Raw genomic sequence first — 122,538 nt, 5'->3', positions numbered from 1 at the left:
ACCGTACCTAAAAAACGAAAACGCTATATTTATATTAGCTTCTTGGTCAGTTTAATAATCTCTATTATGCTATTAGCTATTATTTTGCAGTGACAATAAAACGCCATCCAGCAAGGTGGAAATCCATTACTTTTGCTGTTTTTAAGCGTTTCTCAGCACGCCATCGTTCGCGATTAAAGGGACACTCCCACCTTAACATTAGTTTTGAGTTGAGATAGCCAAATTGGTGGCCATGGCCTGCAAATACCGGTTTGGGCATCAAACAATCGACAAATGCTTTAATTCGGAGATATGGAATTTCAAACTTGCAGTTTTCGGATTCTAAGGGGCTAGTGCATTGGTATGCCCCCTTAGAATTTGTGACGTCAGCGGAGATCTAACGATTTTTAAATCTTTTACTAAAACGTTTGGTAGCACGCGGTGGTATATGCTGCTTTGCGCGCAACAAATGCCGCACTTTCAAATAAAGTCGCTAGGAACAGCGGAGATCCCAAAAGTAAACAAAAGTAAAAGTCTAATATCTTGAAAACCGGTGAATATTTTTCGATGAACTTTGGTAGATATTCGTTTTCGCTCTTTCTGAACCGAGCGACATCACTTTCGTGCCAATTCATTAACTTTTTTGAAGGTGGGAGGGTCCCTTTAACTAGTAACGGAATAACTATTATAATAAGCAACAATAAAAGTCACGATCCCGTCACCGAGCTCTTTGTCTCCTGGTGCTGCAATAGTCACGACCAGGAAACGGTTAACCTCTTGCAGTTGAGAATGCTCTTATCAGGGCTGACACTGCTGCTGCGTGCTTCCCGCACAGATCTATTGCCGCACGAGAAGCAGTTCCGGGCTCCGGCGCTCCCTCGCTCCGTCCGGCGGTGACTCACAGTGGGGAGATGCGTCCCTAATGCGCTCCCCTCCGCCAAGATGACGTTACCCGCGGGATGATGTTATGCACGCCCTTCTGCACACCTGTCTGACTCAAGGTCTGATCAGCAGCCCCTTGACCGCCGCGGAACGCAGCCATCCGCAGCCGCCGCGGTTCGCGTGTGAGCGTCAGTTGCTCCAGACTGGCCGTAGGCTAAGAGAATGTCGCCGTCTTGTGTCCAGTGTTTTCCCGTTGACGCTCACCGCGTCGCAGCGTGGTCTCGTGGCGCGGCGGCGACGGGCGCGGCGCAGCTGTCGCCCTGCCCACCGATGCCGGCGGATTGCCCCATTGCGTGGGCTGAGCCGCGGGCGCTGCGGCGCCGCGGCTCGCGAGGCCTGGCGTGTGGGAGTGAGAGGGGGAGAGCTCTTTGTGGTACTGTCGGCGGGGCAGGCTGCTTCTGAGGCGTGCTATGCAGTCAGTGGCAGCACTCTCTTGGACATTGAGTGGCAGCGTGCCGGCATGCCGTCTCAATGTACTGCGGGTAACGGCTTACACCTTCTTCGTTTTCTTTTTACCGTGCCGACTGCCGTTATACAAGCCGAAATGGCATTTTACTTGCTAAGATGAAAAGAATCAAAATGACTAGGATTTATGCTACTTGTACAAGCACTCACAAGATTAAAAGGAAAACTTCCAACGAATAGGGTTCCTCTTAATTAATACGACTTTTAGTTACTTAAACAAGAACCCGAAAGAAATACAAGCACCGGATGTACTAGAAATTAAAAAGGTCCGTTCAAGCGCAAAAGCGAGCCGACAGTCAACCGTCAAGTCGAGCACCACCAGCGGCATTTTGCAAATATACGAAGGATAAACTGAGTTCAGAGATATCCTGCAGGCTGAACCGCCGTCTCAACTGACCTTGGACGGCGGCTTCGTGAAAGCGATCGGCCATCGGCACCGCTAATCGGCATTGCAGCCAGGATTGGTTCCATCCTGCAGGGGTCCTCCGAGACGCCCGTGCAACTGAGTGACAGCACTCCTAAAACAAAAACAAGCGGGCCGTGCGGCTGGAACATCAAAGTTGGCCCATGTTTGCGAGCCTGTGCTCCGCTAATGTTTCTGTTGTTTTAGCGGCACGTGACCAGGAAATGGAGAGGACAAAAACACCGGAAGTGTCAACACAAGTCGCTCACGCACGGACGGCCAGAGCCAAAGAATGGTCCGAATGGCTTCAGTATCTCAGCAAGACGTGAAAGGCTTTTCATTTGGCTTTTCGCACCATAAAAACGAGCCATCTGTTAACTAAAATGTCACTCTTTTTGTCAGAAAACAAAAATTACGTATAAAGCAAATTAGATGTAAAGCGTAAAATGTAGGTAATTGTAAAATATAAAGCGTTATCTTTTTCAGAATATACTGAAAGATGCATGCCAAAATCACCATTTCGCATTTAGGTACAGGTGACATGGCTATGTAGTGGATAAAAAATGGGAATGACGTGAATCACAGACTTCTCTATATATAGAGCACAGACTTCTCTATATATAGAGAAGTCTGTGCGTGAATATATCAAACTTATCCTAAAACACAATTAACGTTTTCAGAAAAAAAAAATAAAAAAACATACGTATAAATTTGATATACACTTAGCACACGACCTGGGACAGTTCAGATTCACCTCGACGTGTGATTCGGTGTGACAATAAACCACGCGGCACGCTGAATGTTGATTTTGTGTGGCCGATGTGTCATGCTGTAGGTATCGTTGTTCGTGCCGACTGCCGGCGTGCCCGTGTTACAGTGCAGCGGCCGCGGCCTTTGTGCCGATTGTCGCTGTTCCGTGCTGACTTCTGACTGTGTGCCGGTGTGCCCGTGTTACAGTGCAGCGGCCGCAGCCCGTTGTGGCCAAGGAGGAGGACAACTACCTGATCCCCGAGTGGAGCATCGCCGTCATCGTCATCGGCCTCACCGCGCTGCTCTTCATGCTCATCTTCGGCATCGTGCTGGTGAGTACTCAAAGAAATGTTTTAAATATTACATTCAACCATATTCAACCATGACGGTCACAACAGTAAGCGAATCTGAGAACGGACAAAAGGATAGCCAGCGCTAGTTGGCTCTATTTAGCAATGATACACATAAACTAATATGCTTCCTCGTCTGCATATGAACTTGGTAATGGAGGCGTCGTGTGGGTGTGAGATTTAGTGGACAACTTGTATGCATAAATAACCACAATATTTCGTTATGACGGTTTCATAATCACCGCGGCTAGAGCTTTCACGGCGGTAGCCACGGTGAGACATGTGCGAGGTGCTGACCACTGAATTCTGATCGCTGACGAGTGACGACCATCTCGGCACTGTCTGCTGACCACTGACCGTACTGCGTCACTGACCACTGTGACCAACACTATCCATATCTACTGGCCATAGATTGCATACCGTTCACCACTGAAAGCTTACCGCTCAGCGGGATCTCTCTCTCTCTCTCTCTCTCTCTCTCTCTCTCTCTCTCTCTCTCTCTCTCTCTCTCTCTCTCTCTCTCTCTCTCTCTCTCTCTCTCTCTCTCTCTCTCTCTCTCTCTCTCTCTCTCTCTCCCTATCTCCTTATAAATCTATCTCTTCCTCTTTCTTTGTCTTTTTCATTCTTCCTCTCTTATGCCTTGCGCATAAATGTCTATGTTATGTTTGGTTATGGTGGCTATGAACTATGAAACACTGGAGCTTCATAGCTCATATAGTCAAGTCACAAGTCCCTATTGCTCCCACTGACCCTTTGACCGGAGTCTGTCGTTCCGTATTCACACACTAACACGTCGCTATATCGACTCATGTCGCCATGTTGCGGTCGCTCGCTCTATTTCGTCAGTTTCGCGGCGTCTGGCCGCTTCTATTTGCAAACGGTCGGCAGCTGCCGCTGAGATGACACGGTTGGTTTTATTGTTCATCTTCGACCGGCTCGAGTGGTATAACCGATTCCCGGCAGCCCAGCAACTGCGGAACGGCGCTTTATGACTGTGTTGTAACTACCCTAGCGCCGGGATTGCTCGCTGCTGGCTGCGCAGCGCGCAGTCGGTTTAATCGGGCTGAAATCGCATGGCAGGCACTGTCTGGGCGCACCACAGTTGTACTGAGCCATGTTTCCGGCAGCAATGATTTAAATGAAACATTGTAATAGTGGAGCATGATGTAGCCAACTGCTATTTATGTTCTAGGAAATGCCTAAAAGGCTGACCCAACAGCAATGTTCGATCTGCGCTTTGCAGTCAACGAGCTGTGATGTAGGTATCTAAAAATAGAACAATTTCAAAATATTTCATTTCATTAGCTTATTTACTAACAAAAATAGGGTTATTCCACCCAATGTTGGTCTCTCCATCGAGCTCTATCCCATCACACCACCCACAGTTTTGCGGAAGCTGCCCCGTTTATCCCCAAATGGATCAGCAATCGATATCGGCTTTGGCAGGAGAGGCCGGCTGTTTCGTCTCCTAGCCGAGCAAAAAGCTAAAAAGCTTCTTAGAAACGCAGCGGCGGCCGAGCGTCGTCTCAGCACCGGCGGGTTTTCCGTCCCAGGGGTCCCGGTGCTGACGCGGATTCATTTTCGCTCAGCTCTTTCGTGTAACATCTAGAAACGAGACGAGTGGGAGACAGAATGTCCATAAAGTCGGGTGAACTGAACACTGTCGGTCACACAGTGAGTGCTGAACTGTACAAAAAGAATGATACAGAGCCGGCGGAGTGCGCACCGTCTACATATGAGATAGAGATCGTGGCACCGCTGGAAGACTGCCCGGGTGCTGCTGGCTTGTCCCACAGAGTGCTGGCGGGAATCGAACGGAACGGTCGCCCGTCAGACGCCACCAATGACGGATCGTTGTGTTTGTTCCATTGCACAAAGTTCGGAGGAGCTCATTGGCTGAGATTTGCCGTCAAAGTGAGGAGGTTTGCTGGTATTTTCTGGAGCAGGCCCGTGGTATAGCGGGTCCAGCGGAACGGGCGACCAGCTCACTCAGCGGCGTCATTTTACACCAACTCCGCCCGCGGGGTCAGCAAAAAAACTGCCTCTCTCCTCATGTATAGAAAGCTTTGACTGAAGTCTGAACGTTCTGGCAGCCGACGAAGAAAGTTGGTTTCTTTAGCCTGCAAGCTTGCAAACGCTCGCATATCCATTGAGGAATCTATTGCTTATTTGGCGGTAAATACACTTCAAGAGGTTGCGCGCCGTCGCAACTTCCTGTCGCTAGATGGCAGTGTGAGCAGCGCCTGCAGGTATGCTGTGCCGCATAGCTCAAAAGTTAAAACTGCTGGGCGTCTCGCTGTGCCTCAGGATAAAAATAAAGTGAAAGGACACCAAACAGCAGATGAGCAATTTGGTCATGCTTCACACCAAAACAGTTGTAAGAATGCGTTCCTTTTTTATGAACATCCGAATTCCGAGGAACTTGGTTCGAGCTACGTTCCATGGTCCGTGGCACCGGCGCCTGGCACGGGGGCTGGGTGTGGTCACTCCCTACTCCCTAGACTTGGAGAAGCCGGCGCCGGCGTTACAGGTTCCGGGCGATAGGATCGCAGTCCGGGTCCTGAGAGAGGCTTTGTCGCCGTGTCCCGGCCAGAGATTAATGTCCGGCGTGATTGGCCTCTCAGCGGGTGACGTGGTCGCCGTGCGATGCCTGGAGACGGTGACATTCTGCCCACACCGGCTCCATGGGCCGACGAGACTTTTAACGAGGTAAACCGTGATACGGTCACCTTACATAACTGTACCAAAGGCGCGATTGGGTCATAAATATTCCCATGAGGGTAAAAGTTTTCCCTCTGGCCTCTGGTAATGGGCCTGGAAGACGACAGTGCGCATTGCCCGGTCTTGGAATGCACATTGCATAATGCATATGGTCAATGACAATGGACCATATGTCCACTGCCTGTGTTACAGGCGAAAGTGATGTGATGCTCCTAATATTTTTATACTTGCACTTTCTTTTACAAATTCTATTGAAAGCGGGTATTGTCGCATAAACCGCTGTTTTCTGACCGTGGTCACTCATGTGTTTGCGGTGCCGTGACCACTGACCACTAGCCAGCACCGATGTAACTCTCATGGTCACTGGGAGTGGCGCCGTCATAAGACGATTAGTCACGGGCCTGCAGGTAGGGTGCTGTTCCGGCCACCGACACCAGAAAGGCGCTGTCAGAGCTCACCCCTCGCTCTGAAGTTATGCTCTCAGTCACAAGTGACGACTACATACTAGTGACCGTCGAGCTCGCCACCGATACAGTCCATCTGTTCACATTAGGTGAGGCGACATCACGGCTCGCGTCACGGCCAGTTCAGGGTGGTAAGGGCCATTCGGCGGGCACGGACCAGAGACTTCCGCCCAAGCGACACATTGGGACTTCCTCGATAGCCGCAAGACATTTCGCTTTGTCTGAACGGCAGGTCATTGCCCAGATCTCACAGTTATCCCCATCTGATAATGTTCTGCATGTTTTACTGCAGCTTGGTGCGTCACCTTTTAGTCCAGCCGTGTCTGTCTGTTGGGTATGTCCGCTCCGGTCCAAAAGCCTTTCACTCAGCCATCTATCACGACTGCTGGCGGCTAGTCGACTCGGAAGTGGCCACTGCGGTGTGGCCGCTCTGCCGTGACAAACGGGCACCGGCCAGGGAACGGCCAACACAGTTCTGGTCGGCCCGCGGCAGAGCTCCGCGTCCGGGCTGACTCAGTCTCTCCGAGAGAATTCTCAGCGCTAGCCTGCGCGCTCAAACCGGTCTTTGAGCCGTCCAACACGATGGCATTGCTCCTGGCCGTGCTCTGAGAACACAGATTTGGATTTCAGAGCCCCGGGACTGCAACGGTCATTGGCGGTGAGCCCGAACACTGACAGTGATTGTATCCACCATCCAGTATCCACCCTGACTCTGAGCAATAAATAACCTGTCCGAAATGGTTTCCCATGTTCAGTACTATGCATAAGCCAACCTACACTACACCAGACTCGAGCTTACACAGCCAAAATCAGTCGAACCAATTTTGGAGAAGCCGCCTGAGAGCCGCTTAGAAGATAACCGGCTACACAGCTTGGGCGGTCTGTGGGCGGATTACAGCCGATCCTTTGTCTGAAAGTTGGCTCGCTCAAGGCCGCCATTAATGCAGCGTCGAGGGATTTTTAGAGTTAAAAATTAGTCATCAGATGAGATTGCCGTCCGCTCGTGTGGTTCATCAGGTTCAGTCGAGTCAGAGCGCACTATCGGCCCGGTAAAACCGGCAACTTGCGGGTTGCGAACCGGAGTCGGGACGGAGACTGGGAGAGTCCGGGGAGGTGGGAACGGCGACCTTTCACTGATATGCATCTGCACATTTACCCTGAGAATGGATATAGATGAGGGTATACGTGCATTATGCACCGTCATTGCTCATCAAATCGACCTTGACTTTTTATTTATATCAGTTACGGTAAACGTAAGCGCGCCTCCGAATGCAGTCATCACGGCGGGCGGTCGGCCGTGGCGGCGGTGACCGATTCCGTCTGCCATTCACCTCGTCACCGCTCTGTCACCGCCCTGCCACCGCCGGCCGGCAGAGCCGTCCGCCGCCTGGTCAGCGCTCCGGCAGTCGGTGTGCGGTCCATTCAGCCGCGACCAGCCGAGCGGTCCTATTCAGACCGAGCGACCGACGGCCGGCGGGCCGAGCTCCGATAGCTCGATACGTCCAATTCTGTCCGCCGTTCGCCGCCAATGCCGCTGCCGCTCTCTCCAACAGAGCCGCTTCCAGCTGACACCAGGATGTAGTCGGAATCCATTCCAATGCCGACGGAAACCATGCGCTCATCGTGACAACGATTGCTCGCTCAGAGAGCTATGTCGACTCCTCTCTACCTTTCTGAAAGCGGAACATGCTGTAGGATAGCAGATTTCGTGGCGCACAGGTAAAGCAGTCTCAATAAAGGAGCAATAACTTGGCCCGGAACTTTGTCGGCAAGTCAGTGCACGAACTTGGTGTTTGTCGAAGGAGTTGAGAGCCATCCCGGGGGAGTTGAAAGCGTCTAGCTACCACAGACTGCCGGAGATTAAGTAGAAGCAGTTAGAAGGTAATGAATGTTCCAATCTTCAAACGAATTAACGGTAATAGTTTGTGAGTCGTGCCACCGAGCACGGATTTATTCCATACATTTATTTTCTACCTGCATGTATATTCATTATCTAGCGCGTGGGACGCACGAACTTCCTACAACAGTGCCTCACGGGTGAGCCTTATGGGTTTATAGGTTGCTGATTGAGCACTGAGCAGCTAAGCGACATCCGATGTCCAATTTAACGCCGCATTCAGTCACCTCCTCTCCCTCTCTCTCTCTCTCTCTCTCTCTCTCTCTCTCTCTCTCTCTCTCTCTCTCTCTCTCTCTCTCTCTCTTTCTCTCTCTCTTTCTCTCTTTCTCTCTCTTTTTCTTTCTCTTTCTCTCTCTTTCTCTCCCACTATTTCTCTCACACAACTAATGCGTCCATTCTCCATTGCAGATGTGGAACCGTCGAAAGCGGCGTGCCCGGGCACCTCGCACCACCGTGCCTCTGACGGCTGACATGCTCAATGAGCTCGACAAGAGTCACATGGCCGGCGTCGACAACTACGGGGTGGAGGACGTCTACGATCCGGATGACGCGTGGAACAACGAGAAAGTTACCTACGACCGGCGGCTGGTGAGTGGCAGGGCAAAGCAACGGGATAGGGAGCAGGACACATGAGATAGGCGCAGTGGGTCGGCACAGCACAGGGGGGGGGGGAGGGGACGGGGAAGGGTCATTGGACAGTGGCGGCGGAACACCTTCAATTGAGTGGGGGGAGGGGGCACTGTCGGCTTTTGGTCCCCATTCTTTCCATGCAACGCCCATAGGGCTAATGTTAAGATGACAAAATCAAAGGGGGCACGCTGCCCCGGTGCCCTCCCCGTTCCGCCGCCTATGGCATTGGACATATGGCACAAGAGGAAATCACGCCACATAGCCGGGGCAGGACACAGGGGCAGGGCATAGGAGCAAGGCACATTGGGAACGGCACGGCTAACAGGGGCAGGGCACAAGGGACATGGCACAGGGGTAGGGCACAGGGGGCACGGCACGGTTTAACAGCGGCCGGCCGACCGTGATGACAGTCGTCAAACCCACGCGCCGAGCCTTAGTGAAGGATCCTCAGTCCGGCCCATCCGTTTGAAATCGGCACATTTGCATGCGGCTCGTTGGTGGAATGTCATCAAACGCCGTCGGGAAGCACGTGCCCGGCTAATGGGGCTCCTTCAACCGTCTTCCTGGGAGCCCAACTCCCTCTGGGCACTCAGTCTGAATGAAAGAACGCCTTCCTTCAATTTACCGGCCAATGGCGTTTGACGTCAGCATAGGACCGATATAGCATAAATGTGCAGATCAGGTGTCTATCGGTCCACCTCATAGTGCGTTATTGAATGTAATTTATCAGACAAGTCGGGAGGAATTCGGGAGTTTTAGGTACCTAAATGTCACCAGATTTCATAAGTTACAGTTTGCGATTGAAATAGCTTTCAAATAACCCATACCGTCTGTCAAAGTATGAGCTCATTCAACCTTGACTTCGCCAACTTGTGCCTGACTTCGCCAATGTTAATCCGCCTTCACCTAAAACAACATCCCATTCTGTCTGCGTTACAGCGCTCGGCCAGCCGCGCCCGGAATGACGACACCAAGAACTACAACATCTACGACAGCTGGCGCAGCGACTACTCGGGCGCGCACGGCTCGGCCGCCGGCTGGAGTCGCAACAAGATCGAAAACTTCGACGACGATCCCGATGATTTCTGAGTGCCGCCTTTTGGACGCTAAGCGAGCGCGCGTGCGAGTGGGAAAGAGGCGGGAGTGAGAGACAGAGGAGAGGCGAGAGACTGCGTGTGGCGTGCGAACTGCGACAGAGGCGTCTTTCACGGGAGCGAGACAGTCTGGGGCGACGCCGAGCGACGCCACAGACCGAGTGAGTAAGTGAGTCAGGTGCACCTGAACGAGACATTTATGACGGCGCTAGATGGACGATGGCATTGGCCGAGCTGCGCGCCGCTGCGGGTCGGGTCAGCCAAGTGACCTGAGATTGATCCGCGCAGTTGGGTCAGCCGAGTGACCTGAGATTGACCCGCGCAGTCGGGTCAGCCGAGTGACCTGAGCCCGACCCGCACAGTCTGGTCAGCCGAGTGACCTCTCACCCTGGCAGATCGAGGACACTGCCGCAGTCACCGACGGGACAGTGTGCGACCGACCGACGGCGAGTGGGGGCACCCGCCACTGTCGCGCAGCCCACCTGAGTCCGCGAAATCCCCCCCCCCCCGTATGCCTTTGACCACGCCGGATCGTGCCGGATCGGATCAGACCCTCCATTTCCCAGACCGCTCACTGATCTGTGCGTGACTACATAGAGATAAATAAATAAATATGGTGTAAAGAATGTCCTGTTTTATAGTCGTTTGTGTGTGGAGAAAAGTGCGCATATCCACGGTGAACGGTCTAAACATAAAAACGTCACTACTGTTGTCCGTTAAAGTAATTCATTTATTCAAGACAGAGAAAACATGGTAGCAAAATATATCCTACGTAAATATCTAACCACTGCATGCGGGGCGTGTCAAAAGCACGACTCAACCGGACTGATTGGCAACACAGTCCAAAACAGCGCAGCTGGCGGTATATACGTCAGTCGCCGGGGCCGAGGCGGCGCAACGGGCCCGGGCACAACGGGCTTCTCTCTCAGCTGACAACCTGACGGCGACGCCTGCCCCCCCCCCCCCCGCCCCCCGACCGTTAGATGCCGGTACCCCCTCCCCCTCCAACCCAGCCCCGATCGGCGAGCCGCCAGCCTGGGACAGAGCCCGCAGCAATAGGCGCAAACGTAGCTCCAACACCTGGTCATCAAGGTAATAAATTAAAACTCATACGCCCAATACGTTCACGGCCATAGCTATTGGAGCCACGCAGCACCATAAAGATCCTCGCACACAAAACGTCTCCAGCAACCACCTGTCTTGGGTCTGTACATATTAGTAGATAGAATTAAACACGACGATCAACACACAATGTCAATTTCTACAGTGCACGCTTGTGTCTCTGTCATCTGGAATTGATCGAGTGAAAGTCCTGTCTCCGTCGCGCACAGTGAGGCGATGGGAGCGTCTGGAGTGGCGCCGCGCCACTGGACGGCGTCTCCGGCCGTCCGGGAACACAGCTATCACATGGCCAGACCGCCGCCGCCTCCGGCCCTCACTTGTCGTCGGCCACGAAGATCTCGACGTCTCCCGAGTCGCCGTTGGCCTTGGCGTCGCGCCGCTTCTGTTCGATGAGCCGGCGGCGCTGTTCCATCATCTTCTTGCGGGCGGCGGAGCGGGCGCGCGCCGCCTCCGCCTTGGCCGGGTCGGAGGGCGCCGAACGCCGCGAGCCGTTGGACGCTTTGCTGTTGGGCGTGCTGCTGGCGCTCTGTGATGACTCTCGCGGCGGTGACACCTGGGGCACAACAAAACAACAGTCAGCGCAGGCCGAGACAAAAGTCACATAGAAATCCATCACAGTGTGTTATATAACCCTTCAATCACCCCTTTTGGATAATTTTGCCACAATAACGTGAGATCCACACTCAACTGCGCTGTGAAAAGGCAAACAGCCGCGTTCGGCACGGGGGAGGATGGAGACCTACCAGCAGTTGGCCAAATTTCATTCTATACACCCTGGTCCAAATGGTCACGAGCGGATATTTGTCAGAAGACAACACGGGAACGGCGATCACACATTGATACCAGCGGCACCTAGCGGCACTGGAGCCAACCACACCGCCGTAGCGGCCACCTTGTGGCAGCTTCTTCAACTGCACCAATCGCCCCTTTCCTCTACACAATGCAAAGCGGCAACTCACTGCACTGGGAACGGAGTCCCACCCATCACACTAACCCAAAATAAAAATAAAAACTCTTACACTTATGAGTCTATGACGACTCATGCGAGCATTCGAGTATCGACCGCCAACCACACATCTGGCGAAGACCAAATATCGATCGACTACTCCAGCCCCCAATGCCACCACCCGGCTCCACTCTCAGCTCCAGCGAGCCAGCCTGGCCGCGGCCGGACACAGCCCAGACCAGCCCGACACCCGATCCGACCCAATCCCGGCGACTGGTCCGCCTCTGAGTCCGTCCGCGGGGACATGCACACTCATTAGGCGACCCTGCTGCGCCGCTCAGTCCCGATCTATTGGCACCGGCCCAGAGAGGAGTCGGTCCTAATCACTGGGAGGTAGGACAGCCCCCTTATAGAATACCAACCACCACTTCCCGACTGCTGATGTTCTCGTTTAAAGTCTAACAGCGGTGGAAAAACGGCCTGATGACCGGCAGCCACATTGAACGAGTCTGCTATAATTCACAATGTGATCGTTAGGATTGACAGATGGGCGTTCTGGAGTCAGGCTCTTTCAGAGCGGCGCAAAACAGCGGCCAGACAGCGTCAGCCGCCCTCTCTCGCTGTGACCGATCGCCAGACGTCAGATACACTGGGGATCTGGTGCAAACCGGACCAACTTAGGGGATGCGGAGACCCGGTCTATTTCAGGTCAACGCTGGGGGGTTACAAATTCGACATAATCCTGATCTATCCATGGATGCTACAGAGACCCAGTCAATCCAGATTCCAGAACATGGTGTAAGACCCTCCCCGTAATTTAGGGGCAATAAAGCCCCGGTATTACATCGGTGAAGTCATGAATGCTACATAGACTCTGTGTGACCCGTAAAATCAGGGAGGTTACAGTGAACTGGTGTGACTCGTGGGTGGTGTTTCACAGATGATAGCAGCACACTGCTATTCCACGTGTCAAATTAGGTTTCCGTGGAGACATCAACAAGCCCATTGCTCCAACACTACCACAAGTGTGACGTCAGCTCGCGAAATGCGATAGCAGCGTGGTAGCAGCGTCCAGTAAAATACCGCCGGGTGAAAGCAGAGATGTTACAGAGAACCGGGACGCCACGAGTGAAAGGGTTCATCCTCCTACTGTCAGAAACCATCAAAGCAGGCACTAACAAATCGTATGACTAGTCTGACAGTGACTAGCAAAATGTTTTGAGCGGACAATAGACAACCAGCAGACTTTGAAGGCACCACAAGTTCTAAAGATCGTAGAACAGACTGCAGCAGTTGCACTTGCTAGTTTTGTAGTTCCGATATTGCGTGATCGATGGACACCCAATTGCTGGTCAAGCTCTTTTGAGATCCATCGAATCCCCTCACAGAGCACAGCCCGTCGATCCGATCACGCGGCGCAGCATATAGATCACAGCAGCCGTCCCCTTCCCGTCCGGCGCACGGCCGATAGAAGCCCGATCACGGCACCGTGGCACGGCCGCCGTCCTATCAGACCCCGGCGGCAAACATATCAGCGTCACACGTGGTGTCCGCTAATCATCGGCAAACAGAGCGCGTCATCCCGACCGGGCCGGCAAAAAGCTCCGCACGGCGCGCTACAGGCCGAACGGGGCACGGACAGCATGTGATGGACGCAGGGCGTGGCAGGCATCTTGTACTGGGTTGTAGCGGTGACATCCCGACACGGAACCCGGGGAGGGAATGGGAGGGAGGGGACCGAGGGAGGTAGTCGGTGCGGATTAACAGCGCTTCAAGTCCCTGGTTGATTACAGCAGATGATTTTGGGGTATAGCTAGCAATAAGCTTTGGATGATCCAACTCGTCGTTTGACAAACACTTGTCATAAACTACAAACAGGAAGTCAGTTGAAACAGACTTGATTGCCTTTCATAATTCAAAACAGCTCGAAGCGCAACCATACCGATGAAATTGAATTGTTGAAGGAACTTGCATTTTCGTTCATATAACTTATCATTATGTGCTTTAGCTCAGCCTCCGAATCCACACTCGATCTTGAAAAATAATGCACCAAATACATAAGCTTACGACTCGTAACTCAACACACTCCTTAGGTCACAGGAAAAATCACGGTAAGACAAGACTTGCGCTAAAAACTCCTGCCAAAGGAATAAAAGCCCGCCATAGTTCACGACAAAGCCGATCACTGACAATCTATTCGTCTGAAGGCTAACAATATCGCCATTCGTCATTATGTCATGTTCAGATACTTCCAAGCTCTACGGGATGCGATTACCAAAAAACAAACTATCATCGCTGCGTCTAGACCGTAGACATCCTGGGCAATGGGCATACGTAATTTATGATTTCTGTGAACAGTGATCTATTCAATTCTTAGAATCTTAGTCGCAATGGTTGAATTGGTGGCCAGCAAGCTAGTGTCAGCATCATCGCTGCCATTTCAGTAGTAACAGTAACTCCACATCAAGATTTGAGAAGATATGTGTGTACGGGCTCGCCTATTATAAAGTTAGTTTGTCCTGAATGGGCGGAATGACGAAACCCGAAACTCGCGCTAAGCAGAACTTGCTGCGCAAACTCTGACCTTTGTCGTCCGATCGCGGAATTCCAGGTTGTCAGTAGAATCCATAAAACAAAGTCAGCATACGACATAGCCGGACAGAACCCGTCCCACCCACTGACTTCAAAAGGTTATGTCTGCTCCCACCAACAACATACCATCCCCTTTTGTTGGAGCAATGAAGCTGCATTGAGCAATGGAGCGACGAGCTCACCCCATTACTATCGGGAGTCAGATACTTCCAAAGTGAGGCATGGGACGCCTATTAAACACCAGCAGCCACTAAATAAACTATCCATCTAGTACCAGTTCCAAGGCGGCACTCTCCTTCCACGGAGTCCCCGTCGGCCCGTCGGCTGATGTCCAGTAGGCGGACATCCGTGTTCGGCCAGTCCCCCGGGAGCCACCCGTCGTCGGCGCGGCTAGTTAGGATATAGGGAAAGACTCCGACCAATTACTGCGCAAAAACAGCAGCTCCCGGCCGGCCACGGCCGACTGGGGGGCGGCCGCCGGTCAGTATTCACAGTCCGACCAGGACGTGGCCAGACCTGACGGAACTCCGGACCAGCACCGCCCACGCGCGCCGCGGACCCTCGCTGCATGTGGCAGCCACACAGACCGATCGGTGTGCGAGCGTTTGTCGGCGGGCGCGGCGTGACTGACAATGATGCGCTCTGTCGCTGCGTCCATATTGATGCGGGTCGAGCGCTGCGATTGAGCTGGAGGAAAGGCGGGGTCAGAGACCGGGTGGGGACGGCGGGAAGCAGGGGATGGCTAGGAGGAAAGACAGAAACAGAGACTGCAACTTGAGCGGCGGCTGCAGATACGAACCGATAATATATGGGGCCAGATAATGGGCCGAGATTGCAAGATGTAAAGAGAGACAGAGAAAAATATAGTGACGGACAGGAACAGGGAGGCGTTGGCGGTAATGGGGTACCCAGAGAATGGCCAAATGATACTACCTGTCACATAACGACCCAATGACATCGGCATTCAGCATGGAAGACAAGAAGCAGTAAAAGCAGCAGCTTGACAAACCCTTTGCAAGTTATTAGCCTAGCAGCTGTGATGAATCATTCACCTTTCACCCACAAGACCGCAGATCCTCGGAAACCCACTGCGCCTTTTGATCTCCGCTCCGCCGTCCACTCAGGGGGACGGACTCTTTGCCTCCGTCGCGCCGTCGTCCCGTGCCGGCCGTTGACCACAATGAAGACAGATGCCGCGCGGTGCGACCATCAGTCTGCCACAGAGCCCTGGCCGGCGGCCCGCCGGGACGGAGGCGACAGGCGAAACCGCTCAGCTCGCCCCGACCGGAAGGCGGGGGGGGGGGGGGCTCGGCAGAGTCGAGATCGTACCGGAGAGTATCATGAGGAAGAGGTTCGGGAGATAAGAATGAAGATCATATGATGGAGCAGGTCGCATATACATAGTGGTAAGGATAATATCATTCAATGGCATACCGTGCAGAATACGTAGGAGGAATTAGTGCCGGACAGGGAATTCACCGAGAAGCAGCGATCATACCGGGGGAGAAGCGCTAACACCGGGTGAGACCGGCAATGCCACACCTCATCACGCCGACATGGACATACGGCAGGCGCCTGTGCCACCCCAGCACCCGTCGGGGACAGCCAATCTAGCGGACCCCCGCGGCGACCGGCACGCACACAGCCGGGACCGGAACCAAGACGGAGACCGAGAGGCGAGACTGGCAGGTGACAGCGGCGCCACTATCGAGCAGCGGCCGGCGCCCGACGACCACCGACGCCTCGATCGGCAGCGCGCCCTGAGAGCAATCAGCGGCGTCTTTTCACCGAGCGACAGCCGCCGGAGCGAACGGACGCCCGGGGCACATTACCGCCGCTGCCCGGAGACGGGCGGTCGGGCGGAAGTGGCGGAGCGGCGCACTGCGAACGGCACACAGAGCTGAGCGGATACACCGGCAGCGCTCAGCTCGCTCAGCCTGCGACACCTACACAAAGCGCTCTGCGCTCAACACTTATATATAACAGAAAACTGTCCTGACATGCTGCTCATATGCGGATCCAATAACTAATGTAACTATTTGGCAATATTTCGTAGTTAAATACTGAGCTCCGAGCACTAAGCGCCGGCCATACTGCGCACTGATCCGATCTAACAGCAGGCAAGTACAGGGAGGGCGGCCGGTAACACCACGTGACAGGTTCCAAGAACTCTACAGCCAACGTTCAAGCAGCTCATAAGCCCGCTTCATCCGTGCCGGCAAAACAGCCGATAGCGCTCTAAGGATTAAGGTAGCAGGTTCAGCGACCGGGGAGACAAGCCGTGGGCCACCCGACTGGGGTTCGAGTGGACATTCCTAGAACATTTTAGCATTTACAAAAGCTAGTCAACAGAGTTTAAGTCGCAATACACGCCCCATAATAGCTGAACGATAAGCAGGACTTACATAGGATCGAGAGGACAACCATTGGACAACACCAGCAGAGTACCAACTAGGTGACGGCGCCCATGTTCAACGTGACATGTAAGCAGCTTTTGCCAGCGACAACGCCGTTCAGTCGAGCCACAAGACTTCAGTTAACACCTCGGCGGTGACAAGTTAAGTAGCACATAATGCTGACCAACGGCTTCACGGAGTTGCCGGAAGACGACAGCGGACCACCTCGACTCCGGTATGACAGGAGAGTAATTTCACATCGAGCCATACTATTGTGGTTGCCGGCAGCGGATAGCGTGACTGTGTGGGTTTTCGAATACACTGCAAATGCAGGTCATTTTGCGCAATCGAAAAGTGAGAAATAAGAAATGTAAGGTGGGATTGAGCACCATAAAACGGACTGTCTCTGATGCACAGAAACAAACAGCCGTTTCCTTGAACTGAAAACAGCCTAACGAATTCGTGGAATCGCATGAATCATCCGATTAAGCACGCTTCCCTGAACTACACAACCAGACTAAGCCGACTTGCTGTCGTGGCACAACGGGGCCAACAAACAGCCAGCGACTTCCGCTTGGAATAACACAAATGAGTCGGCTCCCCCAGCTCCGAGCGCGGCTCGCTAAATGGAGGCCCTAACTGCTCAGTGCTCAGCATAGCCAACAGGGGTGGATACAACCGGAAGGTTATCTGACTTGAACTAAAATCGACCGGCGACCGGCGAAACCACCCGTCCACTATCGCTCAAACACTCTGATCTTCCCAAATCCGCGAGTAACAGATAACTGAATCATCACTGGATGAGCAGCTTTCTGGGTCTCTTTGAATGAGCATGGCGGCCAGTATCGGTTCCACATTCTCTACGCTCCGGCGGCTGGCATGCTCTACTCCGTCAGGCGCTAATTACCGGTCCTTCATCCCTGTGCCCTGGTGTGCTCTCCTACAGCTGCTTAGGCCCGTCGGTCCCTCGTATTGACCCACACACGTTGCACGTCAGGTGTGGCGTGTCCACCTCTGGCAGTCACCAGGATCGGTCCTTCCCTGCACTATCGTTCGCTCTGACGCGCTTACCTCAGGCAGTCGCCAGTTGTTGGCTCGGATGGCGTCCAGCTCAGCCATCATGGCGTCGATGTGGTGCACCTGGATCAGCACCATGTCCCAGAAGCCCTGCAGGTCGTCGCCGGTCGTCGGGAACGGGTCGTCGGCCGGCGCCTTCTGTGGAACGACACGCAAATATCAGCGTTAGTTGTGGCCAGATGGATGGATCGGCGCGATGACTGGTTTGGACGTAGAGGAACAAAAAATATGTCAAACCAAGCACAATGAGGTTCAAAAGTAACAGAGTCCATTCAAATTACACGCACTAAAACCAAAACATAATACATTGTACAGCATGAGCTTACCCGTCTACCAAAACACATTGCAAAAATAAAGTACAGATCAGAACAGCTGTATTTCTCAATTGCTTATATACTGGAGGCTGGCTACGCTCCCCTCTCCCCAGAGCCGTCCGGTTAAATGCCGCAGGCTCGGTCACTGCCAGCCCGCCACACTCGACTCAATGCTGCCAGTTCGCCACAGCCAGCTCAATTCTGCCAGCTCTGGCTCGGCTGTGTGTTGACCGCCTGTTTGCTCACGGCCGGCCGACCGGAGAGCGCCGTGGTCAGTCAGTCAATACGCACCACCCAATAGTAACGAGTCGCGGCGGACAGGACGGCCGGCCGCCACAGCGGAAATGGTATTGCACAGTACGTGCAGGTCAGGTGGTGAAGACCGACTGGTGTTCCTCCTAGAGCGATGGCGATGGTCGTAATGAGTTGGGGTCTGGAGCTCCCATATTGCGATAGCCATCGACGCACAGCCCAGCCTTTAGCGACGGAAAAGACGCTAGTTAAACAGCGAGTGGCTAGAGGCTACCACGAAGGCAGCAAGACACAAAGCCTCGGCTGCAGGAGTGTTGTTGCTCTTCTTGTCAGCACTGTGGTCCATTAGACTCAAAGCAACCCCAACCAGGCAGTTCGACCTGGGCGAGGTGGCCATTTCTTCGCGACCGGAGGGCCTGTGTCGAAGTCAACGGCACGAAGAGTGGCGAGCGCGTGTACAGGGCGGGCCTGCCGCAAGGCAGTGTCCTCTCTCCGACCCTGTTTCTGTTATGGTCGGCGCCGCTCGTAGCAACGCTCAGGACCCTGCCTGGCACAACCCCATTCATGTTCGCCGATGACACCTCGACGCTCTGCGCCGGCAACTCCATCGCCGTGGCCCGGGACCGGGCGCAGCTGGCGGCCAACACGCTCGTGAAGTGGGCCCGCCGGAGTAAGATGGAGGTCGCGGGTCAGAAGACGCAGCTGCTCGTCCTCTCCCAGAACCCCCGAGACGCCGTCGACTGTCACATCCACGTGGCGGGTCAACTGGTGGAAGGGGGACCTGAGTTGAAACTTCTGGGAGTGACGCTAGACAGGACGCTGAGCTTCGGCCCGCACTGCAGAAGTCTCCGTCGGCGCGTCCGGCCCCGAGCGGCCCAACTCCGACGTCTCACCGGCCGCAGCTGGGGGCTGCAAGAACAGCAGCTGCGCGCCGTCGCAAACGGCTACGTGCGCGGTGCGATAGAGCACGCGGCTGCTGCCTGGCTGCCGGCAGTGTCCAAGTCCAACATCGAGATCCTGGAGCGAGAGATGCGCGCCGTGGCGAGGATCGTCACGGGCTGCATCCACTCCGCACCACACCACGGTGTGATGGCCGAGGCTGGCATGCTGCCCGTCGCGGCACGACGTACTGCGCTAGCGGCGCGTATGTTCGCGAAGGCTGCCGCGCTCCCGCCAGAGGACCCCCTCCGAGCGGTCGCCATGGCTGACCCCCCTCAGCGCCTCAAGCTGGTCACGGGGTGGCGCCAAGTAGGCCGGGAGGCCCTGCGGGAGCTACGGGTCGAGCTGCCGGTTGAGGCCCTGCTACCAGAGCGACCGCCACCGTGGACGCCCACCGGCAAGATCACCTTCAACCTGAGCATTGGCGCACTCTGCTCCAGCTTTCGAGCGGAGATGGTCGCCCTGCAGGTGACGCTGGACCACATTCTGGAACACCAGCGGGACGCACCAGAACCAGTCACCATATGCACCGACTCACTGTCGGCGTTAGCGGCGCTGAGAGAGGGTCCGCCGGCACAGCGCTCGGCCAGAGGCGCTGCCATATGGAAGCAGCTACTGGAGCTCACCGCCGGAGACCGAACGGTCACCCTCCAGTGGGTTCCATCCCACTGCGGGATCCCGGGGAACGAGTCCGCCGACGCCCTGGCAAATGAGGCTGCGACGCTGGCACAAGAAGACGTCATGCTCGATGTAGACACCATCTACCGAGCGGCAGTCCGCACCGCCAGAGACCGCGCCGCAAGGGACAGGCCGACATACCCGGACCCCGACCGCAAAGCCGCAACGGGGTGGTACAGAGAGCTCATGGGTGCAAGATGGCCACCACCTCTCACCAACATGGACAGGACGACAGCAGTAGACGTCCACCAGATCCGCACTGGGCGCTGGAGCGGCTCGGCGCAGTTTCTCCATTCTATCGGACGAAACCCATCTGCGGACTGCCCACAGTGCAGGAACCTCGACTGCCCTGCAGCTCGTTGCCCGCTGTGCGGCGAGCAAGCCGACACACCACGACACATCCTGCTGACCTGCCCGGGACTGATGGGGGTTCGCCTCAGAATCCCGGCGGTCGGCAACATACTGCCGACGGTGGAGGAGGTCAGGCGCGGCGACACGGTGGCGGCCCTGGTGGCCGCCTTCAGGGCCCTCCAGAGCTGAGAAGCTACACCGCGGCTCTGCCGCAGATGGAGGGGACAACAACAACAACAACAACAGGTGGCCGTCACAAGACTGACTACGCAGTGGTGAAGAGGCGTAATGAAAGACACATCGGCACTCAGGTCCACCAAGCTGGATGGCTGGGTGGGATTCAGTATCAGGAACGACTAGCGCCGCGAGCCAAGCACATCTGCAGAACTCGTCCGAGTGCGACTGTTCTGGCAATCCCCCACCAACAGCAACGAGCAGAACACCAAAAGTCGCTGACCGTGGCCAGTGAATGGAATCCAGTAACACTGGGAGTCGTATGTGCACGCGCAGTTTCATTCCGACCAACGCTGTCCAACGATCCCGAACAATCGGCAGCCGCCGCCGGAGACGGAGGGGAATCTGTTGAAGTCGGGGATGTCCCGCCGGCTGCCGTCCGAGCCATCAGCACGAAGTAAGTCAGTGCTCTGAAGGGGAGTACCGCGGAGGTATGGCGCCTCGCGAGTGAGGCAGAATTTGGAAGGCACGCCACGGCTCACAGATAAATCAGTCACATATACGCCGAGTGGCCCCGAGAGCTCGGGAAAGGAATGCTAGCATGTTATGATTCCGTAAAACTCCACCTTTTACAGTGTCGAAGACTCCCTCATTCAGCTTCCTTCCCTTGCCTCCTTCCACGTTCTACTGCTGACCACCCAGCACCGTGGATCCCGGCCGCGGCTCCAGCGAACGCTAACAGACACCAGAGCCCTGTTCAATTACGCTGCTGCGCTCGCCAGGCGATAATCAGCCGCAGCATATTCTCAGAAAACTTACCCGGCAGCGTAGCATATTCCAACGGGGAAACCTAGGCTTTTCCTAGAGCTGCATGGTAACAGCGCTGAGCGGACGTAACTGGGGGTGTCATGAGCCGTCATGAGCCCACAGCAACAGCCGGAGTTCAGCTGCTGAACTGACACTTCAGCATCAGCAACATGCTGGTGAAACTAGACAGGCTGAAAAAGCAAATGCAGCAATGGACTTCCGTAAATCGTTAATCTAGAGTCATTATAAAATCGTTTGAACGATTTCGTTGAAACGATTTTATGACGAGTAACTCCCCAACCATACCCAGGGTACTGACTATGTTTTTCTCGCAGAGTCCGCGGAACTGCTGGAACTTTTGCGCGATCAGCAGGTTGGCCTTGCCCTTGGCGGCGCGCACTTTGCCCTCGATCTCGGGCGTCAGTGTTTGCGAGTTCAGGTCGTTCTCGGCTTTCGTTGCCAGTGCCAATATACGCGTCGTTTCCGCGTCCAAAATCTGTGGACAGTCGAAGGTCAGGGCACGTTAGTCTAGTCACAGCAGCTGGTAAAACGTCAAACACTCGAGGGCGGGTTCACAATTAGTATCGTGCTGCAGCTCCAAAGTCACCTAAGAGGTCAACTCAGTTTAGGTCAATTAAAGGAACTATCCCACCTTCTAAAATGTTGTTAAAACCAGTTAAATTGTGCCCGACTTTATATATTGGATGACCAGGAACACGGTTCTGGCATTTATTTTTCATTAAACATCTTAGGCTTCCCATATTCCAAACACAAACTTTCAAACATGTGACGTCACAGCCCAAAATTACCTCCTTCCCCAGGCCACATTACTGTCATAAAGCTGATTCTTTTTACTCTGTAGGCACCACAACAAAGTTCAGACCAAGTTTTAACCCGCGCCCCGCTGGGCTATTCAGCCATACGCGCCCTGCTGGGGGGGGGGGGGGGGCAGATTCTGCCCCCCCTGTCTAACTTCCGAACCGATGGTCGTAGAAAGACGGGGAAAACGGCAATCGAAAGCTCTCAACAAGGCGGATCTTAAGAGCCCATTTTTTTTTGCTTAAGTAAGTCAGAGGTCAGGTCAAGGTCAGGTCAAGGGTACAAAATGCAAGTTTCTACCGTATCGGCCTTGCACCGTAGTTGCCGAAGAATGGACTGAGAATGATTGCCCAAAACGTGTTCTTAGACTACCAAGACAATATTCGTTGCATACAATGTCATTCAAAGGTCAAGGTCAGGGTCAGGTCAGGTCAGGTCACCAAAAACAAAATATAGAACAGGGCATGTGCGACACATGTTTTATGGGTCATTTTACTCATAGAATTCAATAGGCACACTCAATAAGTGATATGGACCACCTCTGGATGAATTTCAGGTCGAGGTCAGGTCAAGGTCAGGTCAAGTGAGGTCAAATTTTGAAGTTGGTTGTTAAGGCCTAAAAGGGTGTCTATCTGATGCAGTTTTTCACGGCGAATCGAATGGTGCTATTTTTGTTCCATTACGAGGTCTAGAACTTTCAAAAAATTCATTTTTCAAAATTTTTGTGTGTCGTGACGTCATAAAATTTTGAATAACTCCCACATTTTTGAACCGATTCTTCTAAAAATTGGTATGTACGTGCACATAGACCACTTCTCTGACATATATTCCGTTTTTTTCGATACACTCAAAATTTTGGATTTTATAATTATTTTCCCAAAAAAGTCAGTTTTTTGAAAAAAAAAAATTGGGCCAAAATCCAAAATTTTCAAAAAACTGAGATAGCCATTTGATAGACAAAGTAGAATCACGTATAACCTTTCTTTGTTACGTCTTGATTCCTTTAAAAATGAAGATGTTAGCGGCGTTTGAAATTTTGCCGTTTTTGAGGCGAAAATTGCGAACATGACGTCACTAAAACGTCAATTTCTCAAAAATTTCCGACGGATTTCGCTCAAATTTTCAGGGAACGTGTCAAATTGATGTATGATAAGGTACTGAAAGTTTGACGTCGCTGGCGTAACGCGTTTAGAATTTATTGGCGAAAAACGGGAGGGGGGGGGGCAGATTCTGCCCCCCCAGCGGGGCGCAAGTTAAGCGATTTTTCAACGTACAAACCCATTTAAATCAGAATGACTAAACGAGGTGACGTCACACTAACGGTCGCTCCATGTTGAAGATAGGGCCTTGCGCAATGCCCATTTTCAAATGAAGGGAACGAATTTCTTCAACACCAAGAGGCCGCGGGGGTTGCAACCTAGATAGATAGTGGTTTCTGAACCTCGCCGCAAACTTGGCTATCTCAACTCAAACCCCATGTTAAAGGTGGGATAGTCCCTTTAATCCGAAACAAACAAACAAAAAAAAAACGCGAAACACACGTCAATGAGACCAATGGCTGATGGCAAAAGCAATTCAATCGTGTGTGATAAATACAGAGGGGTATTCACGGGCACCGCAAACTGCTGAGTGCGGTGTGAGCGGTGTGTGCAGCAGGAGTGGGGGTTGGGGATGGGTAGGCGGTTCTGACGTCACGGCTGCGTGCGGTGGACGGTCCGCTGTGGCCAGTCCCGACCGGCCACAGGCGGTCGCTGTGTGCGGTGACGGAAGGCTGACGTAGGGACGCAGTGGGCGGAGCTTGGAGGCTGTGTACGGTCCGACCGCACACAGGCCCCGTGAACAGCCCTCTGAATATCAACCGCGATATAATCAATATTGCCAAATGGCTATGATGAATAGAACACAAACCCGCACAGCCGCCCAGGACCACGTCAGTAGGCCTGAGCGCATGTCCACTAAGCTTCCCTGGCACTACAGAACAAACGACTTCCATAATCCGTAAAACAATCAACGAAATTGCTCTGTCACAAAGACACTAATCCTGCGCCACAAACGAGGCACCATTTAGCCATATGACAAAAGAGCCTGACGTCTATCCCCTTGTGGTTTTCAACGAATACCCCAACCCACGCCTGGGCTACATTTCGCATATCATCTGTCAACATCAGACCAGTACCCAAGGATTGCCGGCAAGTTCAGCCACTCCTCTCCAAACCATACTTCCCTTCTAGTCCACGGGCGACCACGGAGGCCGGCAGTGAGTCCATAGTCACCCACCTTGATGAAGCGGTGTCCGGGCTTCTCCTCCTCGCCGTCGAGCTGGGGCGCCGGCTCGACCTCGGAGCCCAGCGAGACGGGCGCCGTGTCGCTGATGAGCGGCGGGTCGGCGGCCGTGATGGGCGGCACGGCCGTCAGCGTGGGGGAGGTGTCGGCCGGCGGCGGCAGCGGCCGGTCCCGGTCGGCCCTGCCGCGGCCCGGCTTTACGGCCAGCTGCTGCCGGAACTCGGGCCGCAGGTGTCTGAACACGGGCAGGCCGGGACTGGCCGGCGCCGCCGACCGGTCCGCCGCCGAGCCCGTGTCCACCGTCAGCTGCAGCGGCGCCGGACGGCCCGACGGCGACGGGGCGGCCGGAGACGAGTCGCCGGCCCCCGGCGTCGGCCGGCTCGGCAGCGAGCGGTTCAGGTTCATGTTGCGCCGGAACCCGGAGCACAGCGCGCCGGGCCCGTACAGGCGCTCGATGCGTGCCTGCACGAACGAGCGCGACACACTGGCGGTGGCGCTACGTTCTGTGCCGGCGCGTGTCGTGTCACCGGTCCGCGACCCGGCCGGCTGCTCCGGCGTGGTGGCGCTCGGCGAGCGGTTCTTTGCGTCCAGCCGCGGCGCCCGCGTGCTGGCGCTGACCGGCGGCGAGGAGTCACCGTTCAGGAGGCTGGCCATCTCTGTCCGGTAGCGGCGCAGGTAGCCGCGGTCCACGCTGATGCTACGGATCTGGTCGGCGCGGTGGGCCGGTCTGTGACCGTCGCGGCCGCGCTCGTCCGTCAGCCGACCGCCCTCTCTGAGCTGCTGTTTGATCAGACTGACGCGGCTGGGACTGGGGACGGTGGCGCCATCGGCCAGCGGCGCCGGGCTGCCGCCAGCGCCGCCGGGCGGCGACGAGTCGCGGCTGAGCGAGCGGAGGCCGCGCGCCGGTGAGCTGTCTCGCGAGTGGGAGAGCGCGCCGTACCGACTCAGGTGGCTGTAGCCGCTGACGCTGCACGAGATGCCGACGTAGGAGGGTCGCTTCTGCGGGGTGCGCTCATCCTCAGAGAGCATCCGCACAGCCTGCTTCACCACCTCTGAGCTCTTGATGGCCGTCTTCAGGGTGTGCGTCTCCTGCATCAGCCTCTGGGAAACGTCGCCTACAGCCATCCGGTCCACTTGGTCTGTAACACAAACATAAACAGGATAGTCAGTGCATAATGCATATACAAGCCAAGGCGTCGATTTGATGAAGGGCTGAAACAAACATGTTTAGACTGTCGGCACACATAGCAGCCGTCCAAAAATGCAGTCGGGCCACCTAACTTACACAGCAAACGAGAACAAACACCTGCTGCCAGCTGGCTCAGCACGACAGAAAATCAGTGATGTCTCAGTTTGTGATGTAGTGTGAAAGCACCAGCCACAGGCTTGAATGAACAGTCCACTGCATCATGCATTGACAAAAAAAAACAGTTCTAAAATGGCAGCTTTATGACAGAAGCGGTTTACTATGGGCTAAGGCTTTGATGATGTGTATCAAAGCATGCCGTTGGCACTTGGCACCAACGCTTACCTCGGCCGCAGCCATTTGTTCGTAGCTCCTTCTGAGCATCCATGATGATCCTCGTGGAGGTCAGGTGCAGCCCCCCTACTGAATCCTTCTCAGAAAACCTGCAGGGGTGACACAGACGGTAAAAATATGATGTTCTGAAAACGAGCACCCACGCCCACTTCAAGTTCAAGTTCAATGTCGAATCGGCTTACTCCAGTAGCAATAACCAAACCAAGCCACTACACAGACCAATATAATACTGGTCAACTTGCCTGAATGCAATGCTTGTTCACCTACAAACCATATCAACACCAGATAGCCCACACACCAGATTGCAGGGACAAAAGCGGATAACCCGAGTACGAGATAAGTGACAATCTGATAACACTAGTGCCTGATAACAGTCGCAGCGGAGATGACAAGCGTAGGTCAACAGCATGCCCAATACTTGGCGAGAATAGTTATGACACTTTTGTGTTTCATCCGCCAGAGGGACTCTCCTTATTTAGGGTGAAGTCGTATAAGAGTACGCACTTAGTGGATTTTTAGCTCTCATTTGTTAAATATTTGAAAGAAAGAAATCGCAAATATGGAATGTTCATTGAACTCGCCATCAACCCATGAGGCAGCGATCCTTCAGCGTAAATGGAAGTGGTCTAAAACTGACGTTTTCTGAACCGCTGCTGTTGCGTACTCTTACCACATGGGGTGTGTAAGAGTACGCACACCATGCGGGTGGAGTACGCAAGCATATAAACACGCACCTATAGGCAGCTTTTACTGTCCAAATGCTTAACATCAAACTCAGAAGACATTTAATTTAATTCTAGTATCAAAAAAGGAAAAAATAAATCTTGCATATCTATAAATTAAGAAATAATCAAGTCATGTGACTCTAAAAATGTACAATCAAAAGGGAGAATAAATCGTATTTAGAAGAATTTCGGGTACGCATCTGCCTCACAGTGCTCCATTGATGATATACCTACAAGACAAACGTTATTGAGCGATATATCAATAATTTGATATTTCTGTATATTCGATATAGGTACTACTGCACAACCAGCACTAGCCACATTTAATCACCATCGTCAACCAATTCACACTTTGCAAAAACCATCTGTACGATTCACACACCTTTCGGGTAACACACTAAACAGGAAACACAGCACCAGAACAGCCCTAACTGCACCAAAACCATCGTTCATCACGCTAACGCATTAGACCACACACGCACGCACGCACGCACACACTCGAACCACCCACACACGTTGCCTTCAACCACGCACGTCATCCCGCTCCCACAGGGAGACAGCACAGCGGGAAGTAGGGGCGACAACACACCACATAGCCGGGGGGTCGGCGGTTGAGTCACAGACACACCGCCCGCACCGCTGCCAACCGGTGACGATCCGCTGGCGGCCGCGCACGCCCCACGTGACAGCGACACGCCGCGCGGGACAGGAAGAGCGGCACGCCAGACCCACTTCCGGCTCCACTTCCGGGACCGCTAGTGAACTCGCGAATCGGACGGAACACCGGCGTGGGGGTATAATTTGAAGAAAAAAGTGATGTTTATGTTTGGTGGTGATTGTGAATGCAAAGTGTGTAGCCTGCCTACTCGATGTTTTAGGATCTCATCGTTTGGTGATGAAAGCCAAGAAGTGTCCACCACACTAGTACATCTTTTTGCGTTAGCTTTTGACCATTGGGCAAAACATTTGTGCACAATCGCCATATAGATGGCGCTACAAATGGGCGGTTGGTCACAAAGAATCACAACTGTGCAAAACTGTTCGGCGATCCTCCTCTACAACTCGACATTGAGCGAATGGTTCAACATTGTGCAAAACAAATCGTCAATGGTCAAAACTATTCGTCATTGAGCAGCCGGGAATTCATGATTGGCCAAAACCGTCTATGGAAATTTCAGCATTCAGAAAAACAGATCAGCAATGATCGAAACAATTGATCGCGTGCACTGGCGGCCGCGGGAGGTATCGAGCAGCTCATGGGGCCCAATCCTTGGCATTTCCCTCACATAACCGAGTGGATGATGGAACAAGCACACTGGGCGGCCAGTAAGTTTCACTGAACGAGACCAACCTCAGCCGGCACACTCAGCATATACGTTAGGCTGAGCCCGGGAGCTCACCATGTTTCTTTGTGCGCAATGCGCATAAGTCCCACACCAAACAGATAAACAACACCTTGCGCTCATTCTAAGTCAGGTGAACGGTATAGCCCTGGGGCTCGAAATGAGATAGGCCTCAAATTGGCGAAACCTTGCCCTCGTGAGGGAGTGCCAGGACACCAAGGCGGCCGTCATGGCAGATGTGCATTGTGCATGGTGTTCGTCAGAGCCCGCCATGAGGACAGTTTGATTATTCGATGTACATACCAATAAAGAGCTTGTCTTTGAATAGGCGAATTAATTACAATTTTTGTAATTAAGTGCCCACCGACCAACGTAGGCGTGCTAGGTTGGAATGGTATGGTGCATTGACGGAAATGACTTTAATGCATGCATTTCATAAATTGAATTCAGCTGTATGTGTAGCATTGCAAGGAAAACATTGCAAGCAAAAACGAAACCCCGAAGGGAGCACATTGTTTTTTCTTGTTGACTAAATGACGTCAAAGGTAATTTTAAAGCAAAAATGTCGGCGGCATTGATTGGCATTGCTCGCCGGTAAGATAAAGGGCTACTGCATGGCTTGACTGACAATTACCGTACTGTTCCATTTAGAAAGAAGTTATAAGGAACGGCTGACTTATTGCTTAGAAATGCCAATAATGTTCGCGCTCAAGTGGTGAATGGTCGAAATGTGTTATATCCATTTGAAAGAAAAACGTTCTGGATATTCATTTATTCTGTTTTGAACATTGCTGAAGTGATATCACCAAATGCCGAGGAGTTTCGCTCATCGCCGAAGTCATGGCGAAGTGCCAAACTGTTTTGCAGATCGCTCATTTCAGTGTTCAATCTGTTTTGTCGAATGGTTGAAATGAAACACACGACGCCGGAATAGTTGTGCTCAATGCCGATTGTCGAAATGGCTCCTCAAACAGTTATGGCCAATGGTTGAATTCAATTGCAAAAAGGTGTATTTGATTTAAGAAAGTTCAGGACCTGCACAGCCTTTGCTTAGAATGCTATTCGACCTTGAAATTATGTTTACAACAAGTTTGTGGTGAACACCTTCATAAGATGTGTTAGAGATTGATGTCGGGGCTCGAGCTCATACAAGCCAAGAGGTAGTCTAAGGGCATGATGTCAAATTTTGAGCGTATAGCAACAGTTGGGCACAAAAGGCAATTTGAATTACAAATTTGCCGATCCCGTAGCTCAGTTGGTAGAGCGTTGGACTCCGCGTGGTGAGAGCACGCGTTCCCGGTTATAACAGTCCGGGTTCGAAGCGCGACGGGCGCTTGACATTTATGGGCCTCCTGACGGGTATGGTTGCGGTTGGTGGCAGGCCGTAGCCAGGCGAAGTCAGTGAGGGGACCGGCCGTGCGCGGCTATGTGCGCGCGTTAAACTTTGGACTCTAAATTCTTCCATAGAACTGGAATTGCGCGATCGGAGGGTAGAGGGCAGGGTTACCGCAACAAGCTTCGCTAAGCGGTGGCTCTGTCCTTGTGAATCCTTCCTATCGAAAGGTTCGGACTAAATTTTAAAAAAGTACAAATGGTACAAATGAATTGATTGCAATGTATTTTGACCCAGTTAGGCACTCACTGTGAAAAGCTAGTGTGCATCCAGTGTTTGAACCCTTTCTACCAGAAATATTAACTTTCAACTCAATATTCCCAGTATCAGTATGCATTATGACAAAAAAAAGACATCACACTGCTAAAATTAATCATATCCTGTTTTTCTTCACTCAAGCAGTAGCCCAAGGGCTATCGTTAAAGGTGCATATAAAAACATAAAAACATCACTTCAACTGTAAATGATTTCATTCATAAAGCACTAATAATTCAAGATCTTTAATGTGATTTTTGACATTAGAGCAAGGATGTGTGAAAAATCAGGGTAACAAAGGCATGCTAAAGGGTACATAAGGGTATAAGAACTAAAAAACAAAATGAAACTTACAAAAAGAGGCAGTGAGAAAGAGATTTCCTTCTCAGCAGGTGTGTGTTCAGGAAAAAGAAAGTTGCATTGGAGCTTCCTGAGACAGCATGAATGATTAGGATGTAATGTGTAATGTAATGTAAAGTACTGTATTAGGATGTAATGATTAGGAAATGTTGAACCAGTGTCCCAAAATTACATTTTGGCCTGCGTGTCAGAGGGGGATATTCCTCACTGCAAAGTGGGCTGAGAGTGGGAAATTGTGAGTAAGAGGGGACGAAAAAAATGGGAAACAGGGATCATCAATTAATATTATGTGAATGTTTGAGGATGTTGGGGCTGCTTTATAAGATAGTTGAAGGAAATATTGAAGTAATTGAAAGCCACCCAGCAAATATAAACACAGATACTCTTTACTGGTACAATTGGGAGTGAAAATTGTTCTAGAAAATTGAACGTGATAGTGTAAAATTATTTTCATTTGGATGTCACTATCCACCCAAACTGGCAATTTTCAGGGCACTGTGGTGAAGAGAGCAATCATTCTTCAGAAAGTGAGAGGCAAGGAGATAAAAAGGAAACTTGGCCCTAACTGTGACTACATACTGGGATGTGCCATCTAGAATTTATCATCATGAATGGATCATAAGTTATGGACAAAAACATAAAAAGATTAGGGTTAAGTCAGTATAATCACAATTCATAGCCCATAGGTCCCAAAACCTGCCAGGAACCAATTATGGAATGACTCAACTTGAACCATGTCTGATATCCTATGCATTTCCTTGCATGTGCATTCCTGTGTTGAATGCACCTGCATTCAACACAGGAGGAGGTCAAGTTATTTCCTTCCACTATCACACAGTTGATGTCAAGGTATGATCGGCATCAGCAAGCTATGAGATCAGGACCCTGTTACATTGCACTCTGCTAGCCCCCTTTCCAGTTTCCATGGAAACTAAACAAATTTAATTGTGCACATTCAAGTTTGTTGATACTTCCATGAAAACTAAAAGTTCAATAGCACTAGCAGCTAATTAAACCAGAAACATAAATATCAAACAGTCTGTGGCTGTGAAATTACAGGAAACCAGAAAATCATTTATTTTATAGAAACCCAAAATTTATCAAAAAATCTGATTAGCAGCAAAGGTACCTATGTAAGTAGCACCAATATCAAAGATGGGTCAGGGTAAAATATCTTCATGGTACAAATGCCTACCTAAAATGCACCACATCCAGTTTTAGGGCCTGTTCCAGCGCCTCCAGTAAAAATTCTTGACTGGAGGCTCTACCAGAGGTTTCACTGGAGGCGCTGGAACGCAATCTGGAGATTTCTGGAGATTGGCATCACAGATACCAAAAGAATGACGATTGATCTCTCTTGAAACGCAAAATTTGTTTTCAATTTTATTACGAAAGATTAACAAAATTATAGCAATGTAATTTTCTTTTCATTCAAGTTGTAAAATAATCAGTCAAAAGTCCTTTGTTTACATTCGTGATTGTCACATGTGCGCCATAATTGTAGACCAGAGCCTCCAGAGAAATTTGGACCTCCCAACTCTCTGGAGGCTACTGGAGGTTTCTGGAGCTTTGGCGAGAGCTTTCTGGAGCTTTCTGGAGGCGCTGGAACGCTCTCTGGAGGATTCTAGAGCTTTCTGGAGGTTTCTGGAGGTTTCTGGAGGCGCTGGAACAGGCCCTTAGTTTCCTATTAATCCTCCCCAACCTGATATGTAATTGTAACTTGATGCAGATTAATTTCTGAAATGTGAGCAATCATAACTGCAACTGTTCATCAATTGTTTCACAAATACTTTGGCCTACTAGAATTTTACTACAGTATGTTTTTTTTCAAAAGGATGCCGGCTCAAAGTTCATTAGGTATCGAAGCTCTCATGTGAGTTTTGGCAATTTCAGTGGCTGGCCAAGAATTTTTTACCAAAAAAATAATCTCTTTAAATTGTGCACGGTTAGTACCTGGAAATTGTGCCTTCAAAATGAGCATACTATGATAACGTCACTGGTGGTGGTGGCAGCAGGCACCCAAATGTCTGTGTGATGGAACAAATTGTCAACAAATGTGGGCAAAATTTGGGTTTTTCACTGTTGCTGAGGTTGTAATCGAGTAAGCGGTTCCAGTAGTTATACGTTACATTGCAATACAAGTTTGACAGCATGACATCACCACTGTTCTTATATCTAGTTCCAAAACACAATACACACACATTGAGATTATCAAGAAGAAATCACATGTTCAAGTTAGTTGACATTCAACTTTTCAGGTTTAGTTTTAGCCCATTTTGCTTGCTAAAACATGTGCTTATTCAAAAAACATACTTGGAGCCAAGAGTCCTTTTGAAAAAAACATCTATAATACCTTTTTCTGCTCTTGCAAGCAACCAAATTTTAGACTTTTAATTTTGCAATATTGCACCTGATGTTAATTTTTTATGCTTCCAAGTTTCAATAACCTTCAGTAAGCAGCTTCCATACACACAACGCGCAATGCAAAGCATGAGTCAGAGTCAACAACACAGCAAACTGAAAATGCTAAAAATTAATACAGAACCAGGGCCATGTGTTCACTATAATGATACGTTATCGCTTATCATTCACTTTTTTACTTGAATCATCACTTACCTACCTAAACTTTTCCTGTAATATGTAATAGAATCAGAATTCCTGTCCACGTTGACGTCGGACTACACGTTCCACATCTTCGGCCCTCCGTATGCTGATCAGAAATTAAAAAGTAAAACCGATATGACTCTACAAAAGAAGGCCCTTTCCTTAAACCTTCAAATCATGTAAAATATCCCAGACAGATCTAAATGCCGAAAAATCGACCTATTATTTCACACACAAGGGCGAGGCCGCCGCCCGCTTTCTAAAGCGCCAGTTTCCACTGCGCCAAATGCGTCGCAGCTTTCATAGAGTTGGACAATCCGTCTGAAGTTCCGGTCCACAGTCCACATAGCAACAAGTACCAGTACTTGCACATGATAGTTGTCAGCGCACTATGAAGAGTTACATTTTGCAGAGGCGGATCCAGCTCAGAGTTTTTTGGGGGGCAAACTATAACAATTTATCGATTCTTTCCATGCATCGTCCATAGGCGTAATGTTAAAATTATGCCGTTTGGGGGGGGGGGCAAATGCCCATTTTGCCCCCCTGGATCCGCCACTGACGTTTTGCACACGTTTTGCAGATAGCTAGCAACTCGTAAAGACGGCTTATGTCAGTCAAAGTTTACCTGTGACTTACGACAATCAAAGTAGCCTAATATTTAGCCTAGATTCAGCCCATATTCCGCCGAGACTAGACCAGACTAGACCAACCTACAACTCGGATGATCGGATCGACTTGAAAAATGCACACGACACGAGCACGACCCTATAGGTATATTTATGGCTTTGCACACGACACTGAGCCCTTATAATCAGCTAGAGGCTTCAGGCTACACGGTTCATGGCTGATACCATTCGGCAGAACTTCCAGAGCTTTGGTAGGTATAACCTGGAGCAGGCCTGTGGAGTCGGAGTTGGAGTCGGTCGGAGTCGACAATTCTGCCCGGAGTCGGAGTCGGAGTCGTAGTCGGATCAGCGTTAACGCTGCATGGCTCAACGTCATGCACTGCACCTGTTCGATTGACGATACTGTGCTCGAAATTAGATTTTGTCGAAAAAAGGTTAGTTTGCCGTTTAGGACAGCGAAAGAAGCGAAAGAAGCAGAAGACGGTGAATTCCTCAGAACATGCTTTTTAATTCTGCATGTTATTTTTGATGCATATTTGCAACGCAAAGCCTTGGAACGCATAATGGATCGTTTCAGGCAAGATAAAAACAATGAACTTCAATATAGGTATGATATGGATTTTAATAGAACCGTCCGGAGTCGGAGTTGGAGTTGGAGTGGCGGAGTCGATTTTTGAAGCCGGAGTCGGAGTCGAAGTCGGAGTCACCCTAAAATCCATCGACTCCGCAGCCCTGCCCTGGAGTGACGGAGTCAACCAAGCATCAATCACCAAGGCGGCAATAAGGCCCAATAAAGGACTCGCCCGGATTTACAACCACCTGGCACCTTCTTTCCTCACCCTATCAATTTTACCTCTGAAGGCAAATGGCAATGCGTTTCTGAAGGCAAGGCAATCTTTGGACATTAACCCGGCCGGGCCCGGGGGGTAATCTCAACCACCGCAGCCCGGGGGGGGCGTTTTTCGCCCCCCCCCCCCCCTGTCTAACTCCGTAAATAAGGGAGCTACGGAAACAAAAGCGATACCAAACGAAAGGTCCTTACGAGACGATTCTAATGCACCTAAAATTTTTGACCTCAGGTCAATTTTCAAGGTCAGAGGTCAAGGTCAAAGGCAAAAACCGCCACATGTGTAGTGATCTCAAAGTAAGCCTTCTAGAGGACGGCAGGCTGCATCAAACCGGCAAAATTGGCTGTCAAACGAAAGAAGAGAATCTGAGGATTCTGAAAATGTGCTCAAAATGAAAGGTCAAGGTCAAGGTCACGCTCAAAATTGACCTCAAACTTGGCACTTTTTCGCATATCTTGCGTGCTAACTTCCAAGATGTTTTGAAATGTTTTGAGGCTTATCAGTTCCCTATTTATGGTTCATCTTACGATACAAGGCTGCTCAAAGGTCAAGGTCACAGAAGAGTATCCCTGCTAGAGGCTATTTCACTGATTCAAGTTAGTAATAATAAATAAGACAATTTTGCACACCGGAAGCTCTAAATGAAGGCTTAGAGGAAAATGGATGCCAGATTCGTGATCAGCGGGTACAAATCCATCATAAACGACCTTTCATGTGTCAAGGTCAACCAGAGGTCATTTGAGGTCACATGAGGTCAGCATAAAATTTGACCTTTTCCGAACAAAATATATATCATTCGACGCGGCTTGACAAGGCGAATGCGATGGTACCACTGCCGTAGCTCTAGGACCATTTTTGTCGAAGTTATTTGCGAAAAACTAAAACCACATTTCGGGGTCGTTGACCTGACCTCTGACCTCAGGTCACCAAAACTATTTTTCTATTTTTTTCTAGGTCAAACGCTACACAACCGTGCTCGTAATTTGTCTTTATCTTTATAACTCTATTTTTAGCAGCTATTTGAAGTTTGCGTCTGTGACGCCGAAGTTTGTCGTGCAGGGGTCTAGAAAAATGGACCTTGTGACGTCATCAAGGGGGCTAGGTCCAAATTTTTTACTTCAGAAGATGTCAAATTGATGGGAGAAAAGGTCCTGAAAGTTTCGCCTTCCTATCCCTAAGCGTTCGGGAGCTATCGCAAATATTCGCCAGGGGGGGGGGGCGAAAAACGCCCCCCCCCCGGGCCCGCGAGGGTTAACGGGTCAGGTCGAAGCTATGCCTAAACGTATACAGCAGGTCTTGAATACCTATAGGAGCCGACCTAACGGCTAACCCTCGTCGGACATTTGGCCCTAAGGTCACAGATGTTCCTGATGACTCCAGCTTCCGTACCGTACTACACCTTTTTGCGTTAGCTTTTGACCATTGGGCAAAACATTTGTACACATTCGCCATATAGATGGCGCTACAAATGGGCGGTTGCGGTCACAACGAATCACCATTGTGCAAAACTATTCGGCGATCCTCCTCTACAACTCGACATTGAGCGAATGGTTCAACATTGTGCAAAACAAATCTTCAATGGTCGAAACTATTCGTCATTGAGCAGCCGGGAATTCATCATTGGCCAAAACCGTCTATGCATATTTCAGCATTCAGAAAAACAGATCAGAGGCCTCTTGCACCAAAATCCTCTTGCACCAATGCTTGGATTATTTTGCATCGTATACCCAGTCCAAGTCTCAAATGCAGCAATTTGCGTGCAAAATTTAGCAAGCACATGTAGGATTATGTATTGGGCTATTGCAAACAAATCTACCACCGTTAGATTAGCTTATTCTGAAACAGGTTTTTCGATTTTACCTAGCTAGGTAGTTTGGTGCAAGAGGCCTCAGCAATGATCGAAACAATTAATCGCGTGCACTGCAGCGGCCACAGGGGGCAATGGGCATGGAACAGCTTATGGGGCCCAATCCTTGCCATTTCCCTCATATAACTGAGTGGACGATGGAACAAGCACACGGCGGCCGATGGGCGATGAGTGTTCACTGATCGAGAGTCCGAGACCGGCCAGAGCCGGCACACTCAGCGTAGGTTCGGCTCAGCCCGGGAAGTCACCATGTTTCTTTGGGCGTAAGACCCACACCAAACAGGTAAACAACACCTAACGCTCATTGCGAGTCAGCTGAACGGTATTGCCTTGGAGCTCGAAATGAGATAGGCCTCATAAATTGGCGAAACCTTGCCCTCATGAGAGAGTTCCGGGATGCCAAGGCGACCGTCATGACAGATGTGCGTGGTGTCCGTCATGGGTTCCGCCATGAGGACAGTTTGTTTATTCGATGCGCCAATAGAGAGCTCGTCTTTGAATAGGCGAATTAATTGAAGTTTTTGTAAAGTGCCCATCGACCAACGTAGGCGTGCTAGGTTGTAATGGTATGGTGCATTGATGGAAATGACTTCAATGAATGCATTGAACATATTGAATTCAGCCGTGTGTTGTAGGTAACACATTGCAAGCAAAAACAAAAAAAAAATCGCGAAGGGAACACATTGTTTTTTCTTGTTGACTAAAATGACGTCGTACGTAATTTTAAACCAAAGTCCAAATATCTCGGCTGCATGTATTGGTATCGCTCGCCGGTTAGATAAACGTATTGCATTTAATGTTGCTGAGCGTTTAGGAAGGCCTTTAGATTAAATATTCATGATGAATTAAATGTCAACATGAATATTTAATTTTAAGGCCTTCCTAAACGCTCAGCAACACTTGTAAATCGATATACTTAATCTGTCTCGTATTGCATATAAGCTTGACTGACAAATGACAATTACCGTACTACACCTTTTTGCGTTAGCTTTTGACCATTGGGCAAAACGTTTGTACACATTCGCCATATAGATGGCGCTACAAATGGGCGGTTGGTCAAAAAGAATCACCATTGTGCAAAACTGTTTGGCGATCCTCCTCTACAACTCGACATTGAGCGAATGGTTCAACTTTGTGCAAAACAAATCGTCAATGGTCGAAACTATTCGTCATTGAGCAGCCGGGAATTCATGATTGGCCAAAACCGTCTATGGAAATTTCAGCATTCAGAAAAACAGATCAGCAATGATCAAAACAAATGATCGTGTGCACTGGCGGCCGCAGGGGGTATGGAGCAGCTCATGGGGCCCAATCCTTGACATTTCCCTCATATAACCGAGTGGATGATGGAACAAGCACACCGGCCGGCCAGTAAGTGTTCACTGGACGAGACCGACCTCAGCCGGCACACCCAGCATACGAGCCCGTATAGGTATAGGTAATTACGTTCGGCTGAGCCCGGGAGCTCACCATATTTCTTTGTGCGCATGAGTCCCACACGATAAACAGCACCTTGCGCTCATTCTAAGTCAGCTGAACGGTATTGCCTTGGGGCTCGAAATGAGATAGGCCTCATAAATTGGCGAAACCTTGCCCTCGTGAGGGAGTTCCAGGATACCAAGGCGACCGTCCATGGTGTGTCAAAAGTGGAAATAGCCGTTGCGCCGTCTGACAACCCGGCAGCCCGCCGCCATAGGGAAATTCATGTTTTTTTGTCGCTTTTTCGCTCCTTATGAGTCACTTGATCTAATTAGAGCTTAACTAGGAACGAGGCGGGTCACTTGGACGTATTCGGGAGCCGAATACGGTGTTTTGGAGCCAATACGTGGGAAACCCTGCCCGCCCAATGCGAGTTTTTAAGAGTCTGCATGCCCAAATTAACGTTGAGCGCAGCCGTTTTCGGTCGGTTTTCCGCGACCTTGTGGCGAAATCGCCTTATTTATTCAACCAGGGTGGGCTAATTCGCTTAACTAGGATTGAGGCGTCGAAGAGAATTATTCAAGGAATAGAGCTGTGCAAAAATATTTTTCGTATTGTTAAAACTGTATCCGCCCTCGAACGATAAATATTGTTGACCCATCAGAAACACATCCCCTGGAATGCGTTTGTACTTGGCTGGATCTAATATTAGCGAGTATCTGCTAATGCAGTTTCTTGGCTTACACAGTACGCACACAAGCATACATACTTCCTGCCCTTGGTTATTCTTCACTTGAATGAAAATTTTGCTATAATAACTATTCCAAGCAGTTAACAGGTTTTAGTGCAGTGCCAAGTCGGAACCGTTCAGCGCCGCCAGTCTCCCAGGCGGCGCGTAACGGCCGCCGCCGGCCGCCGCGACGCCGCTCTGCCTGGCAGGGTGTTTGACTTCATATCTCTGTTGCTAGAAAAGTTGTGGACCGATTTACTTGATTCTTGCATGAAAAGATCCGCCATTCAATTCTTAGCAGATAACGAAAATTTGACGTCAATTGCACGATCCGCTGCCCATATTGTGGTCAAGGGTGTCGATTTGTGAAAATGGTTGGGGGTGCCCAGAGCAGGGGCGCGGGAACTACTTTCAGATAAAGATCAACCTAGGGTACCCCCAAATCTAGTTTTCTCACCGGTTTTAGGCCACTTATTTTTCATCCCTTGGCTTTTCAACAAAAAAGAAAACATTTGCAAAAAAAGTGTGGTATTCCGTCTAAAAGCTGTAGGGGCACCACCCCCACGGCCCCAGAGTTGGGGGGAAGCTGCCCCCACTGCCCCCCCCCGGCACGGGCGTAGGAACGTCATGAAAAGTGGGTGGGCCACCCTGTCAAGGAGCCTCCTTTTCCAGGGGGCCTCCTATTTTCAGGGGCCTCCAACTTTTGCCTCGTCCTGCTGGCTGCTTTCAAGTATGACCTCCAAATCTAGCTTCTGAGATCGGGCAGATGTACCCAGGGGCGTAACCGCTTAAGCGAACAGTGCGGAAAGTCCGCACCATTTTTAAAACTTATTCCCCTCCGATTTTTTAAGAATCTATTTGCCGCAAACGGCGCATGACCCCTGAAAACCCTTACGCAAATGTCTTCCTCGTTTCCCAGGTGCCCCCATTAGCTTCATAGGCGCCCTCTTTGGCATATAAGCGCCCTATGTATAGTCATCAGAGACATCCCTATGTCCCACAGTCCCCCGTTGTCGCATACAATGTGCGCTTATCATAGGCGTCTCTCTTTTATGGACACTTGAAGGCGCCTCTCTTTGCCATGCCGGCGCCCCTGTTTCTTATGAATGCACCCCCATGGCATTGATCAATTGCAGTCGCAGACCTCTATTGCATGTGGACGCCCATATATGTAGGCCTCAGAGGCAGCCCTCTTTCGCATTGAGGCGCCCCTCTATTGCACGTAGGTGCCCTACTGTCTCAGAACCGCTCCCATTTGGCATGCAGGCGCCCATCTTTCGTACGGAGGGGCCGCTGTGGTTCTTAGAGACGGCATGTTGCTCCCAGACGCAGATGGGGCTCTCAGAGTCGACAGTGTGGGACCTTCAGTCGCTGATGGGTGCCCGCCAGATGTGGACCCTCGGAGACGCCGGTATGGGGCCCTCAGAGATGCCGGTATGTGGCCCTTAGAGACACCGGTGTGGAACCCTCAGATACTTCAGTGTGAAGCCCTTACAATTGCTGGTGTGGAGCTATGAATGCGCTGGCTTAAATCCCTCAGAGGCCGGTATATGGACATTAGAGCTCAGTGAGAGCTTGTGTGGTGCCTTCAGTGGCCTTGTGGAGCCGTTAGACATCAACATGGTGCTCTCAGGAGCCGGTGAGTAATCAGAGTCACCGGTGTGGGGCCTTCAGAGCTCCGAGATACTGGTGTGGGACCCTCAGAGGTGTCGGTGTGGGTCCTTCAGATATACCTATAGAGCCTTGAGATACACGGGTGTGGTCGCCCACAGAGGCGCCGGTGTGGGGCCCCCAGAGCCACCGATATAGGGCCCTAAGAGACACTAGTATGACCCTCAAAGGCGCCGCTGTGTGGCGCTCATTAACACTGGTGTGGAGCCATCACAGGCGGGTGGAGCCGTTAGAGGCCGGAAAGGGCCCTTTAGATGCCTACAAGGAGCCTTCAGAAGCCGGCGTGGCACCCTTATGGGGATAAGCGTGTCTACTTAGGAGCCCTTGAGGTGCTCTCATGAGCTCTGTGGGGCCCTACCGAGCCGAAATATGGCCACGGCCAGTTGCCGCCGCATGGCTCTTCGGACTATCATTCTCAGGGGCCTCATCTGCCTAGTTTGAATAGAAGGGCCTCTCAGACAATCAGTATCATGGGCCTCATCTGGCTAGTATAAATAGAAGGGCCTGTTAGACCATCAGTCCTAGGGGCCTCTTCTGGTTAGTATAAATAGAAGAGCCTCTTGGACTATAAAACAACGGAAGAAGAGCCAGCGGCAATACCTATCATGCCATCGTATGCAATCTTAAGCAATAATCATGCAGTCGTATATCACACCAATGACTTACTCTTTTGGTAAAAAACCTTCTGATGTCCATGCTTCTTAAGTTCTTTCTCACCAGAGGCAGAATCCCAGATTAAACCATGATCTGTCGCCTTTCGGACCAAAAGACTGCCCCGCCCAAGCCCCGCCACTCAAAACAAAACTCAAGGACGTCCGGAACCGAAAACTCTCCCCGCGTTCGATGTCTCTCTGATGACGAAGATTCTACGCCGTCCGGCCAATCACGTTCCACAACCGCAGCCGAGCCCCCGCTGACCTTGAACGGGATTGGCCGGACGACATAGAATCTTCGTCGTCCGAGAGAGACATCGAACGCGGGGTCTATTATGTTGGAGGGTCCTAGTTTGTCAACGTCTCCATGGAAACCCAATTTGACACGTGTGCTTTCAGCACGCTACTACCGGCCGTGAAACACCGCCCCATTGACGCGGTACGAATGCGACGATGGCTACCAAATGCTGCTGTCTTGACTCTGGTATAAACAAAGCAAAAAAAAAAAAATCGCGTCATATTTTTTTACAACGCATTCTTACGTACGGTAGGTAATTAAAAAATAATAATAATGCGCTCAAAGAACCGTGATAGTGATGCCAGTACCAACTTTGGTTGGGGGTGCCCAGAGCCCCTTGGGGGGTGCCCAACTCAGCATTGGGGGTGCCCGGGCACCCCCAAAAGTATACAAATCGACACCTATGATTGTGGTACTGCCATCTATTGACAAGGCTGGCGAACTAAAGCCGGGCGGCTATTTCCACTTTTGACACACCATGCATGGCAGATGTGCACGGCGTTCGTCAGCTTCCGCCATGAGGACAGTTTGTTTATTCGATGTGCCAATAAAGAGCTCGTCTTTGAATAGGCTATTTACATAATTATAACTTTTGTAATTAAGTGCCCACCGACCAACGTAGGCGTGCTAGGTTGGAGTGGTATGGTGCATTGACGGAAATGACTTCAATGCATGCATTTCACATATTGAATTCAGCTGTATGTGTAGTGTTGCAAGCAAAAAACAAAAACCCGAAGAGAGCACATTGTTTTTTCTTGTTGACAATTGACTAAATGACGTCAAAAGGTAATTCTAAAAAAAATGTCGGTGGCATTGATTGGCAATGCTCATCGGTAAGATAAACGTACTGCATGGCTTGACTGACAATTACCGTACTGTTCAATTTAGAAAGAAGCTAAGAAACGGCTGACTTATTGCTTAGAAATGCCCATATGTTCACGCTCAAGTGGTGAATGGTCAAGATGTGTTACATCCATTAAAAAAACAGCCTGGATATCCATTTATTCTGTTTTGAACATTGCTGAAGTGATATCACCAAATGCCGAGGAGTTTTGCTCATTGCCGAAGTCATGGCGAAGTGTCAAACTGTTTTGCAGATCGCTCATTTCAGTGTTCAATCTGTTTTGTCGAATGGCTGAAATGAAACACACGACGCCGGAATAGTTGTGCTCAATGCCGATTGTCGAATTGGCTCTTCAAACAGTTATGGCCAATGGTTGAATTCAATTGCAAAAAGGTGTATTCCATTTATAAAGAAATTATAACGAACGGCTGACTTATTGCTTATAAATGCCCTAAATGTTCGTGCTCAAGTGTTGAATGGTCGATGTGTGTTAAGTCCATTTGAAAAAAAACTAGCCCAGATATCCATTTATTCTGTTTTAAGCATTGCTGAAGGGATATCACCAAATGCCGAGGTACTTTGCCCATTGCCGAAGTCATGGCGAAGTGTCAAACTGTTTTGCAGATCGCTCATTTCAGTGTTCAATCTGTTTTGGAGAATGGGTGAAATGAAACACACGACGCCGGAATAGTTGTGCTCAATGCCGATTGTCAAAATGGCTCCTCAAACAGTTATGGCCAATGGTTGAATTCAAATGCAAAAAGGTGTACTTCGCTGCATCTCGCAATGGTGAGCTCATCAGCTCATAGGCGTAGGAACAGGGGGGGCCAGGTGGGCAAGTGCCCACCCACTTTTCGAGGTGGGGGGGCCAACCATGTGTTTTGGCCCACCCACTTTTTACTCGAGGCCCCTCGTCTCGATTTGAGAGGACGTCGTCATCTTCCAGAATAAACAAACTCGGTAAAAATAAGTCCCACGAATCCCCATGCACGGACTCCAAGGGGCCGTGATGGATCCAAGGAGGCCCTCTGTTCATACTTGTCAGTCGAAGCCCCTGAGACTGATGGCCTGAGAGGCCCTAGTGGATCTGAGGAGGCTCCAATATCCACACTGGTCTGGGGAGGCCCCTGACACTGGCGGTCTGGGAGGCCCCTCTATCCACACTAGTCAGAGGTCTGAGACTGGTGGTCTGGGAGGCCCCTCCATCCACACTAGTCAGAATAGGCCCCTGACACTGGCGGTCTAGCCAAGGCCCCCTACCCTCACTAGTCAGAGGAGGCCCCTCTATCCTCAATTGTCAGAAGAGGCCCCTGAGACTGATGGTCTGGGAGGCCTATCCATCTACACTGTAGACAGAGGAGGCCCCTGAGACTGATGACCTGAGAGGCCCTTATAATCACACCAGGCAGAAGAGGCCCATGAGACTGATGGACTGAGAGGCCCTTCTATTCATACTGGCCACAGGAGACCCCCAAAACTTTCGGTCTGGGAGGTCCCTCAATCCGGCACCAGTCAGAAGAGTCCCCTGAGACTGATGGCCTGGGAAGTCCTTATATTCACACTAGGCAGAGGAGGCCCCTGAGACTGATGGTGTCGCCGCCAAACTGTCGTTCGGAGTTCTTTTCTGGTTGGATGTGGACTGTATTTTGTTCGGTGAGTTTGTGCGACATTCGTAGCCCGCCCGCCTGCTATGTGAGCTCCTGGGTTTTTGACATTCGGCGATTTACAGTTGTAGATAGACGTGAAGATTTCCCGTAGAGGATTTATTGAAGTATACGCGAAGCAAGAAGCGGAAGCAGTTGTGAAGAAAACCGGTAGATGAAACACGCAGACACGGAGCACAATTCACATTCACTGTACAAATCTGAAGCACTGACACTGCCCCGCCGGGCGCGGCTGCGCGCAGGAGAGTCGGTCTGCGCGCGTGCTTCTGTACTCTGTCCCCGCTCAGCCGGGCGAGGCGTCGAGCGGGGCAGATAAGTCCGTGCGCACAGCGCGACGGTCGAAGTGAGACTCTGCCGGGGTCGTACGTGACCCACATTTTATACGCAATGCTTAAGACGTGTGCAAAACGAGTGCGAACTTGCACTGCAGCGGGGAGGTGGCTGAAGGCGCCAGCTTGGCGGCCTACGTGCCTTAAAACGACGTGTCTTTAATTTATATCTCGGTCTCGGTGGCGGCCGCGGCGCTGCTGCGGCTCGGCAGCGTCGGCGGCACGCGTACCGACCGCCGGCCGCGTCTGCTCGCGGCCCCGCCCCGCACAATGCCTCACAACTCATCCTGAGTCTGGACGGGGTGACGGCGGTGCGGCGGCGGGACGGCTGCAGCGAGCGGCGGCGGCGCCGCGGTGGCACGGCGGCCGGCCGGCTATCACGGCGGCACAGCGGTAGCGCGGGTTGGTCCGAGCACTTTCGTCGGTGACATCACTCCACCCCCGTGTTTGACCACAGGGAGAACACAAAATGACACGATCACCGACAAAGACGTTCAAACAAGTACGATTTACACGCCTAAATCGAATAAACTACCAAACACAAACGGCCGTTATGCGCGAGTTACGAGGCTCATATTCACAAAGCAAAACACGGATGAATAGTGAGTGCGTCGGTAAGCACGTACGCGCACAACAGCCTTCCTTACTTCAGCTGGTTCAGGGGCGAGGGCTCGACAGTCCACAGCCAGCCAGCATCATTTCTTGGTTGCGTTCTGTCGGCTAATGAGATGGCTGAGGGGGCGACGGGGCAAGTTCCAGAAGCGCCACCTTCGTGGCAGGCCGGGTATACGTACCACCTGCTGCCGTCTTGAGCTGTACGGCGCGGACTCGGCCGTCAGGCCCCGGGAACACTTGCAGCACGCGCGCCAGCGGCCAGTGACCTCGGGGCGTGTCAGATTCTGCTAGCAGCACCACGTCGCCGACTGCTAGGTTCCGTTGGTCAGCTTGCCATTTTCTCCTGTGGATCAGGGTATGGAGGTACTCCCTTTTCCATCTTCGCCAGAGATGGTCCGTCAGCGCTTGAACGTACCTCCATCTTTTTTTGGAGTGCAGATCCTGGCTGCTGAAGACTCCAGGGGGAAGACAACGGCTTCCCCTCCCCAGGAGATAATGGCTCGGCGTGAGAGCTGTCAGGTCTCTCACATCGTCTGTGACGTGTGTCAGCGGTCTACTGTTGATCATGCTCTCTATTTCGCAGAAGACAGTTGACAGCACCTCGTCTGTTGTCACCTCGCCGCCGAGCACGACTGATAGCGCTCTCTTGACTGCGCTGATCATTCTTTCCCATATGCCGCCCATGTGGCTCGCGGCTGGTGGGTTGAAACACCATTCGATCTGCTGCTGGCTCAGCTCGTCAGAGATCTTTTGCTGGTTCCACTGTGTTAGCGCCTCTCGGAGTTCACGTTCACCGCTTTTCAGGTTTGTTCCGTTGTCGGAGAAAACCTTCTTTGGACGACCTCGGCGTGCCACGAACCGTCGGAAGGCCATCAGGAAGCTGTCAGTATCCAGGCTGTTGGACACTTCCAGATGAATGGCTCGCGTGGCCAGACACGTCACCAGCAGGCCGTACATTTTTTCCGTCTTGCGGAACCGCCTGACTGTGAGCGGTCCGAAATAGTCGATCCCCACGAAGCTGAACGGATGGGAGGTGTTAAACCGGTCAGCGGGAAGATCGGCCATTCTTGGAGGCTGAGGTCTCGCCCTTCTCTTGCGACAGATGGCGCAGTCGATAAGGACTCGTTTTACCTGCGAACGACCCCTCGGAATCCAGAATTTCTGGCGAACTTCGTTCAGGGTGTGTTCTGCGCCGGCGTGCATGAGCTGACGGTGCGTTTCGTAGATGATCATCCTCGCCACATCAGAACCTGCTGGGAGTATAATGGGATGGCGAGCGTCTTCGTCCAGTGGGGCATTTTCTAGTCGCCCCCCGACTCGTAAGATGCCATCAGCGTCCAGGATTGGTGACAGATCGGCGATGCCGCTCTTCTTGTTGAGCTGCTGACCCGCCTGTAACTGCTGCAGCTCGGTCCTGTAGGCCTCCGCCTGCACCATCTGGAGGATGGTCTTCTCCGCGTCATGGAGCTCTGACACGGTCAGTGGGCCTAGGTTTCGCTGTCGCTTCTGCTCGCCTTTCAGCTTCGAGTTGCGGAGGAAGCGCAGGATCCAGGCCACCGTGCGCTTGTATTTTGTCCAAGACGAGAATTTGCTCGGTGTCGGTAGTGCTGCCTTTGGATCCCTCACCGTGACTGTGGCGAAGGCTCCAACTTTCACTTCTACATCTTCTTCAGCCAGCCTCTGAACGTGAGGCTGCTCTGGCCACCCTTCTTCGTCGCCTCGGAGGAAGTCTGGGCCGGATAGCCAGAGAGGGTTGTCGGCGAGCTCCTTCACTGTCTCACCCCTGGAGCACAGATCGGCTGGGTTGAGTCGTCCTGGGCAGTGCCGCCACTGACCTTTGTCTGACAGGTCGTGGATTTCTGCCACTCTGTTTGAGACGAATGTATGGAATCGTCTGCTCTCGTTGCTGATGTACTGCAGGACGACCCGGCTGTCGCTCCAGTAGGTGACCTTCTTGACTTGATCTGGTACCTCCTTTTGGAGCGCGTCCACCAAGCGCACTGCGAGCACCGCTGCCTGCAGCTCCAGTCTGACGATCGACAGTCTCTTAGGCGGTGCAACTCGTGTCTTGCTCATGATGAACGAGCGGTGATGCGTGGTGCCTGGTGAGGTCGTACGGAGATAAGCGACTGCTCCGAACGCTCCCTCTGATGCGTCGCAGAAGACATGAAGCTCACGCGCTATTGTGTCACTTGATGTTGGACGGAGGCAGCGTGGGACACTGATGTTTCTCAGTGCTGGCAGTTCTTGGAGCCATTCTTCCCATTCTTTCTGCTCCTCACGATCCAGCTCGTCGTCCCAGTCCAGTTGCTTGGTCCAGAGCTGCTGCATGAACATTTTAGCTCTGATGACGAAGGGCGCGGCGATCCCCAGAGGATCGAAGATCGACGCAGTCCTTTGGAGGACTCCCCGCTTTGTCATCGGGACGCTTGAGTCTCGGAATCTGAAGCTCAGACTGTCCTTTTCAGCATCCCAGACCACTCCCAAGGCACCTTGTGTGGGCAGCTCCGCTTCTGTGAGGTCTAGTTCCGGCTGGGCGCGCTTCTCTCGGGGAATGCTCTCCAGTACGCGCCTCGAGTTGCTTACCCACTTGGATAGATGAAAGCCGCCTCGGGAGAGTGTCTCTGTCACCTGCTTCGTCGTCTTCAACGCATCATCTTCATGTTCTTCTGATCGTAAGAAGTCGTCCATGTAGAAACTGTTCTTCACAGTTTCCACGGCCTTCTTTGGCAGCCCGCAGTCTTCTCCATGGTCCGCGACTGTTCTTTGGAGGACGTAGTTGGCAGACGCTGGAGACGATTTGGCGCCGAAGATGGTCACCTGCATCTCATAGATGTCTGGTTCTCTAGTTTGATCCAGGTCGCGCCACAGGAAGCTGAGCGCAGGTCGGTCCTTCTCGATGACACGGACTTGGTGGTACATTTCTTGGATGTCTGCCACCATGCCGACTTTTTCTTCTCGGAAACGGAGCAGGACGCCGGTGAGGTTCTTCAGCAGGTCTGGTCCGGTCAGGAGCTTGCCATTCAGCGATGTTCCGTACGATCTGGCTGCCGCATCGAAGCCTATCCTGAAGCGGCCTGGCTTATTGGGATTAGTCACGGCATGGTGTGGTAGGAACCAGCGTCTGGGTAGCCGGAGCTGTGCCTCCTCCCTGGACAGCTTTCTGGCGTGGCCCTTTTTTACATATGCATCGATCGTGGCCTGGTACGCTGCTGCTTTCTCTTGATCGTTTACCAGACGCCTCTCGGTGCCGTGTAGTCTCTTTGTAGCCACCACCTTGCTGTCTGGAAACGGCGTGTCGTCGTCAGTCTTCCAGAGGAGGCCAGTCTCGTAGCGGTTGCCGGTTAACTTGGTGGTTGTTGACTCTAGAAGCTCTTGCGCTCGACGGTCTTCTTTCGACTGTGACACTGACCTTTCATACTTGGCTCCGAAGGATTCAGTTGTCCACCAGTCCTTCAGCATGTTGTCCAGTTCCTCGTCAGCAACGGAGCCTTTCTGGATGAACATCGCTCTTCTAGTTCGTCCATGTTTTCCAGGGTGCAGGTCGGACACAGCGCCAGTCAGGGTCCAACCAAAAACAGTACGTACAGCTATCGGTTGGCCTGGTTGACCCACCCGGACCTCTTGCTGGATGACTGCTTCGCTGACGTTAGCTCCGAGCAACAGTTCCACCTGTCCATGGGAGCACTGAGGAATGTCCAAGTCCTTGATGTGACGCCACTTCTCCCGCTGCTTCTTGCAGACGTTCGGCATGGAGATGTCGAGAGATGGAACAGACCACGCCTCAGGCACGATGATTCTTCGAGTTTCCCCAGGGGCCACAGAGCTCAGCTCTAGCTTCACTCTAGTTGATGCTTGAGGTTTTCCAGTTCCTTCAACTGTCTGAAGACACAGCTGTTCGTCTTGTCCTGTGATTCCCAGTTGGTTCAGCACAGCTTCACTGCAGAAGGAAGATTCTGACCCTGAATCGAGAAGAGCATAGGTGTCACGGTGAGTTCCTGCCTTCTTTCCATGAATTCGAACTGGAACGATTTGTAGAAGAGTTCCGCCCGTCTTTCCGATGGAGGTAGATGCAGCCAACACACGTACCTCTTCTCCTTCTGCCGCTGAAGTTGTTTCATTGGCAGGCCGACTGGCTACGGCTCCCGAGCGGTCGGTGAGGGGCGTGGTTCGTTTGGTGCTGCCATGTATCAGCTGATTATGACGTCTCTGGCACCCATTTACACCACAGAGCTTGGTGTTGTGACATTCTCTGGCGAGATGTCCCCTTTGCAGACACCAGAGGCACAGTCCCTTGTCGAATATTAGGTCGATTCTTCTTTCGACGTCCAGATTTTTGAACTCACGACACTGGTGCAGTCTGTGCTCACCACCGCACTTCGGACACGACGCATTCCCACCTGGTTTCTGTGCCGTTGATGGAGAGGCTGGTGACGAAGTTGCGGTAGCGTGCGCTGCTCGCTTAGTCGCCTGGTCTTTGGTTCTCCCTCGCCTGTCACTCGGCGTTTCAGCGGTTTGGCAGAGCGATGCAATTTGGACCTGCTTCAGCAGCCAAACGTCCAGGTCGATGAGTGATGGATGTCTTGGGTGGAGTTCGAGCACATGTTTACCCCATTCACGCCGTAGATATTCTGGGAGTTTGACCACCGTTCTTCGGAGATTCTCTGTGCTGTACAGGTCCGCCTCATATCCTTGGGCCTGCATGAGCGTGACCGCGCAGTGCAGGGCGGAATGGAAGGACTCCAACGATCGAACACTGTTCTTCTGAGGAGGTTCAGCCGAGAACACTTTCTCGAGATGTACCTTAATCACATCCGTGCTTCGGCCGAAACGATCTTGTAGAGTTTTGAGGGCTTGTTGGTAAAGGTTGCCGTCAAATAACATGCCAGCGATGGCTTCTTGCGCTTGTCCCATCACTGACGCTTGCAGATGAGCCATTCTTTCCGCGTCGCTGAGCGATGGCTGGTCGTGCACGAGCGCTCGGAACAGTCCGATCCAGCGCGGCCACTCAGACGGCTTGCCTGAGAAGGTCGGCAGCTGGAGACGGGGGATGCTCTTAGTGAACGCGGATGTCGTAGGAGCCGGACGTGGTGCAGCTGTCGGTCGCAGCTGATCTATCCATGACGTCTGGCTTGTGGACATACCGGGACTGGGCGCCCTTCGTGGAGGTTCTAGTTGCGGAGGTTCTTCTCTTATTTCGGCTAGAGGTTCTAGAGGTTCTCTGGGCGTAATGGAGACTGGCTCGGAGAAACGAAGTTGTGATCTGGAGCAGTTCGGCCTTTGAGAAACGCCTTTCTCGGTGATTGGTTCTCCCAGATTTTCATCCACAAAATCGTCTCGCCTGTCTGCATTGAGCTCGTCTTCCATTTCTTCCCTCAGGTCCGCCTCCAGTCGGGCAGCTTCAGCTTCATCTCTGGCTTTCTGAAGGTCTCTCTCGTATTGCAGTTCTTGTTCTTGTTGCTTTATCTTTTGTTCTTGTTCGCGCAGCTCTTGTTCTCGTGTCCTTTCTCGCTCCAGCTGGCGCACACGCAACTCCTTCAGTTTGGATGATATCCTGGCTTCAGCTGATGCATGAGAGGCCGCCGAGCTGCCACTAACCTGTGACCTTGCTCGGCGAGCGACGCTACGGGTCATGCGTGACACTGAGCGTCCCAAGCCGTCTTCAGGTTGCCCTCCTCCATCCTCGCTGAAGTCAGTCTGTCTCGTAGAGGTCAGCTGTAGTTCGTCTGTGGTGCTTGTCATGAAAGTCTCGATTTTCTCCTCGATTCTCTCTCTCTCCGTACGAACTTCGTTTAAGTACTGAGCCTCATTTTCTTTTTCTTCCTCACTCTGCGTGTATCCAGAGATACATTCGTGAACGGCCATCAACGCTTGGAAAGCGCTGTCCATTTCTCTGCGGATATTTCCAAACTGGACGCGTGAGGCTCTATCTGTCACGAGAGCTTCAGCGCGCCGGAAAATCCTTGTGAGAGCCGCCCGATGACGGCCTCTCACCTGTCTGAGGTGCCGCCACTCCCCGTTGGAGCATTGGCCTTCTCGTGGTTCTTCTCGGGCTGTAGTCACTGCAGCTTGTCCTTGACCTGCAGCGGCTGGTTCAGCTGGTACTTCTTCCATGTCAGCGGTTTCTTCTTTGTCACTTTCACCCATTCGCTCTAGAGACGGGCTTGCTTCTCCACTTGCCATAGTTCAGGATCCGGCCCGGAGGACCAGCAAATGTCGCCGCCAAACTGTCGTTCGGAGTTCTTTTCTGGTTGGATGTGGACTGTATTTTGTTCGGTGAGTTTGTGCGACATTCGTAGCCCGCCCGCCTGCTATGTGAGCTCCTGGGTTTTTGACATTCGGCGATTTACAGTTGTAGATAGACGTGAAGATTTCCCGTAGAGGATTTATTGAAGTATACGCGAAGCAAGAAGCGGAAGCAGTTGTGAAGAAAACCGGTAGATGAAACACGCAGACACGGAGCACAATTCACATTCACTGTACAAATCTGAAGCACTGACACTGCCCCGCCGGGCGCGGCTGCGCGCAGGAGAGTCGGTCTGCGCGCGTGCTTCTGTACTCTGTCCCCGCTCAGCCGGGCGAGGCGTCGAGCGGGGCAGATAAGTCCGTGCGCACAGCGCGACGGTCGAAGTGAGACTCTGCCGGGGTCGTACGTGACCCACATTTTATACGCAATGCTTAAGACGTGTGCAAAACGAGTGCGAACTTGCACTGCAGCGGGGAGGTGGCTGAAGGCGCCAGCTTGGCGGCCTACGTGCCTTAAAACGACGTGTCTTTAATTTATATCTCGGTCTCGGTGGCGGCCGCGGCGCTGCTGCGGCTCGGCAGCGTCGGCGGCACGCGTACCGACCGCCGGCCGCGTCTGCTCGCGGCCCCGCCCCGCACAATGCCTCACAACTCATCCTGAGTCTGGACGGGGTGACGGCGGTGCGGCGGCGGGACGGCTGCAGCGAGCGGCGGCGGCGCCGCGGTGGCACGGCGGCCGGCCGGCTATCACGGCGGCACAGCGGTAGCGCGGGTTGGTCCGAGCACTTTCGTCGGTGACAGATGGTATGAGAGGCCCTCATATTCACACCAGTCAGAAGAGGCCCCCGAGGCTGATGGCTGTGAGGCCCTTCTGTTCATATAACTGGCCACTGGAGGCCCCCTGAAACCGGTGGTCTGGGAGGGCCCTCTATCCAAACTAGTCAGAAGAGGCCCCTGAGACCGATGGTCTGAGAGGCTCTTATACTCATACTGGCCACAAGAGGCCCCTGAGACTGATAGTCAGAGAGGTCCACTCCTAATGAATCTGAGGGGGCCCTCTATCCACATTTACACTTTTCTAGGGAGGCCCCCGAGACTGATGGTCTGAGAGGCCCTTTTATTTATACTGTCCACAGGAGCCCCCTGAGATTAATGGTCTGAGAGGCTCTTCTATTTAAACTAACCAGAAGAGGCCCCTAGGATTGATGGTCTAACAGGCCCTTCTATTTATACTAGCCATAGGAGGCCCATGAGACTGATTGTCTGAGAGGCCCTTCTATTCAAACTAGGCAGATGAGGCCCCTGAGAATGATAGTCCGAAGAGCCATGCGGCGGCAACTGGCCGTGGCCATATTTCGGCTCGGTAGGGCCCCACAGAGCTCATGAGAGCACCTCAAGGGCTCCTAAGTAGACACGTTTATCCCCATAAGGGTGCCACGCCGGCTTCTGAAGGCTCCTTGTAGACATCTAAGGGCCCTTTCCGGCCTCTAACGGCTCCACCCGCCTGTGATGGCTCCACACCAGTGTTTATGAGCGCCACACAGCGGCGCCTTTGAGGGTCATACTAGTGTCTCTTAGGGCCCTATATCGGTGGCTTTGGGGGCCCCACACCGGCGTCTCTGTGGGCCACCACACCTGTGCATCTTAAGGCTCTATAGGTACATCTGAAGGACCCACACCGACACCTCTGAGGGCCCCACACCAGTATCTCGGAGCTCTGAAGGCCCCACACCGGTGACTCTGAGGACTCACCGGCTCCTGAGAGCACCATGTTGATGTCTAACGGCTCCACAAGGCCACTGAAGGCACCACTCACTGAGCTCTAATGTCCATGTAGATGTACCGGCCTCTGAGGGATTTAAGCCAGCGCATTCATAGCTCCACACCAGCAATTGTAAGGGCTTAACACTGAAGTATCTGAGGGTTCCACACTGGTGTCTCTAAGGGCCACATACCGGTATCTCTGAGGGCCCCATGCCGGCGTCTCCGAGGGTCCACATCTGGCGGGCACCCATCAGCGACTGAAGGTCCCACACTGTCAACTCCGAGAGCGCCATCTGCGTCTGGGAGCACCATGCCGTCTCTAAGAACCATAGCGGCTCCTCCGTCGAAAGATGGGCGTCTGCATGCCAAAGGGGAGCAGTTCTGAGACAGTAGGGCACCTACGTGCAATAGAGGGGCGCCTATGAAGCCCATAGGGGCGCCTCAATGCGAAAGAGGGGTGCCTCTGAGGCCTACATACCTATATGGGCGTCCACATGCAATAGAGGTCTGCAAATAATTGATCAATGCCATGGGGGTGCATTCATAAGAAACAGGGGCGCCGGCATGGCAAAGAGAGGCGCGTTCAAGTGTCCATAAAAGAGAGACGCCTATGATAAGCGCACATTGTATGCGACAACGGGGCGACTGTGGGACATATAGGGATGTCTCTGATGACTATACATAGGGCGCTTATATGCCAAAGAGGGCGCCTATGATTGAAGCTAATGGGGGCACCTGGGAAACGAGGAAGACATTTGTGTAAGGGTTTTCAGGGGTCATGCGCCGTTTGCGGCAAATAGATTCTAAAAAAATCGGAGGGGGAATAAGTTTTAAAATGGTGCGGACTTTCCGCACTGTTCGCTTAACCCTATTAGTGGCAGGCTCCTGGCTACCCCATATTAGTGGCAGGGGGGGGGGGCTGTTTACGACTCCCCCCCCCCTTGATATCTCGAGATCTAACCGGCCGATTTTCAAAATTCAAACGGCATTCGATTTGGCTCAACGAGATCTACATTTATAAAAAAAAAATAAAATTAAAAAATGTCAATAGGGGGGTAGAGGGGGGTAAAAACGGGCAAATTGCAGATACATTTTAGACTGTTTATCACGGCCAGGTTTCTGAACCAATCTTAACGCAACTCTTGCCGATCGATAGAGAATGAACCAGGAATTCACATGGATCCTAAAAATATGCATTTTCAAAAATCATAGGCGGATACAGATCATTGAGATTGGGGGTACACAAAAAGTATAGTAAATAAGGTTTTTGTTGGTACTGTTTCTAAAAAGGGTGGCAATGGTCTTGTTATGTTACAATTTTCTTATCAGAGAACGACTACAATTGTATTGGTCATGCATAGGCGGTGTCAGGGCACCTATGTTGGGAGGTAAAACATAACCCCCCCTTTTTGGACGCCTGGATCCGCCTATTATAGCAAAAACGTGTCAAAAGAGGATGCACAATAACTTTGTATATGTTATCACATGATACCTTTCATTCACTGTTCGTAAAACTGGTGCAGCATCGTGATCTTCGCCCAAATGACTCGCTTCACGAATAGGACCCCCAATTCCCAGTGCTCTGGAGCCGCCCCTGGTAGGTAAAGTTATGAACTTGAAATTTTCAGGGAATGTGCCCAATTTAGTTTTAGGAAAATTCAGAAAATTTCAGCATCGTAGCTTCAGCGGTTTCGGAGATATTCCCGAAAAACCTGAGGGGTGGATAAAAACAACCCCCCCCCCCCTGCCACTAATAGGGTTAAGCGGTTACGTCCCTGGGTACATCTGCTCGATCTCAGAAGCTAGATTTGGAGGTCATACTTGAAAGCAGCCAGCAGGACGAGGCAAAAGTTGGAGGCCCCTGAAAATAGGAGGCCCCCTGGAAAAGAAGGCCCCTTGACAGGGTGGCCCACCCACTTTTCATGACGTTCCTACGCCCGTGCATCAGCTATCCCTTATCGTCATCGAGATCATCAATTGCAGTAGCGAGATGGAAAGACACTACATAATGAACCCCGAATCAGCCGAGTCGACTATGAAATGCAACACGACCTTGATCGATAAACTTCCTGACCTGGGCGGATCCGGGCCAACCGTCTTGAACGAAGGCTTTTTTACACCCAAATCGATCTTTTCCAACAAAACATAATTTTGGACGCGGCTGAAATTGAAAATTCGACGATGCTGCACCAAAATCGTGGCCAGGGACGGCGCCACGGATTTCGCCTTGCGGGGGCAGGTTTTCAGAAAAAGGGCCCAAACAAGATGGGGGCCCAAACTTTCCGAAATATCGTCAATACCGTCGCAAGCCTTTATTTGTACCTTGACCTACCATTCCCTACCTTCTACACAATAACTTTTCTGTTAAAAGACTCACTCTTTAACCCGCGCACCGACGGGGGTCTGCGCCAACTTCGCACCGACGGGGGGGGGGGCGGATGACCGCCCCCCTGAGATCTCGAGAACGAAGCAAGATAGCGACAAGCAGTAAACGGCATCGGATACGCACGGTCAATATCTACAATTTTTACAAAGGTCATTTTCAGGTCAGGTCAAAGATGACGTCACAGGGGTCCAAAAATTCAAAATGGCGGCGCTAGATATGGAGAGAGTTTTTCTCGAATAACTTTCGAATTAGCCAAGATAGGAGCAAACTAAGGGCATCATCGTGATCCTCTCGTCAATCCGCATCGAATGATATATATGTTGACCTCGAAAGGTCAAGGTCAAAGGTTGACCTCAGGTCACGTGACCTCGAGGTCATCATGCATATCATTCGATGTGTCTTGACGAGCTGAACACAATGAGACCATCCACGCGGCTGTATCTTGTTCCTGTACGGAGTTATTGGCCAAAAACCTTTGGTGACCTTTGATGACGTCACATGACCTCACAGCTGCCCAACAGCAAAACAGACCTCAAGGTAGTGAAGGTTGATCGTATATGAAGTCATGTATGGTATATGGGGCCATTCCGACCCGTTTTAATGGTAAAAATAGGGAGTTGATTTTTCCCCCATTGACTTAAAATGGGGAGGTCGCCAAATTGACCTGACCTTAGGTCACCGATATCAAAATTCCGAGATAAACAAATTGTAGCTACTAATGACCTTATAACACCCTGCGACTTTCAAAGGCCTCCGACATCTACTGTAGCTCTGGCACGGTGACAAAGTTGCAAAAAAGTGACTTGAGGTTGGGTCATTCAAAGTGACCTGGTGACCTGACCTTAAAAGGTAGGAGGTTCAAACTTGCACACCATGTGTAAAATTGATGAGGAAATAGTCGTAGCAAATTTCGCGGCGCTACGCGCCGCGGTTTTCCCGCTATTCGCGAAAAACCTCAGGGGGGGCGGATATCCGCCCCCCCCCCGTCGGTGCGCGGGTTAAGTCTTAACCCTCGCCAGTATTGGTGTTTTTTTTTCCAGCCACGAACGTATAGGGGGCGGGAGTCCGTTGGGCCCCCCTTGCCATTTCGCCCCTGATCAAGCTAGACCTTCGCAGAAAAAAACAGCGTGCTGCCCGTGACGAGAGGAAGCCGATGGTACCCAATTTTAAGGTCTTTGGTCATCGGCTAACCTTCCAGGTCAGGTCAATGACCCAAAAGTCGGAAAAATCGGGACATGTTAGAATGTCGTAAAGGTGGCTGCTATGGGGTTTTTCGGGATGATGATCACGAATATCATGTTAGTTATGATCATAGATGATGTCTTCATGCATTTAGGCCAGGTCGGGTCAGGTCAGGTCAGGTCAGGTCAACTAGTAAGGGTTTTGCCGGTCATTCGTAGTAGGTGGCAACCGCCTCTGACAGCTTCGTAACATGTTACGAAGGCACCAAAATTACTTCGTAAATGTTCAAATGGTTGCTAAATTCGAATTCAGCTCCAAAAACTAGCCCAGAGACATGTACGACTCGAAAAAAGAGAACCGAGGTCATCAAAGGTCAATGACCTGACCTGACCTTCCGGTGATCTTGACACCCACCCTAATGCATGGGAGCAACATCATATCCCATGTTTGAACGCTTGAAACCACGAAACGACTGCAAACAGCTGCATGCGAGCCGACATACGCTGAATCGCGATTCCGGCCAAACAGTCTCGAAAAGTAGGTCACAGGTCAAAGGCCATTAAGGTCAGGGTCATAATTTTTTTAGGATAGGTGTAAAATTAATAAACGCGAGGCTACTGAAAGTTTCGTTGCGATCAGCCGCTCTTTACGCGAGTAATTCGCGAAAAACCGAGGGGGTCCGTTCGACAACAGGCAAGACATTGTTCTTGTGGTAACTTGAATAGGTAACCTTTTTTTGTTTTAAGATGTTTACTATCCTGACCAACAAATTCCACGTAAACAACCTGAATCAGCCTGAGCAGCCAAAATTCTGAACAAAAGAGTGTTCTCAATACTCGAGTTTATCATGCCCCGCCTCCCGGCTGGAAAGTGACTCGGACGGACAGTGGCTCAAACAGGAGCTCGGCTCGACAGGGCCGGCCCAAAAACACCGGTACACACATGACACAGGAGCGGTGCCTCGGGTAATGCCCTTAGGTTGACCTAAAGGCCCTCGCATGAGTGGTATGGGCCCGGGTACGGTTGACCGGGTCAACTTGACCCGAAGGTTGACCGGCGGCCAGGGTCAGCCGGTCAACCAGGTGCGGCGTACTCGCGGGCGATTTCGATATCATAGGGATCCTATGAGACCTAGTTCCTATGTTCCTCCGAGACTGGATATGGGCCCTCTGAGGTCTCGAATGGGCCTTCGGAGACCTGTTACGCCCCATTAGGCCTAGTATGGACATTCTGAAGCCTGGTATAGGCACTTTGTGGCCTGATGCGGGACCTCTGAGGTCTGTTAGGGTCTATGCGGCCTGAAATTGGCCTTCTGAGGCCTTGTAGGTGCCCTCTGCGGACTGGTCTGGGCCTTCGGAAACCTGTCAGGTCCCCATTAAGTCTATTATGAACCTTCTAAGGCCTAGTAGAGGCCTCAAAGACCTGGCTTGGTCCCTTGAGACCTGATATGGTCCTTCTGAAGCCTGGTTGGGGCCCCTGAGGCCTGGTATGGGCCTTCTGACGTTCGGTAGATCCTCAGTTTGACATAGCCATTGGAGCCTGGTAAAGGCCCTTCCTTGACTGGTAGGGACCCTCAGAGGCTTGATATAGGCCTTTTTATACTACTAGGGGGCTTCTGAGGCCTGGTATATGGACCCTCTTAGACATTCTAAGGACCTTACCAGACCTTTTAATGGCCCACTCAGCACTGTTGTTGGCCCTCTAATGACTGGTATGGACCCTCTCAGGCATGATACGGGCCCTCCCAGTTCTTGCAAGGGCCTTCTCAGTACAGCTGCAGGCCCTTGCATGAGTGGTATGGGCCCTCTCAGGTATGGTACGGGCCCTCCTAGTCATTGCAACAGTCCTCTCAGTACTGTTGGGGCCTTTCCATCAGGGCTGCGGAGTCTATGGATTTTCGGCGACTCCGACTCCGACTCCGACTCCGGCTTTCAAAAACCAGCTCCGACTCCGACTCCGACTCCGGGCAGAATTGTCGACTCCGACCGACTCCAACTCCCGACTCCGACTCCGCAGACCTTGCAGGGCTGCGAGGTCGACAGATTTTCGGTGACTCAGACTCCGACTCCGGCTCGGGTTTCTAAAATCGACTCCGACTCCGACTCCGACTCCGGTCACAACTGTCGACTCCGACCGACTCCGACTCCGACTCCGACTCCGACTCCGACTCCGCAGCCCTGCTTTCCATGATTGCCATTGACTGACATAACCCTCAGTAATATGTCAGGGTACGGGCCCTCACATAACTTGTGATGGCCCCTCAGTACTGTTATGGGCCCTGCTGTGGGCCCTCTCAGTACTGATATGGGCCCTGTCACGGCTGGTATGGGCCCTCTCAGACATTTACAGGCTCTCGCGCTCCTTCCAAAGGCCATCTCAGCACCGCTGCGGGCCCTGTCATGACTGGTATGGGCCCTCTCCTTCTCAGGCATAATATGGTACCTCCCAGACCTTGCCTGGGCCCTTTCATATATTGAATGGGCCCTCTCAGACGTGGCATGGGCCCTCTTTGGCCCGGGCCTTTTCTACAGCCTGGGAAGATAGGACATGGCCACAATCACCCAAGATACAAAATAAATGATTTTCTTTCATCTTTTTTGTTGCTAAATTGGGCCCTTTTCCAAAAACATGGGCCAAAGCCCATAAAGTTCTATCTTGGCGGCGGCACCTTGAGAAGCCCCCTTTCGGCTTGATTCCCCACTCCTGAAGTCATTTCTACAGCTCTGCCCAGAAGTCTCCTTTCTGCACGGCCAGAGAGTATTCCGTCCATACCTGACCTGCTGGCTGAAAGAGGGCCCCAGTGTTCAGAGTTGGGGGGTGGCGGTTGCCCCTCCTGCCCCCCCCCCCCCCCTGTGGCGCCGTCCCTGATCGTGGCTCTCCGACAATAGGTATTTGCCAAAGGCGTTTGCTAAAAATCCACACTCAATCGTTGACCTAGCCTCAGAGTTAATGGTGATATGTTTCATGTTAATTAGCATACCAACTTAACCTTGGTTGTCATTCACTGCATTTATACTTATAATTAATTTAAAGCGACGTATTTGCCTCAGTTAAACACATCGAGTGATATGCTATGCGTGACATTGATCCGAATATAGGTGGCAGCATACAAATTGCGATATTTACATTGTGTTCCTCCCTTCACTCTAAACGCGTAGCCACCAATCAGCTATACAGCAGCGCGACGTCTGGGTACGTCTGATAACTGAGTCTCTGCAGTCTCTACCAGTTGTCTGATAACATCACCTGATAAATAGGGGCACCGTGCGCACTTTAAACAGCAGCTCCGCATTGAGATGTTTCGCAGCTCGTCGTGATGCAATGTAGTCGTGTCAAATGGATACTAGGAGAATCCATCAAACGTCTGCTCTCTTTGTATCCCAAATCGTTCCACCACGTACCTACTTATGCAGCAATAGTGCGGATGGCAGATGCTAGCTAGAGAGCTATTGGCAATATGCCCAATACGGCGGCCTTGCCTCTGGCCTTGCCCCTGGCAGGCCGCCGTATTGGGCCCATTTGCGTTTGGCCATTATACGGCTGCAGCCAGCTGATAAGGGGACTGTTCTGCTACCCGCCCGCCGGCCCAGAGCCCGCCGTGTGGCAGCCGAGTGGTTGATTCGGCAAGAAATGTGCTCCTGACTTTAAGAATAGTAAGCGTTATAGGGATACAGCGGCTCCATGTGATGATACTCAAGCGTATAAAAAATCGTCAGCAATTTGCAGGATGCCATTTCTAAGCATAATTTATGAACTTTCGAGGCCATTTAGAACGATTAAAAATAGACATTCTTAACAAAATAGCATGCAAGTTATAAGAAGCCATGAGATCGTACAGAATGATTATTATGCCTAGTTTTAACCAATGTAAATAACCTAATGTGTTCGCTTATCTGAGATAAACTTTAACCCGCGCCCCACTGGGGGGGGCTATTTATAGCCCCCCCTCCCGTTTTTCTCCAATAACTTCCAAACCGCTTGACGTATCGACGCCAAACTTTCAGTACCTTCGGCTGCATCAATTTGACACCTTGTGTCAAAATTTGAACTTCGTAGCTACCATAGGTCGGCCGGAAATGACGTCAGAGTGACGTCATGTTCGGCCGATTTCGACGCAAAACATTGAACCACGGCAATCGCTCCCAAGGGCTCAGTTTTTAAGCTAGATCCAATTTCTTTGCATGAGAGGACTCAGAATAGACTGCGCTATCAAACTGCTATCTCGGATTTTCGAAATTTTGAAAATTTTGAAAATTCCATATAATAAAATTCAAAATTTACATTTTTACATTTTTTTTCAAAAAGTTTTTGACTTTTCGAAAAAACCGGAATATATGTGATAGAACGCTTTATTATGACTAACTCTAGCAAGTTTTAGCTGAATATCTTCAAAAATGGCCAAGTTATACGCATTATTGCAAAAAATTCACAATTATTAATTTTTTCAAATCAATTTTTCACCACGTATTTGACATCGTACGCCAATATAAATAGCACCATCGTGTTCCTGAGCTCAAACTGCATCCAATAGATACCTTTTCTGTTGACAAATTATAACTTCAAAATTTGACCTTTTTTGACCTGAAAGTGACCTGACCTAAGCTAAATTCGACTCAAAATGACCTCGAATGACACAGACGACATCAAATTCGAAATCTTTGGCCTAAATGGACCATAAAACATGTGTCACGTGACCGACGCATGATATAATATTTTCGTGACCTGTGATGACCTGACCTTGACCTGAAAATCAAAGTACAAGTTTGGTACCCTCAGGGTATCTAGAGCATCTGTTCACGAGTGTGTGAACCAAAAATGAGCCTGATCTGACTTGTAAGACGGCGGCCAGAGCCCAAAACGTGAACAAGCCAAAATGCTAATAATTTTTACTTTGACCTGACCTGTGACGTCATCGGTGACCTCGAGGTCAATGAAATTAGGTTTCGCTTGACAGTTTTTCCGGGGCTATCAGACGCCGTTTGAATTTTGACGATCGGCCCAGTAGTTTCGGAGTTAGGAGGGGGGGCTATGAATAGCCCCCCCCAGTAGGGCGTGTTATACGCAGACCCCAGTGGGGCGCGGGTTAAATAAGCTAGATGTTGTTGCAATAGTAAATGAAACATATATTTTATATCTCCTAAGAAAACGGTTCATAAGACATGAGTCACACACTGATAAAATATTCCCAAACCTAAGATTTCACCTGACCTGATATGTGACCTTTTAAAAGGCATCGAATGTAGTTAAACCATTTCTATATTTTCTGTGGTTATTTTCCCTTAGCCCTCTTGAGTTTTAAAAAACAGGCTGCATAAAGGCCAATTCCCTTTAACCAAAGGACGGAAGCAAGCTAACCCAGCCTATGACATTTCAATAACCCACATGTTTCCATCAGTAGCGGCGGAACACCTTCAATTAGGGGGGGGGGGGGCACTGCCGACTTTTGGTCCCATTCTTTCCATGCAACGCCCATAGGGCTAATGTTTAAATGCCAAAATCAAAGGGGGGCACGGTGCCCCGGTGCCCTCCCCGTTCCGCCGCCTTTAAAATGTTTCCATATCCGTGGCGACCAGGTACCTACCAGGTGCCGTCAGGGTCGGGCTGGAGGGCGGCAGGGTCGGGATGGAGGGCGGCAGTGACGTGGGTCGTCCCCACAGCAGTGACCACACCACCCGCTGACGTCCCGACCGTGCAGGCAGACCATATGGGGATGCCGCTCTGCACGCCCAGCTGACCTTGGGTTACATGGCCGACTGCCAATGCGGCCAGCAGCAGTCGATCGGTACGAGCAAAACACGATACTGTTTGACAACATATACGAGTACAACATACATCTTTCAATCATAGGTATACGTACAGAGACTGACAATAAGACACGGACAGAAGACGGTAAAAAATATAAATACAGATAGACAATACAGCGCTGATCAATGAAGCATCAAGTATAAAAGTCAAATTTTGCTGTTAATTAACGCCGTTTTCTAATTAAAAAAGTGTGTTCTTAATGAAAATAATTGGGCCTGAATTGCGTAAGTTCTCGTAAATATTCAATATTTATTTATGAGAAAGGACGGAAGCAACCGCTTGTCTCCAGCAACTTCTCGGCGGTTTTCTAGCCGCTTCCATCGTTTGTTGCGTTTACGTTACAGACAATGAACCGGCTCTTCCGGTGACCCAAGTTGGCCGATCCAGGAGTCCCCCCCCCCCCCATAGGCGATCGAGCTCACATGGTTCCGTTGGGCGACTGGAGAGGCTGATGGGACGACGCTGTCGCCGATGATCGTGGTTCGACGCCGCCAACGGCGACCCGCGACCCCAGGTCAGTCGCGGCTTGACCTTCTGACCCGACCCGAGGCTGAAAAGGTAGAAAACGAGTGCTACCGATGGTGCCTGACACGGTGACAAGCGCTGGTCATACGGTGGCGCTTGTTTACGACATGATGGGAGGCATATAATTACGATAATTCGAGTATGACCCACATACCTTGGAGGCATAACAAGGAAGCGGCAGTTGCCAATTAGCGAACGGAAAGGGTAGCCACCGGTAGCCTTAACAATAATGTGAGCATATATAATATTTGCTCAATACATGAAATTACTATTAGCCCGTATGGGTGCAACCAATCACATGTGCTTCATTTGTCTATTAGTGACTGATACGTATTGTGCTCTGTCGTATACGTATATTGTACTCTGATACGTATATCACATACGTATTGATATGTAACTAAAGCTCTGCCGTCTGCACTGCACAGCAGCACGCATACCGTCTAGCTCTAATTCAATGCAACAATCAACGTGCTTTCATTGAGCGTCACATAGGTACCTAACGGACATAACAAATGAATATACATAGGATGGAAATTAACGCAGGCGACTGCTTGGTGGTGGCAGATAATAATTATTTCATCTAATCAACAGCCCATAACAATGGTGATCGATAAATAACGCAATTTACAATACAGAAGTGCTAATTAGTTTGCTATTTCCCCCGTAGATGGCAGCACGGACGGCGCCTGAAAATAGACTGTACCGCATAGCATTAAGAATAGACTAACGCGCGGCATTGTGGGTACGAGACTGAGTGATGACAACTGAGATGTAGCAGAGCTAAGACACTGGTTGTATGTCGCGGCTGAGAATAACGGGCTGCCTACTCACGCATTCTACCGTCCGTACTTCCCACCTTCGACCGTTCCTGCGCCGACTCCGTTCGCTGGAATTCGCTAATGTATCACCGTTCCGTGCTTCTATCCTCAGGATACTGAAATCCTTCTCCTCCACGCCGCAACCCCCTTCCGGGCTGGACAGGCAACTTTATCTCATGCGGGCTGCTCCCTTGGAGCGCCACCGCTGCTCCCGAGGGAGCGCACCCCGTAGCCGGGTGCAGTGAGTGCCTTGGGGTTGGGTGGCCTGTCCTCTGGACGGGCTCAGCCCCGGCGACTCACTAGGGTGCCTGCCCAGACCAATGTCTCCCCCATGTCCTATCATCCTCCCGGCTCTGAAATGGTCTCATTGGACCGAAAGGGCCTAACCCAACAAAACAAACAAACAAACAAACAAACAAGCTAATGTATCGACCTTCTTGAGCAGCCCTGACACGCACACACTGCCAGAGCGGGACTGCGCAGTGGCTGACACACACCTGGTAGCTAAACACGTCACGTAGCACACCTGGGAGTGCTGATCACCTCACGTGACACACCTGCGTGATGTCGACACCGTCACGGCCGCAGCGACACGGCGTCACACGGCGTCACAGCCCGAAAAGACGTCCACCGGGCACCGCCTGTCTGTATCGACTGACGACTCCGCCGGCACCGCCTCCGCCGTCCACGTGCATGCACGAATACAGGTCAAGTACCGGGCGGGTCGATTCGCAGATGTCCGTCGGCGACTCGACTTTGCGCCAGGCGCCGCCTAGCGGAGGCGACGAATCGACATGGCCGACTTCATGCCAAGCGCGCCGCCGCCGGCGTGCGCGTGAGAGGAGAGAGGGTGAGAGCTGCGGGGTGAGAGGGTTGGAGCGACCAGCTGTGTGCTGCGCGCAAATGCCCTCTCATGGGTACAGTGGATCTAGTAAGGATCTCCAGACGCAACTAGATGGCGTTGAGCCTCAGTCGAGTCCATGTGAGATTCAAGGAGAGGTCACTACCGAGCTGGGCCCGATGGGGAGGTGGGCGGGGGGGGGGGGTGGCGAGGTCACGGTGCGGGTGACCTGTCAAACAGCCCCGGCGCGGTGGGGCACTGCCACAGGCAAATGGCGCACTCCAGCGTTGTTCCATATCGCGGTGGTGGGCCGGGCGGCCGGCTAACTTAGCAGTTGGCTGCCTGGAAGGAAAGGATAATGAGGCATGGGTTTGCTGTGGCCGGCTCATCTACTGTCAACCATGGTGAACCCAGAGTAATGCAAATGTGATGTTGGTAATGCAGCTGGCAATGGAATGCTAGCGAATGCTCCGGGCGCCCAGTAGCTATAAGGATTAAGATTATTTATGTCTCCTGAAATTTTCATTGAATATAATTCAAGCAATAGAAACATCGCATCGTTCGCCAGTTTTTTGACCGGCTGGCGTTTCATGTGTAGAGCGCCCTTTGGCAAATAATTATCACGCAAGTGATTTTTTTTGCTGGTAAGATGGGCCTTTAAGGTCAAATCAAGTCGCTAAGAGACAGGGGCGCGGTAACTACGTTCAGACTCGGGGGGGGGGGGGGAAGGGCACACCATAATAGAGATCAACCTAGGGTATCCCCAAATCTAGGTTTCTCACCGGTTTTAGGCCACTTATTTTTCATCCCTTGGCTTTTTCAACAAAAAAGAAAACATTTGCAAAAAAAGTGTGGTATTCCGTCTCAAAGCTGTGGGGGCATCGCCCCCACGGCCCCAGAGTTGGGGGCAAGCTGCCCCCTTTGCCCCCCCCCCCCCGGCTTCCGCGCCTATGCTAAGAGAAGATGAGGAAAAGCGGACGAATACCACATTTTTGTGCATGAAGTCTAGAGTAAAAAAGCTAAAAGTTAATACAGTTAACTTTAGTTATTTTACGTGTAAGCTAAAAAACAATAAAATCAGTTAATAAAAATATTTGACCCGCAATTAGCCTCTGTTTTGTTTGACCATGATAACGTGTAAGACACCGGTCCAACCGGGTTCAACCCGGCCCAACCTGGTTCGGCTCCCCCTTTTTTAATATAAATTTGGCCCGAACCTTTTGAAAGAAAGGAAGCTCAAGGACAAAGTCCCCGCTAAGCTGAGCTTGTTGCGTTGACCCTGCTCTCTACCCTCCGATCAAGCCATTCCTGGTCTATGGCAGAATTTAGAGTCCAAATTTTAACGTGCGCACATAGCCGCGCACGGCCGGGCCCCGCACTGACTTCGCCTGGCAGGGGCCTGCCACCAACCACAATCATAACCGTCAGGAGCCGCTCAAAAACGTCAAGCACACGTCGCGTTTCGAACCCGGACTTTTGCAACCGGGACGTGCGCTCTCACCTCATGGCACATGGAGTCCAACGCTCTACCGGCCGAGCTACCGGGACGGAAGCTTACCTTGGGGTTTCGCCTCGTGACATTGACAGCCGTCAGACACTTTGGCCCCTATATACGGCCTTGCTTTTTTGGCCGAGCTTTAGCCGAAACACTGAGCAAGCTGCTCAGGGCGGTAGGTGCTCGTAGCGTTGAGGCTGCTGAATGCGGTGTGAGTTGAATGCGATGTCGTGAGTTCGAGCCCCACTCCCGGGTCTGGTTTTATCTAGACACGAACCAAAACCTTTCCTCCTACTGCAACACAGATCAGCACGATGGCATCTTTCCCCAATATCTTTCCCCAATATCCTCTCCAAAAGTCAAAATTATCGCTTATAAATGTTTAGCTAAGTTTCATCTTTAAGAAAATGTTTTTGGTCATTTATCTGGAGCCATTTCAACTCTTTTTTCTTTTCTGCTTCTTTTCGACCCGATAAAACCCACCAAAACTGAACGTGCCAAATGAAAAATATTTAACTCAAATAACAGTTTAGAAAAGCCTCATCATGCATCATGAAAAGCATCATGCAACTATCGACTGAATAGTTGCATGCTATGAATACGTCCTAGATTTCAATGATCACTGAAAAGCATCATGCAACTATCGACTGAATAGTTGCATGCTATGAATACGTCCTAGATTTCAATGATCATTGTTCAACATTTTAGTTGGAACTGACGCTGCCTCTGGCTTGCCCGTTTGTTTGAGATAATGATTCCCTTCAGTCGCATTCTTGCCGGTTCCACATGAACAGGATACCACCATACCGGAGTGAACGCACCCGCAACCATCATCCCCTCCCCTCAGCTTCGGCGCAGTGGCGGGCGGCCCTGGACGGCCCACTCCCGGCGCTACGCACGCCCCATGCGCCGTGATACCGCGTCACTCCCCCTCCCTCCTTCCCCACAATGACCGGTGACCTCACTTCCCTTTGGATTTGGACTCGCCCTACCCCGACCGTAGCGCCACGTGGTGGCTCTGGAGATCTTAAATAGACCCACTGTACATACTCTGACTGACAATTACATCGGCCGACGTCGGAGCCCGTGGGCAGACAGCATGAGCTGACTACATGACTGGGGCGGTGCTTTGGTGACCGGTCCGACTCTGCATACCGGCGCAAGACGGCCGAACGGTGACGGCTGCGTTTGTCAGAAGTCGGTCGGCGGCGCTACCCAGTCTGACCCGCTGTGGTGAATGGTGCCGTGCAAATGGCTCGCTGTGGAAGGCCAGGCGCCCTCCGGCTCGCGAAATGACTGACGCTAATACAGCAGCTGGCTGAGACACGCACGCTGTAGAGCAATGCCACACACGTTGCAAGCGATCGGAGGTCAGTCCAAGCCGTGCGTTTCGTACATTCAACATTAGAAGCGAGATACCCAAGACCGTAGTGACCGTCGGTCGTGGGTCGATTCCTTTAGCCGACTACCATCTGCTCTGTTGTGCAGTCATTGCCCAATGCCCCGGAACGTCCAGTACCCCAGAAGTCAGAACGCCCACTGTCCCGGAATGTTTAATGTCTCGGAACACCCGGTAGACGGATGTGGCCGGAGCAGTGGCCACAGAACGACAGCGACCTGGCCCAGATTGGGTCAGTCGGCTCGTATTGCTTGAGAACGGTAGCGCAAGCCGACCGGTCCACACCATACCACCTCGCACGATAGCAATGGCAATGAGTGTCAGGGACAACCGAGCTGGGGACATGTCAGCCGCGACCTGGCTCTCGACTCTCGATGCCGAAGGAGAGCCGCAAAACGGAGGAGCCGCAGCATACCACAGGTATGCTGTGGACGTGACGTGACTGCCCAACTAAATATTTGGAGAGGTAAGGCAGGTACCCGTGTAAAATGTCAGTCTCGACCACGAGCCAGGGAAAAGGCTCCAGCTAATGTTTGAAGAAGCCAGGTCAAAACGGGTGGTTTCAGTTCAGCCAGGCGGCTCTCCGGCGGCAAGCTGTGCCAGCGCCGCGGTTAGGAGGCACCCCTGGCTCCTGATATGACAAAACCTAGCCACAGGCGACGGAGCAGATGGGGAAACAAGCAGAGTGGATAGGAGGCTGGTTAGGTGGAGGCTGGAGGAGGAAGCGTGGTTAGGTGCGGGATGAAGCCACGTCGCGGCGTCACATTCACGGTCGCTTCAATGCGATGACGGCCGGCGCGACGCTACTGTGCGTATACATCAGTCGGCATGAACTTCCACTACTTCCTCCTTGTCATCGCATACTATTTTGTTTGCATTTCCGGGATTAGGTCTGGTCTTATCTATAACAGTCGACAGTCGCACATATCACTCAGTGCACAGCTCCAGCTGGCTACCGTATTGCTCAACGGAAGGGCGGAGCTAGCAATGTGAAACGGACGATCCCTGAAACTGATATTGTTCCACCAGCCGAAGTCCAGTGTAAATGAAACCCATCAGTCAGTCCTGCAGCCGCGGCCAACGTGATCGGATATCGGACCGGTCAGATCACGTCTCAAGTCTATCCGAGCGGCAACTGTCGGTGCGGCTCACTGCTCGCACCGTTCACCGCCCTCCGCCCTGGTCCATCCGCACCTGTCGGGTCGTTCAGCGCCATCCCGGCCCTCCCTCTGAGGTGATGAGCGACGGACGACTGCGCCGGGGCCGGAAGTGACCGCCTGGTGGCGCCGTTCCGCCCGACCGACGTGACGACGGAGTGGAGCAGGCTGCTCCTCCGGCCGGCCAGCAGCGGTGCTGGTTGAGAGAGCGACCGGTCGCCAGACGGGGCAGGTACGACATAATCCGTCATCGGATGGAAAGGGTTCGACATGACCTGTCGGCTGTACCGTCATTGGATACGGCGGATCTGACACAGGCTGTCACTGGACGGAGTCGATTTGACACAAAACGTCACCGAAGGCCGAACGAACCGATTGCGACACAGCCTGTGTAATTCAACATTGGGCATGTGAACAGTCCGGCAATGAATGCGGTTTGACAAAACCAGCACTAGCCCAGCCCTCAGCAAAACTTAGCATGCAGTATGCACTATGCATGATAGTTACCTCTAGAACCTTCAGTTGTCAACTCGCTATTCTCATGTTTTGTGGCGTCAAGTTTGGGGGGGGGGGTTATATAGGGATCTCAGCTATGCTTCGAAAGCAATGCCTACACTTCGCACAGAAAAAGGGTTTCGTAGCAATGCTAAGCATTATACGTTTCGATGCACCGTAATGACATCTGATGGCTATCAACAACCACGCTATATCATAGAAGTTACAGTGGCGTTACGGTAAAAAATAGTTGCTTGAGAAGAAGATGTCATGGGGTTAAGGGTTGTGAGACCATGGGTTAATGAGTCTCGATGTCAGAGTTGCGTTAGGATTGGAGGGAAGAAACGGGGAGTCTGACAAAGGGCAGGGTAGTCTCCAAGCTTGGTAAGATGGTGAGGACTGAGGAGCGTTCCGGGAGGGCCCGGAAGACGGTAAGTTAGGACAGTAAAAGAGCATATGCGGCGGAACGAGGGTGGCACCGGGGCACCGTGCCCCCCTTTGATTTTGGCATTTTAACATTAGTCCTATGGGCGTTGCATGGAAAGAACGGGAACAAAAGTCGGCAGTGCCCCCTCCCCTCCCCCCTTAATTGAAGGTATTCCGCCGCCACTGCATGATAAGATGGAAAAGATGCTCGGTCACAGGGCACGGTAGGACCATAACGAGCGTCCCGAGATAAGCCGTAAGGTCGCGGGTGACCGGCGCCGTGACGCCCTATAGCCAGCACCCAACATCTGTCAGCCTAGCGGACAGTGCCAGGGCAATAGCGGAGTTCCTCAGGCAGTGACCGAGCCGTGACGGCTGGTGGACCACCAGCACATCCACTCGGTGATTAACGAGACTTACAGACGACAGCTGCGCCCGCTGAACGAGAATCCGAGGGCAAAGACACTGCCGCATACCACAGGAGTCCCGCGGACCCTGTCCGGCCACTGATCGGTATCAGGAAATAACGCATGTCAGGCGCGCTGCTGTGCGCCATTTTTATTTTGTACGGTCACCATATCACCGCAAGTCGGGCGCATGTCAGGCGCGTAGCTGTGCGCCATTTTATTTTGTATGGACGGTGAAGCTTCCATGGCAATATGAAGGACGTCGCTTCTGAAAACCTGCGAGCATTTACGATATGCGATTTACATGCGTGTTTCGGAAGGCGCACATAGCCACGATCAATGGATTCATGCCATCCATTCTCAAAATGACAAAACATTGCCGATAGATTGGTAAGTTACAAGAATATGTTAAAAAGCAAAGCGCACAGCAAGTTGTTTAATATCCCCACTTTAAAATCGTGCTATTAAAATACAGTTATCACATATATCAAACATAAGGCCGTGACAGTCATGAGAGAAGATGAATGACTTCGAGCCTTCTTACCGGAATGTGAGTCTTATCGTTTGGAACAAATTTATAAGCACTTATAAATTGAAATGTCGTTACCTTCTGAAGACATGTTTTGTATCTCTAGTATATTAATTAGCTTTGAAGTAATTATTAACCACGGCACACTTGAATACAACTGAGAAGGACTTATAGGACTGGTCATCGAGACGTCAGTCGTGGCCACCAATTTGCAGCGGCCGGCGGCGGCCGTCAGCCAAGGTAACCGGTTCCATCAGCGGGCTGCACGAGCGCCTCATATGGGCCGGGAGCCGGTCTTAAATGTAGAGTTCGGGGCGGGCCGGGCTGTGATGTCAGACCACAGAATTGCACCGCCCAGCTGACACTGGCACAGTAACAGTAGCGCAGTAGCGAACAGCTGGTTGGAATGACGACAGAGCGTGACACAGGCAAATGGACACAGAGACACGTCTGATACCTATAAAAGGCGACGATAGATGAGTGTTATGTCGTTGTCGATGGAATACCGATTTTATCAATGCTCTGTCATCGTCAATGGGTATGTTTATAATGTCAACATTGTACTATGTCCTGGTGTTACAAAGCCCGGTTTACCAGGTCAGCCACCATCCAAGGTTTCAGTGGAGTGACTATTCAAATGCAGGTGTAACGGTGTTTAAAGAGTAGCGCTCGGTTCAGCGTTGTCCTTCCGGTGACACTGTCCCTGCTAACATCGACACACTGCAGCGTCGCCCTTCTGTGTCGGCCTGGCCCGGTTCAGGGACCTAGTTCTGTGCCCACCGACAGCACTGCGGCGGCAGCCGTCTCTCTGCGAATGGCGGAGCTGTGGGAGGGCTGCCGCAGCTCCGCCCGTCTAGCTGTCCTCCCACCAGATCGGACAACTTTTGGTAACCACCCTGTCCGGATAAGGCGAGCGAGCTCTATCGTACGCCCGACCAGCTGCCCAGACATTGCAGCGGGGCCAGGGGCCAAACCTTTTGTGTCGAGACATTGCAGCCGGACCCATGCCGTTTGTAAGTGCCGCTGTTGGGTTTGTCGGTGGCCAGCCATTCACGGAGGCTACGAGTTAGTCCTACGCGGTCAGGCGTTCGCGGAAGGCTTATTCTGGGATGCTCGCCAAAACAGTGGGCGGCACTCCACGGTGATCTCACTGACAGAACCATTTCACCCGATGTCTGGTGCTACCACTGACTGGATCAATTGCTCTGTACCCTGTCGATTCCCTCCTAGCTCGGCTGGTTTAGCAGAGGCCCACTGCGTCTGCAGCAGCCGGCGGGCACGGTGTGGCCCTGTCGGCCGACCCCGGCGGCTCCTCGCCACCAAAGGTCGGCCTCGCCTGACCGAGTGCGGCCGGCCGATGGACCGATAGGCGCTGGCGCTCGGCCGCCTCCCACGCCGGCCAGTTCGCCCGACGCCGCACCGGCACGGACAGCGACGAAGCGATTTGGCGAGCTGCACGTCAGCTTCTGGAAGAGCACACCCTGTTCGGGGCGAGTGAGAACATCCGACTGGACTGGACGCCCGCCAACAGCCACTGTCCCTCTGACGGAGGCTGTCCCGGCAGTCGGCTACTTGGAAAGCTCAGTTTGCACTTTGCAGGGGCGGAAGAGCTTCTCCGAGGGCGGGATTTGTCATCGACAGCTGTGAAATCCTGCAGTCATCACCGTCATCAGTCGCACCCCGATGACGGCAACGGCAGTGGGGCAAGATCGGTACGGTACTGTTGCCAATACTGTGCCGCCCGTGCCTCCAGAGGTGGGCGGGACAGCCCTGGCCTCCGTTGCGGACAGTTACTATCGCTGCCGGGCCTGCACCCGCCCATTGCCTGGTCATTGTGCATTTATATACGCCGTAAGTATCAATATCCTTTCAATTCCTCTGCCTCTAACTGACAATCGGGGCCACTGTGTGGTCACTTGGCCGCATGATGCTGGTCTCTCATTGAGCTAATCCGATGCCAACTATCAAGGCCAAGGACAGACCCTACACTGTCTTAGACATGAAAATTGGGCAACTGAATGGAATCACCCCGTTCTGACGCGGCCTGGAGGGGTTACGGCGGTGAACTGGGCGGGCTGTTACGGTCACTAGAACGGTACTAAATACAGCAGCGGCCGGCGCTGACGGGAGCCGGGAGCCACGAACGGTACCAAACGCAGCTGGCGACGCGACGTTCCCACCATCACAGCAGTGGTGAAGAGCCAACGCGAACACGGAGCACTGGCGAAACAAGCTCAGCACAAAAACGACCACGACAGGGCGAGGATACGAGGGAGGGACAGAAACAAATCAGCACGGGTCCGGCAAAAAGCGGGGAGATCCGCCGGACGAGAAGGGCGTCCCTCCAGCCATGCGAGGGCGTAGGTGGGCGGCGTGAGTGGTGACAGCGTGTGGTCTGCGGCCCCGCGGGCGGGCCAGGTCGGCCCACTGACACCGTCTACGAGGTGCTGTCGGTGGGCGGCTGACAGTGTCGCAGGCCCGTGACCCTCTAAAGGTCTAGGCTCGCAGCAATGAGTGAGGAAAAAGCGTGGATGCCTGTCGAATACTAAACGTAAGAAGGCACAGTCATCTTTTGCTCACTGCAGTGTGCTCAATTGCTTATTCTTAAAAGAAGGGTCCGTTCAAAAGATACGCACATAGCCTAGCAAAATAAAGCCAGCCAAAAATGAAAGTTGGGTAAGTTTTTGTCATTTTTGTGAATGCGAAACGAAGGACGAATTTTGTACAGTTCGGCATCCAACCACACGACGCTGCCACGGTAACCTTGCCAGTAGCCACATTCCTGCATTCCACCGTCTCGGTCTCCAAAATGCCAGCCTGGATCCGTAATGATAGGGTTACTCTGTCCGAGGAATTAGGTCGGCGCCGCGCCGCGGGGCTCTCCCTCCACCTGGCTGGGCACGCAGGAGCACGGCCCTCGGCCCCACCGTGTAACCCACCTGGTATCGATCTGCCGCTGCACTCTACACACCTGCACCCGTCGCCTGACGGTACGAGCAGGCACGAGGCACCGACCAGCACACGGCACTCAGCGGCGAGCCTTTGACCGCCCCGACGACATACCACCGTTCACCACCAGACCCGGCCAGTCACAGCGGCAGCGGCGGAGGCGGCGGCCCTCCCCGACCCACCGAGCTTTTAGTTCGGACCGCTGCCGCCGCGGCAGCACCGCCGCAGCGTGGGACGGTGAGACCCGGGCGGACAATTGCCTTCACGGTATATATTGCCTTCAATGAAGTCGCCACGGGGAGGGACCAGGCCGGTCACCTATCGATTAAACGCACGACAACGGTGCCCAGCGAGCATGGTCGATGTGGTTGTTCCACGTGCAAGAGGAAGTTTAACCCGCGAGTTGCTGGGGGGGGGGGCGTTAAACGCCCCCACTTTTTTCGCCGGGCCATAGCATAAAAACGGCGCGCCGCAGGCGCGCCAAATTTTTAGTACCTGTAGGGAATTGATTGAAGTTTATTGTGACAAAGTTTAAAAAAAATCGGTCAGAAATTTTTTGAGATATCGAGGTTTTAGTGACGTCATGATTTCTGAGTTTTCGACCAAAAACGGCATATGTTCAAAAAATCATATAAAATCACAGAATAGACATACAGACATGCCGTAAACGCCATTAGACTACCAATACCATGAACAATCAAATGGCTATCTTCGATTGTTGATTATCGTTCCGCATTTTCCAAAATCTTGAACTGAATCTTGGCAATTTCTCGTGACTACTTCACGACCATGATACATGCATTTCTTAAATTGAACTTTTTTAGCCAAACACGTACACATATGGTAAAATGAATGTCACCATCGTGTTCTACGCCCCAAATTACCCATAAAACATGTGTCACAGGCTGCGAATATCAGTTTTGATTTTCGGGGATATGTGCCTGCCCGGTTGACCTGACCTTGACCCTGACCTATGCTTGACTGACCCCTATATGGAGCTGACACTCTTGTAGGCCTTATATGATGGATTGCGCACCGTTTTGACAGAGTTTATGACGAGAGGCGCCCATTACGAAGTCCTGAAGTCCATGCTACTGAAAGCCCGATTTCAGGTGTTTGACCTGACCTTGACCTGACCTGTTACCTCAAAATTCAACTTTAAAGTACTCATCTGAAGCGTCTCGTCGCGTTCTTTCGTTTGCCGCCTCGTGCGTTTCGCTGCGCCAATTGGTTCTCGAGTTATCGTCTGGGGGCGTTTAACGCCCCCCCCCCCCAGCAAACGGTGGGTGGCGAAATACCCCAGCAACTGCCGGGTTAAATGGAGAAGAAATCCTGGCAACGCGAAAGGAGCCATCAGTGTGTTACGAACGTTACATGTTCATAAGTACGCATCTAAAACACTTTAGCGCTTAAATATTTTATAGGTCAGGGTGAGAAGCAGGTCACTTCATAATAAGTAAAAAGTAAATTTCCCTCACTTATTTTTGCCATAGATGGGGTAGCTCATCAACAGAGGAGCAATAACGACGACGACCTATAGGTCGTCCTTATCAGTCTATTGGTCGGCAGCCCCTTTCGCGTTCACGTCCTAAATAAGGATTTGTGCGGTTTTAACACCGAGCCAATCAACCTCTCCGGCTCATTGAAGGCGAACATATCACGATATCTACAGGCAAACCGCTAGGCCACGGGGACAGGGGCCGTCAGGGGACGTCCCTCCAGTTCCCGATACCCCTTAGTGAAGCAGCAGCACTCACCTGTGCGCCAGTACCGGCCGGTGTCCGTCCCTGTACGGTGTGAGTCGACGGCGACGATCGGTCGCCCCCGCTGCCCGCCGTCACCTGTCCCCGACGCATCAGATCGAGCATCGAGTCGGTGCCCGCGCCCAGCTCCTCGCGAGAGCTCTGGCGACTTTTCACTAGCGACACCTTCTGCGCCGAGCCGAACGTCTCTCGCTCCTGCGAACCGACGCTGGTTCTGTCACCGTCCACGTCCTGAAACTCTACCACGATCCAGGGTCGACGCGCCACCCCCCGTGAGCTCAGACTGGCGCGCAGCAGGCGCGGCTGTAGCCGCTTCAGGAAACTAGAGATCGTCCTGCGGGGCTTCTCCGGGGGCGGCTCGTCCGTCCGGTGCATGTTTGGCATTGTGCTAGACTTTCCCCATAGACCGCGGGGGCTGCCGGGCACGCTCTGCGAGCCTCTACCGAGTCCGAGCGGCACCAGATCCCCACTGCCATCTATCGTGTATTTCTGGAAGTACTCCTGACTCTTGGCGGCTCGCAGGTCGGGCGGCGCTGGCGGCGGCGCTCCACCGGCTAGATGTTCCTCAGAGCGGGTCGTCTCGCGCCAGACCAGCGGCGACGAGCGGCGCCCCTCGCCGGCCAGGGGCTGCCGACGCACCTGCAGCATGTTCTCACAGGATTTGGTGGTCGTGACCGGCCGCGCGTCGTCCCGGGTCACATTCTCCAGCGACTTGACGGCGGGGCGGGGTCGGAACCGGCCCCAGCCGGACGGTCGCGCCGGGTCGGCGAGATGGGCACACGGGCGGCGCCGCTTCACGCACTTTGGGCAGCGCGGCTCTGCGGGCGCGGCAGTCTGCGGCGGACCGCGACCTGCCAGACCGGCGTAGCTCTCCATACGGCGGTGACTGTACCGGACACACAGCTGCACGAAATTAATCGGCGGAAACGCGCGGAACTCAGACGACGATAGGCGGACTAGCTCGATCTTAGGCTGGCTCATGCCGTTCGGCCGGGGACGCCATGGCTGTCTGGGCACGGACGAACACCGGTGTCGGGCTGGGCGGAAGACAGGACGACCGTCGGTGATGGTAGGCGCCGGTCCCAGTCACCTCTGAAACACAAACACATCGGGTCGGCTCAACACGGGAGCATACGGGACGGAGGTGCGAGCTAAATATAGCACCGTAGGCGGGGATTGACTTGCTACCGGATAGCCTCAGTGTAAGTAAAGTCATAGGTAGAACGTACCCATACAAGGCAATAATGCGGACATTGAATGAATGGTCAATGTCTACACAATCTAGCCTACAGTCTAGACTTGACAGTTTACACTCACTATCATTTATATTTTATATCACGATACAACCCTAGCATTTTTATTGACTTCCAATTCACACAGCTCATCTTCAACAAACAACACATGATATCATCTGTGGTGTCATCTGTTGTACGTACTTCTGCTCGTCCCGTTACCTTGCAGTTGCAGCTAATAAAAGAGAAAAATCGGGTGAGCGAACCGCACGGCTTCTGACCGAGATATATCGGTACCGTTGGCCATTGCACACTGCACCGGCTCAGACACAACAGATGCCGTAGATGTCATGCAGTGGCTGAGAAATAGGCTAGCTCGTTAGAGCGTGGCTGAAGGCGCCAATCACTGGTCGCTGTGGCATTCCTACCAATGAGATAGCTTATTCACCTTTGGTAGAAAATCATTACATGACTTTCTTTGCAATGACGCTCATCTGAAGTTCAATAAACCGTCTTTCGCGCGGCACGCTCGACACGACTTTCAAGCAGCATGACACGACTTTTCAATGCTGATGGACTAGTTCAGCGTCTAGCTTGCACCGTTGACTGTCTGGTATTGTTAGAGCGCTCGAACTACTGTGAAAGAGAAGATTATTATATGTTACGCCATCCGCACCTCACGAGAGTGGCGAATTCACACGGGCTGCCGTACAGTGCGGCTTACCCGGCTCACAGCTGGCTGTAAGGCTATAGCGTCATTATCCTGCACGACTATACCATCGTAATTCCTTCATGCCAGGCACCCTAACACACTGACGTGACACTTCATCGTTCTGGCTTACGCGTAACGTTCATTCAGCATTCAGGCTTCAGTTCCGCCACTTCCCGTCCTGCAGGCTCAGCCAACTGATCGCAGTAGTTGGTTTAAACCGGGAATCACCCTGTAAACAGTAGCATAAGAGCCTCGTATCAGCCGGAAACGGTGCAAGTTGTCGGCTATCGCGTTCCGGCGCTCCACTTTCCCCAACATCCACCATCCGGCGCTCCGAGTTTGCATGCGTAACCTGGGCAAGGGTCGACACCAAGGCGCTACAGGATGCTGGAAAGGATAATGTTAATGCTGAACAGTAGGTATAGTTTAAGTATCAGCGGTCGTTTCATTTCATTCGTGGCCTTGGTCACCGAAGACTTATAAGAAAAAGGCGACTGGTCTGCTATTGCCGATCTAGACTATTATAGTGTGTACTAGCGTGTACTCGTACGTACCACGAGCGTCTCCAGCGGGCCGCTGAGTCAGGAGTAAGGATTTCCCATGGGACGGACAGGCTCGATGTCGGGCGGGGTCGGCTGCACGGCAAGACAGCCCCACCAATCACCATACATCCCCCGGCTGCACCAACCCGTCCACAGGGACGTTGGCTTCCGGCAGCGCCGGCCGACCGGCGGCGTTATCGATTGCACCACCGCGACCGCCATGGACTGCAGGGGACGGCTTCACTGAAAACGGACGGCCGCCCAGCGACCGACGGAGACATCAAAGACGATGGGCATGGCACCGGGACCCAGACCCGATCATCGGCACTCATGCAAGACTGCGTGGCTTGCCAGATAACTGTAAGGGTTTGTGTCAGTATAAAGGGCGACCGGTGATGGGTAATGGGTAAGGGTTACGGCTGATCGAGCCCAGTCCAGCCACCAGCTGACCTGGTGACTGACCGGTCAGCTGACGATAGCCGGGGCGCTGAGCGGGCGGGGAGTGAGCAATACTCGGTAACAGACTGACTTTGATCCCCTCGGGGCGGCCTGTGATGCCCGGAAGTGTCGGGGTGTTGTGACAGTGTTGAGACCAGCTTGGATACACACTGAACTAACAAGTTAAATGAGTTTACATAATTAGTCATCGGGGTTCGATATCGGGAACATTCCTGGAAGGCGTTCGTCTGGGTGTCAGTGACGTTCCGCGAAAACCGATCTAGTGCTTGTGAGGCTTCAGCCCTTTTGTGGCAGCACGAGGCCCTAGTAATGTGTCACCGGACACTGTATTATACCTATTGATCTGCGCTCTTCGCCAGCCCGTCGCGGTCTACGGATGGGTGCTCTGTTGTATGGCATCCTGTCGCGGCCTTCGGTGTAGGTATATTTAGCTTCTCGTGGACGTGCCATATGCCACACTTCTATCACTTCCCATCACTTGGAGATGAGCTAACGGAATGGCACTGTCCAGTACCGCCAGCATTAAATCAAGTGGAGCACAAATTGCCATCAATGCAGCCGGAGACGCTCAGACGTGGCACACAGACTGTCGTCGTGACCCGACCGTCGTGATGTGAGGACTCCGTGACCCACGGAGAGAAGCTGCGTGACGCGGCCGCCACGCGCCACGCACTGCCCGTGGAAGCGTGGTACGTTGGTGGGTTCTCTGGCCGGTGGGAGGAAATACGTTGGTAAGACGTTCCTGGGGCGGACAGACCGGCGAGAGCGCCGTCTTCCGCTCTACCCCGGCGACCCGGAAAGTGCTGCCGTGTGCCAGAGGCTGTTGTTGGGGGAGGAGGAAGGAGGGGAGGGGGGCGCCGTGAGATTAGCGTAATGTTCCGGCGGCCAGTCTGTAGTTGAACAGACGACCGGCTAGCGGCGGACTGACGACTCGGTCGGTGTCGCCGAGGTGTGAAGGTCGAATCAGTGCAGTGTGAAATAATAGGGAGTGAGGTCGGAACCAGTGAAGTGGCAGGTTACGGTGGTCGGGACCGGTAAACGGTCAGAGCGGCGTGGGTGGTCGATATCAGTGGTGTGTCTGAGTATGAGGTGGGGACTGAAGAGACTTCTAGGCACTGAAGGGACGGCTATGGGGTGAGGGGAGGGGTGGAATCAATAAAGGTTACGGGATATGAGGACTATAACGGGCGAGGATACGGGGCAGGAAATGATTTCCGGGATGTGGAAGACGCAGCTACAGAGAGAACACTCCGTGACCCTCCACAGCTCACTCCACTAACCTGCTCACACTCTCCACCGACGGAGCACCGTGCACGCCCCCTTCCGTCCGCAACCGGTCTATCAGCACCACACCGCTCGCCACGACACGACCAGCGCCGACGAGGCCGTCCGACTGGCGACCGGCCGTGCCGAACCGCCGCGCCGGCCGCGAACGGACGGAGACGAGCGGAAAACACCCGCCCCAGCACGGCGGCACGGCGCGTGCGGCCGCCCGCCGACGCATTGACCTGGGCGGGGCGCCTGCGCGCCGGGTGGCCCCGCTGCCAGGGCGGCAAGCAGTCCTTGCGGGTGCCCCCCGCCGCCAGTCGGCACGGCCGCTGACCCGAGTCTCGACCTGCGTGGGTCTCATCTATGCGGGAAGGTGTTGTATGAGCGGGAGCGGGAACGGGAAGGTGTTGTCTGAGTCTGGCACGAGCGTGGACTGTGGGCGGGATAGTGTCCAGCGTACGATGTAGTAACACACCCATCGTACCGCGCCGGCAGGGAACAGAAATGAACAGCATTGTCAACTGGACAAAAGGCGGACCGACGGGACAACACTCGTCGTGTATAGCAGCACGGTGTATAGTTACGTTTGTGTAGAGTTACGTCACTCTGTCACTCTGAATGAGAGGGGAGACAAGGAGAGAGGGAAGGGGAGGGAGAGAGAGAGAGAGAGGAAAGATGGCGCTTCGCAACTTCCCGCACCGAGGCACGCCCTTTCCGCTGTTTTCAGTATTTGATATTCTTCCGGAACTCGAGACAAACACAGCTCGAAAATAACCTCGTGTGCCGTGCAAACTACAAAACCTCGTCAGTAATTAGGTAATTTAGCCTCTGCAGTGCGCTGAGCGCTATCAGTCTTTGGTTTTTTAATCTAACGTTTATCTTGCTTTCGAGGATAAAGCAATTTGAATCGGGGCGGCGACTAATTCCGGTGAATGGGTCAACAGACGTAGGTACACACCGTTGTATTACTGGCACGGTGAGGCTACGGGTTACGCCGTGTTGGAGAGCTCAGAGCAGAGCCGAGCGGCGTTCTGCGCATTCCTCCCTTCCTTCCCTTCCTGCTCTCCCGTTCCGACCCGGCGCCGCCGCCCCGGGGTAGCGCGACTTGTTCTTGGCACCTGCCCCGAGACGCGCTCCGCACCCCGCGGCGGTGCCACTGACGTCATCAGTCACGGCAGCGCCCGGCTGCTGTCAATCAGCCGACAGACGGCCCTCCGAGCAGCCGATCACTCGGCTGAGCTGAACTCGGCCTGCGGCCCACAGCCGCAGCTGGGCTGTCAGTGCTCGTACAGAGCGGCCCCCTGCACATCGAGCCGCCGACTGAATAAGATCTCAACAACCCGGCTGTTGTGCCATGTTTATTTACATTACCTCCTGAGCGAGTGTCACAACGCGCCGACCTGACGACTCGGAGGGGGGCGCACCCCCCCCCCCCCCGCTCAGAGTGGCGCACTCTGTCCTCCAAGGCCACCCAGCGGCCTCCAACGAAATGTCGGCCGTCTAGACGTCCATCCGTCAGTGACAGGACTGGCTGGCTGGTGACACATACAGGATGGTGACGCTGTCTGCCCCCCCCCCCCCGTCCTTCCCCGGCCGCAGAAGTGACACAGACTGACGTCCCGGTCTAAAAGTGTCAATATTGTGACTAAGTAAAATGTCGTTGGCCTCAACGCTAAAAGGTTCCACTTCTTCAAAATCTCGACAAAGTTCTACTTGAAGACAATAAATATCTTACGTAAAATATAGTTCGGTCCAGACATCATTTCGATGCCGAATTCACGTGTCGCAAATGACATCGTAGTCGCCGCACCCGTGAAGCCCCTTCGCTAAATTTATGTGCGGCTCCCAGCCCGGATTATAAATGGGGGGAGGGGTTCAGTTGAACCCGCGCCTACCAGCTCAGGTCGAGCTCGAGAGAGGACTGCCTGTGCTCCGCAGTTCGCACTCAGCAGTCTGAAGTCCGCAGCCTCCCCGTCCATGGCAGAGTCCGTACGCCGCCCTCCCAGTCCACCGCACCAGTCCGCATCCCACCCTCCCAGCGCGCATCCCATCCTCTCATCCCACCCCCACCCCCAGATCTGCACTCCACCCCCTCAGCCCCCGTCCCACAGTCCATAACCTCCCATCCCACTGCCCCACAGTCCGCATCCCACCCTCTCAGACCCAGCCCAACGCCCCACAGTCTATCCCCCCCCCCACAGTCCGCAGTCCCAACCTCCCAGCCCACCGCCCCACAGTCCGCATCCCACCCTCCCAGCCCACCGTCCCACAGTCTATCTCCACCTCCCCCCACAGTCCGTGGTCCACCGCCCCAGCCCACCACCGCCCCGCAGCGGCGGCTGCTCTCTCAGCTGATCTCAGCCGGCGAGCTGGGAGCTGTATTGATCGTCACCGGCATCGGATACAGCGCGGGCCGAGCAGAGCCGGATCGGGCCGGACCCAGAGCCGCGGATAGGACGGACTTCCGTACAGCGCGGACCGAGTCGGATGGGGCCGGACTTCGAGCCGGGCTGGGTCAAAGCTACATCCGAGGATGGGTTGGATCCACAGGGACAGGGGTGGATCGGATCTACAGGGACGAATTGATCTGACCTGCAGGGACAGATGGATCGGGACGGACCTACTGGGACGAATGCGCCCGGACGGACCTACAGGGACGATTGGGTGACATCGGACTTACAGAGCCAGCAGGAATGGACCTACAGGGCTGCCAGGAATGGATCTACAGGGCTGGCAGGAATGGATCTATAGGGACGGCTGGATCACGCCTAGACGGCAAGAATGGGCCCACAGCGATGATGGCGTTGGGCTGGGAGCCTACAGGGCGCCAGGGCCGTGGCTATACGCCGCCACTCAGAAATGGATGGGCCGGACCAGGTTGAGAATGCCTATTGGAAACTGATAGCACCCTGCATACATGCAAAGCCCTCGGAGGGCTATCTCATAATGGTGCATGGCACACAGATCAGCTGTATCGCCCGGTCGCAATACGAGCCAACCGTGCCTGCCTCATACCTACTGCTATCGGGTGGGCAGCATATGCCTCCCCATCGACCGACCCTCGCGCTGCACGGGCTAGCCCCTCTGATAGGCCGCTGACGCTGACAGGTGTTCGTTCACGGGATACCCCACTATCGAACGCTGCCGTTCAGCCCCGCCCCACAGCTGGTGCAGACGCGTGCCATGGCTGGGTAGGGGCGAAGCGGAAAGGGCGGTATATGGGTGGACGAGGGGTGGTCGAGGCAGGGCGGGGTCGATTGGAGAGTGGACAGAGCGTCCTGCTGCTATTCCGTCAGAGGACAGACGTAATCAATCGACGGTCATATCACATATGAATTCCGTGAGGTTTAGCGCCGGTCACAGTACCACGGGCGTTTAAATATTAATTTTACCATCATGTGGCATGCACAATGCACATGTGACTTCACTCAACCATTTACTAACAGTTTACTTTGAAGCGCTGGCATGTTTGTTCACATGACTTTCTGAGCAGCGGTTTCTGGCAGCGGCATCGAGCGTGTGAACGGTATCCGGATGACATGACGCTGACCCCGTGACCCCGTCCCAATTACCTCATCACGATGTCGCGATCGGTGCTGGTTCGACCGGATCGGCGCCGGCCTCTGCAGGGAGTGACGTTAACACTGATACTGACACTGACACCGGTACCGACACTTCGATCCGTGAATCTCTGACAGACCAGAGACTTACTGGGCACCGTCTGGGCAGCGCTTTAGCTTGAGGCAAGGCATCGTGATATGCTCTGTTCACGACTCACTTAACACGTGAGTACCGAACACTTTCACCAGTGCTCGGAAGGCGCATGGCACACTTCTCGTGACCTGTGAGCAAGTATCTGAGAGCGCGGCGCCCAGCGGTCTGTAAGGCGCGCCCGGCAGTCTGAGCGGCGCCCAGCAGTCTCAGCGGCGCCCGGCGGTCTGCTCAGCACACCTCTGACGTCTTCGGTTGCCTCCGCTGTGCCGTCTGCAGAGCTCCGCTTCCTCCCACAGTGAAGTGGGTCGGTCAATGGAGGTCCTTCGTCACTAATCCTCCACGATTGGTCCTCCAATTCCTGTCAGAAATCCTCCATTAGGGGTCCGGTCAGCAGCCCTTCGTCAAAGGCCTGCCTTTGACGCAGTTGACTACTGTCACCAATCCTCCGCCCAGCAGTCCTCGCTTAGAAGTCTCTCGTTAGCGGTCCTCCATTGGCCTGACAGTGCTTCAATCACTAGTCTCCATCAATGGACCGATCGGTACCTCTCACAGCAGCACCAGCCGTGGCGCTAGGCTCCGCAGCCAGCCGATGACTGTCGTCAGGGCAGCCGCGGTGCGCCGCCTGCCTGCCTGCAGCGCCCCGGCTCGGCTGGGTCCCCGTGTCACAGGGCTCGGCTCAGCTCAGCTCGGTCCCCAGCTCACAGGCTGTCGCGATGCGCCGCCCGCGGTCCCAGCCGGCTGCCCCAGTGCCCCAGCTCACAGGGTAGAACGACACACCGGTCCCCACCGGCACTTGTAGTACGTAGTAATGTCTGTAATGCTTGCATGTGTTCACATTCATGAGCGGCCCACAGGTGGGGTGTCGATGACCGCTCCGATTATTGGTGGAGGTCGCCGAATGTCGAAAGGTGAAGCCAGTGGTAGCCGTGGCAACAGAAGCAGCAGCGGCAGCGGTACCCGGGAGCAGTGTTCACTGGTCAGCGGGAGTGTCGCAAGATTACTTTACTTATAAGTTACTTATAAGGGAGTGACCCAATCTGTTTTACCTATATTTCGTGACATGACATAAGATAAGTAAATCGTCGGTCCATTTCGCTTATCACGCGCTGCCAGGCCATTTCTCTGATCCAGCCGCAGCTGGATCTAATAAAGACGGTGACGGCTGACCGTTCCCGGGAATGGGTAGCCATCTTGTCCACGCGGGGCGGTGTAACAGTCTGTCCCTGTGACCCGACCGACGACCCAGCCCCTCCGACCCGTCGGTGGACGGCCCGGGCCAGACTAACAGCTCCGGAGTCTCGGGAGCTGCACCACGTCACACTCGACCGCCGCCAGCAGACAGCCATAATAAACTGACAGAGACGGGGGCGGTCGAGTGAGGACAGACTCCAGACTGAACACCGGGCTGCCCGGAGGTCCAGACCGACATCCGGGTCCCAGCGCGACCCGGAACATGGTGCTGACCCGGGTCGGACCGTTCGGGGGAGACACCGATGCAAATAGACGGTGAAGAGGTGAATTGATACAGAGGAGGTCAACTTGTCCAGGTAAAAACCGACATTGACAAGATTGGACGATCCAAGGTATATCACATATAGACTGTCTTAGGCAGCGGCGTATTTAGAAAATCGCGAAGGGGGGGCCAAGGGTTTGGAGGGCGCCACCTCACCCCAGGAGGGCGCCATACGGTCGCGAGATAAAAATCCGCTCAGCAGGGGGGGGGGGGGTGGAGGCGTTTTTTTACCACGCCACCAGTTTTTTTTTTGCGTGACTTGGTATATAGGTTATGCTGCATTGATTTGGCATCGTGTGTATTTCGTTTTTACTCCAGGCCAAAAAAGGTCAAGTCACCCGCTCAGCTTAAGTGACAATGCTTAAAACTTTTTTTAAGTTAGATCACTTGACATGACCTGATGACCTTGCTTTTAGCGACTATGGTTTGCATTTTTAGAGCACGTGTAAGAGCAATGCACCAAAAGGTGTGCCACTCCCGCTCACCCACTTCCCTCTCTCCCCCAGGAAAAAAACGGAAGCTCGTAACGTAGTGGCACCTTTTTCGGATCTTTTTTAACCGCATGTCTGAAGAAACCTCTTCATCTCACACGTGACAAAAAGGTTGCAAGTTATTGGCATAGGTACTAAGTTCCTAGTAAAGAAGAGTTTGTGAAATGCTGCGCCGAAGGCGCGCGAAATTTTTGAAAACAACCTTTTCCTCCGCTTTTTAGGCACATCTTTTGCGTGCTCACTGTTCAAAGCTCTTCCCGCTCTTTTACCAAATTTGAAGGTGTAAAAAATACCTAAGGTTTGGTGGGGCCGGTGCCACACAAGCTGTATAGAAAGCTTCGCCCATGGGTGACGATGTAGAAAAGTTTATTGGCGGTGGCATACACACCAGATCACCATATCGGATTGATACCGGAGCGCGAGGTGCGTAAACACAAGCGCACAACGAGAAGGCGGCAACAACAGAAAGAGAAACCATAACAGGGCTGTTCCTCATGAGATCGATTAGCCTTCTCGGGCTTCTCATCCAAATTACCTCGACCAGCCCTCATGACCTTCTCACAGATGCATACAGTGTTGAGCACCTTCAATCACCGAAACTTGGACGCCAATGGGTAGAAGGGCGGCGATCAAAAGGGGGGCGCCAATAGATAAGAAGGCTCCGATCAACAATCAACAGGAGGGAGGGTGCCACCATGGGTGAGAGGGCGGCAAGGAACAGGAGAGCACCAATAGATAGGAAGGTGGCGATCAACAAGAGGTCGCTAATGGGTAGGAGGGCGGTCATCAACAGGAAGTCGCCAATGAGTGGAAGGGTGACGATTAATAGGAGGGTGGCAATGGTGAGGAGGGCGCCTTTGCCCAAGAGGATGACATTGAACAGGAGGGCGTCTGTGAGGAGGGCGCCGATTTAACAGGAAGGTGCCAGTGGTTAGGAGGGCGGCGATCAACATGAGGGCGCGAATAGGTAGAAGGGCCCCGATTAGCATTCAACAGGAGGGACTAGGAAACCAATAGGTAGGAGGGCGCCAATGGCTAGAAGGACGGCACTCAACAAGAGGGTGCCCAAAGGGAGGAGGGCGGCCATCAAAATTTCACATGAGGGCGCAATAGATAGGAGGGCGCCAATAATTATGAGGGCGCCGACCAGCAGAAGGGTAGCAATGTGTAGCAGGGTGGTGACCTACAGGAGGGCGCCTTCGGGTGAGAGGGCGCCTATCTACAGGAGAGCACCAATAGGTAGGAGTACACCGATCAGATGAGGTCACCAGTGGGCAGGAAGGCAGCGATCCTATAGGCTTACGTATCCAGTCGCGATTGTTTTTCGATTCGATTCTATCACAATTGCATTCGCGATTGGAGGGCGCCTTCGGCGCCCTCCAATCGCAAAGGGCGCCTTCGGCGCCCAAGGGGGGGGGCCATGGCCCAGTGGCCCCCCCCTGCCTACGCCCCTGGTCTTAGGGAGAAACAGCTATAGAAGACCAGATAAGATGGCTAAGGAGAGAAACATTACTGAAATTGAGGAAAGCTGATAGCTCGTTCCAGCTCACCATGTGTATCAGCTCATCATAGTAAGCAGCCACTGGTTCAACGAGGTACATACGTAGCTCGGTAGTCTGACACTGACGCGTATTTAATGCAATGCATCACACAAACCATCTACTGGGGCATTCCACGATAGATCGACCAAAGCCGTACACCCTCATATTTTATTTTTTGCTTAAAATTGGTCTACTGGGTTGTTATGGGCGGGGAAGCCAGCTGTGCCAAGGATTTTTTCTTCGAACAACGGTTTCCGAGATATAGCCTCAGGCAATTCCTGGAGGTCACGCTACAACCCTATGTTTGGCGGCTTATAACTCACAAACTATTGGTTTTCTATGGTAAAAACTTTATATGGTTCAACTCGCGATCAACCAGCAAACGTTTTGGCTATCTCGGATTTTCGATTTTTGAAAATTTTGATCACGTGACATCTTGATCTTTTTTTCGAAGAGTGACCTTGATATTTTCCCAACTGAAATTCGCAATTTTGTCTGATACGATTAAAGCCTTATCAATTGTCATTCATATGCGACAATAAAAAAGTGGCTTTCGGCCTGCATTGACCTGAGATCAGGTCATTTTTTGACCTGTCCTTTATAGGTCAATGGCAGAAATGTCGGCTACCACCGAAACGCATCTGACCGGTTCAAATACTTTTGAATCATGTTGAGTTAGGCTATTATTGATGGCACTGGTGCAGCTTTGTATCAGTGACCCGCTGAAAGGTCATCCGAGGTCACGCGTTGAACACACAATAATTTTCCGTTTTTGGCTGTACCTTTTGATCTAATAAAGAAAGAGACGTAGAAAAGGCACCAATCCGTTTGCTTTCGCCTAGCGCCAGTTCGTTTTGAATTTCAATACCGATGACCTAAGGTCAGGTCAATTTCTTGACCACCCCATTATAAGTTAATTGGGGAAAAATCAGCTCCATTATTTTTACACTAAAACGCATCGGAATTGCCTAATATACCATGAGTGACTCCATATGCGACTAACTTTGACTACCTTGAGACCTTTTTTATTCTTGGTCAACTGTGACGTTGCTCTTGGCTCATGTGACGTCATTAAAGGTCACCAAATGTTTTTTGCTAATAACTCCTTACAGGTTTGAGATATAGCCGCGCGGATAGGCTCATTGTGTTCAGCTCGTCAAGGCCCATCGAATGATATATATGATGACCTTAAGGTCACGTGACCAAAGGTCAACTTTTGACCTTGACCTTTCGAGGTCAACATACACATGTTTCGATGCGGATCGACGAGAAGATCACGATGGTGCTATTATTTTTTTCCTAGCTGGGATACTTCGAAAGTTATTCGAGAAAAACTTCATATATATGTAAGTGCCGCCATTTAGACTTTCTTTTTACCCCTGTGACGTCATCTTTGACCTGACCTGAAAATGACCTGAGTAAAAATTGTAGACCTTATCCATGTGTACCCTGTGCCGTTTACCGCTTGTCGCTACCTTGCTTTGTTCTCGAGATCTCGCTGTCGCTCCCGCTCGTAATAATGGGAAGGTCATAAAAATGACCTGACCTGAGGTCAACGCAGGCCGAAAGCCACTTTTTTATTATCGCATATGAATGACAATTGATAAGGCTTTAATCGTTATCAGACAAAATTGCGACTTTCAGTTGGGAAAATATCAAGGTCACTCTTCGAAAAAAGGTCAAGATGTCACGTGATCAAAATTTTCAAAAATCGAAAATCCGAGATAGCCAAAACGTTTGTTGGTTGATTGCGAGTTGAACCATATCAAGTTTTTACCATAGAAAACCAATAGTTTCTGAGTTATAAGCCGCCAAACATAGGGTTGCAGCGTGACCTCCAGGAACTGCCCGAGGCTATATCTCGGAAACCGTTGTTCGAAGAAAAAAATCCTTGCCACAGTTGGGTTCCCCGCCCATCACGACCCATTAGACCAATTTTAAGCAAAAAATAAAATATGCGGGTGTAAATTTTAAGTTTTTTTGGTCGATCTATCGTGGAATGCCCCTACTTCGAAACGGGGCTGTGAATAAAATAAGTGCCGATTCAAAAGGGTAAACAACGTTTGCAGCCCTGAAAGCCTATCTGTGGCCCCATCTCAGAATTTGTGAGCATATTTGCTTCGATTTATGATTATTTAATATGTAAATAGAAATGTCAAGGTACAAGCTCCTACATGTCTATTACATTACATTGCACATTACATCTTAACCCGCGCACCGACGGGGGTCTGCGCCAACTTCGCACCGACGGGGGGGGGGCGGATGACCGCCCCCCCTGAGATCTCGAAAACGAAGCAACATAGCGACAAGCGGTAAACGGCATCGGATACGCACGGACAAGGTCTACAATTTTTACAAAGGTCATTTTCAGGTCAGGTCAAAGATGACGTCACAGGGGTCAAAAAAGTCAAAATGGCGGCGCTATATATTGAGTGTTTTTCTCGAATAACTTTCGAACTAGTCAAGATAGAAACAATCTAAGGGCATCAACGTGATCCTCTCGTCAATCCGCATCGAATGATATATATGTTGACCTCGAAAGGTCAAGGTCAAAGGTTGACCTCAGGTCACGTGACCTCGAGGTCATCATGTATATCATTCGATGCGTCTTGACGAGCTGAACACAATGAGACCATCCGCGCGGCTGTATCTTGTTCTTGTACGGAGTTATTGGCAAAAAACCTTTGGTGACCTTTGATGACGTCACATGACCTTACAGCTGCCCAACAGCAAAACAGACCTCAAGGTAGTGAAGGTTGATCGTATATGAAGTCATGTATGGTATATGGGGCCATTCCGACCCGTTTTAGTGGTAAAAACAGGGAGTTGATTTTTCCCTTATTGACTTATAATGGGGAGGTCGAAAAATTGACCTGACCTTAGGTCACCGATATCAAAATTCCGAGATATACAAATTGTAGCTACTAATGACCTAATAACATCCTGCGACTTTCAAAGGCCTCCGACATCTACTGTAGCTCTGGCACGGTGACAAAGTTGCAAAAAAGTGACTTGAGGTTGGGTCATTCAAAGTGACCTGGTGACCTGACCTTAAAAGTTAGGAGGTTCAAACTTTCACATCATGTGTAAAGTTGATGAGAGAATAGTCGTACCAAATTTCGCGGCGCTTTCCCGCTATTTGCGAAAAACCTCAGGGGGGCGGATATCCGCCCCCCCCCCCGTCGGTGCGCGGGTTAATCAACATTTCTAGCGACATTTAAGCTTAGGAGCAACACTATATCGGTCGCATAGCGCGCTGGCGTGATATAAGATTGTGCGTTTTTTTCGGTGCGTCTGCTGTTATAGCTTTTTTGTCCCAGTTATCTTTAAAAAATGTTATTCGAGAGCGACGTCCATGTGCTGCCGATACTGGATATCACAATTCATTTTGAATTTAGCAAGTGGAAAATCGATACAAAAGCATGTGAAAATATTCATACCATGTAAAAGATCCTTTGGCCTTTGGGTATACAAAACTAGCCTTCATCATTGTTAAAAGTTTTTTTTTCACATAGCTATCAAAATGTTCAAGCACTCTCCGAATCATTCCACATGGATGTATTAACTATCATGCTTCATAACATTGTGCGTTTAGGATAATATCGGCCTTTAGTTATATTAATGAGTTGGAGTGAGGAGCCAAGAGCGTCTGAGACGAAGGCAAGACAAGCAGTGCAGTGGGCAGGCTGGTCGGGTCTCCTGCCTCAGAAACAGTGCAGCGATGGAGTTCGCGTTGGTACAGGGCCGGGGTCGCTGACGTCGGGGGTACACCTGTGGCCGACCGACGGCCGACGACTGTCACCGGTCAGTCCTCGGGCTGTTCGGTGGCCGTGAAGGTGCTCCGTGTATTCGGTGGTAGCATGTTCCGACATAACCGAGTGTTTTCGCTTCTCGTCGTGGCTGGATTCGCCGCTTCACCAACATTGGCTCGAAGCTTAGGGACGGAAGAGTTGGTGCGCTTCATCAGCGACTTTATACGAATCAAAGGCGCCCGAGGAGCCGTCCTCTTCCGTAGTTCGACCTCAGGTCAGTCGGGCTACGTAAACACATCAGTAATGTGAGAAAAAAAAACGCTATTTTTACGCCGACGAGGGTCCCAGTATTGTTATAATCTGCTGGGGCTAGCTGAAATATTCCATCCTAGCTCAGCTCCTCAGCTCCTCATACTAGAAATAAAACAACTAAAAATAAGAGCGAAAAAGTCAAATCAAGCCCATACGTTGACCAGCAGTTGGTCTTCCCTCTTTTGGCGACACATGAAGTCAATAGATGATAAACATCAAGACAGTGAAATTGAAAACTCCGTAGTCGGAACTCAAACTTTTCGAGCCACTAAAATTGGCGCAAAGTGAAATCAAGATCAATTGTGCAAAACGCTCTATAATTTTCATGCTACTAATTAGCGTTAGTGCGTTTTCGATATCGTTTTCACTGCATTTTTCGTAATTAGCTGCTTGCGATTTTTACATCGATGCCCAATTGATTTCAAAATGTGTTGGTCAATTCGGAAATATAGGTATCTGTTTTAGCAACTCTGAATAAACCATCGGTATTATAAGCGTCGGGGTTTGGTACCCCATCGGTGTTTTGGTATGTATCAGAGTGCGCATGTTTAAAAATTAAATACATATTACATGGTGGTCAATAGAACGAGAAATCATGCATTATGCAATGAGAATAAGACGATGATGGCACACAACTACGCCGGCCGAACGCATAAATGTCTGCTGCTTACCTTAGTCTATCCTATCGCAAAAAAAATATCGAGAGATTAACCACAAATTATCGGACGGCTGAAAGTGGGCTTTGCAGAAAACGGGGCATGCAAAACACACCGTGTATCGTACCTTAACTCTATACGAACGCGAACGCCCTATGGCTGATGTGATATTTTAGAAGTTTCGAACGAGTTGAATCGAAAGCTTCACGAATTCAATGACGATATGTCTGCAAATGCCAGCAATACTTAACCCTCGCACGACCAGGCCATTTCTCATAACACGAACGACCAGGGGGGGGGGTTGTTACGACCCCCCCCCCCTGGCGTTTCGAAACGGAAGGTCGTAGAGCTTAGCGGAAAAAACCAACGGATTGCTCTCAACGAGATCTCGCGATTGGTGGTATATTTTTTGGTCCTAGGTCAACATTTGACCTACTTATGACCGGTCAAAGGTCAAAATTTCCGAAAAATAGACTTTTTTCAACTTTCCGCGGCGATTGCGGCAAAACGGTGGGAGATATCGACTTGAAACCTTCACTATCGTGTTCCTTGATCAATTCTCTATCGTTTGGTATGTATTTCGTTTCCCTAGCTCTAAAAATGGCGCGTTGGGAGCGCCGGAAGTCGGCAAGGTCACAGTCGGCGGCAGAAATTCGAAAAATCAAAATTTAAATTTTTGAAATCTGATTGTATTTTTGGATTTCGGAGGTCCATTTGCTCCCTATAGAAGCTAATATTTCTGCATATTCCCATTGAGGTGACAAGAATTAGCAAAATAGTGGTTCGGGCGCTTTTCAAAAATAGTACCGGACGCTGTTCCTCTTGTGACGTCATAGCTCCGTGACCTGACCTGACCCGGTCAAGTTTCTTGCACCACACGATGGCCAATACTTGCCCCAACATGCATGGGAAGTTTCATGACGATCCATCAAACAATGTGGATAGCATCAGCAGAAAACCTCGGGACTCGGTACACACTTCGTGAAAATCCGGCCGGAGGCTGTACCTCTTATGACGTCATAACTCCGTGACCTGACATGACCCGATCAATTTTTTTTCGGCAAAAGATGCGCAAAGGTTGCCCCAGAGGGTATTGAAAATTTCAGCCCGCTACGACAAGCCGTTTAGCGTGCACTTCGAAAAAACCTCAGGAGGGGGGGTTGATACAACCCCCCCCCCCCCTAGGCGTTCTAGGGTTAATTGGAAAAATGGAGCTGTGACAAATGACTAATGGCAGTATGCCAAACTCCCGCGTTTAGCTGCCGTTCACGAGATCACTGGTCGGAACGAGAACCGTTTTAAATAACTAATTAGATTTCCGAATCTAGAGCATCTGGAGGGTGCTTGAACTTTGTGTTTAGTTTTTTTTTTTAGTCTAGTGTAGTCTTGAGTCGCATGCAGACTTGTGCAATGTGCATTGAGAGTGGATCCGAATGATTGATCTCTGCTCTCTGGATCCAGAATGATTAATCGGTTTGATTTAGGATTCCCATTACTCTCAATTGATATGTAAAAATGTAGATATAACTCTCGGGTATATCCATTTTCAGATCGATTTTCACTGGAGAATGTTGCTGCTATTATTCACCACTTGAGAGAAAAGTGGATGTATCATGCCGTGTGTAATAATGCATCGAGCGAAACTTCAATTGAAGACATCAAAAGACTGCTGGAGAGTTCATCATACGGCGATGGTGCGATGAACATCATACTCTCTGACGACGAGGCCGGGATGGGTTTTATAGACAAGGTAAGTAGACAAATTTATTGATCTATCACGTAAACGCTGCGCAAAACATATGCTGGCTTAATCATCGATATACAGTGCTCTTCCAAGGGTGAAGGGAAATCATTTCATAAATTATAGAGCGCAATCGGTATGTTTTCCAACGTTCCGAGCAGAGCTAGGGACTTGCAACAAACTTTATGTAAAGGCGGGTACTGACTGTCGACGGGCAAACGGCAGACTGTTCGGTTATAGTTCATCCCGCCGCACAGTGATGCAAATGGGGCTTACGAGCAGTGGCGTAGCGAAGGGGGGTCCCTATGGTCCCTAGGGACTCCCCTTGGGCCTCCCATGGGCCCCTATCCCCGAAGCTGACGGCAGGGCCCTTCGAAGTTTCAAAAGTTCCGGGATGGGCTATTTCAAATGGGGGACCCCAGTCCCACATGTATGGGGGTTTTACCTACGTACACCCTACCCAGTTTTTAGGGCAGACTTAACTCACTTTAATGGGCCTCTTTTTTTAATTTTGTATTAAATATTTATTTCTAATAGTTTGGTTGAAGTCAGAGGGGCCCCCTTCAGAGCTAGTAAAGGGGCCCCTGATAGCTTGACGGGGGCCCTCTAAACTAAAGAAAGGCCCCCAGGGTACACAAGAAGGCTCTTGAAAGCATGAAGGGGCCGCCTGATCGCTTGGCGGGTGCCCTCTGAGCTACAGGAAAACCCTCTGATTGCATTAAGGACCCCCTGACCGCTTGGCAGGGGCCCTCTGAACTAAAAGCCCTCTGAGCGCATAAAGGGTCCCTGATTGCTTGCCAGGGACCCTCTAAACTGCAGAAAGTTCCTCTGCGCGAATAAAGGGCCCCTTGATCGTTTGACAGGGGCCCTATGAACGAAAGAAAGGCCCTCTGGTTACACGAGAGGGTCCTCTGAAAGCGTGAAAGGGGCCACCTGATCGCTTGACGGGGCCCTCTGAGCTACAGGGAAACCCTCTGATTGCAATAAGGGCCCCCTGATCGCTTGACAGGGGCCCTCAGAACTACAGAAATGCCCTCTAAATACACGAGAGGGCCCTCTGAACGCATGAAAGGACTTATGATCGCTAGACGGGGGCTCTGAGCTACAGAAAAACCCTCTGAGCGCATAAAGGGGCCCTGATTGCTTGCCAGTGGCCCTCTGAACTTCAGAAAGGCCCTCTGAGTGCACGATAGGGCCCTCTGAACGCATGAAGGGGCCCCTGATTGATTGACGTGGGCCTTGAGCTACAGTAAAACCCTCTGAGCGCATGAAAGGGCCCCCGGTCGCTGGACGGGGCCCTCTTAGCTACCGACGGGCCCTCTGAACGCGTCGAACTGCCCTCTGAGGCGAGCTCATGATGGGACTAACATCTGAAGGGTCCTCTGTGTGTCAGTGTAAACTAGGAACCGCTACTTGCGTGAGGGGCCCTTTTTGGACCGAGAGGGCCCTCTGTCGGTCTGAGGGGCCCCCGATCGGCCTGAGGGGCTCTCTGTTTGTCCGAGGGGCCTATATCAACTGCGAGGGGCATTTTCCCACCTGATAAGGTCCTCTATCGACATGAGGGGCCTCTGTCAGTCTCAGAGTCCCTCTCCCGACCTGGGAGAGGCCCTCCGCTGTTCTGAGGGGCCCCTGTCGGTTTGTGGGGCCCTCGATCGACCTGAGAGGGCTCTCTATTCACCTGAGGGGCCCTCTGTTGATTTGTTGGTTTCCGACGGTTGGTCTGATTCTATGTCGGTTTGAGGGATCTCAGATCGGATCCACTATCGATCTGAGGGGCCCTTGTCGGTTTGAGGAAGCCCTCAAATGACCTGATGGATGGGCCCTTAGTTTGTCTTAGAAGGTCCTGCGTCGGTCCGACAGGGCTCTCTGCAAGTGCAAGGGGGCCTTTTGTCGGTCTGAGTGGCCCTTAGACGGCATACATGGCCCTCAGACGGCTTACGAGGTTCTCATGGCCTGTAGGGGCCTTTGACGGTCTGAAGGACCGTCATCCGACCTACGATGCCCTCAGTCCGCCTTCAGAACCGGCTGAGCGACTCTATGAAGCTAATCGTGGGCCTATCTAGCAGGGGCCCATGGACTGCTTGCCCCCTCAGTTCTAACATTTTTTTCTTTTTTTTTCAATAAATATTTTTCAATTCATTTGGGCCCCCTCCAAAAAATAGTGGATGAAATCCGATGACTTTTTGGATTTTGAGGGGGGTTACCTTGGGCCCCTGTAAGTTTGGAAACCCCTAGGGGGAATCCTGGCTACGCCCCTGCTTACGAGTGGCCATAAATACCGAAAAGGCCCAAATTTCAAGTTCACCTAATTGAATAAATCGTAATATGGCCAGTCAGGCAAATGTTTGGGGTGTCTGAAAAACATGACTTTCATGTTTTTGTCAAAACCGGCCACGTGTATGATTGTCAGAAGTCGTGACATTTTCTATGTCGTAAAATGACTGTCAGATACTCGCAACTTCAAACGCCGCTAGCGTGCGTCCATTTCATACAAATGACAAAAAATATACATGGCAATGATCCCCAAGGTCTGCTGCTTCTAATGCAGGGTCACAAAAAGCCGTATCTCTTTTGCTTTGGCGATGATCTAACTATTTGTCATCATGTTGCAATCGCACTTTTTTTATTTAAAAACATTTGCTTTCGTTTCACCTAGAGCAGTTTACACAGTGTGTGCCCGTTAGTGCACCATACCATAGCATTCCCTAATCATTTCTGAGCCGCACTGTGAAAGAATGAAGGCGCTAGCACAGGGCTGACCGGCGCTACTAAAGTTTTCGTCCGTTGCGGTCGGGTGCCGCGGCGCGGTGGGCAGCCCGGGCGGCCGCGCCGCGGGCGGGCGGCCTCAGCGCACGGTAGGCGATCGGGCCGGTCTAGCCTCGCGAAACCTCAAAGACACTTTTTTCCGAAAATTGGAAAACAACGCATACTAGTCGACAGAAAATTCATCAAAGATTACGATTAGTGCATTTGCATGGCTCAGGAGACATTTGTTCGTAGACAAAAGTATCGTTAAAGACAGCGTTCCGTAACACTTCATAAGGGGGATCATCACAGCCGATTTTTACGCTCTTTGAATATTTTGCGGAACGATGAAATTGCTAGGTGTTGAGCATCCATTTTGCATGGAAAGTGAAATTTAGATGTTTAGACGATTCCGCCATAGAAAGCAAGTAGACAAAATCAGTTCAAAATGTCTTATAATTGGGTTACCTTTTTATATTTACCTTTTACCTTTTTTACCTTTTACCTTTTTTACCTTTTTTTATCAACTTTTTATCAACTTTTTATCAACTTTTTATCAGCCTTTTTATCAACTTTTACGAACATACTCGACCAGCACGCGCCGCTGCGATCTGTTCGCGTGCGAAACCCGGCGGCCCCTCCCATCTCGGCTGCCATGTCTCGCCGCCGTGCCGCCCTGCGTGCCTGCGGGCGTAGCTCGGCCGACTACCGCGATCTGAACCGTGCCGTCCGCTCTGCCATTCGCCGTGACACTCGCGAGGGGATTGAGGACCGTATCAGGGAGCGCGGGCCGCAGTCTGTCTGGCGGAGCATTCGGAGCGTGGTGGGTGGGAAGCGCTCCGGTACACCGGTGCTGCCTCAGCTATCCAGCGAGGAACTGAACCGCTTTTTCGTCTCTGTTGGACCGCGAGTGGCTGCTGAGGTAGCCGACCGGGGCCGGAGCGCGGTTCCACAGGTAGAGTGCCGTCTGCCCAGGGTCGGTGCCTGTGGTTTTAAGCTCTTACCGATTGACATCGACACTCTGACCAGCACGTTGCTGAGTATGCGTAACTCTCCCGCTCGCGGCGCTGATGGTGTTTGTGTTCGGGCGCTGAAGGCTGCTTTCCCTGCCGTCGGCGTCGTTATCCTTCACATCATCAACACCTGCCTCGTCCTGTCAGACTATCCAGCCTCATGGAAACATTCCCTCGTCCATCCTATCCACAAAACCGGTGACCCATCCAACCCCTCTAACTTCCGCCCGATTTCCATCATTCCGATAATTTCCAAAATCGTAGAGAGGGTGGTACATCGCCAACTTTATCATTACCTTGCATCAAACCACCTCCTATCCCCCAACCAGCACGGTTTCCGCCCTCACCACTCGACGGAAACCGCGCTGGTTACTGTCTCCGATCACATCCTGACAGCCGCCGACGGTGGGGAGGTCTCCCTTCTGTGCCTGATCGACCTTAGCAAGTGCTTTGATGTCATTGACCACGATATACTTATCAGCAAATTGCGTCTGCACGGCATCGACACGGCGTGGTTCGAGGCGTACCTACGCGGTCACACGCAGAGTGTCGTCCTGCGTGACGTCACGGGCGCCGAGCGAGTCTCGCCCCCGCTCCCGAACACCATGGGAGTGTTTCAGGGCAGCGCCCTCGGACCGCTGCTGTTTACGGTGTTCGCCAACGACCTGTCGCTACACGCCGCCGATGCTAGAGTGCTGCAGTACGCAGACGACACCCAGGTGATTGTCTCTGGCAAAAAGAGTGAACTCCCAGCACTCATCACTAGCATGGAAAACTCACTTGCTTCTTTGGACAAATGGTTCTGCGCCAATGCTCTCAAGGTCAACGCGAACAAAACTCAACTCATTGCTTTCGGAAACCGCCAAAATTTGCGGAACCTCCCAAATTTCACAGTCACCTTCCGTGACACAACCCTCGTCCCTTGTGACGAGGTCAAAAATCTGGGCGTAACGTTTGACAAAAACCTGACATGGGACAGTCACGTGGGTGCCGTCACCCGCCGCTGCACTGGGACCCTGATCGGCCTGTCGCACGTGCGACATGTGGTGCCGCGAGGTGTCATCACCTCCCTTGTAACAGCCCTGGTTCTCTCGCAGGTCCGCTACTGCATATCAGTTTATGGTAACGGTACTAAAAAGAACATGGTCAGAGTACAGAAGATCCTAAATTTCGCTGCAAAGGTGATTTTCGGCCGAGGAAAATTTGATCACGTGGCGGACCTGCGGGAGAGACTGGGCTGGCTCGAGGCCCAGCAGCTGGCCGATCACTCTACACTCTGCCTGGCGCACAGGGTGCTCCGCAGAGGAGAGCCCCACTCACTAGCAGCCGTCCTCCATCGTAATGAGGAGGTACGCCAGCGCGCCACCAGGCAGGACGGTCTGCTCAGTGTGCCGAGGTCGAGGACCGAGGCGGGTAAAAGACGATTCTGTGCTAGAGCGCCGGCGCTGCACAACCAGCTGCCACCCGAACTGGTTTCGCTCAGTGGACAGGGCTTCAAACGCGCTTTAAAACGACGAATGCTGTCTTCTATTACCTGATTTGACGCCGTGTATGAGAGTGTGGATGTGTGTGACTGGTGATATGCATGTTGGTGTGCCGTTGCACCTGTAATTTGTATGTATGAGTGAATATTTTTATCCTTTCTACCATGCATGTGACATTGTGACGCGGAGCCAGAAAAGCCACTGCTGCTGTGGAGTGCTCTTTAAATACAAATACAAATACAAATACAAATATTTTTTTCTACCACTAAACATTACGCTCACTGAATTAACCAAGCCCAGCAAAAAAAAGTTTTACGAGGATGAACTAAAAATAATGCTGTATCGCATGCACTAAGACACTATCTATTAGGGGAGCCAGTGAAAATTTGCAGCCACTTGCAGCCCTGGCATCCAGACACTTTTTTCTTCTAAGGGTTGGCCGTGGCTTGGTGCACTTGAGCACAAGTGGTAAATGCCCCAAAGGGTGTTTTCGCGATAGCTCAAAACACCCAGGCAATAGAGAGCTGCAACCTGGCATACCTGACCTTTGATGCACGCTGGATCTTGTGACACCAACCGCACTTTCAAGTCAGGTCAGGTCACTGACCTATGACGTCATACATGAACCTCTGCACGATCCTCAGATGTCGCAACCTTGCAACGCTCTCAGTGCCAGGGTAACTTTCACAGGGAGGTGAGACTTGTAGGACTTATTGTCCTTCAGAGGTCTTACAACTTGTATATCTCAGATTTTTCCTAAATGTCACATAAAGTCAGGTTGGTCACGTGACCTCACCTATAAGTCAGTGGGGAAATATGAAAACTGTTATTTTGGCGCCAGGAATGATATTCAATTGTCTCAAGTACATGGAATCGTTACTTCATGCACTCCTTGCAAGATCTGATGCTGCATTTTTGCATTGTTGACCTTGTATGACGTCATTTATGACGTCACTAGGGTCATACGAGTTTTTCGTCAATAACTCCCGATCAAGTTGAGCTAGAGAGTCGACAAGGTCACCAATGGACTCTGGAAGACCTGCCGAATCGAATGATATGCAATATGACCTCCTTCGACCAACTTCGTGATTTGAAGACCTCTGACCTGACCTTGACTCGAAGTCAAGGTCAGGTTGACCTTACGGTGGCCTCACCTGAACAAAAGTATACCATTCGACGCGCCTGAGCAAGGCGAACACGACGATGTCAAAATCGTGGTTCTGCGGCCATTTTTTGCGAAGTTATTTACCAAAAACCAAACCCGCTGCTTGGGTCACGTTATGAAATGGGGCCTTGCCGGGCGAGATTTACGCTGTTTCATGATATGTATAAATTGGTAGGGCATAATTGTTTGAATAAAAAAATGGTTTGGAAGCAATTTTCTACGGAGGTACACACCATTTCAATGTCCTACCCAGCTCATACCGTCATAAATTTCGACCTACTCTCAAAAGTATTCATGCGTTATTCGAGCAGCAATTAGGCAAATTGCAAGCTCGCCACAGAGCACAAATCCTATAAGAGATAGTCCTTATTTAAAGCATATGCTCATGGGATATTCAAGAAGGTTGCTCCTAAATATTGTGGTTCTAGCTTCAAAAACATGGATGTTATGAATGCCGATAGGTTTCGCGAGGCTACACCGGCCGGATCGCCCACTGTGCAGCGGGGGTTCGTCGGTGCATCCCTCTGCTGTTCCTAAACGAAGTGTCCTATCGGCTCGCGACAAAAACCAATGGATTGCTCTTGACAAGATCTCACGAGTGAGCATATTAGTTTTGACTTAAGGTCAATATTTGACCTACTTATAGCAGCTCAAAGTTAACGTCTGTCGAAATTGCGATCCGCGGTGAAAGCAATCCGTCCCGACCGCAACACCCGACCGCGCCGGACAAAAACTTCAATAGCGCCGGTCTGCCCTGTGCTAGCGCCTTAATTCTTTCACAGTGTGACTAAGAAATGGTTAGGAAATGATATGGTATGGTGCACTAACGGGCACACACTGTGTAAACTGCTGTAGGTGAAACGAAAGCAAATGGTTCTTGGTAAAAAACTGCGATTGCAACATGATCACAAATGATTAGATCAACACCAAACCAAAAAAGATGCGGCTTTTTGTGACCCGCCATGAGAAGCAGCAGGCTTTAGGGATCATTGCCATGTATAATTTTGTCATTTGTATGAAATGAACGCACGCTAGCGGCGTTTGAAGTTGCGAGTATCTGACAGTCATTTTAAGACATAGACAATGTCACGACTTCTGACAATCATACACGAGGCCGGTTTTGACAAAAATATGAAAATTATGTGAATTCAGATGCGCCAAACATTTCTTTGGTTAGCCATATAGCGATTTACTCGGTTTGGTAAACTTGACTTTTTGATATTTATGGCCACTCGTGAACCCCATTTGCATCACTGTGCGCCGCGCCGGTCGGCAGATGAACGGTAGCCTGCATACGGTCACAGTTTCCGATCGCTGACTGTCGGCAGGTGAACGGTAACCTGTTCAGTTACAGTTCACCGTCCCCGCCTGTTGACAGGTGAACGCCAGCGGCCTGTTCGGCCTCTCGGACGAGCAGCACGAGTGGCTAATACTGAGCTGCGGCAGCCGCGTCACCGACCGCTGGAGCAGCCGCTACATGCCCGTCAACAACCACGTAATACGCCGCTAAGTAATCTAAAATGCGTCGTAACAAAGTCACAAACAGGCCATAAGCTGCAGTAATCTGGGATGCGCCGGCCGGTCGACCAAAGTGCTCGATTGACGCTGCGGTCCCACACAACAACGGACACCGCTAAGAGTAATTTGAGGAAAGCCGTGGAACACGAAGCTGCTTACAACTTATTTATACGCTGTCTTAGCAAACGCCATCAAAGCGACAAATGGCATGCTGCAATTTGGTAAAATGCGACATTTACCATATTTAGTAGGGTGGCGCAGTTATTTGACGATGGCGAAATCCGGCACGAAATATGGTAGGGCCAAGGGCTAAATGAATAAATCAGTCATAGCCTGAGGTGCAGCGGCAAAGTAGAATAACCCAGCAATAATGCAGAAAGCACATGGCCTATATGATCTCAGAAGATTTATTACACGAGACTACGCAGTCATAAATGGCAATACAATATTTATCTTGAAATGCTTTTTTAGCCTGATTAGTGTTATGATCTCAAACTCTATGTTAGTGCTGGATTTGCATTCATGCACTCCCAGGGTACCTACTGCGTATTCGACTTGAACTGAAAGGTTACGTCCCACTACTTCCCATATCAGCTTATGGTGTGATGTGTTCCACAGATATGCTCCACAGTCCACAGCTCAACGGTTAAAAATGTAAATGAGTAGCGAGCGTATCCCGCACCCGGACCCGAGCAGCTCTCCAGCTGCAGCGGGAGAGATGTTCAAACGGAGACCATGGCAATGGCATCCATTTGAGGTGACCTAAGCTGACCTGAGGCCAGGTTTGCCAACAGAAAAATCGCCGGCTGCTGGCTTTTCTATTTCATGCGACATGCAGTCTTCCATTCACAAGTTAAATGTAAAACAAACCACGCGAAAAGAATAATAGCAACGATGTGAAAACATCAGTTAGGCCGGCTGGTGCTTTTGCTTACCCTGTTTGCTTACAACAGCGTTTATATTTTTCTCGCGTGGTTTGCGAAAGTCGGGTGTGCTTTTAGGCAAAAATTGCATTGCATTTAAAAAAGGGCAAAAAATACCATCAGCCAGCGATTTCTGTTGATAAAACTAGCCTCTGATCTCAGCAGCGGCGTCACCACGGTTTCAGAACTTCTAGGGACACTTTTCCAGGACGTCGCCACAAACCTTCGCTTGAGTCTGGTCAAAGTACGCGATAATAGGCATATTCTTCGATCATGAAACGCGTGCCCACATCCTACTGCCTATGCATGTGACACATTGGTACTTTCAGAATGCATTAACCCTCGCCCGCACATGGGGGGGGGGTGGTTGCAACCCCCCCCCCCCCCAGGTAGTCTTTCTGCTCTGCACTCGACATTTTTAGAGCTAGAAAGCTGATTTTTCGTATAGCTGCTCCTCTATCCTTTCTTGATGTTCACTGAAAATTTCAAGTTTGTGTGATTTTTGGTTTTGGAGATATGACCTTGTTTTTCAGGTCATGTCATGACCCAAATGGTCAATTCTCAACATCTTGCGTTTGCTTGGGCCTTGTGAGCTTTTGACACCTTGATTTCGGCCTTTTTTGCCAGTCTTACCTCCCACCTATCATGGAACATGTTGCTCGACGATGTACAGGTGTCAAGGTCAGGGTCAAGGTCAACCTAGGTCATCTAAGATATTTGCGTTTTAGGCAAGCTGAATTTACTTTTTGTGATTTTTTTTGACTGCATTTCTGGTAAAAGCTTCTCAGATCATGATTTCATGTAATATGGACACATAAACAATCGGTGCACACATCAGTATACACACAGACACACACAGACATACAAACACATATAATTGACCTTGACCTAGCTTGACCTGAAATGACCTCAGCAGCAAAAATCTGGTCGGGTAGTGTGACAAAGAGGTTCTAGCTGGCCTGGCACCAGAAAACGGCATCGTCATCGGTATATGATAAGCAGCGCACTTGACATCCAACGGTGACCCAAAACAGCAACATTTTTTAGTTTGACCTGACCTGGAAGGTCAATGACTGACCTGAGAAGGTAAAACTGGGTATCATTGGATTCGTCTCTTCCCAAAGAATCTTTTTGGTCTTTACCGCTAAGCTCTATCTCCAACAGGAACGAAATAGCGCGGGGGGGGTGGCAACCCCCCCCCCCCCCATGTGCGTTCTAGGATGGGAAAATGGCATGTGCGGGCGAGGGTTAACACGCGCACCGACGGGGGGCGGATATCCGCCCCCCCCCTGAGGTTTTTCGCAAATAGCGGGAAAACCGCGGCGACTATTTGGTACGACTATTCCCTCATCAATTTTACACATGGTGTGCACGTTTGAACCTCCTACCTCTTAAGGTCAGGTCACCAGGTCACTTTGAGTGACCCAACCTCAAGTCACTTTTCTGCAACTTTGTCACCGTGCCAGAGCTACAGTAGATGTCGGAGGCCTTTGAAAGTCGCAGGATGTTATAAGATCATTAGTAGCTACAATTTGTATATCTCGGAATTTTGATACCGGTGACCTAAGGTCAGGTCAATTTCGCGACCTCCCCATTATAAGTCAATGGGGGAAAAATCAACTCCCTGTTTTTACCACTAAAACGGGTCAGAATGGCCCCATATACCATACATGACTTCATATACGATCAACCTTCACTACCTTGAGGTCTGTTTTGCTGTTGGGCAGCTGTAAGGTCATGTGACGTCATCAAAGGTCACCAAAGGGTTTTGGCCAATAACTCCGTACAGGAACAAGATAAAGCCGCGTGGATGGTCTCATTGTGTTCAGCTCGTCAAGACGCATCGAATGATATACATGATGACCTCGAGGTCACGTGACCTGAGGTCAACCTTTGACCTTGACCTTTAGAGGTCAACATATATATCATTCGATGCGGATTGACGAGTGGATCACGATGATGCCCTTAGTTTGTTCCTATCTTGACTAATTCGAAAGTTATTCGAGAAAAACTCTCCATATCTAGCGCCGCCCTTTTGACTTTTTCGACCCCTGTGACGTCATCTTTGACCTGACCTGAAAATGACCTTTGTAAAAATTGTAGATCTTGACCGTGCGTATCCGATACCGTTTACCGCTTGTCGCTATCTTGCTTCGTTCTCGAGATCTCAGGGGGGGCGGTCATCCGCCCCCCCCCCCCCCCCCGTCGCGTCGGTGCGAAGTTGGCGCAGACCCCCGTCGGTGCGCGTGTTAAATCATGCAATTGGCTCCAACTGCTCAGCTCATCCTTGAGCTGCTCTGCTCGCAGGTCCTCGGCACTCAGCGGTTTGATTTCCATCTCAATGACGGTACAAACCGACCGAATGCACGAGTCGAGGTCATGTCTGCGGTCACTTTTTGGCTTTGCCCTCCTTCATTGTCTTCCAAGACAAACGGATCAGTCCATCCACGTGCGGTATTTCGGGCCCCGGGTGATACCGCACCTCGAACCCGAAATTGGGTTCCGTAACCGGCCTCAAAGGCCGCTATGGGGCCCCAGATGCCGATGTGGGCCCTCAAAGGCCAGTTCGTGACGCCCAAAGGTAAGTCTTGGAACCCAGAGAACAAAATTGGGCCATCAGTGGCCGGTTTAGAGACCTTATAGGCTGGTTGGGGCCTAAAGAGACCAATTCGGGACCCTAGTATGTGGCCTCAGATGTCAGTGTGGGGCTCTTAAAGACTGGTATGGGTCCTCAGAGACCGGCATCGATCCTTCAGAAGCCAGTACGGGGCCCTCAGGGACACCTAAAGGTTAGTCTTGGGTCTCAAAGACACAAACTGAAGCATCAGAGGCCGGTGTGTTAAGAGGTCCGTTTGGGGCCTCAGAGACCAGTTTAAGACACTCAGAGACCAATACAGGGCCTAATGGCAGTTTGAGACCCACCAGAGGCCGACTTGGGCCCTCAGAGGCTAATGTGGGTCCCTACAGGCAAGCATGGAACCCTCAGGGGTCAGTGCGGGCCCTAAAAACGGCGTGGGCTGACGTTGAACCCCAGATGCCAGCAGAGGGCCCTCAGAGGCTAAGATGAGCCCTCAGAGGCTGATGCGGGTCGTTAGAGGCCGGCATCGGGTCTTCAGAATCCAGTGCGGGACCCTCAGAGGCTAATATGGGCCCTTGGCCAGCATTGGGGCACCAGAGGTCAGTTTGGGGTCCTAAAAGACCGGCATGAGCCAGCGTTGGACCCCAGAGACCAGCAGAGGGTCGCAAATGTCAAAATGGGTACTCGGAGGCCGATGCAGACCCTTAGAGGCCGGCATCGGGTCTTCAAAATCCAGTATAGGGCCCTCTGGGACACCTAAAGGTTAGTCTGGGTACCCCAGAGACAGAAATGATGCCACCAGACACCGATGTGGAACCCTCAGACGCCGGATGGGCCCTGAGGCCGGTTTAGGGGCCCTTAAAGGCCAGCGGAAGGCCCTCAGAGGTCAATGCGGGTCCTCCACGGTCAATGTGGGCGCTTGACCACCACAAAAGGGTCATCAGAGGTCAGTGTAGGACCCTCAAAGACCGGTATGGGAGCTGTTAATAGCTGGCGTGGGTTTCTTGAGCCTCGTGACAATCGAATAAAGGTTGGGGCCCATACGCCCATGGGGGCCCCATCGCTTTTGGGGGGGGGGGGCAAATGATATGATGGCCCCCTGATTTTCCTTTGAGAGGCATGGCCCTGATGCCCGCCCCCCCCCCCCCTCTACCCGCCGTCTCCGATCCCCACTCAGATATTCCAGAGGGAATTTTAGGAATGAGATTTAGGAAATGTTGGCTTGACCAGCGGCCGGCCCAGAGCGGCGGCCCAGTACTGCCCTGATCCTGACCTCCCGCCGGGTCCACGCGCGCTGTGGCGACCAGCCCCTCATACAGCTGAGTCTGCCCCAGCTCGAACCGGCGCGGGGCAGCTGTATGTCGTCATCGGTCGGGTTTATAAGCTGGACCTGGATGTAACCAGCCGAGTTCGTTTCAGCAATCATGCTGGGCACCATTCAGCAATCATGAATCGCCTCGGGTGTCTGCTCGGGTGACTAGGAAGCAAACTCGACCAATTTCTCGGACGAGTGCCGGCCTGCTGCATCCAGCTTTGCGGCGACCACACACACACGTGCCTGTAGGGCACCGTCATATCTGTGGGGAGGCGAGGCACACCGCTCGCGGGCATTTTTATTTACCGTGGCGATGTTGACGCGACCGTTCACAACATGTGTTGGAGAGCTGAGCAAGTTGCCGCCATTATCGTGTCCCGGGTTCTTTGCGTGTCCCCAGTAAAGGGAGCTCCAAAAACTTCTAGGGACAATCCCTAGTAGTTTTCGATGATTTCAAAACTTCTAGGGACAATGTCCCTAGTGTCCCTAGTGGTGGTGACGCCCATGGATCTCAGCCCGCCTACCTATAGATGATCTGTAAGCTGAGTGCTGACCGAATGACATTAATGGGCTTTCAGCCGACCACGCCTAAACTGGTCTGATTCCACTCTGCACTTCAAGCTGACCAGCTGGCCTAAGCTGACCTGACCCCACTGCGTCCTCACCTCATATGACCCAACTTCCCTCCTGTCTGTAGGTGACGATCGCCGAAATCTGGCGGGAGTCCAGCAGCTCCTCCGTCGGCGACTCAGCCTGTGACTCCGAGTCGGGCCCGGTGACTCATGTGGAGCTGATGGAGCTTTACCACCTGGCGCCCGGCCTGACCGCCCACCGACACTCCCTGGGACGCTGGTACCCAGACACCGGCGCACAGCGCTGGGATAACCACTCCATCTACGAGAGACGCAGAGACTTCAGCGGTCTGACCCTCAGAGTTGCCACCAAAGAGGTGAGCCGGAGAGAGAACTGAGCTCGGAGTCTGTCAAGACCACTCAAAAAGAGTCCAAGGCTTAGCCGAAGGCCAGGACCCGCGCGGAAAGCAGATGGCGGGGCCCCTTTTTATGTTTTCCTCCAACTCATCTCCTCGGCCATGAAGCAGAAAGTGACATCAATGCCTTGATGTGCCTTGATATCACATGAAATATCACATCAGTGCAAGAAGCTTAACACGCGACTTTAATACCTACACAGTACACACTGCCACGCCGCAGCCACCCATTGGCAGTGTCCGTTCGCCCTCTGATCAAGATGCGTCCGTTCACAGGGTGCTCCGGTGACCACGTTCCTGCAAACGCCGGTACCTGATGTGGGCGGATACATGGGCGAGATCTGGAAACTTCTCGCGAACGTCCTGAACTTCAAGTGAGTGGGACGAAAGGCAGATATCGCCTGTTATTGCCATAGTCGAGACTCCTGCACTGGCAATGATATGTAGCTTCTTTAAACGTAGGTATCAGGCAGGCATCAATGTCGTGATACACGTAGGTAGCACGACACTGGGCCAGCTGACACGATCAGCCTTCGGTGCGATGTCGCCAGTTACACGGTGGCTCCGTCCGTGGACGGCGAGTGGGGCGGCCTGGACGCCAGCGGCCGCTGGACCGGCCTGGTGGGCATGCTGCAGCGCCAGGAGGTGGACGTCAGCGTGGGACACCTCTCCATCACGCGGGACCGCAGCCAGGTCATCGACTACACAGAGAGCCTCTTCATGCTCGGGTGGGAACTCGCTACCCGAGCGCCGCGCTGCCGCTTTTTGTGACAACATGAGCTTGTCAGGATCGTAGGCAGCAGATTGGCAGATCACTTCGTCTTTTCCGGCCCGTTATGTTTCAATTCAACAGTGAGTTCCAACAGGCATAATTGTGCAGGGTGTATGCCATTTCAGTGTCGTGTTTCGTGCCTTGGTAACATAATTAATGATGTCATTGCTGCCGCCGCTAATTGTTTCCGGCGTGAAGGCCTGCATGCACTGTGAGCGACCGTTTTGACAACTGGTCGCTGCAGTGCAAGAGTTCTCAAAAGTCTGTTGTGGTTCATTAGCATGATGGTTCTTTTTGACAGGTACAGCCTATTCATAAAGAAGCCGTCCACGCTGGACTTCAGCTGGACAACCTATCTGGACTCGTTCGACGGGACGCTGTGGGCGATCTTGTGCCTGACGGTGCTTTGTGGCAGTGCCAGCATGACCTTCATGCACACCTTGGAGCGGCGCTGGCTGGCCACAGACCGACCCCGGGACAGTGACGGGCCGCTCGACACGCTGCTCCGCTTCTTCGGCATCGCCTGCCAGCAAGGTGTGTCTCCGCCCCACCTCCGCCATCAGACTCTTCCTTCTCCGACTCACGGGGGCCGTCTCCGCAACAGCAGTCCGTTCACGGTGTAATCTTGACATCTGTGAGCTTCGATGCGAGACGTATTGCCCTGCTCGGCGACCCGTAACTTCTCCTCTACCTGTGTCCAGAGCGCGGTGCCATCTGGCCTGTTTCTTTTCTACCCATCGACATTTTGCCTCATATCCACCAGCAACGCATGACCCTTTCTCCACCAGTGGCATGAGAGATCTGCTCCACATGTGCCCTGAAAGGATGCCTCTTTAAGACGCCTTACGCCTCCGGTTAACTACACTGACGAGCATCTGCGCTCCTGTGACCGACGCCCTCGCACTGCAGGCGCAGACGAGACGCCGGGCGGCATGGGCACTCGCTTCTTCTTCTGGGCGTTCTTCCTGGCGATGGTGATCGGTCACGCCGCCTACTCGGCCACGCTGGTCTCCTTCCTGGCCGTCCAGTCGCTGGTGCTGCCCTTCCACGGCCTGGAGGGCCTGCTCAACGACGGAACCTACCGGCTCGGAGTCGTCAACGGAACGTCCATGTACGACTACTTCAAGGTAACGTTGGCAGCAGTCCCTGAGAATGCGGAGCTTTTGTGCTTTAAGCATATGCCCGAAATTCTAAAAGCTAAAGATAATAAATTAAGTAGAATCGTGCGTGCAAAAGTAGATCATTAACAATGAGAGCAGCCCTTGCAAAGTGTAACTTTCGGCCAGAAGTAGCGAGTACGATGAAATCGGTCAAAAGGATGTTCCTAGGATGTGAATATCGAAAGGGGTGCACTGCTTGGGCCTTGGAGACGGGCCTTGGCCGCTGAGGGAGCCCATGGTCCAAGTGTCAACGACCGGATCCAAAAGAAAATGGCTGTCACAGTTAATGAGCCATGCCGTCACCAGCACTGCAGTGAACCATCAGTTATAGTTCGCAGACAATCTGCCACCAAAAGATCGACCACAGCGCCCCTGGCGGGTGCTTTGGAAGGCACGGTTCAATCGCCCACCGTGTGGTACCGCCCCAGTGCGGACCAGCGTGACCTCGCCTTTACAGCCTTGCTTGGGCCCTGTTGATAGCAGCACGCTGCTATTCCATTTCGCGAGCTCACGTCACACTTCTGGTAGTGTTGATGTCCATAAAGTTAGCGTCGTATTCGTATTCGGATTCAAATTCGAGTAATGCTTTCGCTCAAAATTGGCATACAGATAGCCCATGGCACGCTGAGTTCGAAAATGGTGACCTTTTTTCCTAGGTCAAACCGTTTGACCTTGAGAGGTCAAAATACTGCGTACCCTGTAGAATCTTTGTTTATGGTCCGATTTGAAAAATTCGACCACCAGTGTGTTGGTCTCATCCAGAAGCAGTAGCACATTAAAAAAAATCCGAGGTCAAGGTCATAGGTCAAGGTCAAGGTCACTTTAAAAATCGCCGTACCCTATAAAATCTTCATTTTTGGAGCTATCGGAAAATTTCGGCCACTACTGTGTTCGTCTCATCGAGAAGCAGTAGCACATTTGAAGAAATCCGAGGTCAAGGTCATAGGTCAAGGTCAAGGTCACTTTAAACGTTAATTTTAGTCCCCGTACCCTGTAGAATCTTTGTTTATGGTCCGATTTAAAAATTTCGGCCACCACTGTGTTCGTCTCATCGAGAAGCAGTAGCACATTCGAAAAAATCCGAGTTCAAGGTCATAGGTCAAGGTCAAGGTCACTTTAAACGTTAATTTTAGTCCCCGTACCCTGTAGAATCTTTGTTTATGGTCCGATTTGAAAATTTCGGCCACCACTGTGTTCGTCTCATCGAGAAGCAGTAGCACATTTGAAAAAATCCGAGGTCAAGGTCATAGGTCAAGGTCAAGGTCACTTTAAACGTTAATTTTAGTCCCCGTACCCTGTAGAATCTTTGTTTATGGTCCGATTTAAAAATTTCGGCCACCACTGTGTTCGTCTCATCGAGAAGCAGTAGCACATTTGAAGAAATCCGAGGTCAAGGTCATAGGTCAAGGTCAAGGTCACTTTAAACGTTTATTTTAGTCCCCGTACCCTGTAGAATCTTTGTTTATGGTCCGATTTGAAAATTTCGGCCACCACTGTGTTCGTCTCATCAAGAAGCAGTAGCACATTTGAAAAAATCCGAGGTCAAGGTCATAGGTCAAGGTCAAAGTCACTTTAAACGTTAATTTTAGTCCCCGTACCCTGTAGAATCTTTGTTTATGGTCCGATTTGAAAATTTCGGCCACCACTGTGTTCGTCTCATCGAGAAGCAGTAGCACATTTGAAAAAAAATCCGAGGTCAAGGTCATAGGTCAAGGTCAAGGTCACTTTAAACGTTAACTTTAGTCCCCGTACCCTTTAGAATCTTTGTTTATGGTCCGATTTGAAAATTTCGGCCACCACTGTGTTCGTCTCATCGAGAAGCAGTAGCACATTTGAAAAAATCCGAGGTCAAGGTCATAGGTCAAGGTCAAGGTCACTTTAAACGTTAATTTTAGTCCCCGTACCCTGTAGAATCTTTGTTTATGGTCCGATTTAAAAATTTCGGCCACCACTGTGTTCGTCTCATCGAGAAGCAGTAGCACATTCGAAAAAATCCGAGGTCAAGGTCATAGGTCAAGGTCAAGGCCACTTTAAACGTTAATTTTAGTCCCCGTACCCTGTAGAATCTTTGTTTATGGTCCGATTTGAAAATTTCGGCTACCACTGTGTTCGTCTCATCGAGAAGCAGTAGCACATTCGAAAAAATCCGAGGTCAAGGTCATAGGTCAAGGTCAAGGTCACTTTAAACGTTAATTTTAGTCCCCGTACCCTGTAGAATCTTTGTTTATGGTCCGATTTGAAAATTTCGGCCACCACTGTGTTCGTCTCATCAAGAAGCAGTAGCACATTTGAAAAAATCCGAGGTCAAGGTCATAGGTCAAGGTCAAAAACACTTTAAACGTTAATTTTAGTCCCCGTACCCTGTAGAATCTTTGTTTATGGTCCGATTTGAAAATTTCGGCCACCACTGTGTTCGTCTCATCGAGAAGCAGTAGCACATTTGAAAAAAATCCGAGGTCAAGGTCATAGGTCAAGGTCAAGGTCACTTTAAACGTTAATTTTAGTCCCCGTACCCTGTAGAATCTTTGTTTATGGTCCGATTTGAAAATTTCGGCCACCACTGTGTTCGTCTCATCGAGAAGCAGTAGCACATTTGAAAAAATCCGAGGTCAAGGTCATAGGTCAAGGTCAAGGTCACTTTAAACGTTAATTTTAGTCCCCGTACCCTGTAGAATCTTTGTTTATGGTCCGATTTGAAAATTTCGGCCACCACTGTGTTCGTCTCATCGAGAAGCAGTAGCACATTTGAAAAAATCCGAGGTCAAGGTCATAGGTCAAGGTCAAGGTCACTTTAAACGTTAATTTTAGTCCCCGTACCCTGTAGAATCTTTGTTTATGGTCCGAGTTAAAAATTTCGGCCACCACTGTATTCGTCTCATCGAGAAGCAGTAGCACAATCGAAAAAATCCGAGGTGAAGGTCATAGGTCAAGGTCAAGGTCACTTTAAACGTTAATTTTAGTCCCCGTACCCTGCAGAATCTTTGTTTATGGTCCGGTTTGAAAATTTCGGCCACCACTGTGTTCGTCTCAACGAGAAGCAGTAGCACATTCGAAAAAATCCAAGGTCAAGGTCATAGGTCAAGGTCAAGGTCACTTTAAACGTTAATTTTAGTCCCCGTACCCTGTAGAATCTTTTTTTATGGTCCGATTTGAAAATTTCGGCCACCACTGTGTTCGTCTCATCGAGAAGCAGTAGCACATTTGAAAAAATCCGAGGTCAAGGTTATAGGTCAAGGTCAAGGTCACTTTAAACGTTAATTTTAGTCCCCGTACCCTGTAGAATCTTTGTTTATGGTTCGATTTGAAAATTTCGGCCACCACTGTGTTCGTCTCATCGAGAAGCAGTAGCACATTTGAAAAAAATCCGAGGTCAAGGTCATAGGTCAAGGTCAAGGTCACTTTAAACGTTAATTTTAGTCCCCGTACCCTGTAGAATCTTTGTTTATGGTCCGATTTGAAAATTTCGGCTACCACTGTGTTCGTCTCATCAAGAAGCAGTAGCACATTTGAAAAAATCCGAGGTCAAGGTCATAGGTCAAGGTCAAGGTCACTTTAAACGTTAATTTTAGTCCCCGTACCCTGTAGAATCTTTGTTTATGGTCCGATTTGAAAATTTCGGCCACCACTGTGTTCGTCTCATCAAGAAGCAGTAGCACATTTGAAAAAAACCGAGGTCAAGGTCATAGGTCAAGGTCAAAGTCACTTTAAACGTTAATTTTAGACCCGTACCCTGTAGAATCTTTGTTTATGGTCCGATTTGAAAATTTCGGCCACCACAGTGTTCGTCTCATCGAGAAGCAGTAGCACATTTGAAAAAAATCCGAGGTCAAGGTCATAGGTCAAGGTCAAGGTCACTTTAAACGTTAATTTTAGTCCCGGTACCCTGTAGAATCTTTGTTTATGGTCCGAGTTAAAAATTTCGGCCACCACTGTATTCGTCTCATCGAGAAGCAGTAGCACAATCGAAAAAATCCGAGGTCAAGGTCATAGGTCAAGGTCAAGGTCACTTTAAACGTTAATTTTAGTCCCCGTACCCTGTAGAATCTTTGTTTATGGTCCGATTTGAAAATTTCGGCCACCACTGTGTTTGTCTCATCGAGAAGCAGTAGCACATTTAAAAAAATCCGAGGTCAAGGTCATAGGTCAAGGTCAAGGTCACTTTAAACGTTAATTTTAGTCCCCGTACCCTGTAGAATCTTTGTTTATGGTCCGATTTGAAAATTTCGGCCACCACTGTGTTTGTCTCATCGAGAAGCAGTAGCATATTTGAAAAATCCGAGGTCAAGGTCATAGGTCAAGGTCAAGGTCACTTTAAACGTTAATTTTAGTCCCCGTACCCTGTAGAATCTTTGTTTATGGTCCGATTTGAAAATTTCGGCCACCACTGTGTTCGTCTCATCGAGAAGCAGTAGCACATTCGAAAAAATCCGAGGTCAAGGTCATAGGTCAAGGTTAAGGTCACTTTAAACGTTAATTTTGGTCCCCGTACCCTGTAGAATCTTTGTTTATGGTCCGATTTGAAAATTTCGGCCACCACTGTATTCGTCTCATCGAGAAGCAGTAGCACGTTTGAAAAAATCCGAGTTCAAGGTCATAGGTCAAGGGCAAGGTCACTTTAAACGTTAATTTTAGTCCCCGTACCCTGTAGAATCTTTGTTTATGGTCCGATTTGAAAATTTCAGCCACCACTGTGTTCGTCTCATCGAGAAGCAGTAGCACATTTGAAAAAATCCAAGGTCAAGGTCATAGGTCAAGGTCAAGGTCACTTTAAACGTTAATTTTAGTCCCCGTACCCTGTAGAATCTTTGTTTATGGTCCGATTTGAAAATTTCGGCCACCACTGTGTTCGTCTCATCGAGAAGCAGTAGCACATTTGAAAAAATCCGAGGTCAAGGTCATAGGTCAAGGTCAAGGTCACTTTAAACGTTAATTTTAGTCCCCGTACCCTGTAGAATCTTTGTTTATGGTCCGATTTGAAAATTTCGGCCACCACTGTGTTCGTCTCATCGAGAAGCAGTAGCACATTTGAAAAAATCCGAGGTCAAGGTCATAGGTTAAGGTTAAGGTCACTTTAAACGTTAATTTTAGTCCCCGTACCCTGTAGAATCTTTGTTTATGGTCCGATTTGAAAATTTCGGCCACCACTGTATTCGTCTCATCGAGAAGCAGTAGCACATTTGAAAAAATCCGAGGTCAAGGTCATAGGTCAAGGTCAAGGTCACTTTAAACGTTAATTTTAGTCCCCGTACCCTGTAGAATCTTTGTTTATGGTCTGAGTTAAAAATTTCGGCCACCACTGTATTCGTCTCATCGAGAAGCAGTAGCACAATCGAAAAAATCCGAGGTCAAGGTCATAGGTCAAGGTCAAGGTCACTTTAAACGTTAATTTTAGTCCCCGTACCCTGTAGAATCTTTGTTTATGGTCCGATTTGAAAATTTCGGCCACCACTGTATTCGTCTCATCGAGAAGCAGTAGCACATTTGAAAAAATCCGAGGTCAAAGTCATAGGTCAAGGTCAAGGTCACTTTAAACGTTAATTTTAGTCCCCGTACCCTGTAGAATCTTTGTTTATGGTCCGAGTTAAAAATTTCGGCCACCACTGTATTCGTCTCATCCAGAAGCAGTAGCACAATCGAAAAAATCCGAGGTCAAGGTCATAGGTCAAGGTCAAGGTCACTTTAAACGTTAATTTTAGTCCCCGTACCCTGTAGAATCTTTGTTTATGGTCCGATTTGAAAATTTCGGCCACCACTGTGTTTGTCTCATCGAGAAGCAGTAGCACATTTGAAAAAATCCGAGGTCAAGGTCATAGGTCAAGGTCAAGGTCACTTTAAACGTTAATTTTAGTCCCCGTACCCTGTAGAATCTTTGTTTATGGTCCGATTTGAAAATTTCGGCCACCACTGTGTTCGTCTCATCGAGAAGCAGTAGCACATTCGAAAAAAATCCGAGGTCAAGGTCATAGGTCAAGGTCAAGGTCACTTTAAACGTTAATTTTAGACCCCGTACCCTGTAGAATCTTTGTTTATGGTCCCATTTAAAAATTTCGGCCACCACTGTGTTTGTCTCATCGAGAAGCAGTAGCACATTCGAAAAAATCCGAGGTCACGGTCAAGGTCATAGGTACGGGGACTAAAATTAACGTTTAAAGTGACCTTGACCTTGACCTATGACCTTGACCTCGGATTTTTTTCGAATGTGCTACTGCTTCTCGATGAGACGAACACAGTGGTGGCCGAAATTTTTTAATCGGACCGTAAACAAAGATTCTACAGGGTACGGGGACTAAAATTAACGTTTAAAGTGACCTTGACCTTGACCTATGACCTTGACCTCGGATTTTTTCGAATGTGCTACTGCGTCTCGATGAGACGAACACAGTGGTGGCCGAAATTTTTAAATCGGACCATAAACAAAGATTCTACAGGGTACGGGGACTAAAATTAAAGTTTAAAGTGACCTTGACCTTGACCTATGACCTTGACCTCGGATTTTTTCGAATGTGCTACTGCTTCTCGATGAGACGAACACAGTGGTGGCCGAAATTTTCAAATCGGACCATAAACAAAGATTCTACAGGGTACGGGGACTAAAATTAACGTTTAAAGTGACCTTGACCTTGATCTATGACCTTGACCTCGGATTTTTTCGAATGTGCTACTGCTTCTCGATGAGACGAACACAGTGATGGCCGAAATTTTCCGATAGCTCCAAAAATGAAGATTTTATAGGGTACGGGGACTAAAATTAACGTTTAAAGTGACCTTGACCTTGACCTATGACCTTGTCCTCGGATTTTTTCAAATGTGCTACTGCTTCTCGATGAGACGAACACAGTGGTGGCCGAAATTTTCCGATAGCTCCAAAAATGAAGATTTTATAGGGTACGGCGATTTTTAAAGTGACCTTGACCTTGACCTATGACCTTGACCTCGGATTTTTTTAAATGTGCTACTGCTTCTCGATGAGACAAACACACTGGTGGTCGAATTTTTCAAATCGGACCATAAACAAAGACTCTACAGGGTACGCAGTATTTTGACCTCTCAAGGTCAAACTGTTTGACCTAGGAAAAAAAGGTGACCATTTTTGAACTCAGCGTGCCATGGGCTATCTGTATGCCAATTTTGAGCAAAATCATTACTCGAATTTGAATCCGAATTTTAACGTTTAAAGTGACCTTGACCTTGACCTATGACCTTGACCTCGGATTTTTTCGAATGTGCTACTGCTTCTCGATGAGACGAACACAGTGGTGGCCGAACTTTTCAAATCGGACCATAAACAAAGATTCTACAGGGTACGGGGACTAAAATTAACGTTTAAAGTGACCTTGACCTTGACCTATGACCTTGACCTCGGATTTTTTCGAATGTGCTACTGCTTCTCGATGAGACGAACACAGTGGTGGCCGAAATTTTCAGATCGGACGATAAACAAAGATTCTACAGGGTACGGGGACTAAAATTAACGTTTAAAGTGACCTTGACCTTGACCTATGACCTTGACCTCGGATTTTTCATATGTGCTACTGCTTCTCGATGAGTCGAACACAGTGGTGGCCGAAATTTTCCGATAGCTCCAAAAATGAAGATTTTATAGGGTATGGCGATTTTTAAAGTGACCTTGACCTTGACCTATGACCTTGACCTCGGATTTTTTTAAATGTGCTACTGCTTCTCGATGAGACGAACACACTGGTGGTCGAATTTTTCAAATCGGACCATAAACAAAGACTCTACAGGGTACGCAGTATTTTGACCTCTCAAGGTCAAACGGTTTGAAATAGGAAAAAAAGGTGACCATTTTTGAACTCAGCGTGCCATGGGCTATCTGTATGCCAATTTTGAGCGAAATCATTACTCGAATTTGAATCCGAATTTTAACGTTTAAAGTGACCTTGACCTTGACCTATGACCTTGGCCTCGGATTTTTTCGAATGTGCTACTGCTTCTCGATGAGACGAACACAGTGGTGGCCGAAATTTTCAAATCGGACCATAAACAAAGATTCTACAGGGTACGGGGACTAAAATTAACGTTTAAAGTGACCTTGACCTTGACCTATGACCTTGACCTCGGATTTTTTTCGAATGTGCTACTGCTTCTCGATGAGACGAACACAGTGGTGGCCGAAATTTTCAGATCGGACGATAAACAAAGATTCTACAGGGTACGGGGACTAAAATTAACGTTTAAAGTGACCTTGACCTTGACCTATGACCTTGACCTCGGATTTTTCAAATGTGCTACTGCTTCTCGATGAGTCGAACACAGTGGTGGCCGAAATTTTCCGATAGCTCCAAAAATGAAGATTTTATAGGGTATGGCGATTTTTAAAGTGACCTTGACCTTGACCTATGACCTTGACCTCGGATTTTTTTAAATGTGCTACTGCTTCTCGATGAGACGAACACACTGGTGGTCGAATTTTTCAAATCGGACCATAAACAAAGACTCTACAGGGTACGCAGTATTTTGACCTCTCAAGGTCAAACGGTTTGACCTAGGAAAAAAAGGTGACCATTTTTGAACTCAGCGTGCCATGGGCTATCTGTATGCCAATTTTGAGCGAAATCATTACTCGAATTTGAATCCGAATTTTAACGTTTAAAGTGACCTTGACCTTGACCTATGACCTTGACCTCGGATTTTTTCAAATGTGCTACTGCTTCTCGATGAGACGAACACAGTGGTGGCCGAAATTTTCAAATCGGACCATAAACAAAGATTCTACAGGGTACGGGGACTAAAATTAACGTTTAAAGTGACCTTGACCTTGACCTATGACCTTGACCTCGGATTTTTTCAAATGTGCTACTGCTTCTCGATGAGACGAACACAGTGGTGGCCGAAATTTTCAGATCGGACGATAAACAAAGATTCTACAGGGTACGGGGACTAAAATTAACGTTTAAAGTGACCTTGACCTTGACCTATGACCTTGACCTCGGATTTTTTCGAATGTGCTACTGCTTCTCGATGAGACGAACACAGTGGTGGCCGAAATTTTTAAATCGGACCATAAACAAAGATTCTACAGGGTACGGGGACTAAATTTAACGTTTAAAGTGACCTTGACCTTGACCTATGACCTTGACCTCGGATTTTTTCAAATGTGCTATTGCTTCTCGATGAGACAAACACAGTGGTGGCCGAAATTTTCAGATCGGACGATAAACAAAGATTCTACAGGGTACGGGGACTAAAATTAACGTTTAAAGTGACCTTGACCTTGACCTATGACCTTGACCTCGGATTTTTTCGAATGTGCTACTGCTTCTCGATGAGACGAACACAGTGGTGGCCGAAATTTTTAAATCGGACCATAAACAAAGATTCTACAGGGTACGGGGACTAAAATTAACGTTTAAAGTGACCTTGACCTTGACCTATGACCTTGACCTCGGATTTTTTCAAATGTGCTACTGCTTCTCGATGAGACGAACACAGTGGTGGCCGAAATTTTCAAATCGGACCATAAACAAAGATTCTACAGGGTACGGGGACTAAAATTAACGTTTAAAGTGACCTTGACCTTGACCTATGACCTTGACCTCGGATTTTTTCGAATGTGCTACTGCTTCTCGATGAGACAAACACAGTGGTGGCCGAAATTTTCAGATCGGACCATAAACAAAGATTCTACAGGGTACGGGGACTAAAATTAACGTTTAAAGTGACCTTGACCTTGACCTATGACCTTGACCTCGGATTTTTTCCAATGTGCTACTGCTTCTCGATGAGACGAACACAGTGGTGGCCGAAATTTTTAAATCGGACCATAAACAAAGATTCTACAGGGTACGGGGACTAAAATTAACGTTTAAAGTGACCTTGACCTTGACCTATGACCTTGACCTCGGATTTTTTCAAATGTGCTACTGCTTCTCGATGAGACGAACACAGTGGTGGCCGAAATTTTCAAATCGGACCATAAACAAAGATTCTACAGGGTACGGGGACTAAAATTAACGTTTAAAGTGACCTTGACCTTGACCTATGACCTTGACCTCGGATTTTTTCGAATGTGCTACTGCTTCTCGATGAGACAAACACAGTGGTGGCCGAAATTTTCAGATCGGACCATAAACAAAGATTCTACAGGGTACGGGGACTAAAATTAACGTTTAAAGTGACCTTGACCTTGACCTATGACCTTGACCTCGGATTTTTTCGAATGTGCTACTGCTTCTTGATGAGACGAACACAGTGGTGGCCGAAATTTTCAAATCGGACCATAAACAAAGATTCTACAGGGTACGGGGATTAAAATTAACGTTTAAAGTGACCTTGACCTTGACCTATGACCTTGACCTCGGATTTTTTCAAATGTGCTACTGCTTCTCGTTGAGACGAACACAGTGGTGGCCGAAATTTTCAAATCGGACCATAAACAAAGATTCTACAGGGTACGGGGACTAAAATTAACGTTTAAAGTGACCTTGACCTTGACCTATGACCTTCACCTCGGATTTTTTCGAATGTGCTACTGCTTCTCGATGAGACAAACACAGTGGTGGCCGAAATTTTCAGATCGGACGATAAACAAAGATTCTACAGTGTACGGGGACTAAAATTAACGTTTAAAGTGACCTTGACCTTGACCTATGACCTTGACCTCGGATTTTTTTCAAATGTGCTACTGCTTCTCGATGAGACGATTACAGTGGTGGCCGAAATTTTCAAATCGGACCATAAACAAAGATTCTACAGGGTACGGGGACTAAAATTAACGTTTAAAGTGACCTTGACCTTGACCTATGACCTTGACCTCGGATTTTTTCAAATGTGCTACTGCTTCTCGATGAGACGAACACAGTGGTGGCCGAAATTTTCAGATCGGACAATAAACAAAGATTCTACAGGGTACGGGGACTAAAATTAACGTTTAAAGTGACCTTGACCTTGACCTATGACCTTGACCTCGGATTTTTTTAAATCTGCTACTGCTTCTCGATGAGACGAACACAGTGGTGGCCGAAATTTTTAAATCGGACCATAAACAAAGATTCTACAGGGTACGGGGACTAAAATTAACGTTTAAAGTGACCTTGACCTTGACCTATGAGCTTGACCTCTAATTTTTTCAAATATGCTACTGCTTCTCGATGAGACGAACACAGTGGTGGCCGAAATTTTCAAATCGGACCATAAACAAAGATTCTACAGGGTACGGGGACTAAAAGTAACGTTTTAAAGTGACCTTGACCTTGACCTATGACCTTGACCTCGGATTTTTTCGAATGTGCTACTGCTTCTCGATGAGACGAACACAGTGGTGGCCGAAATTTTTAAATCGGACCATAAACAAAGATTCTACAGGGTACGGGGACTAAAATTAACGTTTAAAGTGACCTTGACCTTGACCTATGACCTTGACCTCGGATTTTTTTCAAATGTGCTACTGCTTCTCGATGAGACAAACACAGTGGTGGCCGAAATTTTCAGATCGGACGATAAACAAAGATTCTACAGGGTACGGGGACTAAAATTAACGTTTAAAGTGACCTTGACCTTGACCTATGACCTTGACCTCGGATTTTTTCGAATGTGCTACTGCTTCTCGATGAGACGAACACAGTGGTGGCCGAAATTTTCAAATCGGACCATAAACAAAGATTCTACAGGGTACGGGGACTAAAATTAACGTTTTAAAGTGACCTTGACCTTGATCTATGACCTTGACCTCGGATTTTTTCGAATGTGCTACTGCTTCTCGATGAGACGAACACAGTGATGGCCGAAATTTTCCGATAGCTCCAAAAATGAAGATTTTATAGGGTACGGGGACTAAAATTAACGTTTAAAGTGACCTTGACCTTGACCTATGACCTTGTCCTCGGATTTTTTCAAATGTGCTACTGCTTCTCGATGAGACGAACACAGTGGTGGCCGAAATTTTCCGATAGCTCCAAAAATGAAGATTTTATAGGGTACGGCGATTTTTAAAGTGACCTTGACCTTGACCTATGACCTTGACCTCGGATTTTTTTAAATGTGCTACTGCTTCTCGATGAGACAAACACACTAGTGGTCGAATTTTTCAAATCGGACCATAAACACTCTACAGGGTACGCAGTATTTTGACCTCTCAAGGTCAAACTGTTTGACCTAGGAAAAAAAGGTGACCAATTTTGAACTCAGCGTGCCATGGGCTATCTGTATGCCAATTTTGAGCAAAATCATTACTCGAATTTGAATCCGAATTTTAACGTTTAAAGTGACCTTGACCTTGACCTATGACCTTGACCTCGGATTTTTTCGAATGTGCTACTGCTTCTCGATGAGACGAACACAGTGGTGGCCGAAATTTTCAAATCGGACCATAAACAAAGATTCTACAGGGTACGGGGACTAAAATTAACGTTTAAAGTGACCTTGACCTTGACCTATGACCTTGACCTCGGATTTTTTCAAATGTGCTACTGCTTCTCGATGAGACGAACACAGTGGTGGCCGAAATTTTTAAATCGGACCATAAACAAAGATTCTACAGGGTACGGGGACTAAAATTAACGTTTAAAGTGACCTTGACCTTGACCTATGACCTTGACCTCGGATTTTTTCAAATGTGCTACTGCTTCTCGATGAGACGAACACAGTGGTGGCCGAAATTTTCAGATCGGACGATAAACAAAGATTCTACAGGGTACGGGGACTAAAATTAACGTTTAAAGTGACCTTGACCTTGACCTATGACCTTGACCTCGGATTTTTTCAAATGTGCTACTGCTTCTCGATGAGACGAACACAGTGGTGGCCGAAATTTTCAAATCGGACCATAAACAAAGATTCTACAGGGTACGGGGACTAAAATTAACGTTTAAAGTGACCTTGACCTTGACCTATGACCTTGACCTCGGATTTTTTCGAATGTGCTACTGCTTCTCGTTGAGACGAACACAGTGGTGGCCGAAATTTTCAGATCGGACGATAAACAAAGATTCTACAGGGTACGGGGACTAAAATTAACGTTTAAAGTGACCTTGACCTTGACCTATGACCTTGACCTCGGATTTTTTCGAATGCGCTACTGCTTCTCGATGAGACGAACACAGTGGTGGCCGAAATTTTTAAATCGGACCATAAACAAAGATTCTACAGGGTACGGGGACTAAAATTAACGTTTAAAGTGACCTTGACCTTGACCTATGACCTTGACCTCGGATTTCTTCAAATGTGCTACTGCTTCTCGATGAGACAAACACAGTGGTGGCCGAAATTTTCAGATCGGACGATAAACAAAGATTCTACAGGGTACGGGGACTAAAATTAACGTTTAAAGTGACCTTGACCTTGACCTATGACCTTGACCTTGGATTTTTTCAAATGTGCTACTGCTTCTCGATGAGACGAACACAGTGGTGGCCGAAATTTTCAAATCGGACCATAAACAAAGATTCTACAGGGTACGGGGACTAAAATTAACGTTTAAAGTGACCTTGACTTTGACCTATGACCTTGACCTCGGATTTTTTCCAATGTGCTACTGCTTCTCGATGAGACGAACACAGTGGTGGCCGAAATTTTCAGATCGGACGATAAACAAAGATTCTACAGGGTACGGGGACTAAAATTAACGTTTAAAGTGACCTTGACCTTGACCTATGACCTTGACCTCGGATTTTTTCAAATGTGCTACTGCTTCTCGATGAGACGAACACAGTGGTGGCCGAAATTTTCAAATCGGACCATAAACAAAGATTCTACAGGGTACGGGGACTAAAATTAACGTTTAAAGTGACCTTGACCTTGACCTATGACCTTGACCTCGGATTTTTTCAAATGTGCTACTGCTTCTCGTTGAGACGAACACAGTGGTGGCCGAAATTTTCAGATCGGACGATAAACAAAGATTCTACAGGGTACGGGGACTAAAATTAATGTTTAAAGTGTCCTTGACCTTGACCTATGACCTTGACCTCGGATTTTTTCGAATGTGCTACTGCTTCTCGATGAGACGAACATAGTGGTGGCCGAAATTTTTAAATCGGACCATAAACAAAGATTCTACAGGGTACGGGGACTAAAATTAACGTTTAAAGTGACCTTGACCTTGACCTATGACCTTGACCTCGGATTTTTTCAATGTGCTACTGCTTCTCGATGAGACAAACACAGTGGTGGCCGAAATTTTCAGATCGGACGATAAACAAAGATTCTACAGGGTACGGGGACTAAAATTAACGTTTAAAGTGACCTTGACCTTGACCTATGACCTTGACCTCGGATTTTTTCAAATGTGCTACTGCTTCTCGATGAGACGAACACAGTGGTGGCCGAAATTTTTAAATCGGACCATAAACAAAGATTCTACAGGGTACGGGGACTAAAATTAACGTTTAAAGTGACCTTGACCTTGACCTATGACCTTGACCTCGGATTTTTTTCAAATGTGCTACTGCTTCTCGATGAGACGAACACAGTGGTGGCCGAAATTTTCAGATCGGACGATAAACAAAGATTCTACAGGGTACGGGGACTAAAATTAACGTTTAAAGTGACCTTGACCTTGACCTATGAC

The 122,538-nt window shown here is 50.8% G+C and overlaps 4 protein-coding genes across 6 annotated transcripts; 2 read left to right on the top strand and 2 right to left on the bottom strand.

Moving 5' to 3' along the window:
- Positions 1-2,725: 2,725 nt before the first annotated feature.
- Positions 2,726-10,321, top strand: LOC122386852. Its single transcript, XM_043376526.1, has 3 exons — positions 2,726-2,871; positions 8,380-8,559; positions 9,541-10,321. Exons 1-3 carry the CDS (start codon positions 2,848-2,850, stop codon positions 9,688-9,690), a joined length of 354 nt encoding a protein of 117 aa, XP_043232461.1. The 5' UTR covers positions 2,726-2,847; the 3' UTR covers positions 9,691-10,321.
- An 81-nt stretch (positions 10,322-10,402) lies between these two features.
- LOC122386851 (disks large-associated protein 4-like) lies at positions 10,403-72,797 on the bottom strand. 3 transcript variants are annotated; one of them, XM_043376522.1, is made up of 7 exons: positions 72,644-72,797; positions 62,035-62,162; positions 25,977-26,074; positions 24,440-25,584; positions 21,663-21,839; positions 17,823-17,966; positions 10,403-11,370 (listed from the first exon to the last, which is right to left on the bottom strand). In XM_043376522.1, coding segments are annotated over exons 2-7 (1,806 nt in total). In that variant the 5' UTR covers positions 62,037-62,162; positions 72,644-72,797; the 3' UTR covers positions 10,403-11,130. The 3 variants fall into 3 exon arrangements, with proteins under 3 accessions (XP_043232457.1, XP_043232460.1, XP_043232459.1); XM_043376525.1 differs by lacking the exons at positions 62,035-62,162; positions 72,644-72,797 and adding an exon at positions 32,678-32,946; XM_043376524.1 differs by lacking the exons at positions 62,035-62,162; positions 72,644-72,797 and adding an exon at positions 32,682-32,929.
- Positions 72,798-74,356: 1,559 nt separating this feature from the next.
- LOC122386829 lies at positions 74,357-82,216 on the bottom strand. Its single transcript, XM_043376465.1, has 3 exons — positions 82,203-82,216; positions 76,491-76,589; positions 74,357-75,508 (listed from the first exon to the last, which is right to left on the bottom strand). The coding sequence occupies exon 3, from the start codon at positions 75,395-75,397 to the stop codon at positions 74,357-74,359; it is 1,041 nt and encodes a 346-aa protein (XP_043232400.1). The 5' UTR covers positions 75,398-75,508; positions 76,491-76,589; positions 82,203-82,216.
- A 21,955-nt stretch (positions 82,217-104,171) lies between these two features.
- Positions 104,172-108,454, top strand: LOC122386828 (probable glutamate receptor). Its single transcript, XM_043376464.1, has 7 exons — positions 104,172-104,186; positions 105,789-106,040; positions 106,356-106,453; positions 106,631-106,807; positions 107,153-107,385; positions 107,761-107,978; positions 108,440-108,454. The coding sequence occupies exons 1-7, from the start codon at positions 104,172-104,174 to the stop codon at positions 108,452-108,454; spliced, it is 1,008 nt and encodes a 335-aa protein (XP_043232399.1).
- The last annotated feature ends 14,084 nt before the right edge of the window (positions 108,455-122,538 follow it).

This window comes from Amphibalanus amphitrite, unplaced genomic scaffold (assembly GCF_019059575.1).
Source record: "Amphibalanus amphitrite isolate SeventyFive unplaced genomic scaffold, NRLGWU_Aamphi_draft 000264F_arrow, whole genome shotgun sequence".
In the NCBI taxonomy this organism is placed as follows: Eukaryota; Metazoa; Arthropoda; class Thecostraca; order Balanomorpha; family Balanidae; genus Amphibalanus; species Amphibalanus amphitrite.
This window is presented reverse-complemented; position numbering and strand designations above follow the sequence as displayed.

Bases quoted from the DNA above. Each gene is read 5' to 3' on its own strand.
- LOC122386829 (XM_043376465.1), bottom strand. From the start codon at position 75,397: ATGAGCCAGCCTAAGATCGAGCTAGTCCGCCTATCGTCGTCTGAGTTC.
- LOC122386828 (XM_043376464.1), top strand. The intron at 106,454-106,630 runs GTGAGTGGGACG...CGATGTCGCCAG, and splicing joins GCGAACGTCCTGAACTTCAA to TTACACGGTGGCTCCGTCCG. The intron at 106,808-107,152 runs GTGGGAACTCGC...TCTTTTTGACAG, and splicing joins GAGAGCCTCTTCATGCTCGG to GTACAGCCTATTCATAAAGA.
- LOC122386851 (XM_043376522.1), bottom strand. The intron at 25,585-25,976 runs GTAAGCGTTGGT...TTTGTGTTACAG, and splicing joins AACAAATGGCTGCGGCCGAG to ACCAAGTGGACCGGATGGCT. The intron at 11,371-17,822 runs GTAAGCGCGTCA...GTTGTGCCCCAG, and splicing joins ACAACTGGCGACTGCCTGAG to GTGTCACCGCCGCGAGAGTC.
- LOC122386852 (XM_043376526.1), top strand. From the start codon at position 2,848: ATGCTCATCTTCGGCATCGTGCTG. The intron at 2,872-8,379 runs GTGAGTACTCAA...TCTCCATTGCAG, and splicing joins TCATCTTCGGCATCGTGCTG to ATGTGGAACCGTCGAAAGCG. The intron at 8,560-9,540 runs GTGAGTGGCAGG...TCTGCGTTACAG, and splicing joins TTACCTACGACCGGCGGCTG to CGCTCGGCCAGCCGCGCCCG.